We start from the raw sequence: 128,715 nt of genomic DNA, 5'->3' as shown, positions 1-128,715 counted from the left end.
AGCTCTCTGTAGACAACTGTGACAGAGCTCTCAGAAGCATAAGGGATGGATAAAGAATGAGAATCCTTTCAGGGATAGTGATGGTAGAATCATGGCATGGGCATGCTTCTCAGCACCAGAGACTGGTTAAAAATAGGAAGCCAGACGCAATCCTTAAAGAAAGTCTTTCCGCCAGAAAACAAATGACCTTTGATTTTTGTGATTGTTAAACTTGACAAAGGTAACCCGAAAGCATACAACCAACGCAACATGGAATTAGTGCTGGCAAAAGTCTCAGATTCGCCCTGCGTGACCCACCGACAAAAGAAAATCATAAATCCCATTCAAACGAGTCAAAAGCAAAAGCAAAACTGTAACGAAATCCAAATGCATTCTAGAAAGTTCTAAAGTGAGAGACTGAAGACTATTGTAAAGTAGTTTTAATTTTCAATACAAAAAAGGAAAAAAAGAAAATCTATTGTTCTGTGCAGAGTGATGGACAGAAATGCTGATTTTATCCATTTATCATCACGCAAAGTGTAATAATAAATGTGTATTTTAAGGCAGTGGTATAGAATTATTATGAATTATTAAGAATGTAGAAAAACTCTCTCTTCAGTCTGTTTTCTACAAAAACCTGGAAAATAATGTCAAGATCTTGGCGCTGTGGGTGGCACGACACTTCTGGGGGGGGGGGTTTCTTTTGCAGTCTTCTCACAGTCGATGAAGTTCAGGGAAACCTCTGCTGCCAAAGTCAGTATGACTACCAGATGTTTAATGATGTTGATATGTGTACATTACTGTATAAGGGAGTGTTACGTCCCCCCCGAAGGGGTCTAGGCATGCGAGTGAGGGAACCAGTAACAAATGAGTCCAGAACAGAATGAAAGGAAAACAGACAGGTGTTCTTAGTAAATAACAGTCTTTATTGTAGATAATCATAACATAAGGAGCCGGCAACGCCGTATTACAATAACATGCCAAAAAAAGGGAAAAAAAGGTTGCAACAACAAAGAACACAACAACCAAACAAAAACTCCACGAGGAGGCACTTCCAGGGGCCCACAAGCTCACCCTGTCACTAACAGCAGCTGGCTTTACTGCTGCCAAGGCCCACAAGCCCACACTACTCACGTAAAGCAGCTATTTCTGTAATATACTCACATATCTATATTATTGCTAATATATATTGTAATATATCTATATCACTAAAGCACTTCTGGATGGATGCAAACTGCATTTCGTTGCCCTGTACCTGTGCAATGACAATAAAGTTGAATTCTAATTCTATAGGCAGGCAGGCAGGCAGGCAGGCAGGCAGGCAGGCAGGCAGGCAGGCAGGCAGGCAGGCAGGCAGGCAGGCAGGCAGGCAGGCAGGCAGGCAGGCAGGCAGGCAGGCAGGCAGGCAGGCAGGCAGGCAGGCAGGCAGGCAGGCAGGCAGGCAGGCAGGCAGGCAGGCAGGCAGGCAGGCAGGCAGGCAGGCAGGCAGGCAGGCAGGCAGGCAGGCAGGCAGGCAGGCTACACACCAAGCAGAGACACCCCACCCCCTGCTCACAGCTCATCCCCAGCTTATATGACCTCAGAGAGGTGATTGCTGACTGGGCCCAGGTGGTAAATGAGTCCAATGAGCAGCAGCTGTGTCCTGGGGAGAGAGAAGAGCAAGAGAGAGACAGAGGGGTGGAGCAGAAGAGGAGGAGGCGGAGAAAAACACCACGCCCACACAAGGGCAGTATCAGGAGGCCCAGCTAGGGCCGTAACAGGGAGTTAAATTTGCCAAAAGGTTCTAAACAGAACAGGCTGGTTTATGGAAACAGCAGGAAAATGTTTATCTCCTGGTTATTGGTTTGGCAACCTTGGGTGTGGTTCTCGAAATTCCAAGTCTGGAGTTTGAAAATACATTTAGCAAGTGTTTATTCTGTTTACTGCTTTTAATGTGAATATAGAGTGTTTACTGTAAGTTCTTCCCCATCTCCTGTTTCTCCAGCTTCTGTGGATGATGAATCACTGGCACTTCTAATTCATTTACAACTTAGCTTTGTCTGCTTTCACCAGTTAGGAAACCACAAATGGATGTTGTTTGGAAAAATGCCACACCATTTTAAATGCTTAAGTATTCAGCCTCTCCCCTCTAAGTAGGCGTTCTTTCCGTCCCTCACTCGCTCTTTCCCTTTGTCTGATTTCAGTGGTAGTTTCAGGTGTGTCAGTGGGTTGCCATGGTATTGCCTTCCATTGCTGCAAGTTCATATACTTGTTTTCAATGCCACCATGACAGCAGATTAAAGGATCTACTACGTTAATCAATAAGACTAGTTCATCTGACCGTCCTGTTAAATTTTTTGACCTGGCTGACCTCTGCCTCTGAGCCACTCCACCTCTTGGTGACTGCATTTTCTGGAGGCCACTTTGAGCCACTGTGGCTCTGCCTTTCTTGCCTTTCACTCCTTACTTCCCCTGATGGTTCAACCTGGTAATACCAAGGCACACAGCTATTTTTCTCTGTTGTGTGTCCACATTTAGCTTCATCTTATGCTTAAAAATTCTCTGTGTTGTGTGTTTGTTAAAATTGTTGAATATATATGGGAAACTATATTTCAACAAGTCTCTTTCATCATTAGAGGACCTTTCATGCTTACAGAAGGTTGCCTATAGACTTCCAAACAATACACTTAACTCAGTTGCAAGCATTCAACCTAAAGTTTAGAAAGATAAAATCATTACTTTCACTAAATACATTTTAAATCAACCTTCTTTTGTCAATGTGAGTTGTTTTTCAGTGTTTTTTATAAATACATTTATGTTGCGTTAAGTTAAATGTGCACAAATTACTGATATATATTTTTTTAATGGTTGGTAAGGTCTACTTGGCAAGCAAGAAGGAATAGCTCTCATACTTACTCTGTGATACCACAGTGGCATTCCAGGCATTAGCAACAGTGTTCAACTTAACTGGCACCACTGGACACGCTAAGGGGAAAGGGTGTTTTGACAACATCATAAAACAAAAGTATTTTTTTATATATTTAAGTTCTATATTTATTTTTTACCATCACAATATGTGCAGTGTTGGTGAGACGTTTGTGACTGAATTCAGCAGAGTCACTGAGGCTGCCAAGACCAAGAGGATTCACAGCTACCGGTGTACACTGGTCTAAAATACAGGTTCCTCTTTGTGTCCCTTCTGTGGGTTGACCACAGAACAGTTTCTACAAACAAAACAAAAAACACAAAAAACAACAACTCAAAGTGCAGACTGTAACTGTCAAAGCAGCCAAACTTAAGTCTCATGTTTAATGTTATTTTCACTTTATTCATAAATAATGTACATTATGCTGTGGCGATTATATATATTTGATCTCTTGCCCACCAATGCCCCCAGTAGCCCAATTCTGATCCGGTTGCCCTGGTTCCTCGACATCTGACACAGACCTTGTTGATCCGGGCAACATCCGAGCTGATATGACTTCATATTTCTGTCTCTCGCTCATGTCTGCGGTAGGTAGGTAGGCCTGGTTAGCATGGGCGGGTCTAGTCTAGGACCCTTACTGGATACAGACACCCCCAGATGGGAATCGAACTTGCGACGCCCTCTCCAGAGGCGTGTAGTCGTACATACATGGTATACGGACTGGTTCTTATATAGCGCTTTTCTGCTCTGTCTGAGCACTCAAAGCGCTTTATACAGCTAATTCATTCACCCAATCACACCCATTCACACAAGCACTTCTTCTAAACTCTTAAGTGCTCTATCTAACAATCATACACATTCACACTCTGATGGATGCATTGCAGAGCAACATGGGGTTAGTATCTTGCCCAAGGATATTTGGCATGCAGACTGGAATCAAACCACCGACCTTCTGGTTAATGGCTGAGCTGCTCTACCACCTGAGCTACAGCCACCCCTACATGCTAAGTGGAAAGAAAGAGGCTGGGGACAAGTGAGTGTCAGTACCACAGTCCATGATGATGCAGCGAACATCCACGAATACATCAGGAAGATTACCCCAACTAACCGCGTGCTCAGTGAATACCTCAGGCAGCAGAAACCCAAGAAAGAGGAGGAAGAGGAGAAACCATCATGGAAGGACAACCTCCTGCACGGTATGTACCACCGGCAGATAGAGGAGGTGGCTGACATCCAGAAATCCTGCCAATGGCTGGACGAAGCTGGAATAAAGGACATCACACCAGGCAAGAGCCCATATGAAGGCTGTGTAAAAATGCCCCTGAGACAATTCAGCACATAACAGCAGGGCGCAAGATGCTAGCAGGCAGGGCATACACAGAACGGCATAACTAAGTGGCCGGCAAAATGGTGATGGCAAAGCAACCAGATATACTGGTGGTAGACAAGTGGAAGAAGAGAGCCGTAGTGATAGATGTAGGGGTTCTAAATGACAGCAACATCAGAAAGAAGGAACACTAGAAACTCGAGAAGTACCAAGGGCTCAGAGAAGAGCTGGAGAAGATGTGGAGGGTGAAGGTAACAGTGGTCCCAACGGTAATCGGAGCACTAGGTGTGGTGATTCCTAAGCTAGGGGATTGGCTCCAACATATTCCAGGAACAACATCTGGACAAAGATGTCGGGACCCTGGCTTGAATAAAAGACTGCCCGCAGGGCCGAGAAGGGAATTCATGTATGTATGTATGTATATATGTGTGTGTGTGTATATATATATATATATATATATATATATATATATATATATCTTTCCATCTTTCTTTTTCATCCCACATTCACCATATATTTTTATATATATATATATATATATATATATATATATATATATATATATATATAAATATAAATATATGGTGAATGTGGGATGAAAAAGAAAGATGGAAAGATAGTGCTGGAAACCTTTAGCACCCTCACACTCAGAGCAGAAAGAAAACAGAATTAGTGGTATATGTGAAAAATGCAGATATGCATGTCCTATTCTGTGTTTTTTTTTGGAAGGGTAGCATTGTTTTGTGAATGAGTTCTACGGCCCACTGGTTATGCAGTCGGTGATGTTTGTGAGTGAGAGTTTGTAACTCTTGTTCACATAGTTGTGAGTTCCTCATGTCATACCATACAAGTGTGTCAGTCCACTGGCACTCAGCTGAGGTAAAGTCATGAGGATCACACTTAAAATAAGTGGGTAAGGGTTTGATCTGGGGATGAGGACCAGTAAAATCTTAATCATATTCAAGACATGAGTAGCCTAAATATTAAAAGATATTATTAATTGAAATATTTGAAAGAAAAAGCTCTGAAATAATCTAGAGTGAGCATCAACAGGAACTCGGCACACCCCACAATATTTGATTACCACCAACAGACCAGCTACTTCACAAATCCTCCTGAGTAAAGAAACTCTGCCATGCCAACCCATTAGTATTTAGTATTTAGTATTTATTTATTTATTGTCATTGTCAAGAACAATGAAATTGCGTTTGGGGCTTCCATACAACCCAAAAAAAAGAAGAAAATAATAAATACCCCTTAAAACCCAAGTGTACATATTTAACCCAGTGTGACTCCAATGCAATAAGACAATCCTTAGCAATAATGTTCGTAGAAATTCAGACAAAGACCTGAGAAACATGACAAAATACAACAATGCAGCCCATTCAATATTATTGTACTGTGAGATATGATATCAGATATGATAGTTATCTATTTAAGAAAGAGGGGGGGGGGGCAGGAGGGGAAAGAGAATAAAGATATGATGCACCAATGCAGACCAGTTCATTGCTATTGAGAAGTTGGATATGGTTATTGTCCGTGAGAGGGGGGCAGAGAGTTCAGGAGCCTCACAGCCTGTGGATACAGGCTGTTGGCCAGTCTGGATGTTCTGGCCTGTATAGACCTGTACCTTCTCCCTGAGGGCAGCAGATGGAAAAGGTGGCGCGCAGGGTGATGTTGGTCCCGCAGGATACTGTGCACCCTCCTCAGACAGCGAGTGGGGAAGATATTACTGATCTCTGGCAGACTTGTTCCAATAATTCTGCCAGCTTCTTTCACCACCCGCTGGAGTGCTTGCTGATCGGCCTTGGTGCAGCTGGGGAACCACACTAGAAATCCATACGTCAGAACGCTGCTGATGGCACAGTTGTAGAAGTTCAACATCAGAGATCTGGGAATGTGTGCGCTCCGCAGTCTCCTCAGGTAGTAGAGGCGCTGTTGGGCCTTCCGTACAACTGAGGTGATATGGTTGCCCCAGGACAGGTCCTCGGTCACAGTTACCCCCAAGAATTTAAAACTGCTCACCCTCTCCACCGCCTCACTGCCAATGAAGAGAGGCAGATGGTTGTTATGACCCCTCTTCCGGAAATCTACAATGATCTCCTTGGTCTTTTTGGTGTTTAAGACCAAGTTATTGTCGTGGCACCATGACTCTAGTTGTTGCACCTCTGTCCTATAGTTTGTCTCATCATTGTTGGATATAAGTCCGAGCACTGTAGTGTCATCTGCAAACTTAACAATGAGATTGGACGCGCAGGAGGAAATACAGTCATGGGTGAAGAGAGTGTATAGCAGAGGGCTCAGAACACACCCCTGAGGGGCACCGGTGTTGACCACAAGGGTGGAAGAGGTGTTCTTACCCACTCTGACACTCTGTCTACGGTTAGTGCACTCTGTCTACGGTTAGTACACTCTGTCTACGGTTAGCGCCACTTTTGAGCGGTCGTTTAGACATTAACCAAGATTAGATATGAAAATATTTCACAAATCTGTTTATCTTACATTCAACAAACACAACTGCTCAATGCAGCCTTTCCCTGCAGTCTGCCAAACAAAGACAATGCTTTCTTACATGTGAGACGTGCCACCTGACTGATGGCCCCAAGAAAGAAAGTTCATTGTCTCATCCTGGACAACTTTCAAGAAAGTTGACTGTGTAATGTGAATATGAGAGAGTCTTTAAAAAATAGTTTAGTGCATTTTAGAGCTGTCAAATGCCCTAATTTTTACTGTATTGGAATTGTTTAAATACATTATACAAAACGTAAAAATACAACATTAATTTCTAGTATTATTATCTTTTTCAAGTCATAAATGATGTGAATATTGTATCTGCTTCAAAATCGCATAAAGGTAGTGCTAAAGCAGTCAACAAAATGACCAAAAAGGAAATGATTACATAGAAGACTGTTTCACTGAATTCACTTCTTAGAATGACGTAATTGAAGGTTGTGGCTGTTCCTCCCAAACAGGATATGGAGAGTGGCTGTGTGTTCCTTTAAGTAGAATTGGAGCATCCACAGTTTAACTATAACGCACTAAGTACCGCAGTGCTGCACTAAGTACCGCAGCAATTTCCTAATGTTGTAAACCTGCTCAACATTTGGCAATAAAACCCTTTCTGATTTCTGATTTCTAAATGGCAGAAAGAAACTTTTAACATCACATTCATTCAACTAGGAGTGGTTGATTCACCAGAATAGGGATATCTATATCAGTGCATTTAAATCCAAATCCATTTTTGCACAAATTTGCTTAGCCAAAACGGTTATTGTACACATTTATGTCCTAAAATTTAGGCCCAGTGGGGAATGCAGATTAACTTCTGTTTTAACTTCTGTGTCGTCTGTTTTACAACTGGATAGTTTATTATGTACTCAAGCTTCTCTAAATAGGTTATGACCGTACAGTCATTGGCTGTGACTCCCTGTGATATGTTTTACCGCTCCGCTTTGATAGATGGCAGCAGATCTCTGGCTAGAGCTGCAAATGGTACACTGAAGAAGAAGTGGGCGTGGGTTTGCTGGCACTACAGCGCCACTTTTGAGCGGTCGTTTATGTTGTCAACAATAACAGACCGCTGAAGTTGTCAAGCAACGTCGAGGAAAAGTCATACATCAGTCCCGCGACGGTATAGTCTTTAGTTGGGTATGAAAGTACATTATATTATTTTATTTTGATTAAGTCCAGTTGTGTAATGCATGAAGTCACAATTAAAAACAGCAGCTCTAGACCCTGATGCTGACATTGACTGTTAGCATAGACAGTCTTTGGTTGCTAGGAGCCGAGCTGAGCTAACGCCACTGGTTTAACCTTAGCGCTCTGCACTTAATGAGAGAAAGCGGTTACACTGTGCATAGATAATTGGTGAAGATTCAAAATCAGTGAAAGTCAACGATTAGCTTTATTGTAAGGTTAACATTGAAATGTTAACGAAAACTTGTGATCTGTGTATGGTCTTCAGATGAAGGGCTGGTTATGGCTTGGCTTAATAGTGATAACTGGCCAGTTACATAACAAAGCTATCGAAATATTTTGATAGCTTATTTGTTCTGCGGGCCCAGAGGAGGCACTGGCTAAGCCCCAAAATTTGCTGGCACCCCCAGTGGCTCCCCCTGACTGCCCTATGTTGGGAATAATGTAATAAGGGTGCAGAAAAGCTGGTGCCAGTCCCTGGACAGATCACTGTGCATCTCAGGGCCAACATGGAAATCTAATGATCTAATATGTATTTGTATTTCATGAACAAGTTTGCTGTTAAAGTGAACTCCAGTCTGGGAGAGTGAATCTTAAGCTGCTTCTAGTCAGCTCTGCTGAGAATCAGCGAAGCCATCCTGGGACTTCCACTCAATTAATTGATCAGTCGATCAGTTAAAACTGATTAATATAGATTTCAAAATCTCATTTGGTTTTCATATTTACCTATTTTCAGTGATATAAACTTTAATACCTTCATAGACATGATATAAACTTTATTAGCAGGAAATTAAGTAGGAATATCATTCTTTTAGATTAATTATTTTGTCATATTTTCAAGTAACCTAGAGCTAAGGTTAAACCAGTGGCGTTAGCTCAGCTCGGCTCCTAGCAACCAAAGACTGTCTATGCTAGCAGTGAATGTCAGCATCAGGGTCTAGAGCTGCTGTTTTTAATTGTGACTTCATGCATTACACAACTGGATTTAATCAAAATAAAATAATATAATGTACTTTCATACCCAACTGTAAATTCTGTTTCTGGTGTGCCACCTCAATATTTTTAGTGGCTCGCATATGGCCACCCCACATACTTGTTGCTGTGTCTGTAAATGTTATGATATAGCAATACGTGAATAAAGTTGAACAAGTTTTGTAAATTAATTCAGTTCAATTTCAATTCAGTGTCATTTTTATAGCAATAATATAAAGAAAATTGAAAGAATCAGAGAACCCCTTTGAACAAGCACTTGTTTAAGAATGAGAACTTTTTCAGCAGATGTCTAATTATATATATATTTAAATACCTGCAGTCAACAATCGAGGGCAAAGGACAGTGCACGAGAGAGGTGAAGAAGCGAGTGCAGGTAGGGTGGAGTGGTTGGAGACGAGTGTCAGGTGTTGATTTGTGACAGAAGGATAACAGCAGTGAAAGCAAAGGTTTCTAAGGTGGTGGACAGGATAGACAAGATCAGAAAAGTATATCAGAAAGACGGCTCAGGTTAAGTGTTTTGGAGGTGAAATTAAAGAGTAGTTTGGACAATATTGGATAAAAGATGTTGAATATGAAGCTGCCAGGCAGGAGGGAAAGAGGAAGACTTCAGAGGAGGTTCTTGGTGTAGTAAAGGAGGACATGCAGAGGGTTGGTGTGACAGAACGGGATGCTAGAGATGGGGTGAGATGGAGGCACGTGATCCTCTGTGTCGACCCTTGAAAGGACCAGCTTCAGGAAGAAGACAAAGATGTAATCATATACACAGAAATAGGAGAATTTTCTACTTAAATTGAAGCAATCGTATGAAAAATACGATATGGTGTGAAAGTAAAGTTGCCGTGATGTGTGCTGTTTTTCCATTACTGTGATCTTGAAGTACTCCTACCAATTTAAATAGTTCTCTTTGTCTTACTTTGAATATTTTTATTCCTAGATCAAAGATGGCCCCGGACAGTGCTCAGATTCGGCGGCAGGGTGCTCAGGACTTTATGGCTTACTATGAGTTTGCCTGTGCCAGGCAGGAATCTGTCCCCCTTCCTGCAGTTAAAATGAACCTCAACAAAGGGATGCTGGACTTTAATGGAGACAAGCTGAAGCTAACAGACTGGCCACCCGTTCTCAGCTCTATATCCATTAATAAACACCTGCACCACATAGCAATAAGTAGCACATACCAAGCTAGTTTGGCTTCTGGAGAGGCAGGTACGTTATTGAAACAGTTTATACGATTTTAATTGTCTATGTTAGAAACTTGTTGATTTTCAGATTTTACTTAAAACAACAATGTCACCATTGGTTTCAGATAGAAGATATCTTAAATCTAGCTTCAGGAGGAAGATTCCAGCTATTCGCTCCAAGGATATGACATTAAAGCTGTGCAAGGCCCTCAGAGAGTGCCTCACTGTCTCTCCCAACCTCAAGACGCTGCAGCTCAATGGACTTCCACTGAGAGAAAGGGACCTCATCACCCTAACAAAGGTGAAAGCAGAGCATTTTAAAAGCAAAGCATTGTAACTGTTTAATTTTTAAAAATGTTATTCAAAACTTTTTCTGTGGTTTTTGCTTTTTTGTTCACTCTTAGAATGGACATTTATTAAAACAAGTTCTTTGTTGAAATGATCCTAATCTAGGGTTTGGCAAAAAGCACTTCCTTGGAAAACCTATCTCTGATTAACTGTCCAATCAGTGATGAGGGCTTAGAGGGTATGTGCAATTATATTACTGTCTCCTAATTTTGTTCAGGAAAGGAGTTTGTATTGTATGTTACCTGTGTAACTGTGTGTTCTCTATGTTTCTATATGTTTTAGTCATTTGCCAAAGCGTTAAGTATTCTGCTAACATCAGGGCAGTGGATTTTAGTGGATGCAGTCTTACCTGGAGGGGGGCAGAGCACATGGCCAATATTATCAAGGTATAGTATTTGATTTTCAGTGTCATCTGGCAGTCTATTTTATTTTTTATTGAGAGATGATTATTTAATAATTGTAAACTATCCAGATAATAATTGTTAAAAAAGTTTGTTAGGGAAAAAATTGAGGTGCACAGTGCAGATTACAGCAGCATGTTTTTTGACAGAGGGATTGTAAAGCTGTATACACACTGGAAGCGATTTTACTTGTTCACTTTCTATGGTCTCTAGTCAAAACGTGGCCTTGAATCGCTTCCAGTGTATATGCAGCTTAAACCTAGAAGATTTAGAGAGAGAAGTTATCAGTTAGTCAGAACATTATGTAATAAAAGATAGAATAAGACAATGTGGGCCTTTTCGTTCAGTAATAGAAGTGGAAGAGTCTTAAAATTTTTCATCACAACTTTTGTAAGAATCCTTTTATTTATCTTAAAGCATCAGGGTATGCAAAGACATGGTACGGCGTGGGCGGAGTCTCTGAGGTATCGACAGCCGCAGTTTGAGGGTATGGGAGGTCTTCGCCGTGTCACACTTAACTGTAACACTTTAATTGGGGACCGGGGTGCTGCGGCTCTTGCGAGTGAACTTGCTGAAGACCTCTGGGTTAAAGGTTAGTAGATTTGTGAGTTTGTGGTGTTTGTTGTTTTCCTTATTGTACAAATTTTTGATAGGATTTCTGTTTCTGATTTTTGGCTTGTAAAACAGCTGTGGACCTGCAAAGATGTGGTCTTTCCAACGAAGGCGCTCGTCGTTTGCTAGAAGCCTTGAAAACGAATTCTTCTTTGTGTGTGCTGGATATCCGTGGTAACCCATTAGTTGGTAAGTTGCTACCTAAGTCAAGGCAATAGCATTTTCTTGTTTTTTTCCAGACTTAATAGCACTTTTCCCAATCTGATAAAATATTGTTCGTTCCACTGCTTGAGCTGGTTTGTTTTTACGTTTCCATTTGACATATTAATGCAAACCAAATTCTGTGTGTGCGTGGCACTTTCCAATTGTAGAAAAATCATTTGAGTAATACTGTAATTACATCAGTCATGTAGTAGTTCATCTCTAAACCAACGAAACATAAATTTCTAGAAATGTTTCTGGTACTTAATCTTCACTGATTTTGAGTTTTCCTTTCAGATAAACTCCTAATTAAAACTATAATAGAGAAAGTACTAATGAATGGTCATGGACAGTCACCAGAGGTAAGTTTTTGGGAGAAATATTCCGGGGGGGTGGAACCATTGCTCTAGGTGGTGTATTTGTATGCATGTGTCTTCCTTATGTTGTCCTGCAGTATTGCTGGATCAAGCCTGCAGCGTCAGAACCACAGAGAGCTTCTGGTCCAAGGAGGAGAGCATTACCCAGTACAGTCAGAGGGAAAGCTGCATTTAGAATAGGTATTTATGTATACATACATTTTTCTTGTTCCATGTTCCAGATAAACACAGACAGACTGCATGTAACTCCATGTTATTGTCTCCCTAGTCAGACAAAACACAGTAAATTCAGTATTTCTGGTTGTACACCTAAAATCAGCCTATTAAAAACAGATATTTATTCATTTATTTTTATGAGCATAGGCACATTTCTCTGTTTTATGTTGGGGGTTTTTGTGCATGTATGTGTGCAGTGTAAATTCACTGGAGGATTTCTTTCAGTCTGTTTGAGATAGTATTGCTTATTCTCTGTGTCTTTTCAACTTCTCAAATTAAATTTTTAAGTCATCTGGAGACATGGTAAGAACTGAATTCATTGTGATTTTATTTTGTTTCTCCTGCTGATAGGTGCAAAAATAATCTTGAATTTGTGATGTGTTTGATTATGGTTTAGTTGACTTTGCCCTTATTTATAGGATGATTTCAGTAGATACTCACCTAGATTAATTAGTCTTTCATCTATTTGCGTGTGATGTTTATACCCTGCTTGTTAGAAGCAAGTAATATCTGCTAGTTTCACAAAGCATGTAGTTCTTATCATTTTTGCATTGATTAATTCATGGAAAGCCCACACACATGTTCTGCTGGCCATTATAATCACTTCCACTATTTTGCGCATATCTTGTGTTATTATTGGGAGGGACCTAACAATTTTCTGTGAGCAAAGATTTATCAGTTTGTCATTTATCATTGTTCAGTTTAATTAAATATTATTAATGCACATTAATGCCTAGTGATGCAGTGATTAGCACTGTTGCCTCACAGCAAGGCCCTGAGTTCAAGTCCTCTCTCAGGCCAGGGTCTTTCTGTGTGGTGTTTGCATGTTCTCCCCATGTTTGTGTGGGTTCCTACGGCTTCCTCCTGCAGTCCAAAGACATGCAGTTAGCGAGGTTAGGTTAATTGATGATGGTTAATTGCCCATATGTGTGGATGCGAGTGTGAATGGTTGTCTGTCTCTGTGTGTTAGCCCTGTGGCAGACTGGCGGCCTGTCCAGGGTGTACCTTGCCTCTCGCCCTGAGACTCCTAGGATAGACTCCAGACCCCCCACGTCCCTGAATTGGATGGCAAAAGACGATGGATGGATTGATTATTATTCATTTATATAGTGCCGAATCACAACAGACACCTCAAGGCACTTTTAATAAATGGTGATAAAGTACAGTTCATAATACTATGAGGACTTTGCATCATCAACGCTGCGCCCTTCTTAGAGGTGAAGATTTCTCAGAATTCATGGACATGTCTTCTCTTTGCAGCCACTCATAAAGGACCATCTCCTGGTGGACAGAGTTCAGCTGCTGCTCTGAAACCTAAGCCATCACGCACCCCCCATGTGCCTTGGCGTGCTGCTGCACGAGCTGGACGCCAAAGGTGAAGATATGTTCAGAAGAAACAACAAGCAAACAACAAAAACTATGTTCCATTAATAAGTTTGGAAGATAGTTTGGATTGTGTGTGTGTTTTGGGGGTCTGGAAGTTTATTTTTTCTGCATATGGAAACCTGTAGGGAATGTAATTATATGTTTAAAAAGCATTCACTGTTTATTATAGTCATGTAGAGACTAATACTATGTTTTTGCTTCTGCAGAGGTTTGCCTCCTGGAATTACTGTAACAGACCATAGCTTTCAGGTAAGCTGTCTTGTGTCTGTGTGTAATGCAGCGTAATGAATAAAGAGCCCTAAACAGCAGCATTAATGTTAATATCTTATTAGGGTGCAGCCACAGTGAAAGTTACCATGGAGTCTGATTCAGAGGCAGAGGAGGATGATGAAGAGGAAGTGGTGGAAGTGGAACCGAGACCATCTTCTCTTAATCGTCAGGACAGATTCATTTCGCGGAGGTTTGAACAAATACAGGTTAGTCATTTTTGTAATGTGTTTTTGCTGCTTCTAAAGTCAAAGATGTGGTATGTGAAGAGTTCATTAAACAAAACCACCTCACACACTGCTCTTCTGATCCATGCCCTGTAGATGGAGCTAAACGAGTGCCGTATGAGGCTCGGAGAAGAGCGGAGGGCCAGACTGAAGGCTGAGTCCAGGCTCATGGAGGTAAATAAAATCTGTAATACATACAGATAAATTTATGCCTGTTATTTATTTTTAATGTTTTCCTTTTATTGCAAGTTTTAATCATAGAAAATCCATAGAAAATCAACCCTCTCACAATCAGCTGATTTCTTAAAATCTTTGAAAATTAATTTGACCAACATGTTCCAAATCACAGACCCTTGAAATACACAAAAATGGGTCAACATTTTTACCTGTTATTCTTGACCAGCAATTTTGAGCCCTCATAAGTGCAAGAGAGATGCATTCTAGTGGCTGCAAATCTAAAGTTGTTTTAAATTTACTCCAGGGAATTAACAGAAAACAGCATGTTGGTTTAATTGGTGTACTTTTGCTATTGAAACTGTGTTATTTCCCATGTTATTTGATTCTCAAAGTTGTTTATAGAAAATAGTGTGATTCTTTGTGAGTCAGGTGGGAGGTACTTATTGATTTTTCATGAAGTAATGCAACAGCTCGTCCTTTATTGAAGAGTCAGTTTTATTGAACAGTCGTGTTTTTTGGTTTTTTTTTTTAATGAATAAATAAGACTGTGCCTTTATTCTTTATGTAATTTCTGTTCAGTATGAGCTGGAGAATGCTCGTCTTCGAGATGCCAATCACTCCCTGTCAGAGGCACTTGCTGCCAGTGGCTCTGCATTAGCACCACCGGCTTCCAGTGCTCTTGAAGATGAGGCAATTCTGGAGAGCATTGAGACATCATTCACTAAGTTTCACGCTTTCCTGGATTTGCTCAAAGATGCTGGGTGGGTATTTTTAATGGCAGCAATTACAAAATGCCACTGTTGTCACAGGACCTACGTGGTTTACTGAAAATCCGTTCTTTAAAAATCTTTCAGTTTCATTATGTGTGGGTGTGCTTTTTTTCCACTTCTTGAGCCAGAAGTTGGCCTTTAGTTTTGTTTTGAATGGATCCCCATTTTAAGTGGCTTATATTTAACTGTCTTTCTTCCCCTTGTTACATTTAATGTGTGTTTTAGGACGATACCTACAGTTATTTATTATATTTTATTTTTTATAAAGTTATCTTTGTGCATCGTACAAAACATTGCAGAAAAGTGTTTGCTTGATTTTTGTAGAGTATTAGAGTCTGGCACCCTGTGAGTAAACTTTTGTGTAGCTTTAATATTTCAGCTGCACGATGAAGCAGCTTATTATTGTAGCTCTTATCATTTATAGTGTAACAATGTGGTCTGCAAGAGTAAGTACATTCAAGTGGTATAGAAAGAGCATATACTCAGATTACACACTTCTGTTAGTGATGTATCATTAAATTGTTATGTTTGGAAAAACCACAGGTTGTGTAGTTAATGGCTCGTATTTGACTTGGGATAGGATGTCAAACAGGTGTATTTTCTAAAATATTAGACTAGTGATATTTAAAAAAGGTGTGCATCTTAGATTTCAGTTTCTTTCGGAAATATCTGAAGTTAATTTTAATATTGGCCAATTTGATATTGATTCTGCAGTTTAATTCTGACAGGATGGGTTTCATTCAAAACGAAACTCTAGGTTTGTCATTGTCATTTCTTGGATTAATACGTGGAAACCAAAGCCCATGGGTTAGGTATAATTTCGCAGTCATCTTTGAGTCAGTTACTCACTCAGTCAGGGTATCATTCTGGAATCTTTTTAAATCTAAAATGCGCCCACTAGCCACTTAGTTAGGTGCATCTTCTTGCACAAGGTTGAACCCATTTTTGCTTTCAGAACTACCTTAATTATTAATAGAATAGATTAAGCAAACATATGCTCTGCTGGATTAAGATCTGGTGACTGTGGAGGCTCTTTGAGTACAGTGAACTCATTGTCATGTTCAAAGACTAATATGACGTTATCATGCTGAAAGCAGCCATCAGAAGGTGAGTACACTGGGATCATAAAGGGATCAGTGAGAGTAGTCAGATTAGCTGTGGTGCAGTTATAAAGGGCTTCAAAGAAAATATCCCCTCACACCGTTACACCACCAGTGTACCCAATATCTTATTATCTTAGTCACATCTTACCATAATCATTTTTTTATTTGCATTTGTTGTAGGAAAAAGGTAGGCTGGTATTAGCTGGTTATCTACTCTGGAAGTTCATTTTTAATTGATTGCATGTCTTTTTTTTAAATTTCTTGTAGCTTAGGTCAGCTAGCTTCAATGGCTGGAATTGACAAGTCAGATTTCCACCCTCTGGGAAAACCTCAGCTTTCCTCCACAATAGAACCACTTTTGCATGGTGCGGCATCACCGCCTGGAGGGCGTTACAGGATCGATGCTCTGTCTTTGGTAAGAATATGCAGAGCAAACTTTGGAAGCATGTTCTGTTGGCAGGTGGGGTGAATATTTTAAAGTTTGCATAAGCCAATTTGCGCACAAATCTGTACGCAAATTGTGGATAAATAAATCATTGCTTCACAGCACTGTAGACTTGCCCTCTGTGATAATGGTGGACATTAGATTTGTAAGCACATCAAGCAGAAATGTAGATTAACTTTGACTACAGATTGTTAGGTTCAAGAATTATAGTTTAATGCATTCACATTCTCTTTTGCAGCTCAGGATGAGAGGAGTATCTGTTAATGAGACATTATTAATGTTACTTCAGTTTTAGTTTTGATTAGAATAGTTAGAATAGAATCGTTTTTCACATTGTCTCATCAAATGTAATTTCTGGTTTTTAGGTAGGAGGTGCCCCATCTGCCTACCCCGTTGGATTGTCTGACACCAGATTGCACAAGTCTCCATCCCCTACTAGAGCAGCCCTTCATAAAGAAAGGTCACTTGATGTAACTTTCACTCAGGCTTCTGCACCAGCAGCAAGTGGTGTAGTGGATGTAGAAGAGGAAGCAAATCATTTTTCAAAGCCTGACACCCAGCACGACTCAGGCTCTGAACACAGTTTTTATAGCCAAAAGTCCTTTGATAATATTTCCTTTGGTAAAACTTCCCAGACTCGGCCAAGCCACCCCACGAGCAACAGCAACTCTCACAGAAACAACAGTTCCCATGGATACAGCTTCAGCAACAGCTACACTTACAACCGTGCTTCTCATAGCAATGGATCTCGAGGTGGTTCGTCTGCAAGTGTTAGTGACATTTTAAGCGACAAAGAGTCTGTAGGATCAGTAGGGTCAAGGAACAGGGGAAATGGAAGGCTGGTGACAGTAGGTCAGTCAGGATCAGAAGGGTCAGAGAGGAAAGCCCCTTCTACGAGAGGCGCTCTAGAGCAGGTCAGATCTCTGGAGAGTCTGGGGGTTCAGTCAGATAATGAATCCTAACTAGGCGACCATAAACTTTCTCCCTGTGTGTCAGTGCCTTTTCTTCTATGTTTAGATATTCGCTGCGTTTAAATTGTAGATTTTTTTTTTTGTCACCTTTATAAATGTTTTGTTCTTTTTTTCTTTTTCTTTTTTTTGCATTTTCAGTCCAAATCATTTCAGTTTAGGGAAACAAAATGTTTTTTGCATTTAAACCCAAATAAATAAGTGATTTAAAAAATTAGCCTTATATTATTGTTTTTACATTTTAGATTTACATTTACAGTCTTATTGAAGTTTTTCATAAAGTGCAGGGAATCTGCAGTTTAATTCAGTGCGACATTCTCAAATCTGTAACTCTGTTTCTTCGAGTATAATCCTGATTCTTGTAGCAATCAATCAAATACTAGAAAGTTTACAATTTCAAGACATTGCATGGGAGCTTAAAGCAAAGTGTCATTCCTTGTTTCACATGTGCTCTTACTTATTTGTAGCTTTGGACATTAAAGTAATTTTTTTAAATGACAGATTTTTTATATTTAGAGGGTTTTTTTTTTAAGGCTCTATGATATATAATGGCACAATTTAATGTTCCTGTTATTTTGCTTTAAATTTAGTTTATAATAAACTATTTTGCAATTTTACACCTAATAAAGTGTTCTTATCTTTATTCTAAACTTGACATTTAACATTGTCAACATGTGCTCATACATAAACTGTTTGTTCATCATGTGCAATACAGAAAACTAATATTAATATTTAATGACTTAGAGTTAGTGTGATCTTCTATCTGATATGAACCACAAGAACAGCTGCCTACTGAGTAATGCAACCTTAACATAACTTTTATTCTCATTGTCAGGAACCATCTTTTTGATAGGTTATTTTTCAAAATCCAACTTAAAGTGTCACAAGGGTAAGAAAATTAAACAAATCCCTGCTGGGAAAACAACTAAAGTACTTTTGAAATATTTTTTGTGTGAATATTTAAACTCCAGTTTTTGTTTTTGTTTTTTTTGGAGTCCTGACTCACTGTGAGCAAAGCGCGACTTTTGTGGGTCTGTATTTCTTAGCTTGTGTATTCGTTTGCCCCTGATGTCACCCTGGCCTCTGTACTGTGTTCCTTCTGTTCCCTGTCTGTATTCTGTCTGTGGATTTCCTGTTTTATTTTGAAGGTTCAGATCTTATATCAGTGTTTCTAGTTTCGCATCCTCTGTCTCGTTAAGTCTAATTTCTCCGGGATGTTCCCACCTGTTCCTCGCTCCCTCGTGTTCCTGCCTGTGTACTTGTCCTGCAGTGTTCAGCGTCCCGTCGTACTCTCAGATTGTGCCTGTGTGTTTCCGTTCTCAGCATTCATTGTTCAGTTCATGTTTTGTTCATCGCCAGCAATAAAGCTGTAGTTCAGTTGCAATTCAGTCTTCTCGAGTCCTGCATTTGGATCCTCACCTCCGCACGCCCGCACACAGAGTTCTGACACATTATCCTAACACGTAAGCACCAAACGTCAACCGAAAACAGAACGGATCTCTGGAGAGGTGACAGATTGTGCGTAATGCTTCCAATTTCAGTTTCAATTTTTATATGTTTCCAGATATTTTGACACAGAATTAATTGGAATACAGAAATATATGTAAAATAGGTTGATTAATTACATTAATTTTGTAACTTTTTATGTTTTTTTTGGGGGGGGGGGAGGTAGCTATATCTGCTAGTAGTTGTGATCAGTAAGTGTACATGTTGACTTTGTTTTTCTGTTTATGACGTCTGAGACATGAAATTGAGTGATATCTCTCTTTTTGCAACTTTCCAGCAAATCCCAGACCTTGCTCATATTTCTGAAATCCCTGTTATTCTTGTTGCTCCAGATATCTTTCTGTGACTGTATGTTTCGGCTGATTGGCTACAAATTCAGCCTACCTTGTGTCATGCTGCTAGTATAACTGCTCACGGGGATGCGCCATTTCTGCAAAACACTGCAGCTCCTCTGATCTCTTTATAAATATCTAATAAATATCTTGAAGAAGATACACGGATATTTTGTGTATCTTCTATACTTTTTGAGATATTGAATTTTTTATGCAATATTTTTTGCCCATTTCTTCCACATTATCAGTGTGGTCACTGATTTTCCTTGCCGGGCTGAGCTGTGTTTTAGCTCAGTGAGATGAGCAGCCATTCTCAGACTGGGAGGCCTGGGTTCAAATCCCGCTTATGGCAACATTTCTTTCAGTTAACAGTTAAACTTTTCAACACAGATTTCAACTTTTTCACCCCTTTTCAGCAAAATTTTTAGTTTTTTCTGCTGTTTTCAGAAAAAAACTATTTTCAGCAGAAATTCTGCTCATTCACCTCTTTTCAGCCCAAATTCTGCTTATAATAATAATGGATTGGATTTATATAGCGCTTTTCAAGGCATCCAAAGCGCTTTACAATACCACTATTCATTCACTCTCACATTCATACACTGGTGGAGGCAGCTACAGTTGTAGCCACAGCTGCCCTGGGGCAGACTGACAGAAGCGATATCTTATCGCGCCATCGGGCCCTCTGGCCAACACCAGTAGGCAAGTAGGGTAAAGTGTCTTGCCCAGGGACACAACGACCAGGACAGAGAGCCCAGGGATCGAACTGGCGACCTTCCGGTTACAGATGCGATTCCCAACCCCCTGAGCCACGGTCGCCCTTATTCACCTCTTCTGCAAAATTTTCAGCCTTTTCACCTCTTATCAGCACAAATCTCAGCTGTTTTCAGAAAAAACTCTTTTGAGCAGAAATTCAGCTGATTCATCTCTTTTCAGCAAAAATTCTGATGATTCACCTCTTTTTTGCAGAATTTTCAGCCTGTTGACCTCTTATCAGCACAATTCCCTGCAGCTTCTGCTCATTTCCGCAGAATTGTCAGTCTATTCACTTCTTTGTGAGAATGAGTTTGACTCAGTGAGATGATTAAAGTTTAGTTTAAAAGTTGAATTTATCTACAAACACTAAAGAGATTTGCTGCTTCGGCTATGGTGGTTACTAGATTTCCAATATTTTAGATATCACTTTATAACAAGTATTGTTAACTCATCTTTTTGTTTATTTACAGTACTGTGCAAAATTGTGACCCATTCTTCATTTCTTGATATTTAGTGTTCAAGGAGCTAGACTTTACAATATGTCAGATATGAATCTCCTGCCACTATGTCCTATCATGTTACCTACAACCAATGCAAGCTCATTTGGGGATGCTCTTGTGCTTCTAAAGTTTAATGTTTGTTTCCATTGTCTTTTCTCTAATGTGGATCTCTAGTTACAGTCAGAGCTGTATCCTGATGAGCATTGCAGTGTTCAAGTCCACTGCAGGGTCCAGCAGAATTTCTGGAAGTGGAGAAACTGGAGCAAACTATTTTCTATGGTAAATTTTGGTTGTGGTATCTCTTATTTTGGCTGAGATTTCAGTGAATTAAGGTCTTTATTTTATCTAAACTTGTGCGGCACGACTCATGTCTAATTCTTCGGGCTTTCTGGGGTTCTTCAAAATAGCTCTTTGGACGTTAGCTTTTTTTCATTTGTTTCCAGTCCAGTCTTTGTACTTGACCATTTTCAGGAAATTGTTTTTATTTTTAACCTATAACAAATGCAAAACCTAACAATGTTTGACACATAAAATACATGTTTTTGCACCATCGAGGTGTTTCCCACAGAGCTATTAGCTGATCTCTTGGAATATGTCTTGGCATGGTCATCAAAGTATCATTTAAAAAATTAAGGAAACTGAGTACATGAAGGAAATTTCCCCTTGTGGGACTAGGTAGCTTATGATAGGACAAAAGTGGAATGGCCTAACACAAAAACTGTCTCTAACAGATGAACAGTATCTGAAAATCATATTGATAAAAAATATAAAAAATACAGCAAAGACCTGAAACAGACACTGGGAGTTGTGGCTGACCTTTCAGTTGATTCATCAGTTGATTCAGGGAAGGGAAACAAAGGGGGGAAAAACCAAGGTTAGTATACAGGAGAAAGTCGGGAGCAAGGTACAACAGTGAGTGTTTACAGTGGTCTATCTGATACTCCTGTGTTGGTGTTGTTCCTAGATCAACATAATGGCTGTATCCGGTTCGATCCCCGGGCTCTCTGTCCTGGTCGTTGTGTCCTTGGGAAAGACACTACCCTACTGCCTACTGGTGTTGGCCGGAGGGGCCGATGGCGTGATATGGCAGCCTCGCTTCTGTCAGTCTGCCCCAGGGCAGCTGTGGCTACAACCATAGCTTGCCTCCATCAGTGTGTGAATGTGAGAGTGAATGAATAGTGGCATTGTAAAGCGCTTTGGGTGCCTTGAAAAGCGCTATATAAATCCAATCCATTATTATTATTATTATTATGATACTAACAGCTGGAAACGTGTCATACAGCTTTGTTTGACAGAAATGAAGGAGAACACATTTAGTTCAATTGTTTCTACATGAGCTCTGTGTGATTTGATAAGTATCTGAGGCTGAGACCATGGGACTGTAAAAACATGATTGTTGGGCTTCATTTCTGTACTGAACAGTCATTTTAAGATTAGCTAGTAAATAACAATTAGCTAATGTTGTTCATGAGATTAAAGTCATCTCACTTTGGTAATGTAAATATAATATGGGCAATATTATAGTTATTATATTAATCATTATTAGTCATTACAGCAGGGAGTTTGAACTCCGTGTCAAATACTGAGCTTCAGTAAAGATTCAAGTTGCATTTATTTATCGTTCCTATCACCTTAAATCTTCACTCAAAGACGAGTATCTTTGACAGTGTATACATAGATGTATTATATATAAGAGACAAATGTTGTTCCTTCAGTATGTTAGCATTACTACATTTGGCTCAATGCTTACATTTATGTGTAAAAAGCAAATGTACGAGCTGTGATAACTGTTTCTGATAGAATGAAGAGTAGACCGATATATAAAATATTCCTTCATTGGGTGAGAAAATCAGACCACGTCATAACTGCTTTAAGTCATACAGAATAGATATCAGAGCCTTAAACAGGCTGACCTCTGCTAAATGGGTCAAACTGGGCAGAAAGTATACAAACACATAACATCCTTATAAAATATGATGTAACACTATAGATCAACTTACCCCAGAATATATAAAGCATATAAACAATTACAGCAATATGATGCAACAAACACAGCAGTACTACTAATCCAAAATACTCAAAGCTTCATGGAACTGAAACAAACATTTATTTTTAGGTCCATTCTGCTGCTGATACATACTTTAGGTTTCTGAATATTAAACTTGGGTTCAATAAATTCTTCATAAATGTTGGCCCTGAACTAGCAGCGGACATCCCGTGTCATAAAAATGAAAATATCAGTAATATAAAATCAAATCCCTTTTCACTGTTCCTCTCAGCTACAAATGAGCAAGAAGTAATAAATATCACATTCAAATGTAAAAGTAAGTCTTCAATGGATTATCATCAAATAAATATGTCTGTAGTTAAACAGGTTATTCTGAATATTGCTAGTCCCTTAACATATATCTGTAATTTATCATTTCAGTCTGGTTGTTTTCCAAAAAAAAATGAAAATTGCGAAAGTAATACCACTATATAAAAGTAATGACAAACACAGTTTTACCAATTATAGGCCTATTTCTCTACTGCCTCAATTCTCAAAAATTCTAGAAAAACCTTTTAATTCAAGATTAGAAAAATTCCTTGGAAAAACATCAAATAATAAATGTTGGTCAGTATGGTTTCAGAACGCAAAGAACCACTTCAATGGCGATAATTGAGGCAGTAGAAGAAATTACTGATACACTGGATAAAAATAAATATGCAGTTGGTATTTTTGTTGACCTCAAAAAGGCCTTCGACACAATCAATCACTCAATTTTATTGGATAAATTGGAAAGATATGGTATTCGAGGGAAAGCTGGTAACTGGTTAAAAAGTTACCTAACGAGTCGGGAACAATATGTTAGCATAGGGCATTACCACTCAGAGAAACTTGGTATTAAATGTGGTGTTCCCCAAGGGTCAGTGTTGGGACCAAAACTTTTCAATGTATACATAAATGATATTTTTGATGTTTCTCAAGTACTTAAACTCATACTGTTCGCAGATGACACCAACATATTTTTCAGTAGCGATGATTATACTGATCTTGTAATGACCGTAAACAGGGAGCTAAAATTAATTTAAAAAAATGGATGGACATAAATAAATTATCATTAAATATAAATAAAACTAAAGCAATGTTTTTTGGTAATTTAAAATATAATATAGAATTACCAATTATCATTGAAGGTGTACCAATTGATAATGTGAGTGAAAACAAATTTTTGGGAGTCGTAATTGATAATAAAATTTCATGGAAACCCCACGTCAGACACATAAAAACCAAAATTTCCAGAAGCCTCGCAGTTTTGAACAAAGTGAAACAATTCCTTGATAAAGATGCACTTCGTACTCTGTACTGTACCCTGGTTCTTCCATATCTTACATATTGTGTGGAAGTGTGGGGAAATACATATAAAAATACAACTAATCCATTAGTCACAGTACAGAAACGAGCACTGCGTATTATTCACAAGGCTGGTTATCTAGATCATACTCACAAACTCTTTCTTCAGGCAAAGTTACTTAAATTCCAGGATCTGGTTAATTACAATACATCCATAATTTTGTATAAAGCTTTTACTAAACTTTTACCAGCAAATTTACAAACTAGATTTGAAATTCGAGAAAAGGTTTATAATGTGAGAGGCTTTGGAGAATTCAAATTACCCAGAACTCGAACAACCCGTAAAGGTTTTTGTGTGTCTGTATGTGGTGTGAAAATCTGGAACAGTCTGAGTTTACAATTGAAACAATGCAAAAATATTCATAGATTTAAATTTCTCTACAAACAGTTGGTCTGGTCACAGTATACTCAATGATGGTTTTAGTGTGCTCTGTAATGTCTGTTCTCTTACCATTGCTGGTATGGATTCAAAAAAAAAAAAAAAAAAGTGTGCGTATGTATGTACATATATGTACATGTGTGTGTACATATATGTATGTATATGTATGTGTGTTTGTTACTTGTAGTTATTACTGCCTGTTACCTGTGGTAATGCAATTTATAATTTATATATTCTGTATTCAGTTATGAAGGCTCTAATTGTTGTTTGCGAGCTGCCGTTTAGATGCTTGTATGTGCCCGGGGCTGTTGATGGGTCTGTATGCAATGATGGGCGTAGCTGCGGGAAGTTTATTGTTTTTTTTTGTTGATGAGTGAGTATAGGGGTGGGATTTAATAAGTTTTCTTCGTCCCACTCCTTTTTCAGGCAATTTCTGTTTTTTGTTTTGTGCATTTTATGTTCAATATAGGTATTTGTTGTGCCTGAAAATGAACAAATAAATGAAATGAAAAATGAAATGAAACTTGTTTCTGCCTTTCATAGTGTGTAACTTGAAGGCCCTGAGTACTTTCTCCCACACTGAAAACACTGGAATGATAAAATTATTTGAACATTACCTAATAAGACTGATTCAGGACAGACAATTAGTTATTTTTAAACTTTTCTAGCAGTCCTTCACAAACAGGGAACAGTCTGTCTATTCTCTCCATCTGTCAGCTGCTGCTGGCTCTTCCTCCTCCTCTTCCTCACACACTGCTGAGTTTGTCCTGGTGGATCATCAGGGGTGCAAAGCCTCACAGATGATGTGCAGCAGTGGGTCCCTCAGTCTGTCCTCACTCTGGACACTTGCAGTTGTCACACATGGAAATCAAATGTGTGATAAGCTGCAGGATTCAAACACAAGTGTAACTTATAACTACATGTTCATACTTTTATTACACAATCGGAGAGAAAGAAACAGAGAGCGAGTGCAGGACAGACAGACAGGTGACAGTCTCAGGTGTATACACTGCTACAAAACAGCACAAGAGAAGGAGGATTTAGTGTTTGTGCTAAACAAGAAAAGTTCCCAGATGGTACAGTGGACACATGTGTGACTCCTGTGATTAAAGCATCTTTCTTTCAGCTTAACGAGTTCAAACACACGTTAAAGTCCGTTTGGCTGGACACCACCGAACAGAGGCAGCAATATAACAAAATAACTAACATTAACAGTGCAGTGGATCCTGCTTGTGCCGTGATATTCAGGACTTCAAACCGAGCAGCATCACTGACTTTCAGCCTGTTGTGTTTGTGGATATATGACTGACTTTAATTATCCATAAAATCATCAGATTCTCTGTAAGATTAAGGTCAGCTATTGTATTATTATATTTTAAAGGCTTTAAAACCAAGTAAACGCTGAAAGTACAAACATCGCTAATGGCGACTTTGCCGACATGTGACCAAAGTAATGTTTTAATGTTCCTCATTATTAAACATTTTCACATAAATGAGTGACATAATATTCAGTACTTACTTTTAACAGTTTACTCTTCGGCCTCTCTGCTTCTGCCATCTGCGGCAAAATTATCCACACCGACTGCAGCGCTATGAATTGTGGGATATGTTGGGCCACGAAGTCTACACTAGTGATGGTAAATTCGATTCTTTTTACTGAATCGAGTTTTAATGAGTCACTCACCAAAGTGAATTGGGTTTCTTGAGTCATTTGAGTCACTGAGTCAATTGACCAGAGAGGGCAAAAATGTATATTTTCACTCAAACTTAATTTGTTTCTCTTTTAATGTAAATCCTACTGCTAAGATGAATGATCGTAAACGAAAACAACTATTTTCTTTAGAGCAAAAAAGGGCAAAAAAACTCTAAAGGGAATATTTATTTATTTTTATTTTAGTTTATTGGTATTTTCCTTAAAAGTGTCAAATATATATTTTCTCATCTAAATGTCCACTGAGCTGTGAGCCAGGGGGCGGTAAAGTGCCTTAACATTGGTTGCCAACCAAGAAGAAGAAAAGAAGCTGTGAGCCAGGAGGGAGGGGGTGAGTGAGTGAGTCAGTGATTCGTTCAACTCGTTTGAGCTATGAGCCAGGAGGAAGGGGGTTAGTGAGTCCTGAGCAGTGTTGGTCAAGTTACTTGAAAAAAGTAATCAGTAACTAATTACTGATTACTCCCCCCAAAAAGTAATCCCGTTACTTTACTGATTACTTATTTTCAAAAGTAATTAATTACTTAGTTACTTAGTTACTTAGTTACTTTTTAAAAACACGATTTACAACCTGAAGAGGTGATAAAGTGATAGATCTTTCAGCCCAATTCTACTTTTTCTACATAATCCATCATACAAAATGTAATCAAATGGAAAAGTCTCTTTTTTTAACTTGTTTTATCAGTTTTAATCTTTTAACTTTATGCATCAAGCAAAACATTTAATTATATGCAACATTCTCTGACTTGAATAAATTAGTTTAACATTTAAACCTATTTTCTGCACATTCCAGCACATAAAATAAAATATTTTTTGTGTTTTCACTCACTCTTTCAAACAGATGCAAGTAAAACACAGCAGAAAATAAATAAAGTCAAAGACTCAGCGGTCCTTTTGCTCTATTTTCACCTGTAAAGCAGGAGCAGGGTAGGCGGAGGGTTACCCTGGTGTAGGTGTGCTGCGGTCAGTTGAAGAATCCGCGCGAGTGTCTCTGTGAGTTTCCCATCACGTCGTAGCTACTCGGTGCTTGCTCGGAAGTTTAGGGGTTTTTTTCGCTGTAAAAAGAAGTTTTCTTCCCACGCACGATGGACGCTAATGTTTTTGTCACTTTTTATGGAATCAAACTCAAAGTAAGGTCAGTACTTCCACACTTTAAACGCTGCACGCTCATACTCTCTCCCGCACTCGATATATTATCCATTGTTGATCTGCACACAGCTGCTGTCACCAACGTCGCACTTGCTTACGTCACTGTCATGAGACATTCTCGCAAAAAAAATCACGGTTTTAGTAACGCAGTAACGCAGCGTTCCTACGGGAAAGTAACGGTAATCTAATTACCGATTTTGCAATAGTAATCCCTTACTTTACTCGTTACTTGAAAAAAGTAATCAGATTACAGTAACGCGTTACAAGTAACGCGTTACTGCCCATCTCTGGTCCTGAGTTATTCGCTTATGCCAGGGGTCAGCAACCTTTAACAGCAAAAGAGCCATTTGGACCCAGTTTCCACGCAAAAGAAAACACTGGGTGCCGCAAATACCTTTTGACATCTAAAATGAAGATAACACTGTATATATTGTTTTTTAACTTTATGCTTTGTGTGAACAACTAAGGTGTGTTGCTTATGAAATCCATGAAGTGCTGCAAAGAAAATTACATTTTATTTATGTAATTAACACATTTTGAACTCCATCCATCCATCCATCTTCATCCGCTTTGTCCGGTCGGGTCGCGGGGGCAGCAGCCTAAGCAAAGAGGCCCAGACCTCCCTCTCCCCAGCCACCTCCTCCAGCTTGTCCGGGGGAATACCAAGGCGTTCCCAGGCCAGCCGAGAGATATAATCTCTCCAGCGTGTCCTGGGTCTGCCCCGGGGCCTCCTCCCGGTGGGACATGCCTGGAACACCTCACCCAGGAGGCGCCCAGGGGGCATCCTTGTCAGATGCCCGAACCACCTCAGCTGGCTCCTTTCGATGTGGAGCAGCAGCTGCTCTACTCTGAGCCCCTCCCGGATGGCCGAACTTCTCACCCTATCTCTAAGGGAGAGGCCAGCCACCCTTCGGAGGAAGCTCATTTCTGCCGCTTGTATCCGCGATCTCGTTCTTTCGGTCACTACCCACAGCTCGTGGCCATAGGTGAGGGTAGGGACGTAGATCGACCGGTAAATTGAGAGCTTCGCTTTTACACTCAGCTCCCTCTTCACCACGACGGACCGGTGCAACGTCCGCATTACTGCAGCTGCAGCCCCAATCCGTCTGTCGATCTCCGGCTCCCTTCTCCCATCACTCGCGAACAAGACCCCGAGATACTTGAACTCCTCCACTTGGGGCAGGAACTCATCCCCGACCCGGAGTGGGCACTCCACCCTTTTCCGGCTGAGAACCATGGCCTCAGATTTGGAGGTGCTGATCCTCATTCCCGCTGCTTCACACTCGGCTGCGAACTGCTGCTAAAAAACTAAATAAATAAATAAATAAATAAATAAATATTTACAAAATTCTGCCTAAATATGTATTTCACCTGGTTAATGTGTGTGGCAAGGCGTGGTCTGCTGCGCCACTGCAGGGGAGTATGTAGCTTAATTATAAGCTACATATATTTCTACTAATGAAATTAGTTTGCTAGTTTGAGTCAGTGAGTCAGATGCGCTTGTGAATCATGATTCACGAGTCAGTAAAGAGATTCTCGAGTATTGAACGATTCGTTCACCGTCACAGCCTTAAAATTCAGGGAAATGAAGGACACATTTGAGGGCTGCATTTCGAGCAGCCTTTGAATTGGGACAGCCTTCGTCGCGTCACTGTGATGTAAAAAATGCAGCCTTTAAGGCTGCAGACCCTGAATTGGGATACGGACGATCTGATTTCCTCTGTCAGCATTGTTCCCACATCATCATAATTAATGTTGTTCCAGGTTCAACATTGCAAGTGACCAATCACCTTCTTGTGACGTCATTCCTTTGCAACTTCGAAATACCCGCCTTCGAGTATTTCGAAATACAAGTGAAGAAGCGAAAAACCGCCGCCTGTCCGCCGAATTTAAAGTCAATTCGCCTGTCCGCCGAATTTGAAGTCAATTTAGGATACTTTCCTTTAATAAACGGTAAGCATTATACATATGTTCCTCACTTGGCTTGCTGTTTGTTTGCTAGCGATAGGCTACTTGACAACAGCATTAGCTAACCAGTGTTCTCTAGACCAGCGTTCCCCAACTTTTTGGGTGTTTCGTGGCCCGGGGGTTGGGTCAGGCAAAATTGCAGTAGCTTCCCTGATCATTTTACAAACATAAGTGAAGAGAATCTGGACTAAAAGGCCTAGACTTATGGTTGTGTGCTGAATCTATGAATCAAACTATCACCTGGAAACATAATTAACTGGTCCATAGCTGTGAAACTGGACATGAGTTCTTGATTCTATGGAGATTAACAGTAATCCAGAAATTTACAAATTTGTCCTGGTACATCGCGTAAATGTTGTCCCAGGGACATCGCGTAAATGTTGTCCCAGGGACATCGCGTAAATGTTGTCCCAGGGACATCGCGTAAATGTTGTCCCAGGGACATCGCGTAAATGTTGTCCCAGGGACATCGCGTAAATGTTGTCCCTGGGACATTGTGTAAATGTTGTCCCTGGGACATCGCGTAAATGTTGTCCCAGGGACATCGCGTAAATGTTGTCCCTGGGACATTGTGTAAATGTTGTCCCAGGGACATCGCGTAAATGTTGTCCCAGGGACATCGCGTAAATGTTGTCCCTGGGACATTGTGTAAATGTTGTCCCTGGGACATCATGTAGAATTTGCCCTGGGACATCGTGTAGATGTTGTCCCTGGGACATCGTGTGATAGCTTGTAAATAATGGAATGAAAATTATTGATTGTTATTAACTTGTGAAAAAGAAGTGTAACAAATCCACATGTTATGTTCTTACACCCTTACAGAAACTGTGACTCCTTCACAATGTCAGATAAATGTCAACTCATGTTGAATAATCAACCAATCAAGCCTTTTATTATCACATGCAATGTTACACGTACAACTGCAATGAAAATTTCACCCCCTTCTGACCATACATATATTGCTTAAACATCACATTGGGAAGACAGGTCGGAAACAGTTAGGAAGGTCAGAAAACAATTTAATTAATAGATGAGGAGGAGAAAAAAGAACTACAACCAGACAAAGCTCCTAGAAGACTGAAATGGATGATGGTTGCAGCATGCAAAAAGAAAATGATATCTGTTGACTACAGCATATGCTTTCTCACAGATTACCTTGTGGGAGTAGCTGGACCAAACTCTATTGGTATTTCAAGTTTGAAATCCCTGTTTGACCAGACTAACATTTCAGATGAGGTACCTCTTGACATAAAAATCCTTTTATGTTGTCATAAAACTAATGTTAAATTCTGCTTTAAATACACTTTATTGTACAATTTACTTAATGAATCGTATTCCTTAGTTCTGTTTTTATTTATATGTATTTATTTATTTGTTTTATAAGGTAATAGATGGCCTAATCTATTTGCAGTGTGAGGTATGTTGAAAAGCTTGTTTGATCATAATGACATAGCATGTTTACGTTTTTTGTAATGTATTTGAAAACATAGGTGTATTTATGTTATTTTTATAGAATTTCCCTCACATTTATCCAATACCAAGCCAAATCACTGGAAAAATTTTGGATGGGTCCACAAGAGCACAAAGTGCATACTTTTTGAAGGTATGACTTGGACTGTGGTAACTATGTTCTTATCACAAAGGGTTTATAAGTTGCCACTATAAACAAACAGCATTTTCCAAAATTGAAGCCTTGTCAGAAGAACCTGAAAAATACCTTTCTGAAACCTTTTCTGTGTAAAGACTTGTTCAAAAGCAATGCACACAGATTAAAACATTTCTGTCTTGGCCAACTGATAAAGAACACCAAAAATTGAGTGGTGCGTGTTGAGTCTGTGGTCTTGATTTCGAAATACTCGAAGGCGGGTATTTCGAAGTCGCAAAGGAATGACGTCACAAGAAGGTGATTGGTCACTTGCAATGTTGAACCTGGAACAACATTAATTATGATGATGTGGGAACAATGCTGACACGAGGAAATCAGATCGTCCATTGGGATACAGCCAATGTTTGTCCAAGGTCAACATTGCAACTGACCAATCACACTGTTATGTCATACTTTCCGGAAAGAAAAAAACAACAACTTGCTAATGTCGAGTCCGGGAAAAACGTGCTAGGTTGGGGATTAAGATGTGATTGTGGTTAGGGTTACGGTTTGGTGTATGGTGTGACTCAAATATTGCAAAACTATGACAACACTACAATGTGATTAGTTTTTTTGCTCCAGGAGCAACACCAACACAATGCTATCAGATTCAGCGACTACAGCCATGTGTAAAATATGGTGGTGGGTTTGTCATAGTTTGAGGCTATATTTCAGCCAGTGATGTTAGGGATCTTGTCAAACTTTGTGGAATCGTTAACTCAGAAAAGTATGGTTAGATTTTGTTCCACCATTCAATCTGAAAAGCATCCGAATGACATTGTTTTGTTTTGTTTTTCTTTTCAGTATGGCAGTGGTCCACAACATACTCTCAATGCTGTCAAACCATACCTAGAAAAACACATGGATTGGCCGTGCCAACACATTCTCATCCCAAAGCCTAACATTCTATGCTAGGTGACAAATTGTCAACATATTACATTTTCGGCCACCCAACACATTACTAAATGACGACATCGGAAAAATTAGGAAATATGACAACCCTTTGGACTCAATCTACACATGCTCGTTCATTTTTTTTTTTTTAAAAACTCTTCCGAAAACACTATTTCACATCATTAAACTGCTGGTTAAGGTTAGGAATAAGGTTAGGGTTAGGGAGAAGGTTAGGTTTAGGGCTGGAATACGTGGCTGCAATGTCTACTACTGCAGGAGCGTTATTCCACTGGATTTCATCCATAACCCGGCGCATACCATTAGAACGAGGAAGGTCACCTTTCGTGTTCCTCAGGAATGCCGCGGGACGTGACAAAACGTCGGGATGAAGCCTATCTCAACATCAATGAAGCAGTGTGGAACCATGTTGATGGACAATGGAGCAAAAAGCAGCCAACATCCAAAGAAGAACTTTGAATGTCCTTCAAGAAGTCTGGAGAACTTTTCCGGAAGACTACTTAAAGAAATGACAAGAAAGCTGGCCTAAGAGAGCTCAGGCTGTGTTGCCGAAGAAAGGTGGACTTTCAAGTTTATTAGTATTGTTAACTGTTTTTGCCTTATGTGCTTTATTCTATATTTGCATATGTTTAAAAATAATTGCTGCACCTTTTTTCCCATTTTCCTACAAAAATACAAAGAAATAAGGAGTGAGTCAAGACACAGTACTGTGTATAGACAGATAAAGTAGCTAGTGGATACAAGATACAAGTTTCTTCAATTGAAGGCCAGTCTTGGTTTAATTACAATGCAGGCAACATGTTTACACATAGGCACACAAAATATTGAGCAGTCAGTTTTTAGCAAGAAATTTCACTTTCACCAAATAAATATGAAACATCTTTCTGGCATCAAGATACATGACTTTATACAGTAAAGCCTAGAACATGAAAGAAAAATATAAACGACCAAATGTGGACTTTAATATTTACATAAAGTGATGACCTAAAAGGCCTGACAATGCAGAGAAAACATATTTTATGACTCTGTAATAAAAACTGGGCTGCCAAGTGTACAGTGCAACATATTTGTGAATGAGTGTTTCACTATCAATGTACAGAGGCCGCTTCGATAAGTAAATTAGCTTTTCAGTTTCTTCTGGTGTGCTAGAAAGTTTTAGAAGCCTGGCTTATTGTTATCGCTGTTATTATCATAGGACACACTCCTATTCTCTGCATTTTCAATCTCAGCGCTAGTAGTTGGTTAAAAAAAACAAAAAACAATGTGAAACCTGTCTTTAAGGTTTATGGCTTCCCCACAACTACAGCTGCTCCAACACTGCAATATTTAAGTGGTGAGAATGTGGGAACACAGAGAACAATCCAAGGTGGAGACTCTGTATCAAAACTTACCTAACAAAAAAAAAACACAACAAGAACTGACACACTTCCAAATATTTCTGCAGAACATTTTTACTACAAGGTGCCAAACTGTCTTCTGTCTGGGCCAAAAATATCATCCAAGATCAACATGTACACTGAGGAAATTACATGATATTATCTTTCAGCACTTTTTCCAGAAATGTTTAAATCCACAAAATGGAAAGGAAAGGGACTCACCACATCATCAGTTGAAATATGGTACATAACAAATATGTAGAACAATGTATCTAAATAAATAAATGAATATAAATAAATGCTGTGCGAGTATCAAATGCACCAGTTGTCTTAATTGCTGACACATCAAGTCTTCTCATGAACATGTGAATGATAAAGAGTTTTTTTAAGTCCATGAAGCATTTGTGTCATAGTCTAATATTAACAGATAAGTTGTGTTCACAATGTTCTTGTTTGATAGGAGCAATTTCTTTACTCTCACTCATGCTAATCGTGCCCTCATATAAAACTGGAGTCTTGCCGGGATAATCAAAGCGATTGCTTCATTGTTATGCAACACTGGCTGTAGGCCATTGTTGACTTGTTATAGGAAAATCTGGGAACATTTATTTGGAACAAACTCACATTCCTGTGAGAACACTGTGATTTACCTCTCCAAAGGTAAATAGTGAAGAAATGCAACTAATGACGTTTGTTTGGAGAGAGGAGAGCAAAGTCAACGAAATACGTTTCAAAAGCGTATACAGCAATGGTCAAAAGTCTGTTCTTTTTCCAGTGTGGAATGACTGTACAGCATACATCCTTAATGACTTAAAAACAGAAGAATTGGATGCACAACTTTGAATTTATCTTGGATTTTCTCTGCTCGAATCACCTTGTTGTTGAATTGTGCTATACAAATAAATTTGCCTTGCCTTGCCTTGCCTTGCTCTACACACGATCAAAAGTATCCATACAGGCTCAAATATACAGATAAACCCCCATGTGCATTTGGTTAAATGTCCCTTAGAAAGCTTCACCTTAACCACATGCTTTTGACAGCCATCAGCAAGCTTCTGGCATGATTCTAGTTTCATATTTGACCACACTTCTTGGCACAGTTATTAGAATTCTGAATTGGTTGGTTTCCTGGCACAGACCCAGTTTTTAAGTATAGACCACACATTTTCAATGACATTGAAGTCTGGGCTTTGGGAAGGCTATACCAGAATTTTAATGTTAGCCAGTTTTTATGTCTGTTTGGGTCCTGTTGGGACACCCAGTTGCCTCCATGTTTCAACTGTCTAGCTGTTGGTTTGAGATTAAGAATCTGGAGGTAGACATCCTTCCTCGTTGTTCCATCCACCTTCAGCAATTAATCAGTACCACTGACAGCCAAACAACACCAGAGCATTATGCTACCACCACCATGCTTGACAGTTGGTAAACATACACCACCTCTGGTCACTGTCCCCTCTGCAAATCGCTACCACATCGTGGTGGAAAGGTTTGTGTGTTTCAGGGATCTCAGGAGCCATGTTGTCTGGGGGCTTTTGCCCCCTTGTAGGGTCTCCCATGCCAAATTGGTCCTGGGTGAGGGACCAGACAAAGAGCGATTCAGAAGACCCTTGTGAGAATATCACCGGAGGAACAGTTTACCCTGCCCGGGATAGGTTTACCGGGGCCCAGCCCTGGAGCCAGGCCCAGGGAGGGTGCCCGAGGGCGAGCATATGGTGGCCAGGCCTTAGTTCATAGGGCCCAACTGGGCCCAGCCCGAAAAAGGGACATGGGCCCATCTTCCTGCAGGCCCACCACCAGCAGGAGGCACCGTAGGGGTTGGGTGCATTGTGAGCCGGGCGGTAGCCAGGAGCGGATGCCCTGGTGGACTGATCCCCGGCTACCAAGACTGGCCCGGAGACTTATTTGGCTTGAAAACCTCAACTTTACTCATCCAAACCTATTGTCACTGTGGCCAAATAGCCCAATCTCTCTCATTTGTCAATTACACTTTTCTCCAGAAGATATTTAGCTTGTCCATGTGGTCAGCTGCAAATTTCCGTGGAGCTTGAAGGCTTTTATGCGAAAAGAGAGAAACTACCAGTTGTAGCCAGTCATGATCATTAATGAGAGGTCAATTCAAAGTGGAGTTAATATGTGTTGTACAACTTTTAGCACCAGTTATTAAAGGATTTAAGTAAGTGCATGTCTGCATATGTATACTTTAGACTCTTATGGATTGTGATTTCAAACTTATGAACATAGTTCTTTTTTTTTTTTTAAGTCATTAACCCTCTGAGGTCGCCGGACACGCCGGCGCGTCAACATCAAATGACAAATTTAAGACGACACAGCTACAAGGTGCAGCACGACAGTCTCCATTTCAACTTGGGTCGAAAGTGCGGACTTAAAAATATATACCAGTTTTTGAATTGTGTCGATGGGCCACGTAAAACCAGAGTTATGATAAAAAAAATACACCCGATGTTTTTTTTCTGAACAAAACAGTGGTGTTTACAGCGGGAAGGACGGTAAAAACGGCGTTTTCTACAGACAGCGCTAGCAAACACTCTAAGCTTACGAGTGAAAAAAGAAAAAACACCCCTTCCCTATTGGTGTTAGAGTTTACCATGTCAGCCAAACGAAAAAAAGGATAAGGCAACATGTGACATTTTGTTGTTTAGGGAGAAGGGGGAAGTTTTTAGGAGTGACACCCGCGACGGAAAGCGGGCGAGCAGAAGACAGAGAGAGAGAGAGCAAGTTTTCATATGTGAGACATTAGTGACGTTTAGCGTGTTTGGAGGCTGTAGTTAGTTTGTTGTGTAGTTATTGTCTTGTATTGTGTGTCAGTTATACTGCTGAATTTCATATTTGCTCTAAAAAAGCCGTCAAAGGCAGATTCCAGTGTAAACGCTGTTCCCACACGGAAAACTGGACTCATGCAACTGCTGTCAGACCTGCAGGGTTTGGGCCTTTGGTGTTCTCCTCTGTCTTATACTGAACACAAACTACATTTTTTGGACTGGCACAAATAATTTGTGTGCCTTCTTATTTGATACAGCACACCTGATTGTTCTGTAAATAGATTTAAATAGTTATATAAAAAACGCCTGAGGCCTTGGCTGCATTTTTAGGTAAATAGTACCGTATAACTTTGTTGTTTGCAAAACTTGTGCATAATTTTTAGAAATGTACAATTTCTATTTGCATTTCAAGTCATGAAAATGATTCGTTAAACATGTTTGTAGGTTTTACAGTAAAAAAATATAACTTTTTTCTACTCGGATTTTGAATTTTTTGTCTGAATTTAGATCAACTGTGCTAATATAGTATACCAAAATGAAAAAACAACTCAAATTTCAGATATTTGAGGTTGTGCCGAAAATAATGATACCAAACAAGGCAAGAAAAACATATTTTAAAGGTGAAATATAGAGGTAAAATCAAAAGTAGTCAAAAACGGCCAATTATACCCTGGACCCCAGAGGGATAAAGATGTGTGCTGTACCCTGGAAAAAGAACAGCTCAATGAAATAATTAAAAGCCCAAAATGACCATGATATTCATGCACATGATGAGGATATGTAACCTTCTGGCCAAAATTGTCACTTTTATATGAGTATGAAAACATTTCATTTGTTCCTGTTTGCGTAAACTGACTCATTTTCCTATCTTGTGGAAACTACACTGTTCATTGTCATCTTTTTATATACAAATAACATTATACAATGTACAAAAATGAATAAAAGGACAGAGACTAAGAAGCCATATGTTTGTGCAAAGAACACCCAAAATGCAACATAGAGGAACAGATTAAAGTGCACTTACCTCGTGCACTATTACCTACTGTGTTATCTGGTCATTGACTGCAATAGTCTGCAGTAGTCTAACTGGGCATGTGAAACTGACACAGGGAACATGATGAAGCCTGCTGTTTCTGTGCACGTACGCTTTACTTTTCAGTAGCATGTTATCTTTCTGATTCACAAGTGGTACACTTAATACACTTGTTGGCTTGCCAGTAAAATGCAGCAGACCTTGATCTCTGGTTCCTTAATATTGTTATCAGCGCACTTTTACCAAAATGTTTTTGCTAGTCAAGTTAATGGCCAATCAATATTTCCCTCTAACCAAAGTACACATAGAAACGTGTACATCAATGCAGCTGTTTGCTTTCTTTGCATGCTGGTACCATGCTATTGTCACCTGCAAATATAATGCTGGAGTACTTTTATGTGACTATGAAGATATAATCAGTGAGTTGGCACGGGTGTTGCATCGCTCTGTATATAGAGCCACCAAATTATCTATATCCATCCAACTGCTTGTTTCAGATGTCTACTCAGCCAATGGCATGCCAACAACTCAAGTCATGTAGACATGGGGAAAAAGGTGGTTTAAGTGACTTTGAACTTTATTTCAGAATCTGCCGGTCTGCTAAGTTCTACTCTGTTCCTGCACAACCATCTCAAGGATTTAGAGAGAATGGTCGGGAAAAAAGAAAATATTCTGTGAGCTGCAGCTGCTGGAGCCTATCCCAGCTGTCTTAGGGCAAGAGGTAGGGTACACTCTGGACAGGTCGCCAGTCTGTCACACGGCTAACACATAGAGACAGACAACCATTCACACTCATGGGCAATTAAGAGTTTCCAATTAACCTAACCCCACTAACTCCATGTCTTTGGAATGTGGGAGGAAGCCAGAGTACCTGGATAGAGCCCACACAAAAACACAGGGACAACATCCAAACTCCACACAGAAAGATCCCAGCCTGATGGTATTATTGAACTCAGGACCTTCTTGCTGTGAGATAACAGTGCTAACCACCATGCCACCACGTTGCCTGTGGTGAGGGTTTAATGTTTAATCAAAGTATTGTTGCTGACTACGGCCATCACTTCATGACCACCCATTGTACCCATTGTCTGATGCCTGCTTCCGGTAGGATATGTCACAAAGTCAGATTATCTCAAGTGTCTTGAACATGACAGTGATTTCATTGTACTCAAATGACCTCCATATACAACCAATATTAATCCAACAGTGCACCTTTAGGATGTAGTGGAATGGGAGGTTTGCTATGTGCAGCTGATTATTTTGCAGAAATTGTGTGATGCGATCATTTGAATATGAAATACAATCTCCAAGGAACCTTTTCAACTTAATACCATGAAGAATAGGGACTCCGACATGGTATTGACAAAATGTGTCAAATAAAGTGCCTGTGAGTGTATAATACATCAGCAGGAGATATTAAAGGTTAGAAATTCAAACTTCACTGTGTTGCTTTGGTGTTGTAACGCTGAAACTTTTGATAATGTCTCTCAAATACACTATGTGGAATTCTAGGCAGAATTTGTGAGTATAGTGACTGAGTTTGTCTTAGTTTTGTTCATTTTTACATAAGGACAAGTATGTAACATGAATCAGGGAACACACCACAGCATTTATTGCCTAATCTAGTCTGCAATGCCCGTCCCCAAATGGATCTTTAAAACAGAAGAAAATCAAAAGGCATCCTAAAACACAAAAAATCAAACACAACAAATGATAGGACGGACTGAAATACCCTAACAAGACAGCAAGTTATTCATGGTTACATGATTGGTTAATATTTAAAAATGGTTTCTGTTTGATTTTTAAAAGATCCCAGTTAGACCCACCTTTAATTTTGTAAGGCAACAAATACCCCAAATATACTTTGGCCAAATGTAGATTTCCATACAGGCAGCCAACGCGCCAAATGTTATCGACCCACAGGTTTCATTACTAATACTGTACCTGGTTAGAAAGATACGATTTAAGTGATTGTAAAGGTTTATCCAACGAAATTTAAGCTTAAAAAAAAAAAAAAAAAAAAAAAAAAAATCTATGAATAACAATAAGCATTGAAGAAAATTCAGAACATGAAAAATAAAGACAAAACAGATTGAAACTTTCTGCAAACAATAATGGTGTTTAATGGACTTCAGTTATGGCCAGATGTATCAATTACTGCATCAGAAAACTAGCATGTTGACAGCACTATAATAAGTGGTTTGCTGTGAAGTTAAACACTAAACAAATGCAGTTACAATCACAATACGCTAAAATCCCGAGAGAAAGTAACCTAAATATATTTTCTGCCAATAAAAGTAGTCGCTTCACTTCGCCTGGTCAAACCTTTAATATGAACACATTTAAGAGCAGATTTAAACACTCTTTCAGTGTACGTAAGATCCTGCAAATAAATTACAAGCGTGACACTTTAAAAACAACGCAGCACTAAAGCTTTACAACTAATTTTCCAAATGCAAAAAAAAAAAAAAAAAAAAAAAAACCCCAACTTGTTAGACTGTACAAACAATGTTACATTTCATTACAATTTTCAACAGGTGTTAAGACAATTGTCAGTGGCGTAAATCAACAGTAAATACAACTATAAAAGTACATCATTGAGATCAAACCAGATTTAAGATCCTCCTCCTCCCCCCCCCCCCAAAAAAAAAAAATCTGGAAATACATAAAATTTAGGAAAATCTAAAGGTCTAGTCTTTGACTATTGGCCATAACGTCACAGTGTGGTTACACAGGTCATGGATAGACAGGAATGTTGTTATTGGAAAAGGGTCTCCTCAGGCCCAGCAAACAAAAGGCAGATTCAATCCATGTCCAAGCCTATTCATGCATTCGTCCTGTGCTCATCAGTATTTGCCAAGCTCACACTGGGCAGTGATAAAGCCATTCTAATTACTGGGTTGTCCTTTTGAACTAGCCAACTCCTGATTTTTAAATAGGTTGCTTAGTCATAGGTCCACATTTTCGCTTCACCAGCAGTTTCCCGTTGACTCAATATCATAACATTGTCACTTCAAATGTCTTCATCATCTGGAGTCTCTTTTGGTGCCCTTTAGTTGTTCTCTTGCGAAACTGTGGTTTCCTAAGAAAGGGTTGGGAAGAAAGACAATTTTAGACTAAGATAAGGTCACATTTTCCTTTATGTCAAGTCCTGAGCAAAGCTAAAACAGGAATGTTTACAGTCATGGTCTAAACGGAGACATGTAATGTCTGTAAAATAGCCTCGAACAGTTGTTGAGAACTATGGACGTATGCCGCGCTAGGTTCACTGTGTGCTCACACAGATATACTTATCTTATCTTGCATGTTTGGTGTTGCAATCAAATGAACTTAATTAACAGTGTTATGACCAAGGTATGCTTATACAACTTGTAGATTTAAGATAAGGCTGATGCTCTTTGGCAGGGCGGCCAAAACAGGCGGAGGTCCGACAGTGTAATTGGTCTTGTTTTTCCCCCTTTGTGTAATTATTAATAACTAATTTATTGAAGACCTTGACGAGCTGATTCTAGTTTATAATAAATTGACCTTTATTGATTATTCTCTCCCTCTGTCTGTCTGAACTTTAACACTCTTATATGTTCAATACCTAACTCTTCTGTTCACTCAAGCAACTTTTTGTTAAAGCTGAAGCATTTGGAAGCACAATAAAGTAAAGGAAATGGAAACTTTCTACTAATTCTTGAATCTTAAAGGAGTGCTGCCTTCATTCTTTATGGGCTCTGCTTAATGAAAAAAGCAAGAAAGTATTAGCTCTTCCCATTTCCTGCTTAGAAGGTATTTTTGCTGGGTGAGACATGGGGAAGCGGGGAATGGAGTAAGCAGTGTGCCCACTGTACAGTAACAGAGCTACATTGTAATTTGTAATGCACGCTGACTAGATTTGATTTTATGCACCTGACAAATGCATCTTTGTGAGTTTTAAGTTTCAGTACTCAAGCCTTTCTGGGGGGGGGGGGGGTGTCAAAGCATGAATCGGAAGGTTTCACTCAATCTATGTGTATTAAAGTAATTAAAAAAAAAAAAAAAAAAAAAAAAAAAAAAAAAAATGCTTACAAATGGAGTCCTTTCTCCATATTTGCTCCAGAAGGTCATCTTGACAGAGTTCTTGTGTCCTGTCCGCTGGTCAAATGTCTGGCAGGTCTCGAAAGGGGGACTGTACAAGTGCAAGCTTACTGCACACTCAGTGTGGCTGACATTTTCCACACGATGCAGACCAATGGAGTCTAAAACACACACACGTACACATGTATGAACAAACAGCATACCTGTAACATTGGAATGCTGTAAAACATGGCTCAACAACAGTTAAAGGCAGAAACATGACACCAGAGCTCTATTTGCCTCACGGACATACACGCCAGGCAGGGATTTGAAGGAAAAAAAAAAAAAAGAAAAAGTTCATTGTAAATTTACAGCTGCCTGTGAGACCAATTAGACATTATGTAACTGCAGAGGTTGGAAACTTGGGTTTTACTGCACGCTGACAGAGAAGCCACACATTTAACAGCCTTGCCTAAGTTTCAAGGAAATTTCACATTAGCATATCTCGAATGATCACATACGTTCGTTTGGTCTATTGTATTGAACACTGCATAGGCATAATAAAGATGTGAGTAAAATGAAGCACCAGTTAAAATGACTCCATAGACAGATATCAAGGTATCAGCACAGATCTAAATTCTGTTGGAGAACAAGCTCTGGTTTAAAAAAAAAAGATAGTCAGACAGTTTGGTGTCTCACCATTTATGTAAGCAACCTTGTTTTCCTGAAGAATTCTTTGTGACTTTTGGACCATATCGCCGTGTGATTTGCTCTCTGGCCACTCGAACAGCGTCTCCTTCAGCTGACCCTGCAGGAGCTTCATGAAGCAGTGGGACTCTGTGTGGTCATGGATACTACTGCAAAGCGTTAAAGAACACTGTCAGAATATGACAACACTGCTCTCTTCATAAAAATTAGACAAGATGATGAGGATGTTAAAAAATAAAAATAAAAATTGGGAAGACGAGGCAAATCTTAAGTTTTCACGGCAAGAGCTAAACATACTTTGAACAGCTATGTTTAGAAGTCATGCCCCATATCATATCACCAATACTGTATGTTCAAGAGAACAAAACAAGAAATTCCCAGAATAGTCTTACTTAACAAGTCCCTGTTTTAAAACACTAGTACTGGTACAGCCATGTGATAAAACAGTCTTTTCTTGTGTGAAAAAAAGACAGCTGCTGATCTGCATCTTTTAATACGTAATCATATAAAAAGATTTGCAACACATCCAGGAATTATCAGGTGACATTTGCTGACAAAGTGGGACATAAGATATCAAACAATGTCTATTTACATAATCTGTCAGTGTGTAGAACATTGGACTTTGTTATCTTTATTAACTAATGCAATAATTGCCAGTGAGAAACATGGCCATGTGGCCTACAGTATCTAAGAGTATAGGCTTGTAACATGACTGAAACCCCGAAACAGAAATCTTATTATTAAAGGTTTAAACAAATTCAGTTTTCTGATCAGATTATTTTATATGAATTATAATGATGTTATTTATTTTTAAAGATACAAATATCTTACCTGCCGTGGCCTTCACCCCAGCAGAGAACCATGAGATTGAACTTCCCATTACCCTTATCAACCAAGTTCCTTGTGTATCTGCAGGAATGAGAAATATGTCAAATGTACATGGAAAAATATGATGCATTATGTCACAACTATACAGTTACAGAGGAGTGAAGGGCTGAATTTACAAGCAGTTTGGAGCTTTTTTGATTTAAATGTCTTGTCAAAATATAATATTTGATTTTCAAGTGATTAAATTCCTTTTCTTTTCTTAAATGCAGAAAACTGATGATTGACTTGAAATAACGTTTTCACAATAAGCTGTACATTACATTAATACAAATCAATTTTATTTTGGAAATCCAAGAAGCTTTCACGTCATCCAGCTGGAACCCACAAAGAAACAGAAGAGTTTTAATCATTGTCCAATAGTCCTCATACAGAAAACCTCATACCCTCCACTTTTGTGTCTGTGTTCTTACTAGGCCTGTATTTTCTGGACTGTGCAATTGCAACGTGTGCAAACATTAGCAAGCAGATGCAGTTGTGAGATTGGGAAACTAGTGGCTTTCAGGACTTTCTAACAAACAAACAAACAAACAAAAAACAAAACAAAAACGCTCTTTTAATGACTATTCAAAATTTTCAGTCACACTTTGGTTAGGGTTCAGGCAATAAAACTAATTTGTTTCCTGAACTAGATTTAATGAAATATTATACTTTTTGTTTGAAATTTATTGCTCAACAATTTTAACCAGGCTGGAAAAAGAAAGTCTGCCCGGCAGAGACCAAACTTGTCCCATTTGCCAAAAATCAGCGGGTGTGTATCAGTTCTCGGTGTTGATTGGATGGCACACACCCGCCTTCCATTGAACCCTCACTAATCAAAAGACTGGGACGGGGGGGCTCTTTAAAGTTTTGAATAGAACAGAGAACTGAGGAATGAACTGGTTTGCATATCTCCTCATTGTAACACGACCTTTCAAAATAAAGCACACTAATATAGGCCAAGCAATTTTCTTTTCAAAGTAAAACCTTAGAGCAGCAGTTTTGTCACCTAAATGAAAATAAATAAATAAATCAGCCGCTTTCATTCAAAAAAAATAATGCTTTTAGCTACTGAGCAAATGCATGCAGAAGTTTGCCACAGCATTTTTTTTCAAGAGTACCTTTTCAATTTAAAAAAGGAAAGAAAAGGGACTCATGACACATGTTTAGGGTAAACAAAAACATGATAGAGTAATATAATTTTGAATATCGATAAAGCAACACGACACTAGGTCAAGGTGCAAAAGTCCAAAGGACAACAGCATAGATGAGGAATATCTGGGTGGGTAGGTGTTGAAAACCCCCAAAACAAACAGAAACACGAATATTTTACCTGTATTGGTCAAATTTTGCATACTTCATCCACTCCTGAGGATTGCTCTCATATGACTCCATTAAATTCTGAACCTCCTCAACATTGATGCAGTCACTCTCGAAAATGCTGTGCAGGATTTTTATCAAGTCGTCCAGGGTTTCTGGTTTGACCACCTCGGTTTGCTCCATCGCTCTGCTGAAGAGGAGAGTTTTTTTTTTCTCTCTCAGGTATGTCGCTTCAGTTAAAACTTCAGGTGGTGAAGACTTTCTAGTTTGCACAGTCCTTTAGTTTTTATAGGCCGGCGCCGCAAATTTTTTTTTTTTTTTGGGGGGGGGAGCTGGAGACGGACTGTACCATTACGGAAAATGGTGAACGCCCACATCTAACAGTCCAATTGAAATTTTGAATATTCTCTCGCTGGAAAGTTACAGAAACACGGGGTTGTATTTTCACCACACTTACTTTATAGAGGTGAATTTTATGTTTTTGTATGTTCTGACTAAGATATCCGTTAATCTCACACTTTAACAACTTGGACTAATCCTCTCTGAGGCCGGCTCCACCACGTTGTCAAAACACAGACACCTCTTGTGTCTTTCTGTCTCCTTTTCTTCTCCCACCGAGACATTCCTCTAGTAATGGCCTTTCTCCCCTCTTTTTGTGGGCGCTCTCCTCTGAATTGATCCATTTGTTCCAGAACTGAATCAGGATGGAGGAGAAAACGTGGGAAAAACGTTTGATTGGCAGCAGTCATGTTATGGGAGACATAAAATGTGTGTCTGCATATATTACTGTATATTTTAATAGTGTTTGTCTTTAGCTTAGCTTTGATTTAGTTGCATGAAGTGATTTAGTTTCACGAAGTCATTAGATTAATACTGTAGAGATGTACTGAAAAAATGCTTGCTTTTTTAAAAATAAAAAAGCTACAACAAGTTTTTATATATGTAAATTATAAACTATGCAAAGAGAAGAAGAAAAAGAAAATCCTTTAATAAATGCAATCCAGTAATAAAAATAAAAATAAAATAAAATAATTAATTCAAGAAGGCAACTTAAGTAGCTGTTATCTATTTGAAAAAAAAAAAAGGGTGAATACTTAATTACAGATTGTGCAATGAGCACGGACTGGGGTTTTTTCTTTCCTGGGTGTAGGTTATCACTGGTGGAAAAGTACCAGAGCAGGATATGTTATGATGGGAGACTCATAAACAAACATAACCAGCTGATTGTCAGCATAAGTGGAAATAAAGGTTGATTCAAATCTATGCACCTTTGTGATCATAAAATGTGACATAATCTGGAGATCAAAAAGATTAAATGCTTTCATTTTCTTGTCTGTGAAATTTTTCCTTTCAAATAGAGACAAAGAGAACCAGTCAGAGAAATATTTTGGATGAGATTGCCAATATCTTCACACTGTGTTCTAGCAGCTGTTTATCAGTGAGTCCCACCTTAATGCACATTTTTCTTAAGACACGTAACACATTCCACACAGGTGATTCTTTTCCAGTCCTCCACATGCTTGTCTCAAAAATAAAGTGTGACAAAAGTGTGTGTCAATACGGGAAATAAATAAATGAATAAATAGTTTGTACAGTGCAGTGACTGATTAAAATATAAAAGATAAAAAGATACTAGAGAGCTAAGTTTGGTCACCATGTCATGCTCAAATGGAGATGAAAAAGACAGTTTTTACATTTTTCATACATAACTTACATAAATCTATGTAATTGTTGTTGTTGTTTTTTTAATTTTATCACAAAACTTAATTGTTATCATTTGTTTTATTTATTTACTTTGACTTCAGATTAGAGTCTAAATCCATGGCTGAGCTCAGGTTTTTCCAGCAGGAATACTCTGCATTTGTTTTCTGTCATTCAACACATATCTGTACTTTAGAGGAAAATCCAACCTGTCTGAGGAAGCATCATGTTCGTGTTTACTAGAACCAAGAGTGGAGAACTTTCTTTGCATCACAATGTGCCAAGTTTTCCTCTGAGCTGCCACATCAGCATTGTAAAATGAAGTTTTGCTCCACCTTGTGGCTGAAACTTTGAATCTTGATTACCAAGGTGGAGCTGCCCACATTGAGGAAAAAGCCCCCCCAAAACCCTGCAAAAAACCCCAAAAACACTCCAGAATTCAGTAGCTTCGAGAAGCTCCTTTGGCAGCAATAACTTGAAGGAATTGTTTTCTGTATGACTGTCAGTCTCCCACATTGTTGTAGAGGAATTTTGGCCAAGCTTCTTTACAATGTTGCTTCAGTTCATTGAGGTTTGCAGACACTTGCTTATGCACAGCTCTCCTGTCACAGCATTTCAGCCAAGTTGAGGTCTGTACCTTCAGTGGTCTGTTGCAACACCTTGATTTTTCTTTTTCAGTCATTCTGGTTTAGATTTGCTGCTGCTATTATTGTCCTGTAGCACGACCCAGTTTCATCCATGCCTTAACTTTTGGACAGATGGCCTCATATGTATATTTATAGAGATATTTATAAAGAGGAGTTCATGGTCAAATCAATGACTGCAAGGTTCCCAGGTCCCGTGACTGCAAAACATACCCAATCATCACCCCTCCACCACTGTACTTGACGTGGTATGAAGTGTTTGCATTGATAAGCTGTGCTTGTTTTTTGCCAAATGTGGTCCTGTGAAATATGACAGACATCAGCACTTCGGTCACGTCCTTCAGAAGTTCAGAGACAGCTTTGCAAACATAAGCTGTGCTGCCATGTTTTTTATAGAAAGAAGAAGCTTTCTGGTGTTGACCTCTTTCAATCAGGTTTTTTTGGAGAATGCACTAACAATATATAAAATATTCCCAGATAATCAACCTTGCGAACTTTGGATAAAATTTTCATTTGGCATTCAGTGCTTCAGGGTTAGTCCTGTGTTTTCATGGCAAGACGGTTAGTTTGAAACTGTGTAGAGTTTACATGCTCTCCCGGGTGCTTGGGTGGATTTCCTCTAGTTACTTCACCCAGGTGCACCTCCAGAATTTTTTCATTGGGGTGGCTAGTTGGGGGCCACTAAAAATATTGGTGTGGCACACTAAAAACAAAATTTCTAGTTTTATTATGCTGTTGTCAAATATAGCTTATTATATACCTACTTAATTTCCTGCTATTAAAGCTGATATCACTGAAAATAGTGACCAACATTTAACCAAATAAGATGAAAATAAGATAAAAGATTTGAAATCCATAATAATCTTTTTTAAGTGATCGATTGATTGTTGGGTGCCTTCTGCTCTCTTGTAATCACGTTTATTAACATTATTAGCAACATAGGATAATCTTGGTGGCTGGCCAGTGGCCACGCCCCCCTTGGTGACGCCGTTGACCACCTGCATCTCATTGTCCAGAGATATGTGCTTTAGGTTAACTGGCCAAAGATGTCACTGTCATGAATATTATCCTACCTTTAAAGTTACTCTAATAAGTTTTCAGGACTTTTTAGGGGTAATCTAAGTTCCACTAAGATGAAGAAGATGAAGAAACATCAACTTAATATTAAAAATGGTGATCACAGTAAAATAAGTTCAGTGATTAAGAAAATGCTTGGGCTGACCCCAGTGGATGTGGAGAGAATCACTCTTAGAATGAGGAACAAATCAATAAACGCTCTTTCTTCTTCTTCTTCTTTTTTTAACCCCGTGATTTGCATTTACCCACAGCAAAGTTTGAGCCATCTCGGCTGCTGTAGCAGGAGGAGGAGAGCATGACTGGTCCTTGACGTGGAATATTTCCGTAAAGAGACGATGAAGGAGTAGCAGAGTGTAGCTCGAAGCTATCCCGTTTACTAACCTTAAATCGAGACGGGCTTTAGCCGTGAATCCCGCTCAGATCTGGGTTCACCGGAGCTGACGGACACCAGTCTTTCGCAGACTGATCCCTTTCTCTTCCCCGCCTCATTCTGATCCGCTACAATCATGATAAAAGCCATTTTAATATTCAACAACCACGGCAAACCAAGGCTTTCTAAATTCTACGAACATTATGTGAGTGAAAATTTCTTCTTAATATTTTTCATTTATTTGCTGCACATATGTAAGATTCACGGGTCAACGTGGAAACGGTTAATTTAAAAAAAATATCACAAGCTGTACAGCTGTGCTGAGGACACTTTTAAAAAAATTCAATCACTGTCAGCATTAATGACACTGTGCTGCACACTGTTTGAATGGGAAGCTGTGGGTACTTCAATAATGTGCAGTTGTTTCAAACTGATGTAGGCTATAAGATGCCACTCTGATCCACGCTGGCCTTTAAAAATATGAATAATTAAACGTGTGCAAGCCGAAGCGAGGCTATCACATTCCCGCTGAGGCTGCGTGAACAGGAGTGAGCTCCGTTTTATTCACTTAGCTTATTAAATCTAATCTCATGCAGCCTATATACAGTCTGTGTGATGCACAGCCCGAAGCAGGTTTACTGTTTGTGTCACATGACTGTAATAGCTGTGGCCCTTGTGAGTGACTCGTGCTCAGTCCATCCCATCACCATCACTGATGCCATGAGATTATTGCCTGTAAGTTGGCATCACTAAAGCAGGCTACCTGCTCTGTTTAAAAAGCTACAGGGAACAAATGCCAGGTTATGTAATGTCATTTGCTGTGTGAGCTGTGCTGGCTTGATCTTATAATTGGATTTATACCTCAAGACGGCCGCCTTCTTTTTATGTAGGTATCACAATAACAAGGTTGCACATGCGTTGGTCCAGCTCCCTGAATGAACTCTTGGGGACAAATTGGGGACACACACAAACAAAAGTTGATTAACAGATGAATTGCCAGAAAAAAGTTGAACCTGCTTAAAAATTCTGCACACTTTCCAAGCACCTGCTTTTCACATGTGAGTTTTGTTGCGCTGTTCAATAGTGGATTTAGAAGCACTGGAGATGGATTCAGCTGGAACTCATAAATGCAGATTTCCGATTTGATCTCAGTCTAGATAACTGAATGTTTTTAGGGTAGAACAACATCCCGAAAAGATTCGATTTAAGAAAACAGATGATGGGCATCACCCAGCAGTCTGTATTTAAAAACATAAGTATATACCAAGTGGTAATTTGATTGATTAGTCAGTCTGGCAGTATGCATCATTTTTAGAATCAGAAATCAGAAAAAGCAGAATCTCTAAAAGGGGTTTCAAAATAGAAAGCAGCAAATGAATTTAACCATATAAATATTTGTTCAGATTCATTTTCCATGTTGCATAATTATTTATTGAGATGGACATTAATGCGTTTGTATTTCAGGAGGGTAAACACAAATTGATTGGATTAGAAGTAGTCCATGTAGATGCCATCTGTTATGTTACCAGTTGAGGTGTCGGCTTACAGGCTGGCTGCATATACAATTTCACACATCCGACTGACTGTGAAAACTATCTTTAGGACTCGGTTAATTGATAAGAGTTTATTGTTAAGCCTCGGTATGTTGTTTGTCTTAGTGTGGCTGTGCCTTATATGTGTGTGTGTGTGTGTGTCTGCGTTGAGTGGCAGAGCTGAAGAGGCGTTGTTCTGGTTGTTAAAGCCAGCCTGCTGGCTCAGACATAAACCCAAAGCATGTGTCCAGTCTGAGAGGAGGGAGAAATATGTGCACATAAAAATTCTCCCTATATATAATTCATTCATCATCAGTAAGTAATGTAAGCCATAACTTTTACGTAGCAGTATAGACTTTTTTTTGTGCTACTGCTTTTACAAAAAAGTTGCTTTGCTTATTTTATGATTTATTTTTTTTGATGAGGACGTCGTGGTTCTCGTGTTAAAGTAACAATGTGCTAAAACATGCTTTAGGAGAGATGTGCAGACCCATGAGTGGAGGCTGGTGGATGAACATGCACTGTGAAAGCTGCACCATTAAAATCACCTGCCTAATATTTTGTAGCTCCCCTTCGTCCAGGCTGTCAAAACAGCTCTGACCTCCAAAACAGCTCTGAAGGTGTCCTGTGCTATCAAGCACAGTGACGCTGACCTCTGTCATATTCCCATTCCAGAGTTATTTTTTGCAGTGTTGCTGAGCACATTATTCTGCTGAATAACACATCTGCATCAGTGAAAACTGTTGCAGTGAAAGGATATACGCTATCTGTTAATGTAGCATAAACATAACTGCCAGCCACCGTTTCCCAGTTGGATGTTGCACAGAGTATAACACAATGGCTATGCTGGCAAGCCAGTTCCTATAGTGCAACTGGCTGCCTTCTTTCCACAGGTAAATAATGCAACACAGACCTGATGGCACATGTGGTGTAAATGTTCAGACCAGTTCTCCTTTTTACACTGTTCTGTTCTGATCTCATTGCTGGTGGTTTCTGTGGTGGTCTGTGGCTACACAGGCCCCATACAAATAAAGGTTCAACTTTCTATGACAGGCAGCATTAGGGTTGTCAGCATCTTGTGCTGTAGTAGATCTTTTTTGCACTCTTTGTACATCAGTGAGCCTTAGGCAGCCATGTCCTGTGTCACAGGCTCATTGGCTGACCTTCTTTGGCCCCCCGTTGGCATACTAACTACTGCATAATGGAAAATGCTGTATAGGGACCATCATATGTAGTTTTGATCATTGTTTTGACTTGCATTTGTCACCATGGTGATATCAATTTCCAACAATTGTTACAGTGGGTGTGGTTTCACCATAACTGGTTAGTCCTCAGGTGGAGGGGGATTGAAAAAGGTGAGTAGGGCTCAGATATTTTCTGGTGGCCGTTATTGATAACGATTTTCTCGGTATCGTAACGGGAAAATCGCTTCACCTGGTAATATTTTTAACGGTTTAAAATTTGAATACTAGTAATTAAAAATCTCCTTCTATAATCTTAGGGTTTCTGGTGTGTTTGGCTACCACATGAAATATGTTAACATATATTATCGTGTTATTTATTTAGCCTCCTGTTGGTCCTTAAATGTAACTTATACTGTGTTGCTGCTTGTGAACCTCCAGAATTTCAAATAGATTTGCAGGTTCATGTAACCAGATGGGGAAACTCTCAAACTCTGACATGTTTAAAAGCTGCTGCTGTTTCTGCAATAGGCTCACTGCTCTGCTCTGCTTTGTGACTGTATCATTAAGTCCCATGCTGCACATCACATGACTGATTTTTAGCCAGCTGCATACTGGTCACCCTGTGCTCTCCCTTTACTCACTGAACTGTTAAAGATCCAGAGAGGACGTTAGCACCCTTTGGTGAGACTGTGTCATTGTTAGAGTTGCAGTAAAGCAGATTTTTAGCAAGGTTGTTGAGCTTGTATTGACAGCGCAGAGACTGTCTTTTTAGATCCTTTCTGTGAGCCCTCAATATGATTTAAAAGACAGAACAATCTGATGAAGAAGATTTTGTTCCCTTATTCATTCAAACATGCCTAAGGATATTGAATGCTTTGAACATAATCTCATCTCTTTGCAGAGATAAGCCTCCCTGACATGGTTTAGTAAGAGCCTCTGTGACCTCTGGGTATTGTATATTTGATTTTGAAAAATGTGTTTGTTATATAAATCTTTTATTTTTAGCTACTTAGGAATACACGTATTTAATAAAAAAACAAAAAGGGAGAGGTGAGAGGAACCATTAATATCCTGTCAGACCAGTCTTCTGGCTAATAGTAATGAACTGGCTCACTGGAAGCAATTAAGTGGGCAAACATCACGTTGTTTACTGTCGCTGTGTTTAACAGCCTGTTGTTTCCTAATTCGTCCTCCAGAATGAAGACACAGAGCAACAGATCATCAGGGAAACCTTCCACTTGGTCTCAAAAAGAGATGAGAATGTCTGCAATTTCCTCGAAGGAGGAATGTAAGTTATGAGGTTGCTCGGTTGAGCCTGTTTGTGCATACGCGACTGTGTCTAAATGCTAAAGAAGCAGGCTTTAGTGGAAGTAATCTACTCCAGAAGATAATTGACTTTGACGCAACATTACAGGACTTAATTTCACTCTCCAAAGGAAAGCTCGGAGGGCTGTATGAATGGCAATCAATAGCAACGGTGTTCGTTTGATCTTCATTTAACATTCATGAATGAGGAACTAGGCGTGGAGCTGTGAAACACCACTGCTCGCAGTTGCTCTTGCATATTTTTTTTTTTTGTCTCATTACACTTTGCAAAATTGAAGGGTAATGAAAAAAATATACGTAGCAAAAAAAACCTAATAAGAATCAAGTCACTGAATGGAGAGCACAACAAACGCATAAAAAAGCCCACAACCCAAAACTAATTTCATTTACTCATTTTATTTAATAATTGCATAATACCGAGGGAGAGTTCCTACATTTCCTGTTGTTAACAGAAACTGTGATTTCTTATCAAACCCAGCAAGAGGCTGAATAACCACTACCAGTTTCTATCTTTTCACGCTTGTATATGTTGTGTACTACCGTTACACTGACTCATAATAACTGAAAAGATCTTGTTATTTTTCTTCACGTCTTTATCTGTGTTTACTTCATACTAGTTAAATCAGGTCATTCTCAGGGTTCAGAGTTCTCTCTGAGTGTTAAACTCCCTGTGAACCTTGTGCGTACGTTCAAAAGATTAGCATACATTAAGATTCCCTTATCTAAGTGTATAGTAGAGCGTAGTTTCTATGGCATGCCTGACAGGCCTCATTATATATTTCATGAGGAGCAATTTCTCTAATGTTTTCTTGCCTCTTGTTTTTCAGGTTGATTGGAGGATCAGACTACAAGCTGATCTACAGACACTACGCCACATTGTACTTTGTCTTTTGTGTCGACTCCTCAGAGAGCGAACTAGGAATTTTAGACTTAATCCAGGTAAAAGCCTGGGAAAAACAATAATGCCACCGTCTCTTTCACCATAGTTGTCGGTGTGCTTTCAGGATCTTTCTTGCAGACTGTGTTCCTTTAGGTCTACAAGCCCTTTCTTCTATTTTGTTTGCAGGTATTTGTGGAAACGCTGGACAAGTGCTTTGAGAACGTCTGTGAGCTTGACTTAATTTTCCATGTCGACAAGGTAATAAATTCATTTGTCTCTTTGTGATGTAACATGTTTATAATACCATTTGTTTGAGCCTCGGAACGACCTCGACCTCCTATGAAATCAGAAATCAGTTGTAGCCATTAGTGACTCATGTTATGGTACAAAATTTGATAACCTGCCTTGTTCCATAACATGTTGTGTAGCGGCATTTTTGTTCTTATATAGTTAATTCAGTGTTTAGGGGACCGATTGAGATTGAACTGTAGTTTGGCTACAAATGTTGTCTATTCACCCTCATTGTTTTGTTTGATAATTCAGGCAATCCTGCTTTGGTTCTGGTTAAACTTGGTTAAGGGGGAGCCACAAAAACCAGAAGAATCCCTGCATTGTTATTTTAAGAATAAAACACTTAGAAAGGTCACATACTTTACTTTTATATTTAGCAAAGAAAATGGGAAATGGGTGCAAACTTGGAAATGAAGTATGTGAGGCAATAACAGCTTTGAAAATTGATATTTGGTACAACCTGAACTCTCTTAGACAAGCTTTCTTTGAATTTCTTTAAGGAATCTTCAGCAATAATTCTCCAGGCTTCTTGGAGGACAACCAAAGCTTTTATTTGAATGCTTTCCAGATGATTTTGCATGGTGGTTCAAAATTTGATGGTGATTTTTTACGTCCAAAATTCCATCAATTTTGTCAAGATCCAAAGCCGTCACAGAGCCTCCTCTGTGTTTTAAAGATGGCTTTTGACACTCACTGTTGCACCTCTGTGCATATTGATGAGAATTGAATCAGAAATGTCACATTTGGATTTATCACTCCATCAGAACTGTTGCCACTGATTTTTAGTCCAGTTCTTGTGCAGTTTGGCATACGTCAGTCTTTTCTCCACATTTTCCTTCCTTATGAATGGCTTCATGGCAGCCACCCTTGCATTCAGACTGTTTCCGATGAGGCTTTGACAAACAGTAGATGGATCAGGCGAAGGGCCAGATGTATCAGTCAGGTCTTTGTTGGATTTTTCCCATTTCTTTATCCAGGCCCACACACCATGCCGAGACATGTCATGTTGATACAGAACAATACACAGAATAAGGGGTGTCTCAAGACTTTCTCACAGCACTGTAATGCTGCAGTATGAGGAAAAAGTTTTGCGTGACGATTAGATTCACGTCTACCGGTAATTCCTCTCAGGTCCACAACATTCTGGCCGAGATGGTAATGGGTGGGATGGTCCTGGAGACCAACATGAATGAAATCATCACGCAGGTGGATGCCCAGAACAAGATGGAGAAGTCTGAGGTAAGCGTGACCCTGACAGTTCAACTGTATGTCTTGATGCTACCGCCAAACTCTGAGGTGGTGTATACAGTATGCAGGCATGTGTGTATGCTGCACCCTGCATGCTATTCTCCAGTGACCTTGTGGATGCTCCCTACCCACTCTTGAGTGTTTGTGCTCTCTTTTTTTTTTTTTTTTTTTTGGTCTCTTTTCCTGCTGCTGCACTGCTCTCAACTCAGATCAAGACTCAACATATTCTCTCCTGTATCTCTCAGTATACTATACAGCCATAGTCATCACTTCTACCATTTCTATGAAGACTTAACTGTACCATTTTCCAAAGCACCTCCAGATTCAGTGACCATAAAATCAGCCATATCATCTATATTTGAAATACAGTAGTGAAAATATGCTGGTTCCAGGCTGTGTCTTTATATGCTCTTTATTTTAGAAGAGAATGTGAAGTTTCTGCGCTGTCCGTGTTGTAGTAAATGCTTTTCAGACTTGTTTTCTTGCATCTACAAGCCAGTGTCCTTGCTTAGATAACTGCTCTATGCAAGGACATTGCTTTGCTTTGCACACAGCTTTTGCTAGCAGAGAAACATTCATTTTACGAATTGAAAAGTTTAATTTGACAGACAGCCAGAGACAATTTTATGAAATCACTTATTTGCAAAATAATGTGGATTGTAGCATCTGATAGTCCTAAAATCGAACTGCACTAATGATTTGGCCCTTTGTTTCCAAAGTACTTGCAGCACGCTGCAGTAATGTATCAGCATTGAGTCAGAGTTTTGGTGAAATCCTGTTTTACTCTTACAGCGAAAGTCACAAAGTCATACAAATTTGTTTCTACTTTGTTTGCTTCCTTGACAAACTGAAGGGTTTCATGTTCAGGTTTTTAACTGGCTGATTAATTGTGTGCTCTAACAGTAGATTTCCTTTTTTTTCTTTTTTTTTAAAAAGTGTATATATTTTTTAATAATCTGAGCTGCATTGTGTGATTTTAAGCAGACAGACTCTTCCTTTTCGATTGACCTTCTGTAAGCAGATCTTTTACTGTTCTACGATCATCTGAGCTGCTCTGTCTCTTCCCTCTTGGACCTATCGTAGACCACAGAGTTCGTTTATCACACTGATGCTAATTGAAAGTGGCACCGTTCTATTATAGGTCAGTCTCTGGAGACCGAGGAACGAGCCGTTCTTCTCCACGACTGGCGAGGAACGATTATGATATTAATCGCATTTCAAAACGCACGTTCTTGTCACGTAATATCTCTATATTTCGCAGCTATACATAATTGTAGTATACAGTTTACAGTTGTGGTGTATGATAGGTCCTATCACTTTTTTCCTGTGGAGATAAACTGTAATTACTTTAATCTGCTTTAACATTCCTCATTCCTCTTTTTCCTGACCCTGTCCAGTTCTTTCCATTCTTCTCTTTCTCTCTCTCTCTTTACAGACGTTTATCTTTCAGTCTACCAGGCAGGACAGGTAGACACAGGTACTGCTAAATTTACAACCAAGTACTGTAACCTTAACTGCAGTTTACCACCCCCCACCCCACCCCCCACCCTCTTGAGTCTCTTCATATGGCCCTCCATGTTGAAGTAAAGTGACGTCACTAACATACAGTAGGAATCTTTCGTGGCAGACCCAAAAATGTTTCCCTCCTTAATCAGGAACAAAAACGGTCGCGGTCGTTGAAATTGCAGTCTAGAGATGTAGTAGCATGCTGTCTTTCTAATAAAAAAAAACTAAATAAAAAGATACAAGTTTTATGTGTGAGTGGTTTTTATGTAGCAGGTGGATAACTTAGCTTTGCATAGATAGAAACAAAGAAATGTTTTACCTTGTCTATGTAAAACCAACTAGTATCTCTAAAGGTCACCAAAGTGCAGTTTGTCTGGGATTGTATACTGGGCTATTCGCTAAAAAGTCTTGAGTTCTATTTTTATTTGGAAAATGGGATCTAGGTGCAGCACGGAGAACTATTGTTAAACACCAATTTTTGCTTGGAAGCAAAATATAAAGAAATGAGGGGTGGCTCGAGACTTTACTGTAGGATTGTGTGTTGCGCAGCAGAAACAATATAATAATAGAAGTCCAAGCCAAGAACATTTCTAGCAAAAATGTCCCTTTTTAAACAGTGAAACATTGTTTTTACACATGCACAGCGAGCTTTGGAGGAGCTGGAAGGTGATTTTTCACATGTTTTACCAGAGCCAGAAGACAAAAGTAACTCATTTGTTTCCCGGGGTTTTCAATCTACATGCTAAATTACAGGTTAACACTGATATCATTTATGAACGAGACTGAGCCCAGGGTGAGTTTTTCAAAAGGCTCATTTGTTTGCATGAAGCACAGAATCAAACTGCAGTTATGTGACACGAAGCTGGCGTTGCTATTTCTGTGTGTGTTCGTCACGCAGTACTTTATTAAAAACCCACTCTAATGGATTTGCACAGCAGGCCTTCAGGCGACCTGCTGCAAAGCAACAAAGTATCCTTCACTGTTAATGCTGAGCCAATTTGCTGGCTCAGCATTCCTTTCGATTAACGACACGGTTATCTTTCCGTCTAACACAAGTCTCCTTGACTCCTGGCAGAGGGAGGGACACCCCCTAAGACAAACAGCCTATTGAAATAACCTTATGAAACATGAAGTGGATTAATCTCCATTCCAAGCGTACCTTGCGTGTCAGGCTCTGAAATTATTTACAAGGGTGTTCATTTCTAGCGAGGCAGCGATCATGCAGTTTTCTATCCTTTTGGTCATTTTTGGGTCTGTCTTCCAAAGATTCAGCTGGGGGTTCTCTAACCGCACTGATTCTCAAATGTCTGCTCGTACTTGAGACAAAAACATCAAATCATTCAGTATTCAGATCTGTGTTATTGATCATAAAAACTATACTTGGCTGGTTTCTTCCCTTTAAAAACGCTCAATTTCTCTTATATAATTTCACATTGAGATTCATTGTGTTAGAGTGAAGTGCCTCCTCTGTAACTGAAAACAGATCTCCCATTGTAGTTTAGTGCTAGTAGGCTTACAGCCTTTTCCTATCATCAGTAGTTAACACAGCACACATGCAAATGACACACTATTTTTTTTTTTTTTTTTGTTCATATGTATTTAGACAGAAAAATGTTAGCTATTGTCATGTGTAGGCTCCCAGAGGTAATTCAACTCACTAGAGGTATAGTATCACCTGTACTATTACTCCTAAAGCAAACATTGTACATTTTCTGAAATCTACCCACCTATCTATCCGAACATCATTACCGTCTTCATATCAAAATCCATTCTTCTGCTTTACCCAATTCTCTCCTTCCATTTTAACCTTATCGGTCCTCAAGAGTCCGGTGGGTTCACTTTCCAAGCAATGCTGCCTTTTGTCCATTTGATGAATGTGAAGTAGTGCTCAAAATCAGTGAATGGTGTAGTACAGTATGTCCTCACCGTTGACGCATAATTGGCTCTGGTTGTGATCCAATCATTCTTGAGAAAATAAGAAAAATAATGCATGTGCGTATGAAGCTATGAAGGCATCTGAATGTACATTTGCACATGTTGTCTGTCTCAGGAGCTGTCAGTGCTTTTGCATTTTGTCAGCAGTTGATTGTCTAGTACTTTGTTTAGCACTGTGTGTGTCGAGTGTTCACTTTTCAGTGTCTCGTCCTGTAACGGCATGTTTTCTGCTTCACTGGTTTGTCTTATCAACCCTCCTTGTGTGTGTTTTTTGTGCGTGTGTGTGTATAGGCCGGTATTGCAGGAGCGCCCGCTCGTGCCGTATCAGCTGTAAAGAACATGAACCTCCCGGAAATGCCCAGAAACATCAACATTGGTGACATCAGCATAAAAGTGCCAAATTTACCCTCCTTCAAATAGTGGCAGCGAGATCCCGAACCTGCAGATGTCAGCCAATGTTTACAGTGATGCAATCTGTTTACCACAACCTCAATTCACCAACTTTTATCAAAACTATAAATCTTCAAGGTACTGTGTGATCTGACACTCCTTGTACGTGTGCTTTCTCTTTCTTCTTGTGTTATTTTTCTCAGTTTGAAGTAAAAGTAAGTATTTATTTATGAATGGTACATTCCTTACGCCTCACTGAAGGTTGGCTCATGACTTTCAGCTCACTGGAATCGGCTAAAGTGTTTACTTGAAAGAGAATTGCGTGGCAGGAAGTGACCTTTTGGGGCCGTCTTACGAGTTTGTTTTTTTCCAGACTAAGAGAATCAGTCAAGTAGAAGTGAAAGCAAAAATATTTCGAATCCAAAATTGGAACCAGTTTAGTACAGTATTGAGAGATTTAGGGTACAGAAGATTATTATGTTGAAGATATGCTGTGTGACAGAAAAATATATATGAAATGATTTTTCTTTTATTTGTATGCAAAGTATTTTTCAAAGATTCACCATGTCTTACCAAATGATGCTCTTAATTTTTGTGTGTATATGACTTATTTTCTCTTCTTTTTTTCAACATAATAAACGTCAAAACGAAACCTGTGTGCTTGGCTTACTTCATTTTTATAAAGATCTTATGTCAGCTGCTCCTGTTGGGAGTCACCATGGTGGATTATCTGCCTCCGTCTCACCCTATCCCGGTTTCTCCTGGCTCGGCCTCCTGTCTTTTTGCCAGTGCCACTGTCTCCAAACCATCTATCACAAGAAGTCTCACTATCATCTAGACCTTCCCTTTCACACTTGTTCCTCCTGCTACAAATCACCCCTGATACTTGGCTAAATATGTATGTGGTACATTACATTTAACTAAATGTTTAAAATAAATATGCTGCCTAACATTTATTACAAATTCTCAGATCCACTGTACTTTACTTTTGTCAAGTCAACTCATAAAACATTTTTGGGTTATCAAATCTTAACTTTAAACCACGGAGGTGGAGAAAAAGAACAGTGCAATGGACAATTTAAAATAAATTTGGGACAAAAACATACAAAACTCACCCAAAAACCTTCTTATCCAGTATGTCGCGCCTTTATTGCCTAAAAACAAGTTAAACAGAAAACTAAAACCAGTAAACTAAAATGACGTATTATCATGATTGTATTTGGGCTTTTATCAGAACAACAGTCCATTTGCAAGGGGGAGGTTTAAAAAAAAAACCCAGCAGAGCCCTAAATTTGTTCTGGTAAATGTCAGATAAAGCATAAAATACATTTTATGTGCTTTTGCCGGTTTTTTTTTTTTTTTTTTTTTTTTTTTTCTTAGCGCTTTTCTTGCAGGACAGGCACTGATTTGTCCAATGCTGATTCCGTAGTGACTAGAGATTCACTGTGCGCAGTTTTTACGCAAAACAAAATCTCACAGAAACTTTATTTTGCAGAAAGTGACATGATGACAAATGTCAGCAGTAAGTTTTCGTTTTTTTTTTTTTAATGCAAGTAAATGATTTCCCTCCATCCAGCAGGCTAACAGCAGCCAGCGCGGATCCACTCTCTGCCGTGACTGCGCATCTCCGCGCAGCTTTGACGGTCACATGACTTGTCTTGTGACAACAGGAAGCCGGAATGTCAACAGTGTGAGGATGCTACTGTGGCTTTGACGCTTTTCAATTCTTCAAACACTATTTTTAAGGACGCAGACTACAATGACTTCCATTATAAAAGAAACACAAAGGTGGGACCCCCCATGTAAAAAAAATTACATGTAACGACATTTTATCTTGTAGCAAAGCCTGAGCTACCTGTAGCATACGAAGGCATGCCGAAAGTCGATATTGTAATTTGTTGCATTAATACATGTTAGCAAAGGGTATCTATATTTATCTTTTTTACATTTTGGTGAGATTGAATTGCACAAATGCGCCTTCTTCCATTTTAGCCTTACACGTTTGCTCAGTCTGGTATGGTAACATTAGCAAGTATGTTGGTGGGCTGGAGTAAACGAGTCATACTTTGGTACAGTGGTCGAACTTATGCGCACAATGACTTAATGACACTTAAGCAGTGTCTTTGTAGAATAAAAATACTACTGGGGTGCCGGGTTAAGTAAAATCCCACAAGGATATATTTAGAGTTAAGTCTGTACAAGTTACTTAAAGTTACTTATGCTTAAAAAACAAAACTACTATAACTTGAAACTGGGCAGAAGTATTGGCCGCCTTTAAACCACTTAATAAGACAGTTGAAATCATATCATGTAATCGATTTGAATAAAAAAAACTTTTACCCATTTAGACTTTCTGTTACTATATGTAGTATAGCTGCAAGAGATTTAAATATATTTTTTAAACTTTTTGATGAAAGAAAAGGCCAGTTTACGATCAAGATAGATTTAAAAAAACAAACCCTAAACAAAAACAAAACAAAAAGGCCTGAACCCCTGAATCCTGCAATAAGGGGATGTGGTGTCACTACTATGCTGTTTGGGGTATTTTTCTTGCAGGTTTTGAATCTGGTTGTGAAGCAGGATCGCTGAGAAAATGGTTCTAACGGACATAGCCTGGCTGGTTTATCTGCAGCCTGTCTATTAGTATCGCAGTTTATAACGACTAATAAATTAACATTGAAAGAGTAAAGAAGAGACTGCTGAAACACCCTTCAACCATATTATGAGTGTTGATGTTGCATAACTGGTCCACCCGAGGGCACTCTGCAACTTCCCTTTTGGAAAGAAATACAAATACTACAAATGAGCCAAACTGAGTGTAAACGAGTACATAAATAACTACATACTATAAAAATTAGGGAAATATGTTTATGTTTAGTGGGTCTGAATGGAAAAAAATATCAGCCAGTATTTCAGCATGTTGGATTTTTAAATAATTGATTATCTGTATTTGTAACAGTCTTAATATTCCCGTTTCCATCAGGCTTTACTCTGTGATAACCTTTAGCCCATGTAGCCCAAGAGGATAGATCTCTTCCAGGAGCCAGTGCACTCAACCATAGATAGATGCACAGATGTCTGTCTATCTGGGATATTGTGCAGTATTAAATAAAACAATGGGAAATGATCTGGGAATAATATAACAGAAAAAAAAATCAAATTTGTAAACTAAGACTTTTCATTATTTCATGAAAGTTAATTTCATGGTATTGTCTCTTATAAACAACAGTACATAAACATCTGGCAACTGAGGAGACAAGTTGTTTGACCTTTGGGATTTTAGCTGCTCAACAGTCCTGAGACTTTTTTGCCGTATTTTCTAAATCATGATGCTCCAGATGTTTTCAGTTGGTGAAAGTTCTCTTTTACTACAAAGCCGTGCTGTTGTATTAAGTGCAGTATTCAGTTTTCCATTGTCATGTTGAAATATGAGAAGGCCTTCCTTGAAAAAGTCATCATCTGGATGGAAGCATATACCCTTCAGCACTGAAAGGTATATATGGGTTTAGACATTCCAGATGTGCAAGTTGCCGGTGCACATATGCACACACATACCATCAGGGAAGCAGGCATTTGACCTTAGTGCTGATAACAAGCTCATTGATCCTTTTCTTCTTAGCCCAGATGATGTGGCGTCCATGTTTTTCCAAAAAGAATTTCAAACCTGGATTCATCAGAGCAGTTTTCCATTTTGTCTCAGTCAATTTGAATTAAGCTTTGGCGCAGAGAAGATAGCAGCATTTCGGGATCATCTTCACATGTGAATTCTTCTTATATGCTAGAGCTTTAATCTGCATTTGTGGATGGCATGGGAACTGCATTCACAGACGTATTCTTGAGCCCATGCAGTGATTTCTATGACAGAATCACGCCTGTTTTTAATTGTCCCTCGTGCACAGAGATTTCTCCAGATTCTCTTTGTGGAGATTGGTGAACTTCTGCCAATCTTTACCTCTGATAGTCTCTGTCTCTCTAAGATGCTGTTTTTGTACCCAGTGATTTTACTGATATGTTGCTAGTAAACCGAAGTAGGTGCGTAATTTTAATTTTGAGCTAGATGCTCAAATGTAGTGATGAAGAAATGAAAGACCTTTAAATTTCAGTTATTTTTTTACAAGAATCATTCATGCATCTGTCTGGCTTAAAAACATGAAATAAATTACAATAAAATCAAAACACATTATTATTAGTATTGTCCCAGAATTTTACATTCACTCTGTAGTACACAGCCTCATTTTACGCTGCTATGCACTCTTCACACTACAGCTGATGTTCTTTTTTTACCTCCTGTCCTACATCATTGTCATTAACACGTGTGACTCTTATTTTTTTCTTAAACAGCATAAAAGAAGCAGTGACTTTCATCAATGCAATTGATGTGAACAAGTTCTCCAGACTGATCTCCCGCATCATACAGAAGCTTCATCTGAAGGTATGGAGACTGCACAATGTTATCTGTGCCAAAGATGAGAGGCTTCGCAGCACAGCTGTCGTGCATGCATAAAGACTTACTGGAGCATCGCTCACACTTGACTCTAATTAATGCACATGCAGACCTGGATCTGCAAATCTTTCTGGTTTGTCACAAGATTGACTCGTCAAACTAAATGTTTTATTCAAGGGACTCTTTGCGTGGTTTCTTTATTTTTTTTGAAGTGCTAATAGGAGGCAGTGCAACTTTTTAAAATAATAATATTTAATGAAATAGATATTTTGACATGTATCAACAGGCGATCATATTATTTAATGTTCTTATGCTGCAATTCAGCCTAGCGGATGAATTGTTTTGTTGATATTTATGAAATTAGAATGAATATTTTAACTCCTTGTTAGTTTATGCTTTGTTTTTTATTCATACAGTAGCAGTTTTTCAACCTTTTGCATGTCTGATTTCAATTGCTACAAGCCTCAGTCTATCCATGACCTACCATCCACATTAAATAAAGATTAGGGGCTTTATTTACTTAACTGGTGGCACAGTGGTACAGTAGTTAGCACCATTGGCTCACAGGCCCAGAGAGAACTTGCAAACTCAGAAGCATTCAAACCTGTGACGTTCTTGCTTTGTGGGTTATGTCCAGGTACTCTGGATTCCTCCAAAGCCATGTTCATGTTAGGTTAGCTGGCAATTCTAAATTGGCCGTTGGTGTGAATGGTTTTCTCTCTGTCTCTCAATGTTAGCCCTGATAAACTGGCAACCTATCCAGGATGTACCTCCTTTCTTACCCTATGACTACTGAGATAGGACATTGGCTTTAGCTGCTATATGACCCTGAATTGGATAAGTTGAAGAAAGCAGAGTGACAAGGACTTAACTTTGGTAATTGTGATACTGCAATGTTCCACATTTTGCTTTAAAAATATCCAAAATAAAACTATAATAAAAATCTGTTTGTTGACTGAACTGACTGTCACTCACGAGTGGCAGCAGAGGAGCTGCGCGCAGCAAAACATTAGTGTGAGTAACATGAGATTAATACTGTATGTTGCTTATGAATATAAGCTCCTTTCAAGGAAAACCTTTGTTGTTGTCAGACTTGTCAGATTAACACTGACACCCACATACTGTGTTTTAAAGCTTATTCTGAAAATGTTTTGATTGTCAAGCAGACAGTGTCTTTTCGTTCATATATTTAGTTATTATTTCAGGATGCTTTTACATTGCATTGGATTTTTTTCTACACAGGGAGAGCGGACGTTCAGTGAGGAAGAGGAGGAAAAACTCCAGGCTGCTCTCTCATTGGATAAAAATGCTCTCAACCTAGTCTTGGAAACTTCTGCCTTTATATTAGAGCAAGTGAGTGGTCACATTGTTTTTCCTGCAGTGCACATAAAAAGTGACTCAAATGATGCACATTTTGCATATTTTCTAAATATCTTAATATGGGGAGATTGGCATGGAGTGTGTACTGTAGCTTTTGAATCACACAGTGAGCCTATTTCTCCACCTGGGGTCACTGTTGTGTTGCGAGTAGTTGTATTTCCAATGTTGTGTTTGGTATTAGATTAAATGGATTGTTCTTTTATAACTGTAACTGCACAATAACCCGATATAAATGAATACATTTGATGCTGATTAACACATCCTGTCCTCTTCTCTCATCACCTTTACTAGGCAGTGTATCATAATGTAAAGCCAGCCTCTTTGCAACAACAGCTGGAGATGGTCCATCTAACCCCAGAGAAGGCTGAGGTGTTCTCTCAGACCTGGGCAACTACTGGACCCGAACTGGTGGAGAAACTGAAATGTAATTTGTTTGCCCCGAAGAAGGTACAGTCTAAGGTTTTTTTTTGTCCTCGTTAGCATCAGACTGCTTATTTTTATTTAGCAGAATATACACAGCAAACCCTTTACAGTTTGTTATTTATGTTTTACAAACAATATATCCAAACAAGAGTTTTACCACTGATGCAGAAACTACATTGCTTGTTTACGGTGCTTGTAAACCAGTTATTCTTGTCATTCATGCACCAGTTGTGCCTGTGCTGGTGTAAATGAGAAATTTCAGTTGCAGTAAGTCTGTGGAGGAACAGTAAAAGCAAGCAACACTGTACACAGTGTAATATTCTTTTGGGAACATTATTAGTGTTGATATACCTGAACTTTGACTACACCTGCTATAACGTCTTTAAAACCCAAAGCCGCCCGTTCTATTTTATTTTCATCGCGAGCCGAGTTCTATTGAATTCATAATGTGATACTGAATTGAAAATAAGCATCAGACTGTCCACATTAAGACTGACCTGCTTTTGTGTGAATTCTTTCCAGCCATATGGATTACAAAGACTTCTTTCAAAGCTCACACAAGTTATTTCATTAATTTCTAAACTTGTTTCGCTCTATAACTTGATTAAAGAGCGACACTTCAAACAGCATTCCTTTCAGAGACGAGGGAATTAAGATCAAACGCGGAATAAATACTCAGCATGTACACATCAGTCACATTATGCTGGGGCCGTTGCTGTTGTCAGACATTTATATGTCTCACCTGCTCGTGTCTGGCAAATCTTCCCCTCGCTCCCTAATGAATTTATACATGGAAGGATGTGACAGCTATTGATCCTTGAGAATAGAGTCGTAATTATACTAATACTGTAATAATTCAATTAATATGTTTTGTCTCACATGCACATTTGAGATTAAATTGAGTCTCATATTCATACACACCATTTCTATTCAGCAGGCATCTTGTCATTTCTGCCACATGCTCATTGAACATAAAGCCATAAATTTCTTATTTCTTGCTCAATATCAAAACTGGGTGTGAAAAATAAAGCTACAAGTATTAGTCAACCAACTGAACGTTAACTGGCTTCGCTTTTGATTAAGCAATTAATTGCGCGTATCAAAGAATTTGTAGAGTTCAGCCTCTGGAATATCAGGACTTGGTTCTTTTTTTTCTTCACTGATAATATCACAATTGTAAATGCAATATCTTTGGTTGGTTGGACAAAAAGCTGACATTTGAAGATCCCACCTTGGGCAATTATAAATGACATTTTCCACTGTGTTCTGGCATTTTACAGAGCAAACGACAAAACAATCAGCAGATGAATCAATAAGGAAAATAACTGCGAGATGTAGCTGTAAGCTCAGTGCTCGTGTCAAATATACGTGTGTGTGTCATGATTGACAAATTAAGTAAATCGTTTTTTGAATGCACAGCAGAAACGAGCAACGGTCTTACAAATAATCACAGACCGCATCACCCCAGCGATCTAAATAGTTGTGAGAACTAAATACCAAAATAATATAAATGTCACACATGTGGGAACAGGACCTCAAGTTAATCTCTATGCTTGCTACTGGCTGTTGTGTGATTGAATGGGCTATTTGCTGTTTTAATTAAGAATTAAGAATTTTTCCTTCATGTGAGGTTGTCGGGACAGTTCCTTTCATTCCCTGTTTTTTTTATCTAAAAATGAGCAAACTGACCGACGATCAAGCAGATAAAGCAGAAATGTGTTAGAAAGCAATGCCTATGTAATGTACTATTAGAATGCTCATTTATTTTGACCGATCTTATGCAAGATAATAAAATATGCAGGTGTTTATTAAATGTATTCAGATTTATTCCTTTACATGTAAAGAAACTTAAAGACCAACGACCGCAGAGTTGTAATGTTTATTCCTGCTAATTTGAATGTTTCTGCAGTATAAATAAACGTATTTCAGTCCTTCCCCACCTCACACCTGTGCTGTGATGCATCCACAACCAATAAGTCACACATGGTTTATTATTATGGCCTCTCCCTGCATCATAAAACACTTAACTGCCCCGCCTTGACTCACCGCTGCTAATCTATCACACTGCTTCAGCTGACTGGTGAAGTGTCTGTCATTAAATCAGCCAAGCAGGTGGGGGAATTGGTGAGGTTGGTATAAGGAGACGCTGCAAGTTTTACAAGTTCACATCACATCACGCAGACCGTCTTTTTTTTCACTTTTGTTGGAGAAAAGTTTGGATGAAGGGATAAAGTAAAAGTCTACACAAATGTGGCCATGCAGCAAATAGCAGTTTTCCTTTGTCCTTGTAACAAAGCAATATGGCAAAATGTTAACACGAACAGATGAAATATTGAAAAGTCTAGTGCAATGCTGATTAATTTGACTAATAAGTGCTTTGGAAACATAAAACAGTAAAAAAAAAAAAGAGGGAAAAACACTGAGAAGGAAATGAAGGATAATAAAAAAATCAGGTCAAAAGTACCAAGATAATGAGGATGAGGCAGAAGTAATAATAAAATAGCAATTATTTTATGGGAAAAACACTTTTTTAAGTCTTTGAAAAGCTGCCTGAGGCAGTTATTAAACTGAAGTGTGAGGCTTTATTTTTACGGTTATGTTAATTCTAAAACTCTGTTTGTGTGTTTCAGCTGGAGTATGTTGGCTGGCAGTTGAACCTGCAGATGGCTCAGTCCAGCCATGCCAGACTGAAGTCTCCCAGTGCTGTCCTCCAGCTGGGGCTCCAGGGTGAAGACTCTGAGGTATGGACACATACAGACAGTCTGCTTTTCTTATAGCTTTACTTATCTATTGTAAACATCCTATTTGCTCCAAGACTTATTGTGCACTTTGATCACAGAGCTGTTCTTTGTAAATGTCAATTAAGAGGCACCATCAGTCTTTCTCTGTTCTTTTGCTAATCCCTCTGGTCTCTGTCTTGACCCAGAGGTAGACTTGCATCTAGCTCCAGGGTAACTGTAGTGTATGGATCAGAGATCAGGGAGCTTGTTATCAGAAACCTCGTGGGTCCTTTTGTTCTCTTGAGAGACTTATTGTGTGGTTGAAATTGGTCAGTGTGTTGGGGCATTGTTTTGTTACCAGCACTGAATTGTTTGAATGCCCAGCATCTAAGCTCTGGTGGAATATGATTTAGTCTCGGCGCCTGCCTTATTCAGGTCACTAGTGAGTTTCTTCATTAAGATTCTTAATAGGCAAGTTTTACCCACAAATAGTAGGACAAATAATTAAGCAGAAATCTAATTAACCTTAAATATTTTCTCTTCTAAAGGAAAACTCCAAGAAGCATGAGCTACATATTGTTTTGACCTTTTGTTTTCTATCAAAGCATTTTCCTGTTTCTATTTATTTTTATTCAGAGTTTGTTTGGATCCCAATTAGCTAAAACCATGTACTTACTCTGATAACTGAGACCTCATGAGCCTCCCTCACTCATTTATTCTTTTTCCACTGGGAGAGGTAGAGCTCTGTAGCTGTAGTGGAAGCAATCAGAACTCAAAAGACAGTGTCTTTTTAACATTAAATGATTTTCAACCTTTGAAGTTTGAGATTTAATTGAAACATTTTCTTGAGTCTTAATGATTTAATTCTCCTAACAAGCTCAGCCTCAAACATGAACACATACTTAGTGAAATGTTGTTGATTTTATTTTATTTTATTTTTTTTTGAGAAATACTTGAAATGTATTCTGCCGACTATGAGTGGTGCACACGACTTTTGTTTGTTGGCACAGATACTAAAAATTGATTTTTGGTCTTTGGGCACTTGAACGGTTTCTTGTAAAGCAGTTTTTGTCTCAGAATGGTGAGACTGATTATCCCCACAGCCTGGATAGTGGTGTTCCAGCTGACTAGTCAAGTGTCTTTCTCGCACACTGCTTTGTATTCAGACCCTAGAGAATGTCGGCTCAGTCTGAACGTAGAATTAGGCATGACATATTCAAATTGCTGTCATCTTAAATGCGGCCCTATAGGCGTTAGCCAGAAAAAAATATGTGTTTTGCTTTATCTTTGTGAATGCAACAGCGGTACGTTATTTTATTTTTTTGTGGTTTTCTTCTGTGTTCTCCCTAGGCTTTGCAGAAGAGGTATTAATTTATTTAAATCCACTTGCACAATTTCCCTTGTGGGAGGAGATAGCTGGGGGGCTAAAACAAGGCTGGTTAAAAGTGTTAACTTCACTGAACATCATTGAGGTGCACGTTCACCGTTGACCTACAGGGGGCACTGTTGCCTCACAGTTTGGTAAGCAGCCCTCAGGGGCAGTGAAGTGTCTGAGATGGATAAGATTCCTCGTTTAAGTTTGTATTAAGGTACTTTGAGCGTGCACTTTTCTTTTAAATTTCCATTGGTGCTTTCTGATTAGAGTTTCTTGACAGTAAGTTTGTTTGCTTCCAAACTCTGAGAATCCCTCAGTAAAACTTTTGAGATGTCAAAACACTGCAATGACAGAGAAGTAAATTAGTTGTGAATAGAAATGAAATTCTGCTGCAAGTGTCATACTAATTACAGCACAGATTTATAGCACCGTCACTGCTGGCTGTCTAATGGCGAGGGGAAGGGAAAACAGCAAATGGAAGAAAGCAGAGAATTAAGAGGTGACAAGGACAGAAATATTGAAATATAAAGGTGAGAGAGGGAGTGAAAACAAGTAAAACAATTAAAGAGGATAGAAATACTGAAGAAAATTGGGATCAAGAACAGAAAGCAAAAGATGTGTAAGGGGATGGCAACAGTGGCACTTTGTGTTTTATTGATTGCTTGGAACCTAAGTGGAGAGTAAGACTCTCTCATCCGACTGGCCTCCTACTTCATTAGCACTCTTCCTGAGGAGGAGGACTGCCAGGGGGCTTCACATCTCATTCTCCAAACTATATGTGACGTACAGTGTATCTGCAGTAGAGTGGATAAGATGTTAGATGGCATACTTGAAATTAAAAGTGAGTGGAGTGGATTTTTATATTTGTTTCTGTGTTTTATTGAAGTATATAATATCAGGGGAAGATCTTCATAACACCCTCTGTCTCTAAAGTGTGTGGACCAACACGGAATTTATGGATTATAGTTTCTGTTTCAATAATTGTGTGACCTCACCCATGTGAGATGATATTTTCCTCATAACTGAATTTGTATCGGGTTTGGTGAAAAGTTGCTGTTTCAGATATGAAAACCGAGGAAGCACTGCAGTACATCGGCACAAGGCATAAATGTCTTCTCATGCACTCCTTAATATTTCAGGAGTGAGAGCTCTAGTTTACCCTCATAAGGACCGGTGAGATTGGCCTCGTTCAGTGAAGGTATGACGCAAGACCTGTTGCATTGTTATCCCAGTGGGGAGGGGGCTGAGACAGAAAAATGACTTGATTGATCTGCTGTCAAAAGGAAAGAAAAGTTTGGGGGAAAACTTGATGCGAGCAGATGATGGAAGGGAGAAGATCAGGATGCAGCAGAAGGTGATAGCAAGGACAAACAATAGAGAAAAGACTACAAAGAAAACTCGAGAACGGCAACTGAAAGATGAGAGTGAGAATTTGCTGAAATTTTTTATGCAGTTTGCATTAGGCTATGTGAAGTCCTCTTAATAGTCGTGTGTATGGCATGCGACTTTACAACAGGAAGTGTTTCTGAGCTTCTGAGAAACAGGAATGTCTGCTTTTATCTGTATTTCGAGAAGGTTTTTGTTGGCATGCTAGCTAGACTGCAGATAACCCGATTAAACATTTCCAGCTGCATAGACCTTGAGATATAAATGCATAGTTTTTTCCATTTTATGTCAGAGGTGTGTTGTTTGTGAGACTTTTGCCTTTAGAGAAATAATGATGTGTAAAACAGATACTGGCTTTCTACCCAGCATCTGCTGTATGCATACTGGACTGCTTGAGTTTGTAGAACCAAATGGACATCTCCCTTTCATTCTCCAAGTTACTGACTTTATCCTTCAGTGCAAAACTTTTTGAAAATCTTCAAATATGCCGGTAGGTTATGAATGAAAGAAATTGACAAAAAAAACAAGATTCTTAGTTTCATAAATTTATGTATTTGCATCTCTAGTACAACAAACCAACATGCTAACAAACCAGATGGCACAATTTTGTACAGCAGCAGAGACAAAAACGTAAGTGTTGAAAACTTGAGGAAGTGAGATCTTTTTTTTAGCCATATGTTTTCATGATCACACCATGACTGGGCCACAAAGTATTTAACAAGATATCATTATTTTTCTGTGATTATTGAATTTGTAAAAAGACACAGCTCACAGAAAGCAAACATGCAAGAGGAGAATATTTCAATAATAGATAAAAGAAAGGCAAAGATAAAAAGGGCGCTGAAAGTAAAACATTAAAGTGAATTATTCTTGAACTAAACTGCAGGAACTCTGCATTATTCACATCTTTATTTATCTTATTTATCTCTGAGGTGCGGAAACACTGGCTGCCTCTCAAAAGCAAAGGATTTGAACGCAAACCAGACAGTGTGAAAAACTAAGTAAAGTTAATGCTTTCACAGGAGTTATGAGGGTAAGTAGCAGCCATGTACTGTTTATTAAATCAAGTAGTTGTCAAGCATGGTGTTGGAGGTGTGACGATTTTGGTTTGTTCTGCAGCCACAGCAACCTCATAGTCACTGAGTCGACCATGAACTCCTCTGTCTAATGTGAGGCCATCTGTCCGACAGCTGAAGCTAGGCAATATTTTGTTTTGGTACAGGACAATCATGCCAAGCATACCGGCAACAGAATGGCTGAAAAACGAAATAGTCAAGGTGTTGCAGTTGTCCGGTCAAAGTCAAGACCTCATCCTGACTTAAGTGCTGTGCCAGGACCTTAAGAGAGCTGTGGGGAAACAAATGACCTCAATAAACTGAAGCTGTAAAAAAGAGCGCGCCAAAATTCCTTCACAATGATTGAACGACTAATAAAGTTACACAGCAAACAATTCAGGTTATTTCTGCTGAAGCTGGTTTTGTTTAATCTCGGGGTTTGTTTAATCACACTAAATAAATAATGGCTTTATGTGATGTTATGTGCCATATGTTGTTGATCTGACCTGGCACTGAATTAATTTTTAGACCAATACGAGTAGATTTTTTTAAAACTTATGCCCTGTATAAAACATTTAAATTGACAGATAGTGTACCTTCATTGTGCCATGACTGTGATCATATTTAGGAACTGTGTTTGACATCGTATAGAAGAAAGATTGTCTGAATCTCAGTGTTTAGACCAGAGTGAAGCCTGAGTTTTTAGAGCACAAGAATTATTTGTACATATTCCAACTTCATTATTTGAAATTTTGGGCATGTTTTGTATTGGCAGCCATAATTTCTAAAGTATATGTATGAGACAAAAAAAAAATAAAGACACAGTATCAAACGATCCTTTTAAGCATATGATGTAAGGTAAGCATTTGCAGGGCCATTAGTCATACTCAAAATATTTGGCCACAGAATAAGCAGCTTAGTGTAAACACGTCAATCAGTTGCACTATTAATTTGTGCGGCACAACGCTTTGGGAATAGGACAGAGAGAAAACCCACTTCTGATGGAGGCTTTTTGAGGAGGCTTTAAGCACTGCTAAGGATGTAATATCCACTCACTCATTTAAAGGAGCACACTGGATCTTTTTCTGTTTTGAAAGGCTCGGATAAATAATTCGATGAAAAGACAGATATTCCATGGAGGAAAGTACAAGTGGCTATACTCAAGTGGGCACAGCCTGCATTTGTTTAAAATTTTTGTTAGCTTGTAAAACAATATTACAAATCAGCCTTTTGACCCCTTTTAGCGGTGCTACTTGCGACCACCTTAAGATAGACTGATTCATTTAAAAAACCTTTGGATGCTTAACTTTGTTTTCTAAACATAGATTCATAAAACGGAAATTCTGATGTCTTAAAATTAAAATCTTTTACCGCTCTTGGTGTCTGTCTCTATCTTTTGGCGTTAGGATGAGCCACTGCCCTGCTGACCAAAGGCTAGGGTGAAAATTATAATACGGAACATCCACTTGCAAGGCAGACTAATAAATTAAAGACAAAGGGAGAGAGGGCGTTTGCTGTGGCTGCACCCAGACTGTGGAACAGTTTACCTCCTCACGTCAGACTCTCCAAAAGCCTAGAAACTTTTAAAACCGCTCTTAAAACTCACCTCTTTTCATTGGCTTTTAGAAAGGTTTAATTTATTTGTTTTATATATTTTTATTTTATTTTTATCAGCGAGGTGTTATTTGTTCTATTGTATTTTTATCTGTATTTACTGTACAGCACTTTGGTCAGCCTTGGTTGTTTTTAAATGTGCTCTATAAATAAACTTGACTTGACTTGACAGACTCTGTCGATTTTAATATTTATTGTGCACATGCTAGGCTGCAAAAGCACGGGGTAAGAGCTAGTGAGCTAATGTACCCTCTACATGCTGGCTCTGACTTCAAAGGATATCTTTGCTTGATAGCTTCAGACAGACTTGATGAGAATTGATAAAGCAAAGCTCTTCTGAGTTTTTAAGCCTCAAAGGGGAAAAAATGTACTAAATGCAGCTTTGAGACAAATCCCAGACTTTTCCCAACAGATTTTTCTTATGTTCTTCCTATGGCCTATTCAATCAAAAACTTGTAAGCGGGAATAGCTTTTCCCCTAGAGCTGGAGTTTCCACTGGACGCCGCCCAAGTACTTGTTTCATTCAGTCTTGTTGTTTTTCATTTCACTATGGGGCTCAAGTGACTGGTTGATACAACACCCTGCTGGCCTTAGAGCCTCCTCACTCTAAAAAACTTTTAACGATAAAAATAAAATGTTTCTTTAAACTCAAACAGTTTTAACAAACCTAGGGATGTCCTCCCCATTATAAATAAGAGGGAATATATACACATGAAGGAGAGAAGAGGAGAAGCTCAAACTAGAGGAGGATCTTCTCTAAGTGTCTGTCACCTGAGATAATAGGAATTTGTTTTGGGGGGTTTTGTAATTTGTAATTATAAATTGAAAATGGCAAATATTTGCTATATCTGGCTTCTCAAATGTAAATGTTTGCTGTTTTTTATCGTTTAACTTTAACAGATGTTTAGTTTGATAAAAGGAGCAATTTGAGAATTTTACTGTGGGCTTCAGAAAACAAGGATTTATCACAGTTTCTGACAGTTTGTAGACTAATCAATTAATTGATTGAAAAATGTAGCTAGAGTAAGTGTAGAGAAAATACTTTCTTAATTAAAAGAAGTTCAGAGGTTAGAGATTAGGGTCAGCACCTCTGATCTCATAGAGATACAGTATTTCACTCCTGGTAATTTCAGTCCACTAACAGATTACATTTTTATTAACAAGTGTCTCCTCTGGTCCTGTTTTCAATGTCTGGGCTCGCTTTAGACCTCACAATCTCAGCTTTTTGCTATATAAATCATGTTTAAATGCATCTGTCATTTTAACTGTACTCACCTGCTTCTTAAATGTCACAGAGTACAAACAGATCACTATAGTATAACACAAAACTGTAACCAAAGTAAAACAGTCAACAGTCCACTTGTTGTAGCGTCTGGAAAGGGAACAATTGAGCTTGTTTTGCGTCACTGTTCCTGAAGGATGGTGGATGATGCTGTGGTAGTTTAAACAGCTCTCAATAAAATTTGGACTCGGGAGAGCGGCTTCTTTCTCGTAGGCAGAGTGTTTCTAAGCATCAAATAAGCTTGCTGTTAATTGTGCTCATTCCTAGGCAAGTGCTTCTTTTCAGAAAGAGCATATTTCTGATTCCTGATTCACATTTCTGGGTCTTATTCTGTCTGATTCTTCCAAATTTGCATAGTTTTACTCCAGTCCACGCTTTCAGCACTTTTCCTTTTTATCGATCCCCAAATAAATTTCACGACCTACTTTTTTTTCTCTCCTATCTTTTATTTGTGATTTTTTTATGAGTGAATCTCATAAATTTGTATTATTATTTTTTTTTGTGTGTCAAGTTGTCCCTAGCTAGCTCCAAACTATAAGACAACTAAATGTAGTTTGTGGAAACCTGCTTGTTTTTCTTATCAAGGCATCCAACATGAAAGAGTTTTTTTGTTGTGTGATTCTAATTTATTTTCTCTGTTTTGGCATATAGCACCGGTGCTGTAATGACGGAGGAATGAAAGCTCTGTGCTCGAAAGCACACAACAATACACACTCGGCACACGTTTTGAGCCCTCTCGGTGAAGGCTGTGACTTTATTTATTAACACTGTGTGATGAGGCACGCAATTAAACATCCCTTTTTGACTTCTGCGAGGAGGTGCTGTGATCAGAGCCTCCCTGAACATCCCTGCTTGCCTCACGTGTCTCTGTCAAACCGGCATCACGAAGATGCCAGGCAAACTTTGAACGCAATTCAAAGTCCTCCTGACAAGTTACGTAAGGCCTCATTCTTGCCTCCCACATGCTGTCGTCATGTAGACCCAAAAAACAACTCATCCGGTGTAGATCCAACCTTTTCATTTTTCCATTTGAGGGATTACATGGCCCAATCAATATATTTGAGAGCTTTGATGTAAATGGTACCACGTTCAAATCCTTCACACCAAGCCACCCACCAGCCGGGAAGGACAAAAGCAGCTTTGTCTCAGTCTCTACTTGCCTTGCTCTACATGTCCCAAGATGCTTTGTTGCTTTGTGTGCACATCTTTTTAAGGGTCTCCCTTTCTCTCTCCATCTCTCTCTGTCTCGTTCTCCATCTCTCCCTCGCCCTTCCACTTTCCCACTGGTGATTTGTTTTTCTCCTCTGGGATTTGGGATCCCATTCATTCAGAGTGCATTGTTCAGCTCTTATCCATTCTAGTGGATGGGCCCCGAGATGCAGAATGGGTGACTGTGGGTCCTCTCGTCTCTGCCTTCGCTCTCTCTCTCTCTCTCTCTCTTTCTCCCCCCAACTTCTCGCCACCCCACTCCTTGCTGCTTGCCATACGATGATGTCATGGCTCCTATTTGCTCCGGGGGTACCCATTGATTCGATCTCCCCATTACACACTCTCTATATCTCTCCTGTCCACCCCGCTCTCTCCCCAACCTCCACTCCTGTTTTCCTCAGCCAATCCCCTTCCCAAATTCTTTCGCCTCTTAAAAGGCGCCTGGGGGATTTGGGTATGTTTGGATGTTGTTTAGCACACCCACGGTACATGCTTGACACCCAGATAGGCGAACCGTCAACCCTGCAAATCCAACTGCAACTTCCACTTAAATCTCATTGATTTAACGTCGCCCTTTTATTCTCACATCTCCCACTCCTGTGATCAGCTTTTATTTCTCTTTGGTTATTCAGCCTGTTTTGTTTTACACCCAATTTGTGAAGTAATCATTAATCCCCTGTTAATCTGTTGGCCATTTTGTAGAAGCTGGTGGAAATGCTTAAGAGTGCCATTTTCAGATGTGCGTGTGTGTTTTTTCTGTTCATCGTTTCATTTTTTTTTGGCATTTATTTTTGAGAAGATGCTCTGCTACTTGGCTGAACTATTTGAGTTTAAACAAGACGCACTGATTGCAGAAGCATAGAGCCAAATCACATCCATTCATTCCAGTGAAAGTTATCTGATAGGCATACAGAATGAAAAGGCTGTTTTTGCTTTATTCAAATGCCAGATATTGATAGTAATGTAGACATATCGTCGCATCAGGAACAGGTTTGGATGTTTATTCTTCTGGTTTCTATTGTATTTGTCGCTGTGTTCTTTTGTTTTCCGAGCTGTCTTTGTCGGCTTGCATCACACTGTGACGAGATGTAATCACAATGAAAGGATCTGAGCTATAGGCTTTTTGCCTGCCTTGAAATAATGATTATAATGAGTGGGTTGCAGCCTGACACTGATATATGATAGGGCAAAGACTGCTCCCTCTGCCTATATCAACAAATTGTCACCAGTTTCTTATTGAATGCCCACCCTCTTTGATGATACACTGGTATTTGACTGTTGGAAGATAAAGCAGTACTTTTGAAATTACTTTATATGTTCAGAGTGGAATTTATTTGCTTCACCTGCACCATGGGTATAGATGTATACACAGTACACATGTATAGACGTATATGGATTCAATTAGGCTCTTGACTGCAACTGTAAAGCACCAGTGGAACACCAAATGTTGCTCCTGCTGTGCAGACAGCTGTATTGACTGATCAGAAGCATATGCGATCCGTTGCATTTGTGAGATGGACAAATAAACACGATTTTCTATAAAACCTGTTTTCTGATTTAACAAAAATGAATCAAGCATCTCAAATGGTGTCTAAAAACAGGAAGCCGTACAAGAAATGGCCATTTTAAATACACAGTATTGTACTGTAATACACGACATCTCTGTCTGTGTGTTGCAAGTACATCTTAGGTGGCTGAAGGTACATATCAGAGATCATGATGTCATCATGTTTCCTAGCAACCACTTAGTAATAGGCTAAAATGACCTCTTTTGTGCCTATATGTACCTACAGCTCTCTAAAAAGCTTTGAATCATTTTCATTTCATAGTCATCTGCACCAAGAGGCCAAACGCTACTGTAGCATGGACGTGTAGTGATTAAAGAACAAAGAAATATAACTCCAATCAAGAAAACAAACAAAAAAACGCTGGGACGCTGTGTAAAAAGGTAAATAATCACAGAAAGTGCTTATTTTCAAACCTCATAAATTCATATTTTATTTACAATAGAACATTAAAAACATATTAAATGTCTAAACTAAGGAAATGAACATTTTAACAAACAAGGTCATTTCACTTTTGACGGCAGTAGCATGTCTCAAAACGTTGGGAAAGGGCCACATTTACCATTGTGTCACTTCCACTTTTCTTTTAACAGCCTGTAAACGTCTGAAGTCAGTTTCTGGACTTTTGGGAGAGGAAAGATGTCCAAGTCTTTTTTGTTGTATTTTTTATTTCATGATGCATGAAATTTTAGTTGGTGACAGGTCTGGACTGCAGGTCCACCTCTTCTACTGCAAAGCCATGGTGATGTAGTAGCGGCAGTATTTGGTTTATCATTGTCTTGCTGAAATATGTAAGGCTTTCCAAGAAAGAGATGTTGTCTGGATGGGAGCATATGTTTCTCTAAAACCTGTATATACCTTTCAGCACTGATGGCACCTTTCCAAATGTGCAAGCTGCTAGGTCCATAGGCATTAATGCACCCCCATACGATCAGAGATGCAGCCTTTTGAAGTGAGCACTGATAACAAGCCAGATGGTCTCTCTGTAATTTTTAGCACGGAGGACGAGATGTTTTCCAAAAATAATTTCAAATTTTGATTAATCTGACCACAGAACAGTTTTCCACTTTTCCTCAGTTCATTTAAAATGAGCTCTGGCCCAAAGAAGGCAGCAGCATGTTCTTATATAACTTTGCTTGATAGCACTTTAACCAGCATTTTTTGGATCGCACAGCAAACTGTATACACAGTTAGTGATTTCTGGAATCTTTTTAAGAAATCATCAAGTCCGTGCAGTGTTTTCCATCATGCCTGATTTTTAATACAGTGCAAGCCAGAAGTGACGGGGATCCACTATTTTTGTTTAACTTTGTCTTTTGCGCGCAGAGATTTCTCCAGATTCTCTGAATACTTTGATGATATTATACTGTAGACGATAAGTTATTCAAAGAATTTTCAATTTTATGTTTAGGGGCTTTATTCTGAAATTGTTGCACAGTTTGTAGACAGACCATCAGTTTTAAAAATGACCGATTATTGTTATTGTTTTGTTCTATTGTAAATAAGACAAAAGTTTATGAGATTTGCAGATCATTGCATTCTGGGTTTTTTTTATTGTTCGTTTTTTTACATTTTGCAAAACATCTCCGTGTTTTCAAAATTGGGGTTTTAAGTGAAAACTACACTTGACCTGACATTGAATACCTGTTTTTCTCCTTCCTTTTGATTCTTACATTTTTAGGTTTCCAACCAGCCGTGTTCAATAAATAGATTTTGTATTTTGGCATTAACTATAGAACAGGAAAGAAGTGGGAACACTTCATTGTCTCTTCTCATAGCTACAGTATTTGTTGATGACACCATATTTATATCTGGCTTTGTGTTGTTCGGTCGAGATGGAATGTTTTGCTGTATTGGAAGGATCACGGCTATTGTCTCTTGCAAGCTGTACTGTAAACTGCCCCTCAACCCACCCCACCCCATATCTCTTTTTCTGTCTCTCTCTCACACGCACATTTCAGTACTCCCCCTTCTCTTTCCTTGTGTATGAGAGCGACAGTGTCTACATACCATAGGGGCACAGGGTGGCTGCCTTGGTAATCGTCTAGGGCTGCCACATAGCAGAGAGAAGCAGGCCTGCAGTGGTGAATAGCAGCCGTTACTCGTCCTCTGCGAGCCTCTCTCTCTCTCTCCTTAACGGACCCAGCTCATTTACCCATGACCTCCACTCTAACCTTGTGCCAACTTAATACATTAAAATGCCTACTGTTTCAAAATGGAGGCCCTGGCTGAAGGGGTTGAGTGCCTCTCATGCTCAAATCTGGCACACCAAGCCTTAGTTAAGGCCCGTGCTATAAGATGTTGGCTAGCTGCACTTCTTCCTCAACTCACCCCACACACATTTAGATGATTAAGGTTTGACACAGATTTTTTTTTTTAACTGTGCTGTCTCGATATCATGTTGTAGTAAGCAGATTCAGAGGTGAGCATCGGGTCTGATGGAGGAAACTTTAAATTTGCTTGTACAACTTGGGGCTTGTCAAACATGGGGGTTTTATGCAAAAGGAGCCCAAAATTTAGAGCTCTTAAATTAGTTCACATCATGCAGTCAATATATAGTCTTTGCAGCTTTCCCGTGGTAGCTGCACATCAGTGGGAACGTTATTTCCCAGACCTGTTGGAAAGGAGACAGAGTGTATGAGCTTGGCAGCAGAGACTGGTACATGACATGGCATCTTCCCTGTTTCTGCATATCAGGCGAGGGTACCTAGCTGCCACCACCATAATGATCCTGTTATGGCTCACAAGCGGCTCGTGTTCCTTGGCTTGTTTGTCTTGGCGCTTGAGCTGATCGTGTCTCCATTTTCCCTGGCTCGCAGCGTCAAGCCTCCTGATTTAGATGCTCTTAAACATGAGTGTTGTGGGTTTAAAAAAAGAATTTGAGGAAATAACGGACTGTGTTAGATCAGCATGTGGGTGAAAACGCAAGGAACTGCAGCTGTTCGATACAAGCTGATGATGTGAGCTTCTAACAAAGTGTTAATGAGAAGTATATACAAGTAATTAGTGTGTTTCCTGCAGGTGCTCTGCATGTTAGAAAGGACAGCTGTGGAAAAATATCCTGACCTGATTCTCCCAAAATTGTCTTCCTTGGCAGTTTTACTGGTATTAACAATAAGCTCAATGAGTGCAGCTCAGTGAACAAACACTCATTAAGCTTCTACTTTGTCAGGAAGGCACCAGAAGAGCATTGTTTATGTCTGCAGTGCTGCCAGACACATTTAAATGGTTTAATAAAGTCATTCAGTAATTGTTCATGAGAAATTCAAAAGTGGCTTCAAAGTTACACACGACTTGCTTCAGCTCCACATGATGCACAATGCAGTGCCAGCATTTAGTTGCCTTGAGTTTGTGGAAAATAACTTTAGGGTAGATGCCTCTTATAACTCTTTTTTTTTTTTTTAAAGTTAACATTACATCATAAATAAAGTTGGTTTATTGAAGATTTTTGGATAAATACATAAATGTGATCAATACTAATGTTTATGAGAAATAAACGGCTTGTTCTTCGACTGCTGTTTCAGCTGTCGAATGCATTTGAGGTAAAGTAATTCACTAGAAGTACTTGAAATTTTATTTTGAAATGCTTCTGCTGAGAGTTTGAACTCAAAATATGTGCTGAAGATGAGCGCCTTCAGCACTGAGCAAGATTTGTGACTTCTTAACTCAAACCCAATCCAGTGAGTAACTTAGACAAGTGTGATGTTGAAAATTGGACAAACTTTGACTGATTTCAATCGAACTTCTAAAAAGTCTGATTTATTTATTTAGTTTTTAATTAGGGAAGATTTTACTGCTTAAAAATTAAGCTGCTTAAAAACAACATATCAGACTACCCTTGTGCCCTCAACTTAAAAAAAATAATTTAGGCAGTATTCCAAAAAATCTTCTTCACCTGTTTAAGGCATTTTAATTGTATCTCATTGGTGTGGGCATAGCCTAAATGAGCTGAAAGCATTGCGAGGGTTGATCTGAAAATCAGATGCTGAATAGCACTGGATAAATGGTCCACACAGGCAGCATTTCCTCTGCCCACGGATAAGCTGCCAGCTCCAGTCATTCCAGTTCAGGACTCAGTAATTTTTAGGTGCCTAATATGATTTGCGTCCTTTCAGTGTCACCCTCCAACTAAGCAACGTGGGCGGTGTCAACAAACAATGTGAAAGCACCAGGCTACTTCCAGACAGGTGCCATTCTAATAGGATATACTGTACTTGTTGCTTTTTTGCTGTTAAATCTGTTTCCACTTGCACATTAGTTACATTTCTCCAACTACTCTTGCCTTTGTTTACAGTTTGGCCTTTGTCAGTGTTTATAAGTCCTGATGGCCCAGTCGTTTTAAAAAGAGTGTTATATAACTGCCCCAAACCCTGGTTTTGGTGCCAATATCAAGCATCATCAGGAGTACTGACAAACTTGCAAAACTTTAAAGTTGTGCTTTATATACACTCACTGGCTACGAAGGTGTTAGGTACACCTGTTCAACTGGTCTTTAATGGATGTATCTAATCAGCCAGTCACATAGAAAGGTGATTTAAATTACTTGACATTGTTGGTGGCGAACCAACTGGTCTGACTGTTTAAAAAGCTATTGATCTACAGAGATTTTCCTGTACAACCACTTCAGTGGTTTACAGACGCATTTCTGAAACAGAGAAAATATCCAGTGAATAGTAGTTCTATGGGCGAAAATACCTTGTTGATGTCAGAGGAGAATGTCCAGACTTCTTCAATCTAGTGGGAAGGAAACGGTAACCAAAATAGCCTCTTGTTACAACCAAAGTATGCAGGAGTAACTCTGAATGCACAATACATCAAGTCTTGTGTTCACTCAGTGAATACCTGTATACTTGGCCCTTTTTCAGACCCTTTCAATTTTGTAATATTTAATATGCACCTTAATTAATTTAATATATTTCACATTAATTTAAACACACCACTCTATATTGTATTAATTTTCTCACAGTAAAACTTACAGAACAGTATATTTGGGTATATAAAATATGAAGTATTCAGACCCTTTACTTAGTACTTGGTTGTACCGCCTTTGGCAGCACTGACAGACTCAGGTCTTTGTGGAAATTTTGCTACAAGCTTGGCACAGCTTTCTTTTGGGTTTTTTCCTTTTCTTCTTGGCAAAATCAGCCAGACTCTTGGCTGGGATGGGGAGTGTTGATGTACAGACCTTTCTGGGAGTTTATTAATAATACTTTTTTTTTTAAGTTCGAAACCTTGTTTTGCTTTATTTATTTTTAATAAATCATTATCAGTTATCATGATAATTTAACTAATAAAAACAGATTTTTTTAAAGAAATAAATGAATCATTTCATGCAAATGTGACAGTTTTCTACAACCAGAAGTAATCACAGCAAATTTTATAAAAAATCTTACACTTGTGGAACATTATTGCACCGTAGTGAACATATCACAGTCCTGTACTAGTCTTATGCTGTTGCACATGTTTACATATTTATATGAATTATAATCCCAACATCCTTTACTTTCCTTCATCCTCTGATTGTGTTGAACAGAATGAATGAGATGGGGAATGTACCATGTGCAATTGGCGAGGAAGCTATTTTTGGCTGTACTGAAGGATGAGCCAGTTACATCTGAATAGACGAGGAATGATTCTTCCATCAGTGGTGAAAAAGCCACTTTTTTCCCACTCCATCATTGCCGATGTCTCGTCTACACCAATCTAAATGTATCTTACCAACTTTGCAATCACCTATCCTTCTTTTTCCACCTCTTTTTGTCTTCTTCTAACAGGTTATTTTTCCTTGTACCGTCTTAATGAACATATTCCCTTCTGCCTGGCTCCTTCATCTGTGCGATAATTGCAGCAAGCATCTCATTGTTATCAGAAGCCCATGACAATTTGTGTTTGAGAGAATCACATTTGTCACCTGCTATTAACAATATGGAGCTATTTAATTAAGAGGACACAGACTCACAGGAACAGATGTGAGGTTGGTGCTATATGCTGCCATCATTGCATCTTAGTGTTCAGAGAGTGTGTGACTAGAGTGTTCATTATTTGCACCAGTAAATTTTGTTTTCTAGGAAAGGCAAATGTCGGAACTTGAAATAGGTTTATAGATTTAAACACAGAATATTAATTTGTTGATTGTCTTTGTTTAAGATTAACTTCGGTCTGTCTGAACTTCTGCAAATAATAAATTTAAGGGTTCATGTTTTTTGTTGAAGACATGTCCAAACTCACAAACATGCACAGCTACAAACAGCAGGCAGAAGATAAATTCTTAAACTCTCTGTTCATTTTCCACGCAACTGCGAGTACCAACAAGCAGAACACCATGAACACATTTTGAGACTAGAAGTGTTTGCATATACCTCTGTCAGTGTGGTCAGAGGGAACATCTATATTAACTCTGTAAAATCCACATGTATTCACTGGCTAATTATATAAAACAGATGAAAGATTAAGATTAAACATTTCAGTTGATTTAAAAAGAATTGCAGATTATTAATTTTTCTCACACAAATAAGCTTTTCATCTTCTCAGCTCTACAGTTATTCACCTTTGTGCTATGTTCAATATTTGCACTCTGGCTGTTCTCTTATTTGAAATGATCTGTGCCCGCCCCACCCCGTGTTTTAAAGAAAAAGGTGCACAATGTTTCCTTCGGCAGGGTTGAGTGGTTTGCTTGACTAATGCGACAAACCTCTACCTGTGTAGCATGAAGACAAACCTCAGCACACAACAGGTATAAATGTTGCATCTTCCCTCGGAGAATGATTGGAGTTTGAGTTTCTAAATATTGCATGATTGTCCTCATTGTGAGCACGGGGTGATTACAGGTGTCTATCACAACAAAGGAAATATTGCAGTGCGTTGAAAGAGCCTTTGTTTCAGTGTAGACAGCACACTGAGTCATATTTGAACTTGTTTACACGTCTGCCTGTCTGTTTCCTGATAATGTGGGTCAGAGAAAATCCATCAAGGCAGCGAGAAAAAGAGACAGAAAGAAAATAGTATTCCTTATTCCACATGTGGCTGTCAGCCTGCTTGTCAGTCTGTGTACTCTTTTCTGTTATCACAGTCTGTAATACCTCTTATTAGCTCCAGGTCCTAGCTATCCAGCTATATTTTGTTTGCAGCTTTTGCAACCGTGTCAGTTCCCCTGTAGCATATCTGATGGGAGTCGAGCACTCAGTTCTTTGTTTAGAGGCTGCACTATGAATTATAGATACAGGAAGCTCCGCCGATATGTCACCTTCTTAGACTTGGTGGAACACACACTTGAGAGCGCTAGACTCGATGCAGACACACAAACACACAGAGAAGCACACCATTTGAGGTGAATGTGTTCAAACCGAGCCTAAATTGTGTGTATGTAAGTAACAGATGCATAGCAGAAAACTCATAGTGTAGAGACACACAGCAGGTGGTCTCTTGGAGAACTATTCCTTTTTTATTCTGAACGCTTTCCATAGTCACCCACAGCGCTCAAATAAATACCCCCTAGAAATCTATGCAGGTCTTGGTTGTCTTCAGTGATGCTGTCAGAGCCAAACTCATACAAAAAGCACCTCTTATTGACCTTTCTCTCAGAACAGGCTCAGGAATACTTGCAGTGTAATAATCATTAGCCTGTGGAAATAAGCTCGTGGTTTATAGTTCTTTTTCTGAGCTTAACAGATAGAGAAACTTCACACACGTTCTTAACAGGACTTTTTCACACATATTTTCAAACTGGGATGTGGTCCATTTTACGTCGTGTCTGCTGAAATCTTAATTCATGTCTGTTCATTCGTTTTCTTCACTGCCACACTACTACATTATGTTGTGTTGTCTTCTGTTGTTGTTGGACGCCATACAAAAAATTCATGCTGGTAATAACAGCATTGTACGGACTAAGTGAACATCAATCAGGCTTTGTGCTGTATAAGATCTTTTATGAAGGATAGTGTATTTCAGAGTACTTCACAGACGATTGAACAAACTGGTAATTACACACAGTGTTAAAAAAATGAGCAGTTAAGAAAAAGCTTCAAAGAAACCCTTTGTTAAATTAATGAAAAAAGACAAAAAATTGATTAAAATATACAAATTAATTACACTAAAGGTTAGTGAATAAAATAAGAGCAATAAAATTGAAAATACTTGACAGCAAAAGGCGTGACATGTTACAAGTTGTAAAGAAACCCTCAGATACACTAAGATGAACTCATTTATAACAGTTTTACCCAGTCTGTTTGTTAAAAGTGACCATAACTTTGACTGGTGATGGTTACTTTTGCTGTTCTAACAATGACTGCTTTTGTTTCCTTCCCTCTTTTACTGTGATGCGGTGTTGGCTTTGTTTTCTCAGATTTCAGTATTTTACTTGTCTACATTTGCATATTGTTATTGAAATTAGACCCAACTACAAATAAAGTGGTTTCCTTCTTCAACTAGGGTCTTTACTTTATTCCATGGATGTTACATTGCTGGGCAGACAAAATGTGATCTGTATTTCGGGACTGAATGAGCACACTCCCCTAAAGCCTAATGTTGTAGACCTAATTTTAACTCCTTGATGTCGCCAGGTATCAGATCTGGAGCTTCTCCAAAGAAAATAATTTGCAACAGAAGATAAGTATGTCTGGAAATGCACCCACTGGCAATTTCAAAAGAAAAAGATGCATGTTTTGGTTGAGAGCTGCCAAAACCAGGAGGTATGCACATTCAGACAAAGCAGCTGCGAGTTCGTAATAGGAAGCTCAATCCTGAAAGCAGCCCTAGGCCTGCACAGCTCAAGTCTCACTCTTTCTTAATTACACCTCTTAATTTGGCTTCTGGTCCTTGTGCCTGGTCACAAATATTTATTGGAGCATGTTTGAGTAGTGAAATAACAGATACATTCTTACATTTAATGATGTTCTTTTTAATGTCTGTACAAATTGAGTAATGGTAAGTGTGTCTTACTGTGGCAGCAGTTATGTTCTAAGGCCATTAGCCAGCCATGATCTGCTGCGGCACTGCAACTATTTTCTAAATGATATAGGAGGAGAACGGGGAGAACAGAGGAGTAAGCACTTCTGTTATCATCTCCTTGTCAGATCCTCACAACCACAGCCCTCTATTACTCTGCTAATAATAGAGGCAAGCTTTATCGCTAGGATCACTATCACAGTAGGAAAAAAGAGGGAGAATGAAAGAGAGGCTGCTATGCAATATTGACAAAACTCATATTGTCAGAACTGTGTAAAGAAGAAAGGACAATAGACAGGCAGGTAGAGAAGGATGCTGTCACTGTAAGTCTAAAAGCAAGTGCTTATCAATGTTTGATTGGCATCTTAAAGAGGGAACAGAGCTTGGGATAAAAGAGGTGTGTGTATGTGTTTGTGTAGTGAATACCTTGAACATGTGTAGGTGGAAGTAGGTGGAGTCGGACCTTCTCCTGGTTTGAGATGTATCTGATGTTATCAGACTGCATACTGGGGTTCCACCAACCTAGAAAGATAGCTTCACAGCATCTAGCCTCCTGTCAAAGTACGACTCAATCTGTGCTAAATTTGTATCCCTGATGTGGAGATAGGTGCAGATTAGATGCATAGCAGGAAGGAAAATGTTGTTTGTAGTGGTTTTGACTATTTTTTCAGCCGTTAGCTAACGTGCTGATGTGGAACAGGCTGAACGGGAGGATGTTTGTGTAGCTGTCAGAGGAGTTGTTGAAGTTTAGCCTATTTGTGGCGATGGGAAAGTCATTTTGAGGGAAGAGACATTTATTTTATGTCAAATATTTCTCTGATTGGAATTTAACATTTAAGCCTCCGAGTCCATTGTGCGTGGTGTTTATTTTTGTGCTCAGCAAAGTTAAACAAGAATTTATGAGGTTATTTTTAATGTCCAGGATTATGTAGTGACATTTCCTTGGGTTATTCTAGTGCTTTGATCATTAGAATGAGCCTTTTCTGTATTGTCTGGAGCAAAAACTCTCACAGAACTTGTATAAGTGTCGGTAGTTCTGCACTGTCAAGCAGTTCTGCAGAGTCTGTACAGAGGCAAAATATGAAGGCTTTGAACACACACAGACACACATACACACACTCACAAAATCAGTCTGTCTCCTTCTGAAATACATACATATGCAAACACACACTGTCCATCTTCATTTTCCTCTCTCAAACATACCACATCCACAAACAATCACACACAGACACACTGAAAAAGTCCCTTTGGTCATATATTCTCTTTGCTGTGTCAGGGTGTGCTGGCTGTCTCTGAACGTACTTACACTCTGTGTGCGCGCACGCTCGCAGAGAAAGCATAAGTGCGCATATGTGATCACCAAAATGTGGTCTGTATGTAGACAAGTTGGGATTGTTGTCTGTATATTTGAGAGAGTATATCAGAAAGTTTCTTGTCAGTTATAAATAATAGAGAGAGCCTAATCTGAAAGTGAAAGCCGTCAGATTGACAGTGGTGCCTTTCATGGTTTGGTCTTTTAAACAATGAAAACCAATTAGGTGGGTCAGGAGCCTTGGGAGCAAGACGGAAAAGAATCCGATGCCACCGTTCTGTCATCAGCGGCGTCAATCATCACTTGGGAACGGCTAACACACTCTTTATTTCTCTCACGCTCACACATGAAAGAGGTTTATACACATATTCAGGATCTACAACTGCACTGAATCTTTTAGTTATTTGGGTTGCTCTGTAGCAAAATTTGGATTCAGCCATCAAAGCGATCGGTAAGAAAGCTTTTGGAATGTAGCAAAGCAACAAATTAGATTTCAATCTTCAGTCATCTCAGTTTAGTCATTTAAGTAAATGTCCCCACGGTAGCTGAAGGCATATCAATGAATTTGTTTTGTTTCCCTGCGTCTGCTACTGAAAACAAAGAAGTACATTTATTCGATTATGTCTGAATGTACAATTGATTATCAACACCTCACCGGACACTTTGAGGTAGTCTGATCTTTTTTCTGCAGCCTTTAAGAATTCAAGTGACATCCAGCAAAAACACACCATATCGCTTATTGCAGTTCACTTACATATTATGGTTTTATAAAAACAGGCTGGTACTTGCACATGTATTGGTTCTTTTTACAGTGTCCTCAAAAAAACATTTACACTGACTAATAAACTGCTCTACCGGGTTCTGGGCGGTTCTTGGGCACCTGGAGCCCTGGGAGCCTGATCTCTGCTCGCACCAGTCGACTCTGGTCCTCTGGGACTTCCACCCCTTGGCCGTGGCTCCTTCTCTTACTAGGATGGGAGCACAGATATCACCGAGATGTGTGGCCTTAGGTCTTCGGTACTCTTGGGGTTTGTGGATGGCCCAGTTCTCCTGCATCCATCTCTGTCTGCCTCTGGCTCCTGGGGGGGGGTGCATTTTTGTGGAGTGCCACCCTCAATTTTAAGTACATTTTGTGACAAAGTCACATACACACGCAACACTCAACACTCTTTCTCTCTCACACACACACACTCAAGCTTTCTTTCCTGCGAGGTGTAGATTTTTGTCTCACAACATTGCCTTTGCTTCACCAGGAAGCAAACAAGTTTAGAGGAATTAGGTCGTGGCAATATCTAGATGGTACACAGATTGTATGGAAAATAGACAAAGCTATTGGTTCTGATTTATTAATGTGCAAATAGTGGTAAGAACCAAATACACAAGTGTGCACCTTTCATAAATTCGGCGGTAATTTTGTGTACACACTTGTTATTTGCACAGGATAAGAAGATTTCTACACACATATTAGTAAATGAGGGCCATTAAGCTCTTGCTGCTAGGTGCACTGAAGCTACACCCTTTGCATTCAAAACATTTTAATACCTAATGCTACAGTCACAGTTAGGACTGGGCCATATCATACCGTTCACGGTAATACCAGTATAATGTTGGGCAATGATAAGAAAGTGAAATATCGCGATAGAATATGGGTAAAACGCGCATGCGCAGTGCCTTTGTTTTCATTCGCACATGGCGGAAAAAGCATGGCGGCAACGGAGAATGAGAAGGGCGAAAGCGGATCGTTGAATGAAATAGATGAACCAGAACTGGTTTGAAAAAATGAACTTCAGTGGTGTGGAACTGGTTTGGCTTTCATCCGTCAGATACACACCAAAGCACTATTTTTGGTAGAGCATGCAAGCGGGCCGTCATTATTACCATGTTTTTCAGAAAATAAGGCACACTTAAAATCAATCCTTTGATTTTCTGAAAAATCGTATAATCCCGTGTGTCTTATGTATGAATTCTGGTCGTGCTTACTGACCTCGAACCCATTTTATGTCGTACACGGCGCTTGAAAATCTGTCAAAAAATGTTTTAGTACGACTTTGCTAAGCTACGAAGCCCCTCCGCTTGATGGATTGTCGCAGCATTACGGCTACTGTAGTCAGGAGCCTCGCGGAGTGATATGTACTGTGCTTCAACATAATATTACGGTATTGTGTGTGTGTGTATAACCTCTTTTTAAGTTTTGTGGATATTATACATGGTTATGATGAGGACCTGTCGGCCAATTTCCACTGGAAATGCCTTTTGGTTAAACTGTCAGCAAGGAATTTGCATTTGCACTGTTAAATTTTTATATAGCTTTAATGCACATAAAAAACAGCTGCTTGTTTAAGTGAAAATATATTGATGGGTTTTTTTGCACTAATAAAGTTGTGGAGTTGTAAAGTATTTGCAAATTTTCAAATATATATCGTGATAAATATTTTTGGCCAAATTGCTCTGCCCTAGTCACAGTAGGGAAAACAGAGGTTGGAAACTGTGGCATGACCAAAGTTACTGTGACCAATTATCAAGACTACGATAAAACAATAATATGACTAGTAATATGTCCGCTATCCAGTCAAGTTGGCAGTTATATGAGAACTGTTTCTGATCATACAGCGATTGCGGTAACTTTGTGGAAATTGCAAATGTATTGCATCTGTATGCATAGAAATTCTCATTAAACGGGACTTCGCAGTAACTTCAGCCAGAAACTCATACAACCAGTTGACAACCAGTTCAGCAAAGTCCGTTATTGAAAAGAGATGCGTCATAAATGAATTGTGGTGCACACACTGACTGAATGTTTAGGACAGTGTCTGCATTTATAAACTAGACTGTGATTATTTGCAAATCTTCGTCAGTCTGTCTGAAGGTGATTACAGTCAGTTCTCAAACTGCGACTGTTTGAAGACAGATTTAGTCCGACCAGGTGAGCCATGCAGTTGTCTTGTGAGTCAACCTCTGGACAACCACTTGTTCACCCCAAATGCCAGCAGTCTGTTGCTGAATGTGGACATAAATTAATTGTAATTACTGTGCAAACACCAGTTATTCCTAATCACGAGGGAGTTGCCATCCTGTTTTTACTCTAGTGTGGCTGAGCCATAATGCTGGTTTCTGATAAATACGACCACGAAGGCAGCTGTTCAAAATTTGATGTTAATTTGAACTTTGGTAACTTCTGGCTTTTAGGTCATCTTTGGGATGGATTGCCAGTAGTTTCTATGATAAGGTCCAGGTTCCACACAAAGCTGCACTCTGAACTAGTGTGATAGTGATGGCCTTTATTCTCTTTCTCTGAGCTGTGTCAGTTTGACCGTTCAGCCAGCCAAATGTGCCATCCTCATCAAGGTGCTCAGCTTTGCCCTTTTCAATAATTCATCCCCAAATTTGCAGGGAGGAGTCGATGTTAGTCTAACAGTTAGCCATACAGGGGAACGCTTCTAATTAGAGTGACATGCAGTCCCTATCGGTCAGCGTTAAATGTCATTAGAATAGCAGCCAAATACCATGTGTGTGCTGTTTAAAGCGAAGTCACAGCCGCTAGATTGAAAGTGGCAGTGTAAACTGTGGCTGACCTGACAGGGATGAATATGATTACAAGTGCAACACTCACATACACTCACTGCCAGGCTCACTTTATAAACATGAGCCATTCACTCATGCTCATTCATACAAATAGAGTATAAGCCTGTGAGCTTGCATATTTCTAAATGTTGTCTTTCTTTTCTCCCCATTTTCTTTCTCTCACGTATTCCTTTTGTGAATTTCTTTAAAACAGCCACATAAACTACACGAGACAAATGATAATGAACCGAGGCATTTTTAGCCCTCCACCACTTCCCTCATCCCCAGCAATAAGTAATGTAACACTTTAGTAGGCAGTGTATTCTCTTGGAGCTAATTAGAGATTAGACAAACACACACACAAAGACACAGATGCTCATAATGCACACATGTATACATGCAAAGAGCAGCCATAGTGCTGTGAAGAGTTATAATTACAAAGTCTAATTCCTGTGCTGTTTTACATTATTTATAAAGCATACAGGGTGTCACACTGACCTTCCTCTAATGATGGTGCACACACATGCATAGACTCACACGCTCTCTCATGTTCAAACATTATGTGCAAACAGATGTGCAGTGCACACACTCCGCACTTGTTGGTTTCTTTGTGTTTGCGAGGACACATTCATCGGGATGCGTACCCTAAACTTTATGCTTTAGGTACAGATAAGCAACGTAGAAGAAAATACACACACATCCATACCAAGAAAACACAGGGAAGGTATTGGGCTCAAAGCAAGTCAACATTTTGAATGCAAAAAAAGCCACAGGTCACACATCAGAAGGCTCCAGTTTCACCTCTTTATTGCAGCTGTAACATTTCTAGCACACATGCTTTTCATCACACAAACAAGGTACAGGTGCAGTGAGGTCCTAAAGTATTTGGACAGCACAAAGTTCTGGTAATATTTGGTGATTTTGTCTCTAGACCATCAAGATGTGATTGGAGTGCATTTAACTTGAAGGGTTTAATGTAAGTATTGAATTAACTGTTGAGGAATGAGTGATTTTTATACACAGTCCCACAGTTTCAAGGGCTGAAAAGTTAATTGGACAATTAAGCAGTCATGAGGTCCAGGTGAAGCATGTTCCCTCATTATTTCATGACAAGTTAAGCAGATAGAAGATCTGAAGTTGGATCCAAGCGTTGAACTGAATTCTCCAAAGAAATGTCAATGAAAGTGAAGGAGGCCATCATTAGACTGGACAAAATAAAATTTTATTTAATTAATTTAATTGTCATATTTCTTGTTTATTTAAAAAGAAAAAAGGAAAGCCCTTCAACTGTGACTATATAAACGGATTTATGTCCCCACTAAATGAGTAATGCATACACACACACACACACACACACACACACACACACACACACACACACACACACACTCAGCTGTAATTCCCCCTAGTGCTCTGAATATATCCCCCATTTTAAAGCAACTATAAAAGCCTTCCAAGTGGCTCCCAGCTGTGACTTGGTGATGGTTCAACAGCTTGAAGGTTGCATTAATTTTCAGTTTGTATAATGTGTTGTTGAGAGCCAAATAAAACTGACACTGTCGCATGAACTGTAACAAAAAAATAATTTCCCCCAGGGATCAATAAAGTATTCTGATTCTGATTCTGATGAAAGACAGCCAACTTATTGTTTAAAGAAGGGCAGTAGCTGTTGGCACTGTTTTTCAGTATTAGCATTAGCATTGTACAGTTGATATGAATGGCGAAGGATTACCATTGAAGATATCTGACAGTGCAGATGTGGCGTTCAGCTCGATATTTGATGTGTAGGTAGATTCAGTGCACATGGCTCTAGCTTAGCTGTTTAAATGATTGCCAGTAGCAGAGATTATGTACTGTAGTTTGACATTTTTTTCTCTTAAATCTGTGCTATTCTCCTACACAGTTTTGTTCATACCATTTGTCACTGTGCAATTGCACAGAGTGAACAATGTAGAAGATGACAGCTTGTCAGATAGGCCAGAACATGCCAGTGTTGGTGGGTGTTGAGAAGTAATCCTCATTGTTCTAAGTCTAGTACAAGTGTCAGAACCCACTTGTTTATGTAGGCGTCTTCTTCCTCTACGTTTCACAGACTTTGGCCCCTTCATATATATATTTAAGTTTCTGTACAACAGCAAAACGGGCAACCTTTCTTGGACATGTAATATACACATGTTGGTGTTGCACATCTTTTTACACAAACAACTTGCAGCGGTTGTTATTGATTAAATGCATCCTGCAAGTGATTCCCCCCCCCCCCCCCCCCCCCCCCCCCCCCCACACACACACACATCCTGTTGTGCATGTCAGGAAAACTGGACGCCGTGTAAACAAAACTCCTGGAATTTAACTTTGCCTGCAGCTTTGAGAGTAAAGCCACAGAAAGCAAAGGTTACCAGAGCTAAATGTCACATGCCCCAACTCTCCAAGGCAATATTAAACTCGCTTTGCATGAAGTTGATATTGTTTTCAATTTTCTCCTAGATATAGAGAAGTAGGTTAAATAAAGACAGAACAGAAGAGAGAGGAAAAACTTTACTTGTCCTCTCTGCATTCGCTTTCACTGTGTGTGCCATTTTTCTCTCACACCGTGTTAGATATTGGGAATACTCCTGCTGTTGCCCTTGACCAAGGAGCTGGAGCTGGCCACTGGGTGCTGCACTGTGAGTGCCTGCTGCCTCTAATTAGATTGGATGGGTCAAATGAAGAAGACAAATTTCCCCAAGGAGCATGTAACATATCTAACATTACTTAAAGACTTAAAGTGTGGAGGCTTGTGGTGTCTCTTATGATATTACTCATTTTATATATAAATATATACATATATTAAAAGTCTCTTTATGTTAAGCAATATTAATGACAAACTCTCTCAGTTAGGAACCTCTGATGATGTAGATAGATGATCCTGGCTGAATTTTCTGACATGCTTGTTAATTTCTTTGGCTGCCTTCTGCTAAGCGAAGCCCATTTTAGTGTAGTAATTTTAATTTGTGAGAATGTTTTTCTCTGTCATGCTACAGCACACCCACCTTTTCTCCTTCCAACTCAGCCTCCCTTTAACACACACACACGCGCGCACACACACACATTAATAACATGGCACAGGGCGTAATAAGTTATTTCAGAGTGTTTGTTTACTGTATGAGATACATGGGTCACCAATTAAGCCAGTGGGAGTGGTTCACATTGCTCATCTGATAAACACGCTGGCAAAGGGTGAGAGAACAATGGACCAAGAACTAAAGTGTCTGCATGTCTTTTCATGTTGCCTCATTCTTGGAATGGCTCTCCATTCTCTGTTTTTTTTTTGTTATCAGAGATCTTATGTAAATTTGAGGAACAGGAAGATTTCACAGCGTACTTTTTTGTCTATGACATGACTCATCACAAATTTGTAGTTAACCACGTTATAATAATAAACACAGTCTAGATTCTTCATTGACTGTTCTTTGTTTTTAAGAGAGACAAACATGACAGTTAGCCGTGAAATGACAGCAACGAAGTAAACAAACAGCTGATATATGGAGTTAAAACAGTTGGTAAAGGATCTTTTTGTTTTGTCTTATTAACACTGAGAAACATAGTCAATTACATCATTTTGAGGCAACTGAGGAGAAAAAAATAAATGGTCCTGTTCTTTGTTTCTTGAAATCATTTTGGCAAGAATGTGCTTTTTATGCATTGCTTTTCACCGACTGGATAGGATTTAGATGTGTTCAGCATCTTATTTGAATAAGGTGTCGGCTTCTTGTAAGCTTCACCCTGCTCTATTTACTGGTCTGGTAGCCTTTTGACAGATTTCATAAAGCACTTTTACAATAATGTCCATTAAGCACAATTTTTCTTTCTGCTGCAGCCCTCTGGGAAAATGACTCCAGTCTAAAGCAGACTTTTGTTTGGGATTGATAAATTCCCTTGTGTGTGTGTGCGTGCGTGCATTTGTGTGCGTGTGGTAATGTGCTTGCTTGAGTATGCATGTCAGTGTCATTGTGACTGCCACGGGGCTGATAGCAGAGAGAGGAGTTGACAGTAGCTTCTCCTCAGCTTTGCCCGTAGACCTGGGAAACCTCGATAAGACACCCAGCCTCTGAAGGCTCTAAAAAAGACACATTGGTGTGAAGAGCAGTATGAAGAGATAGGTTAGTGAGGAGGAGGAGGAGGAGAAAGGAGATGAGGAAAGGAGGAGGGTGGCAAAGGGGGTGGCAAGGATGGAAAAATCATTTTGGCAGTTGCTTCCAAGAAGGCTGTTTCCTCTCTCTGCTATTACGTCAAAAAAAAAAGTCTCTGCAATCCTTTTAGTCACAGCAGAGATGGGAGAAACCCTCAGAGGGAGAGAGTTACCCCAACATACACCCCACATTTTAACACTTCATCTTTGTCACCATTGGTTTAATATTTAGTTAATTCTATCTGAAGGCATGTTTCACTCTTGCTTTTACAGTTTTTAAACCTACAAAGTTATCTGGACTATCTCAAATTGGATGGCTGTCACATTAGTCTAAGGGTTGAGTTCATATTTTGTACCTGCAGCATGGAATAAAGTTTCTTATTAACACTGACACCACAAAGACTTTTAAAGTTGGATAGCACCTGAACGCACCCACGCAGGTAAATGGTTCAGCTTGGAATTGCATTTCCAGCAAGGCACTTAAGTTGACAGAAGTCATCCATTTTTGAAAGAGACAGCACGCAACCTGGACTCGAAACATCGGAAAACCTTTCATAGACCTTTCTAAAATTTGCGAGATGATGAAATGCCTTCAGCAGCAAGCATATTTGACCTGAGATCGTGAAAGCCTGGCTGAAAAACAACTCTTGCATTTCAGGAGGCTCAGCAGAGGCTACGCGTCTACTGTCTCCCACATCTTGGAAGCAGCCATCACGACTTGAGTGTGGAGACAGGAATGGTTAAAGGTGGTTGAGGTGTGTGTCTCTCCGAATGGGTGGCATATGCAGGCGTGCATGTGTAAGCGCACGGGCATGTGTTGTTTCTGCGTAATAAGTGTGTGGTTATGGCTGTTAGTGTGAGATGGATGGGATACTATTTAGTGTTTATTTGTCTGTGCATGAGCCTTTGTGTGCTTTAAGGTTAGAAAAACATGGGTTGATGGATGGATGGAGGAGCTGAAGCAGGGGAAAAGACATTAAAGGGATTGACAATAAAGACGAGACACTAGATATGTTTTGATTTGGTCATGAAAGACTAAAAGATAGCGGTGGAATCTGGATGGCACCTGAAGCTCCTTTCCCACCTTTTTTTCCCCCGTTCTCTCTCTCTGTGCGTTTACTTTTTCATACTTCAAGGATAAAGTACAATCAAAGCTTTCATATCTTTCTTCCCCCCTCTGTGAGATGTTGAAAGAGAGAAACAGAAACTAGGCTACTGCATTGGGATGAGCTGAGTCTGTGATGTTATTTTATGGGGTTGAATTTTATTTCAGGAATGCATCATTTTAAAGCATGCTGAAATTGTGACATATGTTCCCTTTGCATGTGAAATTATTCAGTTAATCTGAATAATGAATGAATGAATGTTTACTCTTCTATTTAGACTAGGTGAGGAGGTTGGGATCTTTTTCACAACAATATTTAAATAACTAGTAAAATACTGATTAGGTAAACTGGGGGGAATATAATTGTTTGATTCCATGCTGAATTTGCAAGTTTGCTCACATTCAAAGAAATAAACAGTGTCTAAGTTTTATGGTAGTTTCATTTTAATGGAGAAAGACTTGATTGCAAAATTGATTTGCATGCTACTATTTGACCTCTAAGCAAAAGATGACTCTTGACTGAAACTTTTTAAATCTTTTTGATTTCTTGGCAGCTGCTTTCAGCTCCCTCCACAGATTTTCTATAGGATTCAAGTCTGGAGACTGGCTGGGCCACTCTGTGATCTCAATAAGCTTCTTCTTTTAGCTCTGCCTTTGTTGTCTTGGCGGTATGTTTTGGGTCATTGTTATGTTCTGGGTGAAAGAAGGAGGTTCTTGTTCAGAGCTCCAGACCGAGTGAGACTGACGGTCATTTTATATTTATTTAAGTTCCCAAATAATCGCACCAGGCGTTGTCACCTTCTCACCAAGCTTATTGCTGATGGATATTCCAGCCTTGTGCATTAGTTGATTGTAATCTTTGTGCCACATGGGCACATGGCCAGTCCACAGGAGCTGGATATTCTGTCTTTCTCCATTAAAATGAAATCATAAAAATTATTTTCTTGCACGTGACCAAACTTATAATTCAGTATGATGCAGTGGATACAAATAGTTTTTTTTAAATAGAATAATTAATAATTATTATAATTTAACTGTTTTGCCACTGTATATCACTATATGACATCCAGTATGAAATATTGAAGTTAAAATGAGTTCACCTACAGCACTGGAAACATTAACTGTTGGTAAATGCTCAGCAGATGCCTTTTTTAAGATTGGAGGTGAGATTGAACTTGTTTCCTTGCATCATAACCGTGTAACCTCCATCTGCTAAGGAAGATCATGTGATACGATTGAAAATGTGGACACCTCTGCTATCTTACTGGCTCCTGTGTTGAGAATGTTTTGTCTATCGAGTTGATGTTTAATGTGATTTCTACTCAAGTTCATGAGAATTCTGATCAAATCAGGATAATATGGGAATAAAAGCTGGTTTGAGTTGACGATTAAATCCAAACTTTGAAATAGCGTCTTGCTGTATGTGTTAAATGTGAAGCAAGAGCTCAAAGCAACTCAGCTTATCTTATCTTGGTTTATTTTAGCTCAGCTTAGCTTGGTGTAGGAAGCAGTTTAAAACAGCTATCCTGGCTCAGTGAAAAACTAAAACAAAACTGCCAGCAGACACCTTTAAGGCTGTCTAATTATTACATTTTATCTCATTTGTATAACAAATAGAAAAGTAGGGATGGGTACCAGTATCCGGATGGCACCGGTTCTGACTTAAACGGTAGTAACCAGACCAAAAAGCAGCGCACATTTCGGTGCTTTATTTCGGTGCATTTCGGTTTATTTCAGCAAAAGATGCAAACTCAGCAGCCTGCAACAAGTGCTTTAAGCTGATACTGTGCAAAGGAGGTAACTCCTCAAATCTGATGAAACACCTGGCGACGCATAGCGTTTTTTTAAAAGCCGAGAAAAGCACCGTATTTAATAGCTTGCTGCAAGAGGTCACACTGAGCACATCTACTGCGGGTGTGGTGCCTGTTATCGGACCCGGAGTTAGCAACATCCCCCAAGAACCCGAAGAGGAGAGTCCTGGCCCCTAGCCCTGCCAGTGTAGCAGAAATAATGACGGGTGATGATGGCAGCAGCAGCCGTTCTTCTCTGGAACAGTAGCTTAATGTTGTTCGTGTGTAATTTACGTTGAGTTGGCTAACCACTTATTAAATTAATGCATGTAAGGTGAACTAGCAAACACCGTGGTAGTTACATGCGGCTGTCTTCTTGTTTGATGGCAGGTACTCCCTCCACCCTGGCCAAAAAAGCTAAAATGACCAAAGAAAAAGTGGAAAACAGCTAAACATGAGAGGTTTTTGGACAAAGTTGGTGTTTTTTTTTGTTTTTTTTTTTCCATTGATTAAGCACTGCTTCCAGCCAAGAGTGATACCATAAATCCCCTATAGCTGCAGAAAAGGCTAACATTGTTATCCTTTTACAAAAAAACAGCTAAACATGAGAGGTTTTTGGACAAAGTTTGTGTTCTTCATTCTTTAAGCACTGGTTTGAGCACCGTTTAAGCACCGGCACCGTTTCAAAAGTAGCGGTTTGGTACTGGTATCGGATAAAACCTAAACGATACGCATCCATATAGAAAAGTAGTTATGACTATTTATACTTTGAGAGGTATTGAAAAAAACTTCTGAAAAGAACTTACCTCCCAAAATGCCCATATTTATTTAATATTACACAGCAAGGGTTATAAGTCAACTCGATTTCTTGCTTTTACCATAAACTATTGTGGCTGCTCTCTGAGAAACATAAAATATACTGCAAGACGCAATTGTTTCACTTTGAATGAACCGTATTGCACAGGTTGAGCTCATTATGTTGTAAATCAGTGTTCTCACTGTCAGCAGTGGTGCTGCCTGTATGGTTCATTTATCATTTAATTCCAACTGTAGTCTTACTGACATACTCCTCGGGGAGAGGAGAACACTACTGCATGAGAGCTGAAGTTAATTCATTTAATTTTGTGAGAGTTGAGAAGGTTAAAATGTGAATTTTAATTATTGCACTGCAAGTTATCACAATCTGTAGGCTGTAGTTAAAGTCCAGTGTATCTTACACCACTAACTCCATGTTAATTATATTGTTTTGGTGTCCGACAGGTCTCTGTTTTTATGTGAGCTACAGAGCAGCACAGAAATCTTACTACTCAGACAACCTTTGCAAATATTCCTACGTGTTCGAGAAATCATTTCAAGTACCAAACTGCTAGACTGTGGACAGCTTTTAAAGCCGAAATCAAAATCGATATCCAGTATTGTTAAAAACATATTACTGCCAACCCGCCTATTTTCTTATTCACTTATCCGATTCATTCATGTTGTGCTGGGGTTAATTTGAATGGTAGCTCTTACATTTTATTTTTTAACTTAAAGTAGAGCTGGGCGATATGAGATTTTTTCATATCACGATATGTTTTTTTCCATTTCAGGCGATAACGATATCTATCTCGATATAAGCCAAATAACTATATTTGTAAGATTTAAATGTGCCGTTGCTCACAAGTAAAATGTGAAATAATCAGCAGCTTGTTTTTATTTAAATATTTATTTCCCATAATAAGTTCGACAGGGTAGATGTACTTAAGGAACATGAGACTTTTTCAGATAAATAAAGGCAAATATTGCAAACTACACAAAAGGCAGCCGCTAAAGCGTTTAAGTTTCAAAATAGAACAAACGAAACAGACTAAATTGTCAATTCCACTTAGAAACAAAATATTAATTCTAAAAATAAATCTTAGTTTGTTTTACAGAAGAACAGACAAAACTGACTAACTTTTGTCAATATCAAATAAACTGAGAACTAAAAGGAAATTCTCAATCTCTCCTTGTTGTATAGCTGAGCTTTTCAAACAGTTTTAACAGTTACTTTAGTCTGACAAAAGCCGAATGACGAATTAGCGCTTCCAGTCAGAGACTGAGGCTACGTCCACACGTACACGGGTATTTTTGAAAACTGAGATTTTCCGTTTTCGTTTTAAAAAATAATCCCGTCCACACATAAAGGCAGAAATGAAGGAAAACGCTGCTATGAACATGCCAAAGCAGCAGGTGGCGCTAGATTCCTAACCGTGCAGAAATGTTGGCCAATCAGAAGTCTAGAAGCCTCGGTGGGAAAAAGTAAACAAAGCTGGGGCACAGAAGCAGAACCGAGTCGTATGTGTGGACGGACAGTAACTGTGTGTATATGTAAGCATTTAAACACTGCAGAGAGTAGAATTAACAGTAACAGTATTGTAGAAATTCATTTCACCGAAACAATAACGTGGCGCACAGTGTGACGCATGCACCAGTTTATTGTATTTCCAGACTTGCTTTCGGCACAATTTACAGTGCACGCTACTGTTTTTTGTCAGACTTGAAATAGCCGAAATACCTTCAAACTACGGAACTTCTATGGCTCTTCCGTTCGACAATCTCTCCGGCATTGGAACCATCATCTGTTTTCTCTTCTGTAACCTTCGGTCACGCTCGGTTGATTTTTCTAGTCGGCACACTCATTTCCTCCATTACGCGCTGGCTCCATTACCCGCTGGCTGCTTCCCAAACAAACACACGTGCGGCTTGGCACTTGTGCTGTACGTAACAAGTCACGCGACGTGACGCTGCGGCTGTGATTGGTTCGGCTCTGCGCTACTTAATTTGGATTGGCTGACCTTTTTTTTTTTTTTTTTTTTTTTAAGAGGACAAGAGCGGCGAGGTCTATCGCGATAGCTTAATTTCTCTATCGAGTAAAAGTTATATCGCGATACATATCGTTATCGTTCTATCGCCCAGCTCTAACTTAAAGGGATGTTGTAGTAGTAGATTAGCTTTTTACTGGTCATTTAATTCACCATAAGCTGCAAAAACAAAAGGAAACCTGAAGGCAAAAATCATCTGTGTTGTTGATTATTTTGAAATTTGATGGGTTAAGGCTTTGAATTTTGGAGAATACGACATAGTGTGGTGTCACACCAGACTACTTTTTTTTTTTTTTTTTGCTTTTATCTCATGCTTCACCTTCTGGCTTAGGTTAAATAAAAATGTGTATGGAAAAAATAATTTTTGACACCAGAGATTTTAAAACAACTCCTGAAAGTTTAATATATGGCTTCAGTGAGGTGTAGTTCACAGAGCTTTGATATATATTCTTTTCTATATAGAATGAAGCACAGATTATTAACTTGGAGCACATTGTTCAGTCAGAGTCCGTCTGGCCAAAGTCAGCTCAGACTGTGTAGATAATAACAACCCTGCCAACCTTTGGATAATAAGCTTCCCTCCAAGAGTCCAGTTGAGAGTTAAAGTGAAAGAAAGGTATCAATAGCGAACAGATCGACAAAGGGGAAAATTCTCTAAGTAGGTTGGAAATTACTGTAAATTATTTAATACCAGCGGGGGGGGGGACAAGGAATAAAATAGGTAAGTTAACTTCAGCACTAAGTTGTCTTTGTTAGATTCCAGAGGCTAATTAGAGCCAAGCAGGGCTCAAAATATTTTTGTTACAGTTTGCATTTGGATCAGTTAGCATAGCTGTATACTTATCCTATATACAGAGAGGATCCAGGATATGCTCACATCTTCCTTATGTTAATTGGCCAGAGCGCCAAGACAGACCTCTCCCTAATTAAACATCCTAGAAAGGTTAAAATATGGAATTTTGTGAGGGTCACTAACATGAGGGCAGAAACGTGTAAAAGTCGCTTCATGAAGTTAGAGGTGAGAAAAGTTCATTCTCCCTTTTTGTGAAAATGTCCTGTTGCAGGTAGCTTCCCTAATTAGACACTTCTTTAAGGTAAGTTTTAGTTTTTAACAAAAGGGTCATTTCTATTTCTGCCGTCTTCTGACAGGTAGTTTCACTAATTAGGCGCATTAAATGTAACCAGTAAATACATTTTAGCGGAATTTATCATTGTAAAGATCGGACATGAGACTGTGAAGGTGAAGGGCAGGTTAATAGGAAATTGTTGTGAACATTGTCCATATGCATTTGGAGAATTGGCTGGAGAAAGCCTAATCATATTTTTTCTAAAAGGCTTTTTTTTACCACTCTGGTTTCTTTTAAAATTCTTCACAAAGGGCTAATTAATCTTTTTCTGCCAAACGTGCTCCCTGAGCTTCGACTTTTGACAGAAGGGACCCACCACGATACAACGGTATTCTTTTTCCAACTTAAATGAACATCAAACGACCTTCATATGTACATTGTTGATTTGAGATAGTTAAAGGAGCTCATTACAAGTAAAATTTAAGATTCATAATGTTCAGTGTGACTTGCTATAACGGCAGGTTGGCTTCTCAGATGCTGGTTCATTATTCAACACACTGTCCTGCCTCGTCTTCCTCCCGTTTAGCATCAGGCTAATTAGGAAGAGGGAAGTCTGGCTTTGTTGATGCATCTGATTGTGCAGAAACTTAGGGTATTAGGATATAGCAATACAGCCTAGGGCAACTACTCGCATTCTCTTCAAACTAATGTATAATGATGGCCATGAAGGTATCTTTTTAAAAGCAATGGGGCAGTAAGAGTGCCAAAGTTGTTAAAAAGAGAGAGTAAAAGAGAGATTGACAAGGAGCGAAAGAAATATGGGGACAGAAACAGGAAACTCTGTCATGCACATTTATGGTCAGAGACATTCAGGATGCTTTAATAGGAAATTTTATACCGTACACCGATTTTTATCATCCCCTGAATTGAGTCCATCTTTTCCCTACCACTTATCTCTAACTGGTCTTTGCCTGCCTTTCAGACTGTGAAATGGAGAGTGGTAATTTCCCCCGCTTCTCTCTGTATGTTAATGAAGCGCTAATCTGTTCCTGAGCGAGTGCCTTAATGAGGGCGACGTGCCCCTCGCTCAGCCGGCTAGCTCCCGTTAAGCTACCATTATGGAAATAGCTCGGCGCTGCGCATCGTCCTGGGATCGGACTCAAATGTATGCCTTATTTCCACTTTTAAAGCTTTCTTCTCCCTCCTTAACAAGGCTGGGTGTTCCTTTGAGGGAGTGAGCAGTAGATAAACAAACATGGTAATGACGAGCACGGGGAGAGGCTTCACACACTTTGAGGTCTGGTCCTTTTCAGATGCTGGATGTTAGTTGGGCTAAATAGCTAAATAGGCCACATAGGGGAGATTGTTGGAGATATAGAGCACAGTATGAGCCAAATAGCAAACCTATTTTCTCTCAGATTTACACCCAAATTAGCTGTTTTATTATTCATCAACATTATTGTGTTTATATGGGTTTTGTTTTTCCTCCGGTGCTCCTATACGGATCTCACAGTCGCTGACAGAGTTAAAAATGTACACTGAGAAATTGAATTAACAAGGATTATTGACATTATTTTCCACTAAATTAGTGCACTCCATTGATCATGTCACATCCCCCTATCCGTAACGCCTGCTGATGACGATAATACTTGGCTGTATTTAGAGAAATACCCTAACCAGATTAAAAGTGGGAACAGATGCTGCTCGAAGCTGAACGTGTTTCAAAGACTTGTATCAAAGGATAATATAGCTTTATTCATTTTGCATGTATCTAGGCCAGCCCAGCCCTTGCCACTCCCACAGACCACATATGATGGGTGGTGTGGTGGGTGACTATGAAATGGATTAACTTTTTTTTCTCTTACAATCAAAATGAAATTGCTCATCTTTGGGCTTCTCTCTTTGTCCTCTTCCATCAGTTTGCTGTCCCAGCTCTTGGATTATTTCCACGTCCTCTTCCATGCTCTCTTTGTCTCTTTTTCCCTAGTATCTTCTATCTTTTAATGCTCCAGTTTGTCATTTCATGATTTACTTTGTTGAGAAAATATTTAAAATGAGGTCAGGTACAGAGAAGATTTTTGCAGACACAACATAGTGCCTAAACACAAGCTTCCACTTATGTTAAGCTGGCATTAAGCTGACTTTCTCATCTTGACCAAATTCCTCTCAAAGTGCAGCTTTCTTTCTGTGAATCCCATACTCATAAGCTCCACAGCAGAACAACAGAGTGAATGAGTAAAATATGTTGGTAGTAGCTTAAACAGCGCTTGTTTTTTGGAAGATACAACAAGGGGCGAATTTAAAGAGCGTGAAATACAAGTTGGAGGTTTGTAGGTGGGAGCTAAATGTATTTTTTTCTTGCTTTGTGCATCTCACAGTACAGAAATTTACTACAGGGTTGAAACCTCAGGATTCCTCTTGCGATGATGAAAAGGTGCCTGAGCCTTGTCTCAGATGAGTTTTTAAGGGTGCACTTGGATTTAAAGACTCTCTGGAGGCTTTTGTTACAAATTTTCAAGTTCATACATCAATGAAATAGTCACGAACTGCTCTGGTTTGTCACATTAAGATTGTCAAGCTTAGGTGGTTGGGGGACTGGTTTGATGTAGAAAAAACTTAATGGCTTTCACTGCTTCTTCCCGCACCACATATGGAGAGGTTTAATTAGAGTCTAATAAAGCCTTCTGCATGTATTTTCTTTTATTGTGAGCAGTTATCAGTCATGCATCAGACGCTGGGCTTCAAAGGGGGAATTACTGATATATCAAAGTATAGTGTGTCAGGCACAGAATTAAAATGTACTCAGTACAACAGAAAGCATAGAAATAAATGTACTATATATAAAATGGATGGGATGTTTTTGATATGAAACCTCAATAAGTATTTCAGTGTCTTCTAAAAAATGAAGAAAGTGCCCCAGATTCAGTTATTAAAAATTTAAAAGCTGTTTTGTAGATGCTATGGTGTGTATTGTTTCCTTTTTGCTGCCGTTGGCTCAGCTTTGGGCGATGCTGCCTGGAAGCATAATCGAACCTGGCTGACACATGAGGCTTGGTATAAGGACAGTTATTAGGCAGAGAAAATGACCAAGCAAAAAAAGTAAATTAATAAATGAATGAATGAAAAAACCCACCACAGCCAGTCTAAAATAACATCGTGGTGTTTTTTAAGGAAAAACTCTCATCGCTGAAAGCTTGAATTATTGATTTCTGGTTTAATCTTTAGGCAGTGGGGATGCATATTAACATTAGGCAGTGAAAATGCAGCCAATCAATAACACAAGCACTTATTCCTTGTATATTGGTTTAGGCTTAGAGCCTGTGAAGCCATGGAGAACCCAGCAACCGCAGCATATGGCAGATGACGCATTGCAGACGTGCTAGAAGAATGATCAGAACCAGGCTCTGTTTCTATACAACAGTGACCACAGTCGGGAGGGAGGAGTAGGAGTAGGATAGAGGGATTGAGGAACTGTCATATTTCCCTTGAGCAAGAAGAGAGAGATTCCCATGTGGATGAATAATAATTTGGCTGCACCTCACTTGAGTGAAGTTGGAGAAACAGAGTTCACGGAAGGAGGAGAGAAATCGGAACATTTGTCATGGAAGTTCACAAGAGTCACTGGCACCACAAAAATTACTGCATTGCTTTTAACCCCACAGAAGTTTTTTGTGGCCGAGCATGTTTTTGTGTTTTTGATTAAAGTTGAGGCTGCTAAGCAGTGACAGACATGCATAAAGGATGTGGAAGTGATGCGGTAGTCCCAGTCATTGTCATTTAGCCTCAAAGAGGCCACTGATCAGCACAGATGCTGCCTCTGAAGCACCACGAGTGCACGCCCCTGCAAGATGTGAACCAGATTTATTCCAAAACATCATGGCTTGACATTCACCCATTTATGAAAGTCACTAGAAACCCTTCGTCTCATCACAAGCAGACAAACGTATCTGTCAGCTTGTATTTATCTTGCTTTAAAATCCACATTGCATTTTTGCACCTGCAGGCTATGGCTTTGGCTCATTTAATGAAACGTTAAGTGAATTCGGGGATATTTTGCCTTCCAGTGAAGTCATGACACAGTTATCTGGAAGACATAGGGATTATCTTCCATGATAAGATTTCTCATCAGATCCAGTGTTAGATGGAAGCTTTGGTGTTTAAAATGATTAATTTCGTTTTATCTGTTAGAGTTTTATCAACACAACTATTTGAACTCTTAACATTCTGGCCCAAACTGACATTTTGCTTCTTTAATTAAGTGAATGTTATGTCATCAGTGCAGAGCAGAGAAATCAGTATTAGTGTTGGGCTAGCTACAGTGAAGAAGGTAGAGCTACAGCCTGTATTTCAAAATATAAGCAACACTCGGTAAAACAAGGTAGAAGGATTAGTACTACAGGCCAGAGGAAAAGTCTGAAATTTTTGATTTTGGGTCACCTGTGCCTTTCATTCTACTTAAAGTCACATACTAATATCATGTTTTGTGCACATGTCCAATGCACACATATGATGCAAATGCAGTGTCAGATCCTGGTTCTAGCTGCTACTCAGCCCACAAAACTCAGGGATCATCTGCATCTTTGCTCTGTTGGTCATCTGCTCTAAAATATGCAGAGCTGCATAGGTGCAGGTCTTACGACTCAGCTGATGTACTCCTGCTCATGCAAAGAGTGAGAGATACAATAGGGAGTTCATTTCCCACTTCATAAATATAAATGTAACGCAGCCTATATTGATGAACCACTTTAGCAACACAGTTATTAGACATAACATCTGTTTGGTTCCTTTTTAAACTGCTTTTTCTTTTCTTTAGAGTTTTAATAATCCTTTCAGGTTAGACTAGCTAATAAGATACATTAGCTGACTTAGCAGTTGCAGTTTATATCCGTAAATATCTTAAAGTACTAAATCTCCTGGGTCTTAAGCCAACGGGTCAGTCTGGTGCTTCTTGGGATTTGTAACACACTGGCAGAATCCCTCCTCACTGTAATTAGTACCGTATGCACAGCATTTTTATTTATTTTTTATCAAACCTCACCAAAGTATTTGACAGTCCATTCAAAACAAGCAGAAAGATGTGTTTTTTTCACTCATTTGACATTTGTTAGCATTTTTAACTGTAAATAGTTTTGGACATCTGATACTGTTGCCTCAACTTGTAGGTAGTGAGAAAAATAACGTCTCCCAGAGATACGAGTGAGTAATTTTCTCGGAGGATTCAAAGGTCCAGGGTTTGATTCCCCAAGTGACTTGTTAACATTACAGTAATTAATAATTACAGTGTCTTTTTAAGTATTCATCGAGGTCGACAAAGGCTAAAAGTTCAGATGCTCATAATCTGCTTGGATGCTGATTATTACCTCTTAATTGTGTTCCTGTGGAGTCATTGCATGTGAAGTAGATCAATTACTGTAGGCACTTCAATTTGATCTTTCAAGGGTGACTTATTTTCCTTCTTGCAGTGGCCCATAGTCCATAGTTAGCGGTTTACACATTTGGCTGTGAAGTGGAAGGTCTCCAGTTCGAGACAGGGAGGAGACACAAATCCTTTGGGGGGTTATGTCAGGAAGGGCATTCAGCATAAAATCTGCCAGATCAAGTATGCGAACGCCTTGTGAGGAGGGGAGCAGCGGAAAGAATCTTTCTATTTATTTTCTTGGAGAAGTGATAATGTCAGTTATTAGACAGCTAATCTATACTTTTGTTATTTCAGTTTTGTTGTTTTTAGCATATTTTGGCATGCTGTTTTAAGTGTGTCACTTTGCTTCTAGAAAAAGCATCAAAAGTTAAATAATGCCTTTAATGGGAAGACACTAAACTACTGAGGGATGAAGTAAAGAAGTAAGAAAAGAATAAGAATGTACTTAAAATGTAAAAAAAACAAAACTGAAGTGTTGTCTGTAACAAACTGCACAAACCACACTTTGAAAGGAAATTTAACAATTAGCACTCTTAGTGCATATGCCACTCTCTATTGTTTATCCATTCTCTATTAATCTTTCAGCACAGCATGTCAACAGCCAGTCCTGAAAGAAACCATCCATGTTTGACAGAGATACAGGGAGCTTTTCATATTGCCATGCTTGATAAAATAAGGAGAGCAGAATATTTTATTCAGCGAACAGTAAGTGAGATTTGGATGTTTATTTCAGTTAGGTTCCAGAGTCCTTTGTGGCCTTGGTCATTATTTATGAATTAACTGCTAAAAATGCCTAAAAAATGTATGACTCTGCAGGAGGGCCATCAAAGTGGAACAGCTGAACTTTTGTCAAAATGCATTAAAGTTAGCAAAGGCTTGACTGCAGGTTGATAAGGGTATTATTTGCATATAGAGTATTGGTTCTATTTGAAATTGTGTTTGTTGAGCTTGTAAACAACATGCCTGAGTCCAAAGCTCGCCAAAGAGTGAGTGTGTGAGTTTAATGTTGTTGAGTGATTGCATCGCTGCATAATTAGCTTTTTTTTTTTTTGGATGAAATAATGAATCTGTATGGCGATGTCTTCATTCTTGTCGTGGGGCCCCAAAAGGCAAAGCTTTTGCTCTGCTGACTTCTGAAAAATGTGAATCTGTGTGTGTGTGTGTGTGTGTGTGTGTGTGTGTGTGTGTGTGTGTGTGTTTTCAGGCATGCCCCCAAGGAGCCTGTGTATGTGTGTGCATCCTTGCTTCAGTGTGTTTCTGTCATTCTAGTTCAGTGAGTGGCTTATGGGGTGCCGACAATCCCAGCCTTTGTGTGTATGTCCTGCTGCCACGCTCTGTACTGTACTGAATGTGCTCTGGGGAGTGAGGCGTGTGAAAATCCCACCCTTGCCCACCTAGAGACTGTCAGCTCTGTGTGTATGTGTGCAAGAAAGAAAGAAACCCAGAAAGAAAAGACAGTGCTTGTGTGTGTGTGTGTGTGTGTGTGTGTGTGTGTGTGTGTGTGTGTGTGTGTGTGTACATGTATTCATATGTGTGTAGGATGTGAAGTGGTGGGTGAAAAAGGACTCCACACTAACAGCCAGTCTCTGTGTTGGACATTACAGGGGAATTTGTTATTATTCCTTTATTGCATTAACTGGTGAACCTAATGGCCTGACAAATGACCTCTGGCAGGCGCTGCACTGTTCTCTCTCAGACCCAGCTCCACTGTTGCTGCCTGTCTGTCTCTTTCTGTTTGTCTTTGTGTCCCTCTGTACACTCTTTCCTCAGGCATTACACTGACTGTGTGGTTAGACTATTATCTCAGCATCCATGTAAATTCTGCCTGTTTTCCTCTGGTCAGTGCAATGAGCCAAAACAAGTCATAAAAACTTACGCCATAACCAGAAGCCCATTTTAACCCTACACAACAACCTTCTACGTAACCTGATGTGCACATCCAGAGAAATGTAACTACACATTGGGTCGACACATACCATTACAACTTGCATGGTGTAGAAGGTTGCAGTGTAGGCATAGTGTCCGGTTACTACGTGAGTGAAGATGTAGATTTCCCACAGAAGTCTAAATCAATTTTTGTGTGTTGGCATCACTTTCGTTAAACTTTTGAGATACAGCGTTAGGATTGGCACTGCCTTTAGCAGAGAATTCACTGATCAAGTGGCTTCCACTGTTTATTTATTGTTTACCTACATACCTACTACTGTTTACGCAGTAATTCACGCTCTTTAGTTTTTAGACATTTAGGTTTACTATTAAGAATCTAAATAAAACCTTTACCGGTGTGCTTGCACTTATTAGTACATAAACCATTTATTTTCCACATGTTTATACCCACTCTGCCTGTTAATAAAGTTTACTACGTGCGGAGTGAAAAGCATTGCATTGTCCTGCACACACTCCACGTTTTCAATCATCATGCTAATTAATCCTCCAGTCAGAATGAAATTGTGCGGTACTATGCTGTGAACATAAACTAATAACAGCCTGCATGATGTGAGAAAAATCTGTGATTAGGGATAATATTTTTCAACGTGGTGATAATAGTTGGTAATAAAATAGAAGTATCCATATTAGGTATATTGTTCCTGTGTGTGTCTCTGCTTTAATAGTGCTTACAGAAACCTCAGACATTAAACAGTCTATCCCAACGCAAAGAAATTAAATGATCCTGCACGCTGTATGAGACAGGTAACTAAAATATCTTTTCCAGTTCACTGCATTTCAGGCAGTCTTTTGTGATGTGTTTTCGTAGCTCGATTATGATGAAAACACAACGTATCAGTCAGCACTTTTGCTTATACCGTCCCGAGAAGAGGAGTATTAAGGAAAAACGCTGGCGAGTAAACGGCGTATGTAGGGATTTTAATTAAAGTTCAATGACCATATATTTTCAAAGGCTGTCACTGGAAACCTAGATTAAAATTTTACATTCTTAAACCTCATAATTTAGGTAAAAAAGCTGATCACAGAATCCTTTTCAAAGTGGGAGATTTACTCTGAAGGCATTAGACTTCTGCAAGGTACGGGATCAAAGTTGCACATGTGGAAGAAAATGTATGTGTAATAGAAAAGTCTTTGCTTGTTCAGGGGGAGATAATGTGATGGCTGTAAGGAATGCAAACAGTCTCTCAACTTGTGCCTGCAATAAACTTTGTGTTGCATTTCTGATCTTTTAGGCTCAGAAGGAACTTTTTCAAAGTGAAGACCTGTTCGTGTAAGGTTAAGGCAGACAGAACAATGTTTGTTCCAGATGTCATACCTAACTGGAGTTTATTTCATTCTGTGTCTCCCTGCCTCGTCCGAGTGTGATTCATGCCTAAATTAATCCGTCACATGGAGCTCATCATCAATAAGTCACTTGTGTTTGTGTTTGTGTTGCGCTGTGTTTTGCTGCATAGCATGCGAAGGTTCAAGAGGCGGATGTGGAAACCTAGTCATGTCCCATTGTCTCTAGCCACAACACAGGATGTGGTGGACTGTACACACACACACACAAACAAATAAGGAACAAGCACAAACACCGAAACTGGACAGGCAGGACATAGGTGACCTCATCCATGTGGGACTAAACCAATAGGCAAAATATCCCTCGTTCTATTCAGTCCACCACTGAGGACATTATTTGTATAGCCCCAGGAGCTGCTTCCTGCTGCTCATGGTAAATGTCAAAACTCATCATCGCTGAATGAGAGTTTGCTGCACAATTTACTTGTCTGCAGTCTCCCAGTGTTTTTAATCTCTTGAATAAAGGTGCTGTGTGTTTATTTAGCTAGTGTGTTTCCGTTCTCTGCCTTTGTTGCAGCAGCCATTTAGCACCGTAGGTAGTATTTCTATTTCTCTATTTATTGAGGTTCATTCAAATCCTCCCCTGCACCCTTTTCTTTCTCATCTACTCCCATCTTCTTTCATCTGCTCTTTGTCCCCTTCTCCTCTTCTTCTCTGTCCATTCCTCCATCTGTCTGCTGTCTCTGTTTAGATATCTGTTTGTGTATGTGGCTTAACCTCTCTGAGCATGTAGACGTTACATATGCCCTGTTCTTTCTCTAATTGGTTCTCTGTATTCATGTGGGGATGCAGAACGAGGCAGGGAGACTGCAGGCAAAGCTGACTCCTAATAAATGTCAGTCCACGGGCGGGTTACGGATGGACAGCTCACTGATGGGCTGTTTATAACAAGACGTCACTTAATGCAAGGCAAGACAGGAGATGAGGCGAAGTTACAGAGATAAAGAAAAAAGCATACATCAAGAAAGGGTAGTGTTTCTTGCCAGTGAGAGATGGGGGAAAGATGAAAGCGGGACAGGGAGGCAGAAATTACCTCAACAGGAAGAAGGAGACGGAGCAAAACCTCACCTCATGCTACTGCAATCTGAGGGCAGTGATTGTGAAACCACATGGCATGTGTGACAGGAAGGAGGTCACGTACTAGCAGTGATGTATCTCTGTGAGTCTGCAAACTTGTGATTTGTGTGTGCGACGCTTTCTAACTGGGTTTACCACAGGAGATGTTCAAAGCTCAGCTGATACCAACTTGGCTGCAAGTTATTTGGAACAATAATAACCTGCGTCAGAACTACTTAGCTGACAATAACAGCTAAAAGTACATTTTAGGTAGTTAAATTAAATATATTCCTAGTTAAAATACATTAAGTAAATATTTAGAACATGCAAATGTGTTGGCAGGTCCTGGCAATTGTGACATCACCCATTTGTTATTCAGATAACTTTTTAAAGCATTTAGCTGAGCGCTTTTGAAACTAGTCATGACGAGTAAGTGGTAGAGGTGACTAAGAAACTGAGGGACACTGCATGCCCGCGTGGTAGCAACTTGTCAATCTGCAGGTCGACCAACCCTAAAGTTGCTTCATCCTCCTTTCTGACAATAACAGGAACCATAATTTACAAAATTAACATAATCTTGCATTGAGTAAGACTAAAAACTAGAAAACTGAGTGACCTATGAAGCAGGTTGTTAGTCAGCTGTCAGCTGGCCATGGTGGGTACTGCTTGTTGGCACATTGGAATATGACAAGCCACGACTCTGTGCTCATCTCACCCACAGTGATGGGGGCCAGTGAGCCTGCAGGCTGCCCTCACATTAATGTCTTGACATTATCTGATAGCTCTCTGGGCCTGTGTCAGGGGGCTGACCCGAAGCATTGCTTTGAATGTTGGGGTTTGGGTAAATGCCTAAGGTGTTAAATAATAAGGATATTTCATAGGTTTAGGGGTGGAGGAGACAATATTTAGTCTAAGCCTGTCATGTTTTTTATATCAAGAGACATTATGTGTACGTGACGTGATATTTCTTAAAGATTGTATCAGATTTGAGCAGATCATTAGACTTTTCAAACAGAAAAGCCTCTTGGGTTTTCCTTGTGGGCGTTAGTCTAGTTTTTATGATTCTTAGTTTGTTGACTGTGCACCAGGCTGACTCCATCTCTGTGGAGGATGAAAGATGGTTTGCTCACTTGCCCATCCTGTCAGGCAGAGCCAAAAAAACAGTTGGATGTCAAACAACATTTTTGTAACCAGGCAGAGGGATGCACTGATAGAAAGAGATGCAGGGAGGTTTGAGGGGTGGAGGTTGGTCTCTTCACCACTTATAATGTAACACACTTGTCTGGCTTTAAACACCTTGTTTCTAGTCTTGACATTAAATCTAGTTAAACTATGGTTACTAGAAGAGTAGGTTGGTAACACTGTACTTTTTATCTGACTTGTTGGAGTGCACAGCAGTTTTAAACTCCTGTAGTTTCACATTCAGAGCGTCGGCAGTGCAGTTTTTCATAGGGGAGATGCTTCATTTCTATGTGCTAGAAGGACTCTCGGTGTATTAACTGCACATTTCACAGTTTTATTGTTTTATTAGTTGCATCCCAATTCTTGTATACTTGAAGTAGTTTAAAAGAAACAATCACAATAATAACCAACATAGCAGACTGAGTATAAAGATATGCGCATTAGTGGAACAGTGGTGTGGCAGTTAGGATTGTCATGGCCCAGTAAGAGTTCAAATCTACCAGCTCCAACTCTGTGTGCAGTTTACATGCTCTCCTAATAATCTCTGGTGATTCTAAATGGACCGTAAATGTGAATGCGAGCATGAATGGTTGTCTGTCTCTTTGGTGACCAGTCCAGGCTGCACCCAACCCCATGACAGCTGGGATAGATCCAGCCTCTCAGAAACCTTGATAAGCGAAAGAAAATGGATAGATGGAGAACAGTGTGTGCATTTGTAAGGGGATAGACAGAAGAGATGAAAATGAGGCATCACATGAAAGCAGATGATTTTTTTCCCATGTTACTAAAACACCACAGTCTTTGTGCTTAAACAAGCAGTTTTGATAAAAAAAGAAAGACTTGAAGTAGATGCTTACTTGAAAGAGGTTGCCTACAGAGGTGATTGTCATTTGCTTTCAAGTTTTGGCCCCAGAGTGACTGCTTTTCATGTCCAGTTTAATTTATAATTTCTAAACTATGAGTTTAGGCTTTACTGCCCCACTCAAAACTAGAATTAGTTTTAGTGCCACCTGAGCCAACGTTTTGAAGTTGGGTAAGAATTTCCTGGTGGAAGTGGGCAGAAATTCGCTCGACTTTCTGAACACAGGACTTCCCAATCTTTCAAGCAGATGTTTCATCAGGAGGAAATTCAGGGAGCAGCTGCTCCAAGACCTTGACGTAGGATTCTACAGTGTGATGCGTGGTGTTACGATAAGAACAAAAAACCAGATCACTGACAGTTGTGAGCGTTGTTCTAGACCGTGCTTCGTGTGAATTATTTAATTTGGTATCGTCTGGTTAACTCGCTAACTGTTGTAACACGGTGGCAAACTTAGATAGATAGAGATAGAGGCTACCCATTAATCAAGAACAATGAACAGACAGCTTAACTGGAACCACTTAGCAGGTGTCCTTCATCAGAAATTAATGGCCACTGACATATTCACCCAGACCAACACGGAAAATATTAATTATTTATTTGTATCATTGCAGCAACCGCTTTTAAATAATAAATGGCCTAATATAACATCCAGAGGGTAATTGATGTGTTAGTGTACATGCAAACAAACGGTGCTTTTTATAGCATTTTAACATAAAAGCAACTCTTCTAAGTTACTTCCTCCTAAATATGTATATGGTTATTGTTTGTGTTATTGGGTGGGTGAGCTTTTGTACCCATGCATGCTTGTGTATATATGTCCCCACGAGCCTATAATATATGTGTTATGTTTTGTTTGTTGTCGTGGGGGCTAGTTAGAGATGTGTGTGTCCTGGTGTGCTTTCAGGAATCCTACCCGCTGGGCTTAGAACCTGCTGCTTCCTCTTGTCTTCATACCAAAACAAGAGCTACAGTTTGTTTATTGTGTTGCCTTCTTTATTTATCTTTTTATTGTCGTCAAAGTTCCCACTGTCTCCCCTGACGTGCACTCCACTCTTCTATGCTTTTAGTTACTCCCCGTGGTTTTCAGAGTTTAGAGAAAATGAGGGTTTTATCAAAAGGACAGTTGGAAAAGGAAGAAAATATTAAGAGGGATAAAGTCAGTGGGCCAGTTTATTGCTCGATGCTTTTTTTTTTCTTCTTTTTTTTTCCAAATCAAAGAAATTAGAAAGTCTGAGTGACGTGTTGGCCCCATTACATGTTTTCAGAAGGCCCCTGACTTACCGTTTGCAGGATGGCTTTTCCATCATGTCATCTATTGTATGTCATAAGTCTCACAGAGCTTTGGAAAATAACTTTTCTTCTCTGTGTATTTGTGTGGGGAGTGCACGTGTACGCGCATATCTGCTCGTGCCCGTTTCTGTTATAAATACCAGAGGTGATTGACAGTTTCTAGTGTTTGGCTTTGACAGCTCTTATTTGTTGCACTCAACGGGCTTTTGGTGAATGGCTGACGTTTTGAGGTTCCATGTCTGTCACTGTGTGATGGCTACAGGGCAGTGTTGTAGAGTGGATACCAGTTAATGGTTGCCCCTCTTTCAGCATTTATGCACAGAGCATATGTGGCTCCTATAGACTGCTTTTTCTCAATGGCTATGGTCTCAATGGGTCATGGGAAGATTAAACATGGTTAATTATTGAGCTGGTGATTTCTGTTTTTTTACATTTCTGAACATAAGAGCTATTGTGTACTGTTACACTGTATGTTTTTAAAAGAAAGATTTAATGTTACTGAAAATGTGCTTTTCACATTTCTATTATTATTTGTGCATTTTACTACTACAATATAAAATAAAAAAGTTAAAATAATACCAGTATTTCAGTGTTTTCGACTCACTTTTCTGGCAATCAGATATCTAAAACGAAAGTTAGATCACAGCACTGAAGAGCACTGAACTACTCTGATCTTTGCCTAATGGTGGTGTATGTGAGGACAAAAATGTCAGACACTGACGGCTCAGGGAGATGAAACAATCTTTAACCTTGTCGCCCTTTTTGCAAGTAATAGCAAAACAAAAAAGCAGGTAATTGTCTTGTGGTTTTGCAGAGATAGGATGTCATACTTTATTGAAGTTCTATGTAGGTAGCACTTTTGTTAACGCAAAAATAGTGCAAATGTTGGATGCTAGGATAGGATAATTCTATAATCTGTAACCTGTGGGCAGTTTTCAGTTCACTGGGTGGAGTTCTTGAGTAGAAACATCTTTGTATTAATTACGTCTTGTAATCAGTAGTGACCATTTACTTGCAAATCATGCTTTACCCCATAAAACCTTCTGAATACTAATACCATGTATTGTGCCTGTCCACTAACTGGCTGAGGGAATACCCAGCAACATGCCTTAATTTGAGAAATGCTGGCTCTAATAGATCATGACATTTTGGAAGTTTTAAGGGTCAGTAGTCACCATTTTGTAATTGTCTTATTATGGCACCCTGTGCTTGTTCCGAAAATGTAGTTACAGCACATGTTAGATTTATGATACATTACATTTTGTTTGATTGGTGTGCCATAATGAGTTTAAAGCTCCCCAGCACAGTATAATGCTTAAACAAATTAGTTTTTCTCCTCAGCTGCAACTTTGACCTGTCTCTGATTTTCCCACCTGAGTTCTTCATCCAACAAGGTGAATCAGGTGGCTGCAATCTAGGCAAATTTCAGAAGTGTTGATGAGATAGACACATTGACAGAAGCACTCGTGGCATGAAACAGGATGTAGCACACCTGTGGCTGTGCTGCAAACAACAAAAATGTTTGAGAGGTTTAAAGACTGTTTTGTCAGCACACCTGCCAGTATTTGAGTTGTTAGTGACAGACAGCTTTGCGCCTTTACAACCATTTACATGGAAACACATGCGCCACCAAACAAACCAAAAGCACTCTTATATATAAATAAACTAGGCTCACACTTGATTTTGACTTTGTTTTTTTGCTGTGATGCAACAGATGTGTTTTGATTGTTAATTTGGATATTAAAGGAAGTTTTAGTATGCAACTTTATTAAGTACATCAACAATGATGAGATTCCAGCGTATTTGATGTAATTGCTGTTTTCTCCTAAACGCCACTCAGTCTTTATGCCACAGTTTTATCACCTGTCTGCATGCACAGTGAAAGACGAGCGTATCCTCTTTCAGTAACTCCTGCTGATCACCCTTCAGCAAGATGACAGAAAGAAACAGAGACGCCAGGTAGAGCTTGTGAAATTTGGCTTGCACGAACACAGAGAAGCAGACAGGTTTGCAGTGATGCGTGCACTTTAGGCTAACTGACAAACAGGGGTGTACAGAGGACTTACTGTAAACTGGCTACAGAGAGTTGTCAAGCATAAAGACAACTTGGAGCCACAAGAATAAGATAAACCAACGCTCATTCTATTGTTGCTCCTTTTTGTTTTTTTTGTTAATGCTCTGTATGTTCAGTGAAGCCAAGCTGAAACAAAGAACATATGTGTATTTTAAAATACCGTATAGCAACCAGGAAAGGGAAGGGTGTATTTGTAACCACCCGCCAAAGCACAGCTTGTATTGTTTTCACCATGTGTGTCTGTGTGTCATCTCGACAAAGTCTGGCCCTGGAGGGGCAAAGAAGGACAAAGAGGGTTTTGAGCACTTTGGCAGATGTTTTTATGTCGGTCTGTCCAGATAGTTTGTCAACACAATAACAGCGCTAGTTATGCAAAGCCCAAATTTTACAGCTGTGGTTTCAAATGAAGTTAAAGTCTGAAGATGGATCTGGTCTGAGATATGAGTACTGAGTAAAGCCCCGAGCACTCAGGCCTAGTGACGGGTTGGCAACCAATGGTCGCTAGGGAAAAATGTGTATTCCAACACACCAACCGCAAATGGAAAATAAGCTAGCAAATGAAAATTTTTATTTTGGTCATTTAGCAATTACCGGACATCGCAAGGATTTCGGGTTGCTACTAGGTCACTATCTAAACCTGGGTGACTGGGGCTTAACTTGGTATGAACTACTTCCACTGCGAGTGCCTGCCAGTCTGCAAACATGCTGGTTATAAGTCGTTTAACTGGAGGAGGTGAAGACGGGACTATTGCTGTTACCAATGCATACCTAATCCAATAGTAATTTTTAATATCAATTCGTTTTATTGAGTACCTACATTTTTTTTCACAGCCTTGTGGGACAGGCAACGATCCCATGGTCATCTTACCTTAGGTCAAACACACTGAAACTGAAGAAAAGACCAGCAAATTAACAGAAAAAAAGAAGTGATTTAGAGGAGTCAACACTGAGCTGGAGCAGCTGCCTGTAACTACAGTATTATCTAAATAAAGCAATAAGAACACACATTAACGTGCATATTTTCCCCCTCACAGTACCGATGAATCCTCCACTTCTTTTAAGTGTGTCTCAGTGTAATCTTTCACATATTTCAGTTTCTGCCATTTACAGAGTGTCTGTAGCATCATTACCTTCCCTAATTTCCGCTGTGTATTGCAAGGTTTTTCCAACATTGTTCTATTTGCGGGTGTTTTCTTACGCTGCAATGTGTTTGACCTCTCAAGGCCGCTGTAGTTTTTTTAAAATTTTTTAAAATCATTTTATGTATATTAAAATATAATATTTTCCACAGCAGTTGAGGTCCAAGAGCTGGTGTCACAGCTGGTGTATTCCCATCAAAAGATGGTCACTAATTACAAGTGTGTGTGTGTGTGTGTGTGTGTGTGTGTGTGTGTGTGTGTGTGTGTGTGTGTGTGTGTGTGTGTGTGTGTGTGTGGTGAGAATAGGGCCTGGAAAATCCAACAGCTTAACCTCCTGCATAATCCATCTCCCTTTCTATCTATCTATTTGTCTTTCAGAATAGAGATTTCTTTGTCTGGAAAAGTCAACAGAGTCTGCCGATTGAACAAACTTTGAAAGAGCTCATAGTCACAGAAAACTTGTAATGCAGCAAAGTCATAGAGATTGTACCGTATCCTCTTACTGCAGAGCTCTTCAGCTGGTGAAATTAGAGCAACTCTTTCTTTCTTGTGTCGTATTAAAGGAACCAGAAAGGCAGGTTAATAACACTTTTATTCAAAGTTTTTCATTAAAACTTTTGCATCACATTTGTTTTGGTTGAGATGAACTGCAAAACATTTTTTCGTGCTAAATATTTCAACTTTAATGCTCTCAAAATCTGTCAGAATCAGTGGCTTCAAAACTTCTTAAATCATTTATGTCAGTTGCCATAAACATGTGGGACATATCAAGGCCTAAAAATATTTTATTACTCTTTACAGTTTGTGTAAATACCAAGAGGATGAGTCTTTTCTTTTTAATTTTTCACAACCTTCATGTTTTTCTTTCTGCTAATTAAGACCTCTCATGAATGTGACATCATTTCTGGAAGATATGCCAAGTTTCATGTTAAAAACCTTCCACATGGGTATCTGGGTGCCCCAGAGGGAAAACGCTTATCTGGGGAAATGCTTTTTCCCAGATAGTGTCATGTCTATGGCACAGCTGGTTGCTTCTACACACACAGAGACAGAGGCAGGGTGAGAAGTTACAGAAAGTAATCACGTGATGATCGCTGCACCAGAATTAAAAAAATAACTCGTGAATTCATCTTGCAGAAAAATTTAAGGGTCTGTGTTCACAGGCACTGGAATCTCTAATGACCTTGTTTGTTTAGGGGCTTTTTTTGAAAACAGCTTGTTTTTAGAAGGTTAAAAAGTATTTTGTTGAGTAGATCAAAATAATTAGGTTAGTCACAGTTAGGATTAGTTTCACCTCAGACATGACAGGACAGTGTTTGTATTGTAAATGCCGCCACTTCTTGAGAAGTGATACAGACGAGCGCAGTCGTATTTCACAACTATTTTCAGCTGAAACTGTCGTGAGCGCAGCAGCAAAACAAAGCTGTACAGTGAGCATGTTTTTGCACAGAGGACTGTGAGTGCTGTCAACCCTGAACTTCACAGAATGTGCCTTGAAAATAGACACACAAACACAAAAAAACTGCTGTTCTGAGAACCTAACTTTAAATTTGCAAACAATCTTCCAAAAATGCGAGAGTACAAACCCTTCTCACTCACACTCGAGGTTATGGTCAATTAACCTGTACGGGCACAGGGACGGCACGCAGACTCCACGCAGAAAGGCTCTCAATCAAACACGAAAATTGTTTTGCTGTGAGGTGACAGTGTTCACCGCGGCACCACTGTGATGCCCCTTCACACGGCCACACATATCATTTAACTATTCTGCAGAAGATTGATTGTCACTTGTATTCAACACTTGAGTCTGATTTGCTTCACATCGTGTCTGTCTGGTATCGACCCTGCCATGCATATTTTAAGATTGCTTCACCCAGCAGACCCGCTTTGAGTCTCTATCGCTCTCCGTGAAATTATCCACAGCTGTGTTTTTATATCTGGTTTGCAAATTTCTGGATTTAAGTAATAGAAGAGGTTTTTTTTGTTTGTCACAAAGAACCTTCTCTTAGATAATCACAATTCTTTTGCCCTTTAAGATACTATTCTGTCTTTGAGACTCTTCACTTTGTCCTCTACTCTTTCAGTATGCTGCTCATTTCTCCCATCCTCTCTTTTTTTGTCATTCTATTTTTCTTTTCATGTTGTACTCACTCTCCCGTTCCTTATTCCCATCATGCCCTTCTTTGTTTTATATTTGTCAGAAGTAAGAAATCCAGTTTTTGTGTAGCACTCAGGAAAGAAAAAAATCACTCCTTTGACAAGTGTTTCAAATCCAAGCTTTACTTTATTGTACTGGAGCAAATAATTTATGAAGAGTGCGTTTTTGCGTCCTCCTAGCCCCATTCCAATGAACTCGTGTGAATTAAAAGCCGCTACTGCTCCATGTTGTCCACCACAGTCTCTTTAAAATTGTTAGAACTGGCCACAGTAACAACTTGATGAGATAAAAGCACCATTTGTTGAAAGTGTCGTTTTCTTTATCAATTGGAACACACTCAAGAATACAACAAACCTCTTTAAGCTGAATAACACGAAATTGCTCTGTTCTCAACGTCAGTGCTGCAGTTACCCGTTGTTCGTCTAGATGACAGTAGATGATTGCCCCTCTGAGCTTCAGGAGGAGTAGTGTTTTTCCATTTCATATTTATTTAAAGGGGAAATTCTTGTTTAAAATGCTTCAGTTTGGGTTTAGGTTTTAGGTCATGGTCAAATTTTGTTGTGTTCCTCGGAGTAATGTCTCAGATCAGAAATACTAAGATCTGTAAAATAAAATATGACAAGCCAAAAAAAACCCCAAAAAACTCAGAAGGCCAAGAGTAAACAGGTTGTACGAGAACAAGACAAGATTCACACTCGTGACTCTCTGAGGTCATAAAGAAAACACACCTGTCATATGCCGATATTTATTTGACCTGATTGTGACACTCGATGGAAAGTCAATGGACCAGTAAAGTCGGGTCACCCTAAGAAGTTTATCTAAGGTTCATCCAGACCTGCACTATGAATCACAAATGTCATGCTGGTGGAAAAAGAGATGAATTCCAACATCTAATTTTGAAATATTTCAGTGTATTTGTGAAAGATTTAAAGATTTGGTGTTTGCAGCTCTGGATACAAAGTCAGGGGATGACTGGAGCTACTAGGTTTCCTCACCTAGGTGCAACAAATGTATGTGGCAAGTTCATAGAAATCCATCTCTGAAAACTATATACACTCACCAGCCACTTCATTAGGTACACTTGTGCAACTGGTTCTTATATATTTCTACTCGAGGACTCAAAGCTCTTTATACAACATACCCCATTCATGCATTCATATAAGCCCTTTTTGTGCTTAAGTGCTTTCTGTCTAACATTTGCACACATTCACAGTATCATGCCCAAGGATATTTAGCATGCAGACTGGAGCAGCCAGGGAACGAAACACCGACCTTCCGATTAGTAGATGACCTGCTCTGCCTCCTGAGCAACAGCCACAGTTTATCCTTAATACAAATAGCTTATATCTAATCCAGCATCAGAAGGGGAAAACGGTAAAAGAGAAAATTTTCAGTGAGTGGCAGATCTCTCAGAGAAAGGGTTGTATTGCCGAAGAGGAACAGAGAAAAATGGCTATACTTCTTCGAGCTGATATAACTCAGATAACCACTTGTTGCAAAACAAAGTAGGGGAAAGAGCATCTCTGAATACAACAGTTGAACCTTGAAGCAAATGGGCTATAGCAGCAACTAGAGCTCGTTTGCTTCAAGGGTGCCATTGTTGTCAGCTAAGAAATGGAAATTGTTATACAGTTCACCTAGGCTTGCCAAAACTGACCAGTAGAAGGTTGGAAAAACAGTGTGTGGTCTTATGAGCCTTTATTTCTGCTGGGGTAGGGTCAGAATCTGCCAAAAACAGCAACAACCAAAGCATGCATCCATCCTGCTCTGTACCTGCAGTTTGGCCAGGTGTTAGTGTAATGATGTAGGGGATATTTCCTCGGCACACTTTGGGCCCTTTAGTACCAACCGAGCATCGTTTAAACACCACAGCCTACCTGACTGCTGTTTCTGATCATGTCCCTTCATGACCACAGTGTACCCATTTTCTGATGGCTGCTGCCAGCAGGATAACGTGTCATGTCACAAAGCTTCAAAATCATTTTAAACTGGTTTCGTGTACATGACAGTGAGTTTGCTGTATTCAAATAGCCCCCATAGTCATCAGATGTCAGAAGAGCGCCTGTGAGATGTGATGGAATGAGAGATTTGCATCATAGATGTGAAGCTGACAAATCTGCAGCAACTGTGTGATGCTATCATGTCCATATGGACTAAAATCTCTGAGGAATGTTTCCAGTACCTGTAAGAATTAAGGCAGTCCTGGGGATGAAAGGCATATATAAAAAATGGAATAACGAAAATAATAATAATCACAACAGAATTTTAACCCAATTTTTGTGCAATAAAAAATTTGGTGAATCTGGTGGATGTTTGGGGTCCAGTTTTTAAAGCTGCCAATTAGACAGGTTGTCTACCACGATTTAAAAGTAAAAGTTCAAGTGAACACAGCCAGAATATCAGTAACCATTTATTACATAATGATGTTACATTGACATTACAGCCAGTTTCCTCGTTAATGGTACCTTTTTTTCCCTTCTAAATAACATTTCCTATAATGTGCATCCATTTAATATCTCACTGTCTTTGTTTCTCTGCTATCGAACAACACATCCAGATTGGAGAAACTGACATAACATTGTTATTACTGATAGCACTGAAGGCCAGAGCTGTGGAAATCATGTGCATGTTGTAATTTTGCTTCAAGTGTCCAGAGACTAAAGAATTAACAGGGTGTCCTCATGGTGAGTTATGCTGTAATCCCCAAAGAGTCTTTATCCTCTGTGACTTTGTTGACTCATCTTGAGAATTGTACAAGTGACATTGTTGAGAGCTTTTAGCACTGAGAGAAGAAAAGTTTGTCCTACATTTCAAGGATATATTTCAAGGAGTTTTGTTGATTTATTTTATGACTTTATAGGTCATTTATTTGCTAATTTACGCCTTTGCTTGTTCATTCTACCTCGTGCTTTGGGTTTCCCTCAGTGTCTAGCCTATATACGGTTTAACATGTAGTGCATATGGAACACCAGATGCAAGTGATTCTGTGATTATGTTAATGAGTTTATCCTGTTTTCTGTTTTTTAGCACTACGACAGATGAAACGTTTATGTATATCTGTGTGCGTGCGTGCGTGCGCCTACTTTAGGGCTGTACAGGGCTGTGATGACAAGGATGATGCATCCTATCCCCATTAGTGTTAGCCCAGATCTGTCAGAGCCTTGTTGGGTTACTGCCTGGCAAAATCTCAACCCTGAGGAACAATTTGATGGGCCAAACACACACTCACATACACATACACATTTAGGAATGCGTTTTCCAAGATAAAACACACACACACACAGCAGTCTTTTGAAAATCTTATCAGAACACAGTGTCAGTCTCACATGAAGACACCGAGCGTTACTGCGGTTTGTTGTACGCTTTTTCTCATAGGTTAGTTTTGATCACAGTCACACACATACAACCGTCATTTTGGCTGTCCCTTGTCTTACCTCTGTCAGAAAACAATAGGCAGCTCAGCCAGCTGACAAGTGTTTATTTCTGCTTTTCCACCAAGTCTCCTGGTGCTGCTGTGACCCGAGCACACTTAAAGACTGTTAACCGAGATAAGTTATTATGCAGCACAGGAGTCTGCTCATTATAATAGTGTTTGCCACAGTGGAGATCAATGGGAGGGAGTTGCGTGAATTGAGGCTGATTAATGCTACTGGAAGCAAAACGTGTTCATCATTCAACTAATTTCACTGCATGCACAATTTTTTCCTTCAAATCAAATCATTTCCTAACGGCAACTGTCTTTCCTCTGAGAAATGATTTATCACCTCGTAGATCTTCTTTGATGTGCATCTTCTTTTCATTTTATCTCGCTCAGTAACAACACTTTATTTAGTTGTTTCAGTACCTGCTGGGCTGTCCTTGCAGCGCTCCCTCAGCTGTAGCTAAATTCAAGGCTGTCCTACATTTTCCTTGTGTTGTGAAGCTGCTGTCGAGTGGGAGCTTTGACAAGAGATAACAGCCCTCTGTTCTCTCTTTTATGGACTTTTAATGTAGCTTCTAATTAATATCTCTGTCATTAATTTACCATGACACATGGCCTCCCTCCACCCACCCAACCAGCCAGCCAGTTAGCTTCAAGCCCCCAAGCTCCGTTTAGTCTCCAAGCACCGAACTGCTGGGAGTGGAGCTTTAGATGGGAGTGTACAATCAGAAAACCCACATTTAGTTTTACTGCCTTTCAGCATGAACTTATTTAATTCCTTTTTTTCCCCTTCATGTCTATCTCGTTCATTCTGTCTTTTCCCTCCTGTCTGCTATCCTTCTTGGATCAGAGTTTGGTACATTTAGGGTAACATCAATAAATGCACTTTAGTTGGCTACAAAACTGCTGTTCTCATTTTCTCTGTGATGGGTGTTGATAAAGTGTCTCCCCATTACGCCCGCTCACATAGGTGGATTATCGTTGAGTCTGAGTTTCTGATGGGATAATGATGACGATGATGATGATGGTAGTTCAGTGATGGTTGCCCTTGGTTCTGTATAGTTTTCTACAGAGTCTGCAGAGAAAAAAGGCTCCAGTGTTAACCTAAGAATTAGCACATAAAGTAATAAACTTTATGAAACTAAAGGCAAACTTGGACTGTTCATGTATCTTAGTTTCATATTCCAGCTTCACAGATGAAAAATGCATCATTTAATGTATAAAAAAACAAAAGCTCCTCTAACTTTCGTGATCCATCATTAACATGACTTCACTCCTGAGTCTATAACAGGAGCCAGAGGCATTGTTAGACATAAAGATCTACTGTGGCACAGGCTCCCCATTACTCAAATCACACATTTCTTTCTTGAATGTCTGCAGTGTGCTAATCTCACGTCAGTGTGCTGTATGAGCTTCCCCTGGGTGACCCGCTGTTTGTGACATTACACTACACCTGTCTGCTGGTAAAAGCAAAAATGTAGACAAATGAATCGAAATGTTTTTAGCTCTAAAAGTCACACCATGCATATGCAAATGTTTCTTGAACAGGACTAATTTCATTAAACTATCACATGATTGCATTCATGGTGTTTCAAATCTATATTACTTGATATTTTTTGTTTTATGAAATGGGAAAAAAAAACATTGTTAAAGAATAAACTGAAAAAAGAGTATTTGCTTTATTTAATTCTAATATAGAAAGCGGATGATGGTTTATATGCTTGACAGTGTAGAAGAAGCAGTGTCCTGTATTATTGAGTCGTGTGTAGTTTTGTACTACGGTTGGTGACACGGTTTTAAAGTAAGCCAACAGAATGGAGACAGTGATGGGTTTTCCCTGTGCAAGATGGTGGACAGCTTTTTTTCTTCTGTGTATTTTTAAACAACTGATGGATAAGACTTAAAAGATGGTGCATACTGGTCAGAGACCAGTAATAATTGATGAAGGCTTTTATAGAAAGCGCAAGAAGCCAGCTCGAGAAATCTGCGTCATGCCTCTTACCTATGTGCTTTCATCGCCGCTGCTTCTCCTCATCGCTGCTGCTTTTGTATATTTCTGAAGTTTTCTTACTTTTTCGATTGTTTCCTCCCATAAATGTCATGCCTCTCTGCTTGTCTCTAACCTCGTTTCTCTCTCTGTCTCTCCAGGTTCAGGAAAATGTCTTCGTGGAGTTTAACCACCAGCAACTGCTAGATTTGTACAACAAGGTTTGTTTCATTATGTTTCGTGTGTGTGTCCGTGCCACTTTCATGCCACATCATCTTCGTGTTTTTGTGCCAAGTATCCATGTTGCATTTTGCACTCCTTCATACTTCGATCTTTTTAAATATCTCTTTCAGACTTCCTCTCCTTCTTTGTGTCATTCTTTTGTGCACACATTCGCTCCAAAAACTCATCATTTCCCCTCTTTCTTTCAGCTCGAAATCGTCCAAGGACAGCTGGATTCCCTGACATGATGCCTTTTGGACTTTGTACAGCCACACACACACAGACACACTCAAGCACACGAACTATATGTTAATGGTGTTTTTGCTGACAGCCATGCAGCTGTTAGAGGCCTAGCAATTAAATTTTGTGCTCTGATTTATTTGAGAAATATGTCAAGTTTGAAGAAATGAGTTCCCTTTTGAACTCCTTTTTGCACTCATTACTCAGAGCCTGGATTTTATAGCGGGAAATTACCCCAAATTCATCAGTATGAGTTGTACTTGAACAAGTTTGTTTAATAATGTTTTCTCCACCCTCTAGTAAATTAATGCTTGCTTTCCTTATACATTCCTTATAACAAGATGTAGATGATGAAAATGTGCCAACAGTCATTTAGCTTCAAGTTTCCTTTGTACTCTCAGAAAAAAAAAAAAAAAAAGGAAATTAAATGTCAAAATGTCTTTTGAACTACAACAAATACATTGTGTAGCTTGAAGAATGAACTACTCTCCATGGCATTCTAATAAAATCTGAAGTGGAGGTGAAATCCATCCAAGCTGTTGTTATTTAGTGAAGGCTCATTATTTCTCATTAAGACCAACCTGGACTGCTGGTTCAACAGATGGGAGTTCTGGGAGGCACAGCAGACCTCCAGCGTGATTGTGTGTATGAGACTGTGTGCACAATTGTGTGTCTGTGAGAACATGGGTGTATGACTGTGTCCTTGTTTGTGCGTCTGCCCTTTTGTGTATGCTTGTATGTGCATAATTTCCTCGCGTCCACACTGAACTAAAGCTTGAGAAGTTCCCTAATTCCCAGGTGTTGTTTTCCCCTGGAGCTTTAGTGAACCCATTTACTTTATTAGATCTATCCAATAGCTCTTCTCTGCATTCTCTGGTGATTCGATCTGTTAGACTGGGGGGGTTTTTTTGTCTGGCAAAATGAAGAATTTCATTTGTAAAGTGTAGAGTCAGTGGCGTGTATATGGTGTTAGTTCCTATTTGTGTATATGTTCAAACTTGTTTACCTATGTAGTGTTTGTCACATGGCTTTTGAAATTTTAAGTCCGTTAGGCACCAGAGAGGGAACAGTAGGTCAACATCTAGCAACCACCGGTAGGGAAAAATGTGTACTCCCTGACAGACTGGCAAGTGGTTGCTAGAGATTGAAGTTAGGGTGAGATTGATTGTAAAAGCCCCAGTGATGCAGGCCTGGAGACTATTCAGAGACCCCAATCACTGGCTGGGAGGGTGGCCTGTATATTCTTCAAATAATTGGAAAATGATTCCGGGCAGTCACAAGGTGGATTTGGTGGCAAAGGAGACCTCCTTGTAATAACTTTAATCACCAGCAGATTGCCATAGTCGCCCAAACTTCCATGGAAGGCACCAACTCGCCCACAAACACTTACTACTAACCGAGCAGTCACAAAACTGTGAAAACTGCAACACACTGTTTAGCATTGCCTTCTGCCCAGCTAGTAGTTGGCAAGTATTTGCAAACATCGTGACATCTTCTATACAAGCTATGGGCAGCTGCACCAGTCTGTTAATGACCAAAGCCATGACAAGGAAGCTTTGGGTGCTGTGGCCTCTTTGTGACCAATTTCATTCGGGGGCTGACAGCGACCACTCACCAACCAGTTGGGGAATATACATTTTTCCCAACCAGCCCCTTGCCTTGTGTGACTGAGGCCTTAATTACAAGTTCAATTTATGAGCATACAAGAAACAGATTGTACCTTGTCATGATTCTTCTTTTGTTTACTAAGAGATGGCGTTTTAACTTCAAGAAAGCATTCATGCTTCTTGCTGGTGATATTGATGTGTTGCCCTCAGACATTGATCTCCAACATTTATTTAGTAAGGCTGCTTTCCAGCCATCTGTGACTTAGTTTCTCTGTCTGTGGCTCTCTGAAGACAAATTATTTGGGATTGTTTTTGGAGCAGGTTGTTATTGCAAATACATCAGAAGTCTTGTTAATGAGTCAGGATAACATCAGCCGGCGATTCGTGGTGTATTGCTGTGTTGGTGTTAGTAAGCTGTGGCTTTAGATCAGTAGAAACACTCAAAAATGAAAAACATCAGCTTTCTTTGCTGGATGCCTGGAATTTTCCTTTGCCAGAGGGTGAGGAGCTCAAAGGATCCAGTTAAGATGGCTTGGGGTTCGGATCAGGATGCTTCTTGGATATGTCATTTGAGACATCTCATGAGTCGTGTGCAAAACACACTAGAGTGATAATAAATGCCACCTGGCTGAGGAACCCCTCTGGTTCCTCCTGGCAGAAAGATGTCGGGGAGAAAGCTGCTTTTCTTAACCCCAAGCTGCTGCTCTAAAGCCAGATTAGTGGTGGAGAAATTGAGTCGTAAATATGACGTTAGGAGAAACTTCTCATGCCTGTCTTTGCTTTGGAAATGTTTAAAAAAAAAAATCTCAAACTATATTTGCATTTCAAAAAGTTCTCCTTCAGTCAGAAGGCAACTTTTCATGTGGTTCTACTGCTGATTATGTCCAACTTTAGCAGGTGGCAAGCTCTGTTAATAGGATAATCAGCAGGTAGACAGATGATAAAAACAAAAATACGCACTCAACCAAACAAAATTACTGCCACTTCCAGCTTTTAAAATGGAAAAACTTTACTATGGGAACCCTGCTTGCAGTAGGTCCAGTAATTGCCAATTAGTGTAGCAACTGTTAAACTATTTAAATATAGTGCAAAAAAAAGGAAAGATAAAACTGCTATTTCTTCCAAAGTAATATGCAAAGACGTATATATAAATAATCCACACCTTTCAAACAAGATCAAAACTAGACATGTTTACACACACTCCTTACACACGTCTGAATTGCGGCATTTTAGACCACATCCTAAACAATTTCTGTCCTCAGCTTTTTTTCCCTTTTTTTAAAAACTCCACAATTGACAATTTTTGCCACCATGTGAAAACGCCTGCAGCCAGAGGGAGCGCCATGTTCCACAGCATGGAGAACAGATGGCAAGGCCGAGATGCAGAGATGGATGCCTGGAAAGAAAAAAAAAAAAAAGATGAGGAAAAAAGACACTCACACACTGAGACTCACACTGAGATCCAGCAAGATACAGCACACACAGTCCCAATGAGAG

At 39.3% G+C, this 128,715-nt stretch overlaps 5 protein-coding genes across 11 annotated transcripts; 4 read left to right on the top strand and 1 right to left on the bottom strand.

The window, feature by feature from the left end:
* The first annotated feature begins 7,740 nt into the window (after window positions 1–7,740).
* On the top strand, window positions 7,741–18,193 carry cep78 (centrosomal protein 78). 5 transcript variants are annotated; one of them, XM_085475837.1, is made up of 17 exons: window positions 7,741–7,842; window positions 9,220–9,273; window positions 9,835–10,103; window positions 10,204–10,379; window positions 10,532–10,604; window positions 10,709–10,812; window positions 11,245–11,419; window positions 11,515–11,628; window positions 11,938–12,002; window positions 12,095–12,197; window positions 13,494–13,608; window positions 13,826–13,868; window positions 13,952–14,095; window positions 14,210–14,287; window positions 14,870–15,051; window positions 16,431–16,578; window positions 16,974–18,193. In XM_085475837.1, exons 3-17 carry the CDS (start codon window positions 9,842–9,844, stop codon window positions 17,568–17,570), a joined length of 2,379 nt encoding a protein of 792 aa, XP_085331963.1. In that variant the 5' UTR covers window positions 7,741–7,842; window positions 9,220–9,273; window positions 9,835–9,841; the 3' UTR covers window positions 17,571–18,193. The 5 variants fall into 5 exon arrangements, with proteins under 5 accessions (XP_085331963.1, XP_085331962.1, XP_085331965.1 ...); XM_085475836.1 differs by having other exon boundaries at window positions 7,741–7,859; XM_085475839.1 differs by lacking the exon at window positions 9,220–9,273.
* Window positions 18,194–29,003: 10,810 nt separating this feature from the next.
* Window positions 29,004–33,298, top strand: LOC146697224 (uncharacterized). The gene is made up of 6 exons (XM_085475835.1): window positions 29,004–29,250; window positions 30,088–30,115; window positions 30,418–30,501; window positions 30,650–30,682; window positions 30,779–30,868; window positions 31,715–33,298. The coding sequence occupies exons 2-6, from the start codon at window positions 30,107–30,109 to the stop codon at window positions 31,823–31,825; spliced, it is 327 nt and encodes a 108-aa protein (XP_085331961.1). The 5' UTR covers window positions 29,004–29,250; window positions 30,088–30,106; the 3' UTR covers window positions 31,826–33,298.
* A 5,812-nt stretch (window positions 33,299–39,110) lies between these two features.
* On the bottom strand, window positions 39,111–44,223 carry cdo1 (cysteine dioxygenase, type I). Its single transcript, XM_085475834.1, has 5 exons — window positions 43,961–44,223; window positions 42,595–42,672; window positions 41,755–41,912; window positions 41,068–41,237; window positions 39,111–40,093 (listed from the first exon to the last, which is right to left on the bottom strand). The coding sequence occupies exons 1-5, from the start codon at window positions 44,128–44,130 to the stop codon at window positions 40,064–40,066; spliced, it is 606 nt and encodes a 201-aa protein (XP_085331960.1). The 5' UTR covers window positions 44,131–44,223; the 3' UTR covers window positions 39,111–40,063.
* Window positions 44,224–47,636: 3,413 nt separating this feature from the next.
* On the top strand, window positions 47,637–58,687 carry ap3s1 (adaptor related protein complex 3 subunit sigma 1). Of its 2 annotated transcripts, XM_085475833.1 has the most exons (7): window positions 47,637–47,944; window positions 51,652–51,743; window positions 52,609–52,720; window positions 52,848–52,919; window positions 54,084–54,191; window positions 55,636–55,677; window positions 57,933–57,996. In XM_085475833.1, the coding sequence occupies exons 1-6, from the start codon at window positions 47,876–47,878 to the stop codon at window positions 55,669–55,671; spliced, it is 489 nt and encodes a 162-aa protein (XP_085331959.1). In that variant the 5' UTR covers window positions 47,637–47,875; the 3' UTR covers window positions 55,672–55,677; window positions 57,933–57,996. The 2 variants fall into 2 exon arrangements, with proteins under 2 accessions (XP_085331959.1, XP_085331958.1); XM_085475832.1 differs by lacking the exon at window positions 55,636–55,677 and having other exon boundaries at window positions 47,638–47,944; window positions 57,933–58,687.
* Window positions 58,688–59,678: 991 nt separating this feature from the next.
* commd10 (COMM domain containing 10) lies at window positions 59,679–126,146 on the top strand. 2 transcript variants are annotated; one of them, XM_085475830.1, is made up of 7 exons: window positions 59,679–59,819; window positions 62,373–62,463; window positions 63,718–63,828; window positions 64,147–64,302; window positions 66,909–67,019; window positions 125,311–125,370; window positions 125,581–126,146. In XM_085475830.1, exons 1-7 carry the CDS (start codon window positions 59,791–59,793, stop codon window positions 125,617–125,619), a joined length of 597 nt encoding a protein of 198 aa, XP_085331956.1. In that variant the 5' UTR covers window positions 59,679–59,790; the 3' UTR covers window positions 125,620–126,146. The 2 variants fall into 2 exon arrangements, with proteins under 2 accessions (XP_085331956.1, XP_085331957.1); XM_085475831.1 differs by lacking the exons at window positions 125,311–125,370; window positions 125,581–126,146 and adding an exon at window positions 95,127–95,237.
* Window positions 126,147–128,715: the final 2,569 nt, after the last annotated feature.

The sequence above is a fragment of the Copadichromis virginalis genome, linkage group LG12 (assembly GCF_057382275.1).
Source record: "Copadichromis virginalis isolate Kocher_CV1m ecotype Utaka linkage group LG12, C_Virginalis_male_GT1.1, whole genome shotgun sequence".
NCBI classification, from domain to species: Eukaryota; Metazoa; Chordata; class Actinopteri; order Cichliformes; family Cichlidae; genus Copadichromis; species Copadichromis virginalis.
This window is presented reverse-complemented; position numbering and strand designations above follow the sequence as displayed.

Coding starts and splice junctions, on each gene's coding strand:
- cep78 (XM_085475839.1), top strand. CDS start 9,842: ATGGCCCCGGACAGTGCTCAGATTCGGCGGCAGGGTGCTCAGGACTTT. Junction 10,104..10,203: donor TTTGGCTTCTGGAGAGGCAG/GTACGTTATTGA, acceptor CATTGGTTTCAG/ATAGAAGATATCTTAAATCT. Junction 13,609..13,825: donor GCACGAGCTGGACGCCAAAG/GTGAAGATATGT, acceptor TTGCTTCTGCAG/AGGTTTGCCTCCTGGAATTA.
- LOC146697224 (XM_085475835.1), top strand. Junction 30,683..30,778: donor TAATCTATTTGCAGTGTGAG/GTATGTTGAAAA, acceptor TTATTTTTATAG/AATTTCCCTCACATTTATCC. Junction 30,869..31,714: donor AAAGTGCATACTTTTTGAAG/GTATGACTTGGA, acceptor TTTTCTTTTCAG/TATGGCAGTGGTCCACAACA.
- cdo1 (XM_085475834.1), bottom strand. CDS start 44,130: ATGGAGCAAACCGAGGTGGTCAAACCAGAAACCCTGGACGACTTGATA. Junction 42,673..43,960: donor GCAAAATTTGACCAATACAG/GTAAAATATTCG, acceptor TCATTCCTGCAG/ATACACAAGGAACTTGGTTG. Junction 41,238..41,754: donor CAAGGTTGCTTACATAAATG/GTGAGACACCAA, acceptor TGTGTGTTTTAG/ACTCCATTGGTCTGCATCGT.
- ap3s1 (XM_085475832.1), top strand. CDS start 47,876: ATGATAAAAGCCATTTTAATATTCAACAACCACGGCAAACCAAGGCTT. Junction 51,744..52,608: donor AATTTCCTCGAAGGAGGAAT/GTAAGTTATGAG, acceptor CTTGTTTTTCAG/GTTGATTGGAGGATCAGACT. Junction 52,920..54,083: donor TAATTTTCCATGTCGACAAG/GTAATAAATTCA, acceptor AATTCCTCTCAG/GTCCACAACATTCTGGCCGA.
- commd10 (XM_085475830.1), top strand. CDS start 59,791: ATGACTTCCATTATAAAAGAAACACAAAG. Junction 59,820..62,372: donor ATTATAAAAGAAACACAAAG/GTGGGACCCCCC, acceptor TTTCTTAAACAG/CATAAAAGAAGCAGTGACTT. Junction 64,303..66,908: donor ATTTGTTTGCCCCGAAGAAG/GTACAGTCTAAG, acceptor TGTGTGTTTCAG/CTGGAGTATGTTGGCTGGCA.